The sequence below is a fragment of the Rosa chinensis genome, chromosome 7 (genome assembly GCF_002994745.2).
Source record: "Rosa chinensis cultivar Old Blush chromosome 7, RchiOBHm-V2, whole genome shotgun sequence".
Classification (NCBI taxonomy): Eukaryota; Viridiplantae; Streptophyta; class Magnoliopsida; order Rosales; family Rosaceae; genus Rosa; species Rosa chinensis.
The window spans coordinates 10605503-10746386 of record NC_037094.1 but is presented as its reverse complement, the minus strand read 5'-3'; the positions used below and the strand labels follow the sequence as shown (position 1 = coordinate 10746386).

Here is a 140884-nt window from a genome sequence, read left to right as displayed (position 1 = left end):
TGCTTTAACATAGCGGTGACATAATGGAAAGATAACTCGATATGTAACCGGATTACAACGTAGCATAATTACCATACGCACAGCTTTTCTACTATGTTGCCGCCGGAAGATAAATTCGACAACACTTAGTCTCATCCTACCACTAAAAGGCAGCGACCATTTGACGAAGTAATGAACTTGCCACCTACGTAGAGCAAACAAGGCACTTTGAGTGCATACACAGGCAAAAAGCCAGACTAGCCCTACACAACAAATGTAGGAATTTATTGCTCGCAAAATGCACAAAACAACTAGGCAAACTAAAATAGAAAAATTAAAATTAAAGGAAACAATAGCTTAGGCTAGGTCCACGAAGTGAACCCAACCCCATCTCTAGACCAGAACGGGCCCACTAGTGGCCTCCAAGCCCAAAAGGCCAAATCAGCAACATATCCAGCCTTTCCGGCCCAAAGCAACAGCTGCATTTCGCTGCCACCAAAACCGCCACCCCACCACTGGTGTTGGGCCACCCTCACGCCTTCGTCGCCGTCCAACCACCGTGGGACAACTCCAAGCTTCTCAGATCACCCAACACCAGACGACATCTGAACCCTCTGCAATTGGATCGGGATTGACGTCTCATCACGCTATCGATCTCAGCCAACCTTTGATCTGCACCATCCGGCCATTAAAACCGACCGGCTAACCATCGATCGCTAACAGACGCCGCTTTGACCCAGCAAAAGCCATCTTCGATCCCAGCCCGCTTCCCTGACTCAGCCATTCCTTTCAACCCAGAGAGACCCAGAACACATAACGATCCAACCCCTCGAGCTTTGGAGACAAACTTGAAACAAATCACCCATCCGACCTCACCCAACATGCACCGGCTAGGCTAGAGGCTATTGCCGGCGCCAAGGCGTAGTTGGACAAGCTTTAGCACAGACCACGGCGTCCTCTAGGGTTTCTACGAGAGAGAGTTTTTTTGGGGATGACGATGTATTTTTATTTTATTTTATCATCATCATCATCTATACTATTATTAAGAGAACCCACTTTGTCAGCTAAAATGTTTAAAATAACTTCTGATATATGAAGGATATTATGGTAAATGAAAAAATAATAAATGAAAATAAAAAATAAGAAAAAGAAGAAAATTGTCAAGAATAACATCTCATCCCATGTTCTGTAGATATAACATCTCATCTCATATAGTGCAGATATAACTTGCCAATCCCACTATCTACAGATATAACTTCCCACATCCTATAGATACTACCTATTTTTTTTCCTCCAAAAAATAAAAATAAAAATAAAACTGTTTCACAAATGCATGTGTAAAAAAAGACTAGTTATTTTTTTTTTTGGAAGGGATTTGGAACCCAGTTTTACTGTGAGGCTCAGCCCCACGCTCGAATAGTATTGATAATCGAAGGATGATTGTACATCGAGGGGGACATATAACATTCACCTCGAGTATTAGTACAAGAATCCTCATAGAATACATCCTGAATAATAGTAGGTGTCTCCCATAATCAATACTCATCTAAAATAGATAAACTAGCAAGGTGCGTCAATCTATGGGCTACACCATTTGCTTCACTGTAAATGGATTGTAAATGAAAAGACAAAATAACCTGTAAATAAGCCTTACAATCCTCTACAATACAACCAATCTTTGAAAAATCCTCCATCTCTCCATTAAGTGCGGTAACAACAACAGCACTACACAGTAAGTTTCAATGTCAAAATTAGTCATGCCCTGATGTATAGCCAATATAAGTCCCGCTCTCATAGCCTCAATCTCCATATTCATAGCCTCAATCTCCATATGCAAAGCAGAATGTACAAGAGAAAAAGGACGTGCAATAGCAGCTAAAAATGTACCATTTTCATCTCTGATAACTGCCCTAATGCCTCCTTGTCCTGTGTCCATATGGAAAGCCCCATCCACATTCAATCTTAGTCTCCCACTTGGAGGGCGCTGCCACCGGGTCTTAGGCCTTGACTGCTTCTTTTTCTCTTTGCCATTATGCACTTTGTTGGTATACATATACCTCCCAGACACAAGTATAGGAAGCACAAGTCTCATCTAGCCATCACAAAGTAAGGAAAGAGCTCCCAGCCAGGGATCCCAATACCCTTGGGGCGGTATCGGGAACCCAAATATCCCACACTGAAGGAAATAAAACCAAACTCCCCCAAATCCATTACATAAGGATCATCTCCAACACCCAAAAGATGTAACTGTTTACTATCGCTTTCCATTATCATTATCTTATAACGATATTGACTTAGGCTTCGGAGTGTTGAAGGCTGGCACACCCGGTCTTCCCTCTGACTTTTGTTTGTTTTACAGATAAGCGAGACTGATAGCGATAGTAGCAGGTCGAGATACCTCATGATTTAGCTGGACCGAACCCCTCTCGAGACAGCTGAAACATTTATCTCCAGAAGGAGTCCCCTCGCTCCTTGCTGGTAGAACGACACACTCTACCAATGGCTATCAGCACCCCCGAAAACCACTAAGATGATCAGCTCCACGAAGGGACGACCCCTCGAGGTCCAAAGCATACTCGAGTTTCATTGCCCAAATACTGAAGCACGCTCGGTCATAACGACCGATGCCACCACCGAACTCGAGATCACGATGCTCGACCTCATGGAGATGAGGCCATAAGCCAAGCGAATGGAGGCCGTAGCAGCCCTTCGAGAGGTTAAAAATATGGCGAACTAGAACCGTATTCTCCCCGAGGCACTCCAACGGAGAGTCGAGAATAATGAGGCACTGGACAGGGCCAGTTAGCAAGAGACCCCGATACTAACCATCGGTGGTATCCCGACACCTGGGGCTATCCTAACCACAGACCAGGGTACCGACCTCGCTGGCACATTTATCTCACCCACAGCAGAAACTTCTGGAAATCTCACAGGCCCTACACCAGGAAATACAAGCATAGGACCATAAGTGATCTACTTGAATTCACCCTTCTTCCCCAACCAACTTGGTACAGCGCCACCACCCCAACTTGTACTCGACATGGCGGGAATGTCAAGCACCAATGCAGCTATGACCACCAACACAACTGTACCCTCACTCGATCCCAACACGCTCATGCTAATCCAAATGAGGGAAACTATCGCCGGTCTACAGGCACAAATCGAGAATGCAGAGAGAAGGTCCTGTTGGCAATTGATAACAGCAAGATTCCAGGGGAAGACGGGACCATTCACACCCCGGATACAAGCTGAGAAGTGCCCACAGGAAAAACCTTTCAAGATTGAAAAATATAATGGCACTGGAGACCCATATCACCACCTGGAGGTTTTCCAGTCCCTCTTGCATGGGACACGGTACACTGACGCAATGGACTGCCATGCATTTGAAGAAACCCAGACAGAAGAGGTCTTACACCGGTTCCTTAACCTCCCCGCCAATTCCATTGATAGCTTTCAGGAACTCGGAGACAAATTCCTCAGACGGTTCATCCTGTGCGGCAGCGGTTATCGCACAACGCCTGACCTATTTAGGCTCAAGCAGAGGCTAAATGAGCACCTGCAGGACTTTGTCCGAAGATGGCAAAAGCAAGCTACACAATGCCGCTCTCTTAACCCAGCCCTAGCAGTATCAGCGTTCAAGCAAGCCCTCCAGCCAGAATACTTCTTGCTACAAATCAACACTAACCCCGCCCCCGCGACATATGATGACCTACTTGACGCCGCTGTCGTTTTTGCTCAGGCTGGGTATGACACCTTTGGTTACAATACCAATACCAATGCAAACCTAGTCAACGTACTCCAGCTCAACAACCCCATCAGAACCACTGCCAATAGGAACAGACATAGCAATAGAGATAAGTCTGCCCAACACAGTAACAGAACTCTAAGGAAGTGGCTTGGTTACACTGATAAAAGGGACAAACAGTACATAAAAAGCCTCGAAAAGCCGAAGTACAACTCATCGGGTAGCCGGTATTGCGATGCACCATATTGCAGTGGCCGATATGGGGAAACCCCAAAATACGATGCACCCAGGTACGAGATCTACACCACACTCACCACCTCATACGATCACATTTGGAACAACCACAAAGACATCATCCTACGCCCGCCGAAGCATAAACCCAGTAAGGAAAAGCCGTGACATAATGGCAAATACTGCACATACCATGAAGAAGCCGGCCACCCCACCAACATATGTTGGGCACTGAAAAATGTCATCGAACATCTCATCCAAAATGGCAAGTTGTCGCAGTATCGTACTCCTGTAACGGGAGCCAATGCCATCGAGGTCTGTGGGCAGATACTAACCATACAAGAGGATTCGAGATCCTTCACCTGCTAAAACGGCAATGCCCTCCGGGACAGAAAATATTGGGACCCAGTCAAAGATGCCACACCCCGCAGGTGGAGTGGGACTCAGTCGCTTTTAACCACTAGGAGGACACGATAAGGAAACACCATAACGACCCTTTCTCAATCACTATGGTCATCGACCACTATTGATGCCATAGGGTTAGTCTTGGCAATGTGCGGGTACTTAACGGGCCGACCGGGTAAGAACCCGTTAGCTTAACGGGTTTCACGGGCTAAACCCGGCGGATTTGCGGGTTATATGTTGGAACCCGTTAAGACCCGTACAATTAAGAACAAAACAAGAATATACAATTAATTAGCATTCAAACAAAAATGGCAGATTCTTATAAAAGTTGAAGATTGAAGAACTATGAACATTATTCCAACTTTAGTCGCTTTAAAACAAAGGAGTAAATTTAAATTTGTAAGCAAAAAAGACATACGATGAAAACAAATTAAAATTAATAAAAGTTGCAGAGTGTTTGTTAACGAGAATAATTTCAAGAGTTAGTTTTTGATGTCTGCCAAAGGCGTAAAGCTTCCAACATTCAAAAGGTAACTATTGGCTCTGCAATAACTATTTGTCATATGCAAAGTAGTATTAGATCTGAAGCCATAGTCATAAGGTGTTGTATATAAAGCAGTCCTCCAAGGACGATTTTAAGAAATCCCAAACAATTGTTCCAAACAATTAAATACCAAATAAAAACAATAATATTAATACGCTAAAAATAATTGTTTACAGATCCATCACCAAGTACAACAAATTGTTTACAGATCCATCACCAAGTTTAAAGAATCAGTTGCCAAAACCAAACATTCCCCTGTAATATCAAAACCTCGAAAATTCCTCTATCTCTAAGACTAAACCCACATCTCAAAATCAATCAAAGTTTCAATACCTTGAGAAATTGGGAGGGTAGCAAAATCCCAAAACTGTAAGACAGTGAACAGCTTTGGAGAGAGGAAGCAAAACACAGAGAGAGAGAGAGAGAGTCGGTTTTTGGGTGACTGAAAAGAAAAGGGTTGTTTGTGGAGGCTACTGTGCTCGCGTAGTTTGTGGTTGCCGAAAGACAGAAAGAGTCAAAATGAGTTTTTGGGAAGGGTTTTGAGTTAACGAGTTCCAACGGGTTTAGCACACAAGGCCTGTTAATTTACTGATTTTTTGCGTGTGAGCTATCGTGCGGGTTTATTAATCTGGGCTATCGTGCGGGTTTACGGGTTACAGGGTTAAATGCCAGGCCTACATAGGGTCCTGGTCGATAATGGCGCAACGGTTAGCATCATGTTCGGTAGTTGCTATGAAGGTTTGAATCGAGACAAGAAGAAACTCACCCAGGTTCACGAACCTCTGATAAGTTTTGCAGGAGAAATCACACAGCCCTTGGGGTCTGATAACTTGCGCATAACACTCGGTGGAGGCAACACTATTGCCACAATGACAACACACTTTATCGTCATCGACTACCCCTCATCCTACAACGTCATCCTAGGGTGAGAAATCTGGGGACTTTAGTGCTTCGCCGCAAGACACATGCTAAGGATGAAGATACCCACCCCGAGGGGCACCCTCACCATCAGAGGTGATCAGGAGTTAGCGAGATAGTGTAATTCCCTGACTGTCGGGAGAGGGCATGGTAGACGAGAAGTACTCCTCTCCACGGACCTGCCATCCCCATCCGACAAGCCTGAAGATCCAAGAGAAGGCCCTGAGACCTACGACGATTGTGTTACACGCAGTAAAAAGGAGGATAAACGGAAGCTTAAACACTTGAGGCCAGATGCCTTGGAAGACTTGATATCGATCTCCATATCCAATACGAAGCCAGAAAGAAAGGTCAAGATTAGCTCCAAGACGGACCCACATTTTAAACAGAATTAATCACTTCCCTCAAGTCCAGACAGGAGGTGTTTTCATGGTCATACGCTGACATGCCAGGGATCTCACCAGAATTGCTAACCCACAAACTCACCATCTCACCAGACGTCCCCCCTATCAAACAAAAAAGAAGGGCCTTCACATAAGAGAAATACAAAGCCATCCAGGCAGAAGTCAAAAAGCTCCAAGATATCGGGTTAGTCAAAGAAGTATCCTACCCGACATGGCTATCAAATGTCATTATGGTAAAGAAGGCCAATGGTAAGTGGCGAATGTGTGTCGATTACACCAACCCTAACAAGGCCTACCCAAAGGACAGTTTTCCCCTGCCCAGTATTGACCAACTTGTCGATTCCACTGCAGGCCATAAGCTCCTCAGTTTCATGGACGCCTTCTTGGGGTACAAGTAGATCACCATGGAACCCTCCGATCAAGAACACACATCCTTCACCACTGACAAAGGCCTATATTGCTACAAGGTAATGTCATTTTGTCTGAAAAATGCAGGGGCAAAATACCAGAGACTAGTCAACGCCATGTTTGCAAATCACATCGGGAAGATAATGGAAGTATATGTCGACGATATGCTTGTCAAGAGCATCACCATCGAAGATCACTTCAAAAACTTTGGCAACGTCTTCGACATCTTACTCTACTACGGTATTCGACTCAACCCAGACAAATGGGTATTTGGTGTCCTTAGCAAAACATTCCTGGGCTTTATGGTCAGCGAGAGAGGCATCAAGGAAAATACGGAGAAGGTTCAAGCCATCCTCGATATGGCACCGCCAAAGACGAGAAATGAGGTACAGTTCCTCACGAGAAATGAGGTACAGATCCTCGTAGTTCTCACCTGGTTCATATCCCGCTTAACCGACAAATGCTCCCCCTTTTTCAAGCTCCTTAAAACTCACCACCCCAAGAAATTTGACTAGGGACCTGAGCAAGACAAGGCTCTTAAAGGAATTTGAGACTACCTGGCGTCGGTACCTACTCTTTCCAAACCCATCCTCGGGGAAACCCTATATATCTATCTCGTAGTCTCATTCACAGCAGTCAACGCTGCCCTTGTCAGACATGAGAACAGTAACGAGTTCCAAATATATTATACTGGCAAAAGGTTCAACGATGCCGAGTCCAAATACTCTGATATTGAAAAGTTTGCCCTCGCACTCTTCACCGCTACTCGATGGCTACGACAATACTTCCAGGTACACACCATTCATATCCTAACCAACCAACCCTTGAAGCAGGTCCTCCAGAAACCAGAATCCTTGGGACGGTTAGTAAAATGGTCCATTGAGCTAGGCGAGTTTGACATCGACTACATGCCACGCACAACCATCAAAGGGCAGGCTGCCGCAGACTTCATTACAGAATTCATACCTTTGGAGGACAGTGCACCCCAGAATGAGACAGTATCGAAACCCAGCACCACCCCAACATGGACACTTCACGTCGACAGGTCCTCCAATAGCAAACTTAGCTGGGCTGGAGTGGTTTTGACTGATCTAGAGGGGCACACATACGAGTACGCACTACAGTTCAAGTTTAAAGCCTCGAACAACACAGCCGAGTACTAAGCACTGATAGCTGGCATCCAATTGGCAAAGGAACTGGGAGTGAAAAGGCTGAACATCTTCAGTGACTCACAACTTGTCGTAAACCAAGTCAATGATGATTTCCAAGCGAAAGAACCACACTTATTCCATTATCAGTCCTTCATAAAAGCTCTACTCCAGTAATGCCTTCCCCATCACACCATCGCCATGATCCCACCGGGACAGAGCACTAAAGTAGGCGCTGTCACCAGACTAGTAACATTGCCACCTGACACCGATATTAGAAACCTTAAAATGGAAGTCCTGAAAAAGCCAAGTATCGACAGACCATTCTCAGAGATATTGGCCATAGAGAACCAACAACCACCCTCATGGATGGATCCATTCATCGATTACCTCTCAAAAGGTATCGAACCAACATACAGGGCCATCGCTACCAAACTCCGCCGACGGGCGACACTGTACACAGTCTGAGAGGGAAAGTTATACAGAAAGGAAGGCCATTCCCCCTATTGAAATGCATCTCCCTCGAGGAAGGACAACGAGTTCTACTGTCATTACACGGTGGAATCTATGGCAACCATGCAGGGGCCAGAAACCTAGCATTCAAGGCACTCCGTACAGGGTATTATTGGCCTACTGTTGAAGGAGATGTAAAACATATCGCCGGAGCTTGCATCAAGTGCCACCAATTCGCCAACTCCCCTCTCGCACCATCGATGCCACTCTCTATTATCATCATACTTTAGACGTACTGTCAGTGCGTGACAGGACCCGCCCCGAATTTCACCCTGAAATCTGAGGTGGCCCTGTAGGGCCCACCTTAGGAATAACTCTACCGAAAATTCAGCAGAGTTACCCCTAAAAATGGACTACCTAAAACCTGTAGAATTACAATCACACTTCTAACAAATCATCCATAATCTCCTGGAGCCACCCTGCTCCTCAAAATCCAACAACTCCACAATTTACAATTTACAATTTACAACTAAAATCCGAATAATACAACATAACCCAAACTTTACAATAATTGTCCCACAGGTTATCAGAGCAATCTAAAAGAGAGAAGGAATTCATAATACACGTAGGTTCAACGATTAACCTATAATATGAAAACGATTGCTGCAGATGCTTTGCCTCGAATCCTAGTATGCCGAACCAGCTACTCTGCGGACTGGGCATTTGAAACCAAATGACCCAGGGGAAAGTAGATAAAAAACGTTAGCGTGAGTGGACAAAAATAAACAATTTAAAAGAAAAAGGATTTCATACTTTCCCACATTTATTCCTTTAAAAACTCGATGCATGCACAAATGGTAAATCACATTTAGCTTTAAATCCATGGATTTAAAAACGATAAACCGACTAGCCTCGCTAGTCACAACATTCGAAAAAAAATATATATATATTGTAAAACCGAAATCTTGTTTCTCAAGATAAGACCAGCCCCGCTGGCTACAGTGAAAATCGGACTAGCCCTGCTAGTCAAGCAACGATAAGATATGGGGAAGAAGTTTCACCATACGAAAGAAGGGAGCCTCCCAGGCTCGGGTCGGAGTGTCCCACACTCTGGAGCATCCCATGCTCTACTCTTACTCACCCACAAACACATAGTAAGCAGGGAGGAGTACTAATAGGCTAGCTAGCATAAAATATAGCGACCTAGGTATGGTGGGTTAAAATCATACGAAAATTGAAAATCAGTAAGGCTTCCCCATAAGTCCTGCGAATAAAGAAAACACGGGTACGATTCCCAACCGTACCCAGAAATTCTAGTAGAAAGTCACATAAGTCAACAGCGTGTCCCACACGCTAAAACAATAATTAGATCAATCGTTTCCTCGACCAAAATTCCATTTTAAAATCGGAAAACAATTCATTCCCGAAATCACTTTATAATATTTCATTAATCATACTTTATTTCGGAATTCGCAATGTCCTTTTAAAACTTAGAGCCAAAAATCATTCTAAAATTATAACCATGGTAAATCATGATCATATTCAAAATCCGAAATTCAAATCAATAAACCAATTGATATTCTTAAATAAATAAACGTAATAATTCATTACGAAACGATATTGCATGCATCATTTAAAATCAAAAGTCCACTCACAGTATATGGCTAACGTGGTATCCAAGCGTAAGGATCCTCGTCGAGCGATAGGTCGGTATCTCGTCCTGTACACAATTATATTCCGTAAACAACAATTCAATAAATATTTACGATTCAAAACAAATCCCGAAAACCCTACGTACTCAAACATCTCCATTTCTTTCCGGATTCATGCCAAACTTCACCATTAATATCCATCCTTCGATTAATGTATTCCATATCTGAACAAGGGAAATCCGAAGGTCGGATTCCCACAAATCAACAACCGAAACTCCCAAATTCGGAAATTCATAATCCATGTCAAACTTCTCCCAAAATTAACCAAAATCACATATTCAACCTCTACAACAATTATAGAATTTAATAGGCTAAAAATTGAAATTAAAAAGCGGCTCTACTCGCCTCCACACGTGACCTACAGTGACGGCGCGTGGGGTCCATGCGCCGGCGCCCACCACCTCCGATGGAAAAGTTTAGACTGCCCCCGTGAGGAACCTTGCTTCAATTCGGGGTTTTCTGGCCAAATCACCGTGATTTACTACCACCGGCGTGTGCAGCGGAAGGGGGCGGTCCTGTATTTCTTGGTGGCACGCCGTCAGGTGGCCGGACGGCGGCGATTCGAACGGAGGAAGAAGAAGCTGACAGAAATGAAGAAGAGAGAAATTGGGGGAGAAGAGAGAGAAAAATTACTGTGGGTTTCCAGAAATGGAAACCTATAGTGGTAACTTTCCATATATATACCAAATTTACCATGAACAGTAATTTCCTTATTTCGCTCATAACTTTCGCATAGAACTCCAATTTCTACGTACCACATATGCATGTGTTCGGTTTAATGTCCCCTAATACTTTCATGAAGGAAATTTTCTCAAATTTTGACCCGAACAAAAAGTCAACTTTTAGGGCCACTAAACGTATTGAAACGATAGTAAAAGTGAAAATAAAGGTCGTTTACCGTCCAAATGACTAGTAAACGGGTAATTGAGATACGGGACGTTACAGTGGGGACTCGATTTCATTTGTAAATTTCCCACAGTGCTAAGACAGCTAAAGTTCGATATCGTTGCCGTAGATTACAACACAAAATGGGTAGAAGCCGAGGCCCTGACCACCATCACGGTTTCCAAAGTCATCAACTTTCAATGGAAAAACATCTACTACCAGTTTGGAATCCCTGAAACGATCATCACCGATAATGGAGCACAGTTCAACAACGATACGCTGAGGGAATTTGCGGGCCAGTACGGCACAAAGATCCGATATGCTTCACCCGCCCATCCACAGACAAACGGCCAAGTAGAGGTAGTGAACAAGATCATCAAGCAAAACCTGAAGAAGTGGCTGGACGACGCCAAGGGCCTGTGGGTAGAAAAGCTACCCGAGGTCTTCTGGGCGATCAGAACAACTCCAACGGAGGCCAATGGCGAGTCCCATTTCTGCATGTCGTTTCACACTGAGGTAGTGATCCCTGTTGAACAGGAAGTCCAAAGTGATAGGGCGGCATATTTTGATGCACTCACCAGCTCTGAGGGACTGAGTCTCAATTTTGACCTCCTGGAAGAGCGCCGAGAGCGAGCACACCTTCGAAACATCAACAACAAACAACGCATCACTCGATACTACAATGCAAGGGTCATGCCTCGCCTACTATCTGTCAGAGACTGGGTAATGAAGAAGAAGATGCCAACTCCAACGGGGCTCAAGGCCACATGGGATAGGCCATACGAGATCTTTGAGGCCGTTGGACCCGCTACCTTCTACCTAGGAGGAATAGATGGTATAATCCTCGCACAACCGTGGAACGCCCAACACCTCCGATATTACCCCAAGTAAGGGCAAAGGCACCCAGGCCCTATGCGCGCCACCCCGTTATCGCCGACGCAAACCTTACCATCTAAGCTCCATTTTGTTGTTTTATCCAATGTATCTTGCAACTGCCCGAGTGCTGCAGTTAATGGAATGTCTTTATTATCATCAGATTTCTTCTCAATCACATTTAATGAACGATAAACGTCTATCGCAATCAGACCCCAAAGTGGCCAATATCGCATCCTCAATATCGCTTATTGCGATCAGGCCCCAAGGTAGCCACTGAACGTTTCAACACGCAAAAAGGCAAGGGCAAGTTGCATAGCAATCCTAACGTACTGACTCCGCTTTACCACTAATGTAAATGAAATATCACTTACGGTCGGTTTTGCTGACATAGCAAAATGCTGTCACTCGCAAACCTTTGCATTGTCGACCTCGATCACCAACGATAATAAAGTAACGGTCAACGATATACAATACACTACAGAAAACAATGACTAAAAGCAAATTGCGATGCCAACGACAATAAAGCAATGACTAACGTTCAAAAGGTTGAACGATAGAATACCAAAGGTCAGCAACACGCTCTTGCCCACAGTTCAAATGTAACGTCAAACGATATGATACTAAATGGAGGTACCGTCTGGCTGAAAGACGTTGAATACAAGCGCTGTTTGGGAGGCAACTCAATTCAGAAGCAGCTGTAAAGGAGTCAACAACACATATTTGCTTTTTCTTTCCCTATTTCTTTTGTTTGTTTTATTTTTCTTCTTTTTTTTATTTTAGAATTTTTTTTCATAAATGCCTTCTATCTATATTTATTTGTTTCATTGCATGCTTATAATTGATTACATTGAGGACAATGCAATATTTAAGTATGGGGGAAGAGATTTATATTTTTGTCTTTTATTTTGAGTCCTATATATTGAAAAATACAAAAAAAAATGTCAAAAAAAAATTTGTTTTTGTTTTTATTTTTGTTTTTGAGTCATAGGATGCCTTTCAATTGTCTAGGATGATTCTATATCTCTGAAATTATGGCTAAAAGAGGATCACAATTTTGAGATGATTTTAAATGGTATTCTTTGGTTAATTGAGATATATGAAAGATATATGCATGTGTAGTGGATATGGATTCGTGACCTTGGTACAGAATATGAGCATGTTAAGTTGAGTTTTGATTCATAAAAGCTATGTGAGATATTTGAGCCCATGTCCCTTTTTCTTGGAGTGAAAAATGAATTATACTCTTATTTTCTTAGCAATGTTTTGATGATCTCATTATTCTTCATTTGATTGATTGCTTGCCATAGATTAAGTTTGATGGACTAGAGAATGCTAGAATTCACTCTTGTTCTTGTTAAGACTTTTATCAATACATGTCCTTGATTCTGGAAAGGATAAAGACACTCTAGGAATTACCATCATAGCCAAAATAAGTCTGTTACCCCATTTGTGCCCGTCGTGGGACTCCCATAGATAAACCCCTTTGAGCCTAAATTAAAAGTCTTTTATTTCATCACCCTTAAAATCCTTAACCCCTGAACCTTAGTATAGTTACAATCCTACCATTTGTTCTAAAAACTTAGTAGAGCTATCTTTGGAGACTTACTGCATGAGTTTGGCGTTAAAGGATGAAGATTGAGAAGAGATGAAAGTTCAAGTGTGGGGGTAGACTTGTCCATGAAGAAAGAAAAAAATACGTGAAAGCCGTGAAAAAGAAAATGAAAAAAAATGTACAGCTAGAAAAGAAAAAGAAAAAAAAAAGTGTTTATGGATTTTAGTCCCCCATACTTGGTGAGTTTGAAGATCGTTTTGAATTGAAGGCCCATTATTGAAAAATTGGGTCTTTGTCGAGTTCACGATAATTCAAAGGAAGTTTAGAATGAAGTTTGAGCCCAACATGAAGACATTAGGCCCTTCTTATTTTGCCTCTATGGGTGTGACGTTTGCTTTGGTGGATTTCTAGATGTCTTTCTACAGCTACATGAGCTCTGCTAGGTTTTTAGGACACTTTGTTAAATTCCTTACCCGTTCATTTCTTAAAACTTTGAGCCTTGGCCCCATTACAACCCTTAATAAGACATTCTTGATATTTAAGATGTGACAGCCTTTGATCTGTGGAGATGAGTTATAAGAGTAGAACCTATGGCTTAGGTCCATCCGTGCAAGTAGTTAATACATTTCATGAGATATTTTGAAACAAATTTATATTCACAAAGAGCTTTTCGTTTCTTATATATGTGAGATTTTTGATTGCCTTAAAATATTTTCTCTCACATATAATTGAGTGATTATAAGCTTTTAAGCATTGCATTGATCTGAGAGAAGAAAAAGTGGATATACCTTGTGAGGATATGAATCATACTTGTCTGAAACATGCTGAGCTCCACCTCATCATCATTGTTACAACCAAGTCCTACTTGTTTATATGTGGATTTTATGTTTGAATTAACTCTCGAATAGATAAATATTGATTCTTGGTTGAGTGCTAATCTTGATGATGTGAAAGTAAGAGATTTCTGAGACTAAATGTTGAAGGGCAATAGAGTCATTATATGTCGTAATGTTTTTGTATTTTGTTTCTTTAAGTTTTCGTTGAGTCTGAGTCTCTGTTTTTAGTTTCTTTGTTTTGATTTTGCTAATGGACTAGCAAAATCTAAGTGTGAGGGAATTTGATAGGAGCATTTTTATGCGACGTTTTAATAATTATTTCCTCATATTTTTCTTAGTTATTTCTGACAAGACCCGCCCCGAATTCCACCCTGGAATCCGAAGTGGCCCTGCGGGACCCACCTTTAAAGGAGATTTACCAAAAATTTCGACATAACCTCCCTTAAAAATGGGTAACCCAAAAACCTGTTGAAAGCTAATAATTCACTTCTAAAATCCAACCACAACTCCTGGAGCCACCCTGCTCCCAAATTTAAACAACCCAACTCAAAGCTATCCACATCAAACATAAACTCCGAAAGATACAATTTACTACAATCACCAAATTTAGGTCATAGACCTCAAATATAATACATATAAGTTGGGTCACATATCCCTTAGTAATCAGAGCATTCTAGGAATATAAAAAGACAAGGAATACAGTAGGTTAACCAGGTAACCTACAGAATGTGATGGCGGAAGCAGGTGCGGTAACTATGGCTCACTCTCGTACCCCGAGCAACAGTACTGCAATCTGGGCATTTAAAACCGAAGGGCCCAGGGAAAAGTATATAAAAACGTTAGCGTGAGTGGACAAAAATAAATAATTGAAAGAAAAAGGGTTTTATACTTTTCCACATTTATTTCCATAAAACTCCTGATGCATGCAATAATTAAGAAAAACCGACTAGCCCCGCTAGTCAAGAACAACAATCGAAGAACATAGGGGAAATGGGTTCACCATACGGGAATGGAGCCCCTCAGGCTCTACCTACCCTCGACTGCCAATCGCACATAGATTGTGCGAGGAGGAGAACTAATAACCTCAACTACCATTCGCACATAGATTGTGCGAGGAGGAGAATATAACCTCGACTACCACCCACGTGAGGAGGAGAAAGCTACCTCACTGCCACCCACAAACACAAAGTAAGTGAGGAGGAGACCTAAGCACATGACCCGCGTATGGTGAAAAGAAGATAGTCGAAAGCCAAGAAAAACTGTATAATTTCCCCTACTTATTTCACAAAAACGGAATCCAATATATAAAGACGTGACCCCGCACGCCAAGCTCATCTCGAGTTCAAATATAGATAGGGTATAAATAAGTATAAAATCTTACTTCCTCGAAATCTCATTATAATGTCAAATCGTCGAGTAGAAATAAATAAATAGTATAAATTGATCCGCATGAGTCAAAGTCCTCAAATCGAGCATAACGAAATTTAATTCAAATGTTCAAACCAATAAATCAATCATAAACCAAACCAAAATAAAATGCTCGATAATTAAGTTGATAAATCAATATCTTAAAACATGCGGAATTTAATTTGCATGCATCAATTAAAATCAAAGGTCCACTCACTATATGCGGTCACTCTTGACGTCGCTCGTGACTCTCCTCGTACGGAGACTCCTCTCGTCCTGTACGAACAACAATCATAAATATAATTTACAGGACGGATTCTAACTTTACGATACTTATAATTGAAAATGTAAAATCATCCCCCTTCCTACAAATTCGACTTCTCAACATTCTACCACATTCTTAACTCCATCAATATTCAATCATCGATAATTAAATTCTGGAGTGAATTCGAAATAATTCCAACGTTCGAATTCACGTAATCCGTTAATTATACAATTTAATCTCAATCCGAAATTCCTCTGATGTCAACCAAACTTCACACATTACATTCTACAATCATTAACTGGTATAGGGGATTAAAATGACATCTAAAACCCTACAACACGCGCCTCCACGCGCTACCTACAGTGGCGGCACGTGGGGACCACGTGCCGGCGGCGACCTTCTCCGATGACCGCCAAATTCCGGCAACAACCTCATCTCAACAGACCCAATCCACTTCTCAACTACAACATTTACAAATAACAACTACAAACAGTCGAAATCGATCCAAGAACACAAACCCAGAAAATTCAAGAACCCTAATTCGATCCGGCCTCTACACTTCAAATCGTGTTACAAGACCATAGGGGAAATAATCAGTGGCAAAAACCAAACCTTCGACGAAGAGATGGGGGCCGGTGGTGGCCGGAATCGCCGGGAATCGGCAAACTGCAGCCGGAGGAGTTTTTCGTCGATCCGTGGTTTTCCGGCCAAATCGTGGAAAACCAAGGATGCAGAGGTGCTCGGAGGGAGGAGGCGATCCTGGGATGACCGGTGGCACGCCTTGGGGTGGCCGGAATCGCCGGCAATCGGAGGAGGAAGGAAATGGGGCGAACCGGAGGGAGAGAGATCGGGGGAGAGGAGAGAGAAAAGCCTGGGGTGGTTTCCGGAAATGGAAACCTACCCGGGTAAATTTCCTTTTTTATCAAAAAGTTACCATGAACATTGACTTTACTATTTCGGCCATAACTCTCGCATACGAAGTCCGATTTTTACGAACCACATATGCCCGCGCTTGGTTTAACGTCCCCTACAACTTTCGTGAAGAACATTTTCTCAAATTTTGACCCGAACAAAAAGTCAACTTTTAGGGCCACTAAAACATCCCAAAAAAGTTCAAAATTGAAAATATTTAACAATTTACCGTCCAACACGAAAGTAAATCGTAAATTCTAGGTTCGGGACGTAACAATTTCCTTTACTTAATCATTTTAAATTTAGTTTCTATTTTCTATAGGTACATTGGAATAAATGACAAGGAAATGAGCTAAAATGAAGAAATGGAGTTTTCCTGGTCCAACTAAGAATCCCAGTCAACACAGGAATCATGATGAGGCTAGGAAACCTGAAGGCATTAGGAGACCACATGGCTTGAAGATGACGTGGGAGATATTATGGGAGATTAAATCTGATTTTTGCATGGGAAATGATGGAGATAATGTGAAAATCAAGGCGAGAATCAAGGAGATTACGTTGAGAAAATCTTGGGAGAGTTTCATGGGATTGTGCAACAAGAAAAGGCTCAAAACAAGTCCAGATTCATTCCTCAATTCCCTCAAGATATGTTGGCCGAAATTAAGGAATTAAAATCTGCAGTATTAATGTAAAAATCAAGAGAAAATCAAGGGGAGGACATTAAGGATAAAGCCATGGAGAGATTTAAGGGAGAAAGGTCCAAAATGCATCCAGATACATTGTCTAGGTTCATGCCTAGATATTTGGCCGAAAATTGTGAATAAAATTAGATTAAATCATGGGAAAATCAGCAATAAAATATTAGGGATTCATTTTGGAGCTTTTTGATTGGTTGGATGACACAACAGAGATGACGTGGCTCTATGTTATTGGTCGAAGCTGTGTGGCATTATCAAATTAATTCCTTGGGAAATTAAATGAAGGATCATGAAGCTTGGTCGTCCCCCTATATAAACTCCCTATGCTTGACGTTTCAACACACACTTTCATTCAAAAAAATCCTCCATAACATCATAAACTCTCTCTCTCTCTCTCTCTCTCTCTCTCCATTCTCTAGTTGCAAAGTTATGCGTTTTCAAGAATGAAGAGGAAGAAGAGGAAGGAGCCGTGAATATCATATCCTCCATCATCCACCTTGAAGGCTTGCTTCCAAGATTCAAGATCCAACCATCAAGCTCTCCATCTTCACTCACGGTGTAATTCATTCTTTTTTTCCTTGTAATCTTTTGATTTCCTTGTTTGATTCCATATGAATTTGTTTCTAGTTAACAATAACGTTTAGGGCAAAGTTTGAGCCTAATTTCTATGTTTAAATAAAGTTTTCGAATTCTTTGATTATGATTCTAAGTTGCTTATGTGAGTTTGTTCGATTGAATTTGCTTTACAGAAAACTTTTATATATTTATCTTATTTGGGTCGACACTTATAGGATTTGCATGTAATTGGTGCTAGATTTAGGCAAATGATTCACCTAATAGTTTTGTGAATCTAAATCACAAGTTGTAAAGGCTTTGGATAAAGGTCGAATTCAATTGAAGAGGATTGCAAATAGGTGAACTTATTCATAACTAGGTTGTGCACTTAAGTTACCTTTCTCTATGCTTCTTGCGTTGAACATGTTTTCATTAGCTAGCTTTCTAGACTATGTGTTATTTTGTATATATCCTTTATTTTATTTTTGTAAATATTATACTTTTATTAATTCTTTATTTGTTTTATGACAGATGTACCCTCAATCCCTAGTTAGAATGATCCCTATTTACCATATACTAACGATAACATTTTCAGGGTTAAATTGCGCGCTTACTTTTAGCGTATCAACGATCCGAAATCTATCGTCAACTCTCAACCCTGGCCACCAAACCCTCAGTGAACCCACACTCCACCACAAAATTTTATCAGAAAGAAACCCAGAAAAGCTAATTAAGGACAACATACCTGTTCTTCCGACAGGAAAACACAAACAACAACGCCAATAGCCCGAAATTTAGACCGCCAAATGAAAGATTCAAGCTTTCCCAGCACCAAAGGCTCCAACTTACTCACCTATCTTTCAGGTTCCAGGCAAGGCAAGGGAACAGTAACCGCCCCCCATCTCCCTCCTCTGTCTATATATAGGGACCTCGAGAGTACAGGGACCGTTGAACATGCAAGGACGACTACACCAGATTCCACCATGTGTCCTACATCTCTGAGTGTTACAGAGGTCATGCATCGTCGCCTTAACTCCCTACCACTACGCCATTATTACATGTTACGGACTCCAGTACACTGCACTTCCCGCAACGAAAAATGAATGACAACAGCACACGTGTCACCAGGGTATAACATATGAGCCAAAGGACGCATGAAACCCTACCACAGATACGCGATAGCGACACAATGACAATAGCGAGAATGTTCTCCTCACCCCAGCCAATACTCCTCTTAGGTGGGGACTTGAGGGACTAGGGGTAGTGGTCGTACGGAAGCCACGTGGCCAAAAACACGCCTTGAACTTCCAATACTTCTATCAAGAACAAACTCCCCACCCAGGAGAACTCTTGACCGAGGACTTGGGGGACTTGTTGGTATATGTATACCTCCCAGGCACATGTACAGGAAGCACAAGGCTCATCTACCCATCACAAAGTAAGGAAAGAGCTCCCAACTAAGGGTCCCAATACCCCTCGGGGCGATATCGGGAACCCCAAACATCTCACACCGAAAGAAATGAAACTAAGCTCCCACGAATCTGCTACATTAATGTAATCTCCAACAACCCAAAGAGGTAACTATTTACTATCTCTTTCCATTATCATTATCTTATAACGATACTGACTTAGGCATCGGAGCGTTGGAGGCCGGCACACCCGGTCTTCCCTCTGACCATTGTTTGTCTTGCAGATAAGCGAGACTGATAGCGATAGTAGCAGACCAAGACATTCCCGTGGTTTAACTGGATCAAACCCTTCCCGAGACAACTGAAACACAACTTGTTCAGGTGATTCATCCTTTAAAAAAATGTGTTAGTTTCGGAGTGAAAAAGGCTACCACGAAAACAATAAAAAAATTTGAGCGTATTCGCATCCCAAGAAATTCAATTCCAAGAGACATTGGATTAGATCGAAACAATGATATGTTTGTGGTCGATCGTAACTTTTCAACAAACTCTAAATTTGGAGGTCTCAATAAGTTCCAAGCTTGGAGATAGTACGAACCCCCACAGTTTGGCTTAGGTTCCCCCTATGAAGAAGAAAGGGGGGTATAAGAAAGGAGGTTGCAAGTCCCTGAGAAAAAGAAGAGAAATTGAAGTAAAACTCAAAAACAGGAACTTATAATAAAATTAACTTAAAATAGGTCGCCAGAAATGGCCGGAAAAAGTCGTTGGTGGCCGGGGCTTGGCTAGAGGTGGCTGGGTCTTGGTTGATAGTGAGGCTAATCGTGTAGGTAGGGGCTGCTAATGCTGTCGCTGGAGAGGCTAACCGTGTGCAATGCTTGAGGGGATGCTGCGCTGGCGAGGCTAATCTGCGCAGAGGAACTGTCGACAGCAGAAGAGGAGGCACAAGGGTGCGCGGAGGCTAGGGCAAGCGAGGCTAATATGACGATGGGGCATGCGAGGGTTGTCGGCAACGAGGCTAACCCCCAGGCACAGGGGTGCAAGGTAGGCGAGACTAGTGGAGGTGAAGGGTAGCGAGGCTAGCGAGGGCGTGGAGAGACTAATAGAAGGCACAGGGGTGCATGGGGGCAACCAAATGTTAGTAAAGAAGAAAACATTATTGCTACTTTTGGCTTTTAATGAAGGGAGAAAAATAAATTTGACACTCTTCCAACTCTTGTTTGTTTTAGGTCCAACATAAGTGCAAAAAGATCACGTAAGTTATGTCTTTTTTTTATTCTTTTTTTTTTTATTAACATCACGCAAGTTATGTCAAAATTACTTGGAGATGACTAATGTTGATAGGGTTCACTCCAACTAGCATTTCTCTGGCAAACTCTGTTGGTCAAAAGCATTGTAACATCATAATTAGATAAGACATTAAATACTTACTCTTATGATATTTTAGGACTATAAAGTAAATGTTAGAAACAAATAGAAAATAGGGGTCGTGAACACTTACCCAATTTGAGCCTAAAAATTGCCCACTTACTCCACTAAGAGTTTTTTACTCCCATTTACCCAATCTAACATCTATTGACAGTATTGCCGTTATTTTAATTAATAAATTACACTCATCTCTCTTTCTCTCTCTCCTCCCTTCTTCGATCTATTCTCTCTCTCCTCCCCCTCACCGATTTCTTCTCTAACCGGAGACTAAATCCAGCAATGTCATCGCCCTCTCTCTCTCTCTCTCTCTCTCTCTCTCTCTCTCTCTCTCTCTCTCTCCCCTCCCCTCCCCTCCCCTCTTTGATCTCTTCTCTCTCTCTCCTCCCCCTCACTGATTTCTTCTCTCACTAGAGACTGAATCCGGAAACTTCTGCGGGCTTCATCATCATATGCGGCTTCGTCGTCGTCGTCGCTATTTGCAGGCTTCATCATCATATGAGAGGAGGTAGGATTCGGGTAGGGCTTGGACGACCATGAGGGAGTTGTGGTGGTGTCGGGGTTGAACCAGATGATGGAGACTTGTGGAGGAGGTCGAGGAGGGTGATGTGGCTTTAGCAGTCGCCGGCGACGAGGAGGAGGTGGCAGTTGGAAGGATTGGTAGAGAGGAAGTCTCGGCTGAGGGGGTGGAAGGCTGAACTTTGCTCCAATCTGGTGCCCAGTTCAATTTCTGGGTGGCCAATTTTGTTTTTTTTTGGTATACTGTGAGCTCCAAGAATATGGAAGGAAAAAAAAAAAGTGAACATGTAGAATTGAACATATAAATTGATCAATTGTGTCTGTAGTGTATTCATTTTGGTTTTGGGAGTTTATGCAATTCACTGGAGGGCAATAATATGATTATTGGGAGGCAATAAAAAGAGTATTGGGGGGCAATAATATGTTTATTGGGGGGCAATAATATGTTTATTGGGTATTACTAAGGGGCAGTAAAATCAGTCGCAAGAATCCGGCAACAGGTTCGATGGCCGGATTGCGGTAATCAGTTGCCGGATTCCAATCACTGGAGTCCTCGGCCGGCTGCCGGTCACCGGAGTCCGGCAAGGTCTCCGATGACTTCTCTCTCTAAGTGACAAAGAAGGAGAGCGCAAAACTATCCTAAAAATAAATAAAAAGTAATAAAAAATACTTAATCGGGTATTAGGGCATATATAAAATATTGTATAAGTGAGCAATCTCTTAGAGTGTTTGGGTAAGTGAGGTTAATTAACCCCAAAATTGAGTAAATGATCATTTTCCCTAAAAAATATTGATGGTATCAAAACCATTGTAACATCATAATTAGAGAAGATATTAAATACTCTTATGATATTTTTAGGACTATAAAGTAAACAGAAGAAACAAATAGAAAATATTGACGGTATCATAAGCATAAAAATTTGGAAGGAGATATCTTGCACTAACTATAGTCACATGTGAACACAGAAGCAACTGTAAATATTCAAAAGGAAATCATAAAGATGTATTACTAGTTTTAACATTGTGCACATCCACGTAAAATGTATAAAACTCAGAAAGCAAAAGGCAACAGAGAGACACAACATCAGAAGACAAAACTTGCAATAACATGTCCTGAAAAATCACAATTCGTAGACACAATTGGACTCATGCTTTTTTCATCAAAAATCTAGTTGCATAAAATTAGTTTATATGTAGCTGTAGAACCTAGACGACTCTTAAAAAAACCTGAAAAACCTAGCAAGAAAAACGTAACTAATACCCCAAAGTGTCAAACTTTCCTACCCATTCGGGCCATTTGACCACCAAAACCTAAAAACCCTATAAAACCTAAAAGCCCAAAACTTCAAAGATCCAAACTTTAAAGATCAGGATTACGTTTTGGAACTTAGAGAGCCTTATCCAATTGATGAACAAAGCATAGCGCATTATAAATACCAAAAACATAACCAATTCGAGGCAGTGCTGGCTTGTGACGAAGCTTAACGGTGCGGCGCGTGGTAGGGATCGTGGTGAGGCTGGTTCGTGGCGGGGTTGCACAGGCGGCTGCAAGCGTGGTGGAAGGGTAACTGCGCTTGGGTCAACCCTGGCTTGCTGGACCTTGAGTTGGGCCCTTCTCTTTGGGTTGCCCTCTTGGGTCTTTATTTAGGCTAGGGTTGTTTTAGCCTTAAGCCTTTTCTATGTTATTAGTTTGTCTATTTACATTAAGGTCCGTTTTCAAGGACAGTGTAGGCACCTTTGTGCATTAAGTTTTTGCATTTGGTTTGGTCTTGTCAACTTAATTCTCAGTGGATCTAGGTGTACACCAATTGAGGTCTCTAGGTAGCTAGGTTTATTGGTTAAAGAGTTAGGTTGGGAGGGCCAGATCTTTCTAGCGCCTCCAGCGTAGTACCAAAGGGGAATTCCCATTATGTCTACGTATTGATTGTATAATGAGTGGGTGTTTTTTTTATGTACCATTGTAGGTACTACCACTATCTTCTTGTCTGTCTATAGATGGTAGCGGAATGGTATGTAATGACCTATTCTGGCTTGTGATGAATATATATTCGCCTTACTGGCTCGATTTTCAAAAAAAAAATTTATTATTAGCGGCATTCTGTTCAAGAAGAATCGGAGAAAAAAAAATCCAAAAACCCCAATTGAAATCAGCAGAAGCCAAAAGTGCAATCAACTAAAGATCGTATCAAAGAAGATAGAGCAGAAAATTGAGGAATTAGAGCAGTGAAATGTGAAATCCTTTAATACCTTTAAAATATAGAAGAAAAAAAATGTAAGACCTCATTCACACATCAAATCAAAGAGCAAAGAGAAGGTCTTAGGTAGGACTGCCACGTGGTGGGGCAGTGCAGCCCTCCAATCACTGCCTAGCAGGGGGGTATTTTACCTTGCAAATTGAGGACAGTTTTGGAACAAGAATTTTTTTTTTAGTTTTGATTGGTGGGCCGCACTGCCCTACCATGTGGCAGCCCCTACACTCATCATCATTCAAAACCCAACTACTATTCGTTTCAGCAAAGGATTATTATAGCAAACTAGCCTTGTTCATGCATGTGTGTAATATTTTTTTTTTCAAAAAATAAAAAAATAAATGAAAAAAAAACAATTATTGCATATAGAAAATAGTGGGGGTTGTGAAATCATTTTAAAAAAAATTTCTTAATAAAAATCTATTTTATAATTATCATATTTATTCTTGTAGTTTAATTTCTATAATTTCCCTTTAATTTATTCTCAAAGTATAGTAATCTTTCAGGGTCAAATCTGTCAAAATTTTTTGTTTTGATTAACAAAACCTCTTCTCTTAATAATGGTATAGATGAGAGTCTAGGGATGTCAAAAATCTCCAGCGGGGCGGAGCTCCATTGGATACCCGCCTCTAATGGGGGGAGAATTCGGGGATAAATGGGGAAGGGGATCCCCAATCCCTGCTATCTAAGATCTGGGATGGGGCGGGGATGGTATTATGATCTCCATCCCCAAATCTGCCCCAATGATATATATATATATATATATATATATATATATATACATTTACTATTTTATTTTAATGGCTGCACTTTTACTTTAAATGGTGTTTGGCACTCACTGAATTATGATTTATGAATTTAATCATGTTTTAATTTTACTTGTTGTAGATTTTGATTTTAAAAAAAGCAATATGAGAACAAATTTATTCTATTTTTTAAATTCTTATTGGGAATTTGGGGCGGGTTTGGAGGCTTCGTCCCCAGTGGGGATGGGGACGGGGAATCCCCAATATATTTTTATTGGGGATTGGAGCGGGGATGAGGGTGGAGAATTACCTCAGATATAGGGATGGTATTATTATCCTCATCCCCAACCCGCCTCATTGCCATCCCTAGATGAGACGACGGGACCGTTCATCTGACATAAATGTAATTCCTGTCAAAATCTAAGGATACAATCAGTACAACACCGTTCATTTAATAGTAATAAATAGTATTTTAATTAGGGTTTGCCTTTTAATATAAAGTATAATATAATATGAGTTTTTTTTCGACAAAGGTATGATATAATATGAGTTTGGATTGAATTTCTATACAAGTAAATTGTTGGGCTAATGATAAAAGAGGTCATTTTGAAGTAGCTTATTATAATTCAGAATACACAAATATCCCTATGATAATTAAGGTCACCTATTTACAACCTACCATTAGAGTTGAACTAAATTACAAAAACTGCCACGGCTGCTCTCTTTCTCTCTCCTTCCTCTTACCCAAGCCCGTTTGAACCCTCATCTATTCGGACTCGGACCATTAACAAAAATCTCTCTCTCTCTCTCTCTCTCTCTCTCTCTCTCTGTGTGATCAGAACCAGCCATGTTCGTCAGAATCAACATGCTTGAAATGCTGTCCGCGCTCACGTTTTTTCTCTATTGCTACCGAGTCAAGCACTAATCGGAGACTCAGTAACTCGTTAATGGCGGAGGGAGCAGCTCGCAGTGGTTCGCCGACAATTCCAGAGCGGCACCTTCGAGCTTCCTCTATATCGGCACCTTAGAGCAAAGCCATAACTCCACGAGTAGCGATGCCATGAGCGGAGTTCTGAAAACTCAATAGATCGGATCGGTGCAGGCCGAGTCCCGAGTTGCAGCCACTTTCGACAATTGCGAAGCCGCCACCGCCTCAGAACCTCGATTTCCCGCTGATGACCTCTTGAGTTCTTCCTATCCACCACCATGAGTTTCATCTTCGGCAAGCGAACAACACCCGCAAGTTCGTAAACTTGATCGAATTTATGGTTTCTTTATCTCTATTATCATACGAATTACTTTTCCTGTAGTTTGAATTTGTTGAAAATTTTCATGGAAATATTGCAATTTTTTTCTTCATTGGCTATTTTGGGCAAGATTGATCGCAGGAATAATTTCTTGTTGCTTGGCATGACCGGGAAGCTACTCACTTGTATTTCAGTTTTGATAGGCTATAATCATTGTGTTATATGTACCTCATTCCATCCTAAATGACCCTGCTTTACTGATGTTGGTAGCTAGGTGTCATTCATTTCCCTTAGTTTGGGTTCTTTGTTCTTCAAATGCAATACAATTGGTTTTGTCATGACTTTCTTATGTAGTTTCTCATTTTATTTATGAGTTAGATATCATGCACAGTTGCTTAGTATTTCTAATTATACCAAGTATGTTTATTAATTTTTGTATGCGTGCAGCTTTACAGTTACCTCCAGACCAAAGGCAAAAGCCACCTGCCCTTCCAATCCACTCTGTTGACGACACTTGATTATAACTTGCACCAAGCTTATAGTTTCATTTCTTTATGGTCTACATGTATAGATTTTCTGCATCAGTTGATATACTGATCATCTTTGCATCTGTCTTTATATAACGAAAGCTAACCTTTCAATCACACGTTGACAGGAACTATTATGGTTTTTAGATGGTTAATTGAATGCTTCAATTCTGCATTTTGTTTTTATAGAAGATCATTAACTTGTAGATGGTACAGTTCAGGTTTTAATTGATCTGTGTTGGGTTTTTGCAGGGGACGATTACAAGATTAAAGTTTGGAACTACAAGATGCATTGATGTCTTTTTACTCTTCTCGGGCATCTAGATTATATTCGTCCCGTGCAATCTCACTTTTTTTTTATGCATGAAGCTTTGTTGAAAGATTTGTACAATGATGTAAGTTTTATAATGGTCTATGCTACATGTGCTCTATGCACTATAGTCATTCTCATTAAGGTTTATGAACCATTCGTTTGAAGGCAATGATTTCTTATTCTTGGTCCCCATACGGAGGATTTCTTAATCTTTACAAGCAATATGCCTTTTAATTTACTGATGATAGCTTTCTTCTAGATTATGCCACTGTAATACACATCATTGACTAAGTCACTAACCGAGTTACATTGCATGTTGACCACGTCACTGTTATACACATATCACTGACCAAGTCATTGACCAATAAAGTCATTGGCTAAGCCAAATCCCTAGTTAGTAAGGTCACTGGCCAAATCATTGTTAACCTCAAGTCACTGTCAGTGACTTGGCTACTGACAATTACTTGGTTAGTGACATGGTCAGTTACTTAGTTAGTGACATGTGATTAACAATGACTTGGCTATTAACTTGTGACTTGGCTACTGACAGTTACTTGGTTAGTGACATGTGATTAACAGTGACTTGGCTATTAACTTGTGACTTGGCTACTAACAGTTACTTAGTTAGTGACATGGTCAGTTACTTAGTTAGTGACATGTGATTAACAGTGGCTTGGCTATTAACTTGTGACTTGGCTACTGACAGTTACTTGGTTAGTGACATGGTGGTCAGTTACTTGGTTAGTGACATGTGATTAACAGTGACTTGGCTACTGACAGTTACTTGGTTAGTGACATGATCAGTTACTTAGTTAGTGACATGTGATTAACAGTGACTTGGCTATTAACTTGTGACTTGGCTACTGACAGTTACTTGGTTAGTGACGTGGTCAGTTACTTGGTTAGTGACATGTGATTAACAGTGACTTGGCTATTAACTTGTGACTTGGCTACTGACAGTTACTTGGTTAGTGACATGGTCAATTACTTAGTTAGTGACATGGTTAGTTACTTAGTTAGTGACATGTGATTAACAATGACTTGGCTATTGATAGTTACTTGGTTAGTGACATGGTCAGTTACTTAGTTAGTGACATGTGATTAACAGTGACTTGGTTATTAACTTGTGACTTGGCTATTGATAGTTACTTGATTAGTGACATGGTCAGTTACTTAGTTAGTGACATGTTCATGATTGTGACATGGCCAGTGACTTGAGGTTAATAGTGACGTGGCCAGTAACTTTGCCGGTGACTTGAGGTTAACACTGACTTGGTCAGGGATTGACAGTGACATGGTCCGTGACTTTGCTGGTAACTTGAGGTTAATAGTTACTTGGTCAGGGATTGACAGTGACTTGGTCAGTGACATATGTTGCAAATTTGCAATTGAACTTCACAAGTATTTTTTGGACAAAATGAATTCAAGCGTAAGACAAAACTGTATACTCAAAACATGTAACTGTCAAAGTCACTGATGATTTTCTCATTTTCACAATTTTGTACAGGATATACAAACAGAAGACATGAGCTAATTTAACATAAAGTCGTAAATTTATGGACTGTTTTAACATAATGAATAACTTTAACTTCGATCATAAAAAGATATAAACAAAAACTAAATGATTTCATAAGCTACTGTATGATTGGCCAATGACCTGCATCCTAAACAAATTCTAGGATACCAAGTTGCCTCAAGATAATCCATAAAATCTGATGCATTAACAAAATCTTCCATGAGATCCGCAAACAAACCAGTTGTTCCTCTTTGTTGACATATGTCATCTACTTCCTGATGAAGCATTCTTGATACTGTAGCTCGCATCTCGTCCTCCAAACATTTCTTTACCAAGTTTTTGTGCCATGCATAACGAACCTGCTAAAAGCTTATTAGCACTGAGCACTGAAATACATCCCTGAGTTCAATGAAAATAAGGGAATTCCATTATCCTCAACTAATCAATTGAAACAAGGAAAAAAAAAATACAACTCCAGATTATTTCAAATAGTTACCTGTATTGCCACTTATCCAAACACCAAAAGGAAGCCTCATTAAATAAAGAAAGAAAAATTTTCAGCCTTAAAGCCCAAAACATGTTGACCAGGGATAATAATAGCCGTTGAGTGCACCAAAACCATAACTATGAATATATTGGATTATAAAGGAACGGTTGGCACACAGCCACACACTATAAACTCAATAGTATATTTTGCCATGATTCTTCTTGCAGTTTGCTAGAAGCTAAATACCATTAATTCCATATAATTCAGTGTATGAACCAACATTAGCATTCCCATCTACTTCAGTAATCTATAAACACTAACTCAGTATACATAACTACATGACATTCTGTACCTTAAAGCTTTCAGGCCCAGATAAGTAGATAACCATGTTAAGATCCTAAATAATAGTGCCCTTTAATTTTCTATAACTAACACAACATACATGAGTGATGTAAACTTGATAGTATTTTACACTGCGAACTTTCTAAAATAACTCGAATTCACAGTTATACAATAATTTCTCATATTCTTTAGTAATCACACACATACACGCACACAGTATACATGCTGCATATATTTCAATAGAATCAAGATAGAACTTTGTTATGCACTTCTCTTTAGATAAAACCCTCAGTAATACATGCTTCTTCTAATAAATGTTGTTGTAACAAATCCCCTAAAACCTTATGGCAAATCCTGACTTCACTATATTTCTACCAGTTTACCTTAAAGCTATATGTACGGACTGCAGCCTTCATTGGCCAAATCCTAATAATACATCAACAAAACCATGATGCATCACAATTCACATCGCACCAAGGTTGTTCTGAGATGTAGTAAAGGTTTTAAATAAAACAATAATTTCATATATGCAAAACAATTGACTGATTTACAAAACCGCTTGATATATAAACCTCAATAGCCACCGTCATTAAACCAGTCTAGTCCTAAATCACACCAACAAAAACCACAACTAATCTCGATTAAAATCGAATCATCCAACCCAAAAAACAACGAATCATCAAAGATCGTTAAGAGAATAAACAAATTAGCCAAGGAATGAGTTAACCTCTCAAACCAATAAACCGCGGCTCTATAACATCAGCAGCCATCTCCAGATTAAGCCAAACCCTATTAGCACAGCAACAAAGAGCAAATTCGATTTTGATATCTTAAAAACCAAACGAATCAATCGCAGAATGAATCGACGAAGAAAAGAGGCTCTGAACCTATTTCCAAATCAAATCTAGTGATTAACACAACAAAGGCGCTTACTAGTGGAGGTGGTGATAGCCGGTGAGGTTTTTTGCTCGTCGAAATTTGGCATCGTCGGCACAGTCTCGGGAACGCTTCTCTTGGCGTCTTGGTCCATTTCGCTGTCTCCTGCTTCCGATTGTGGATAACAAATCACAGGCGACACTGAAGCAGATATCGGCTTCGCCGTCAGTGATGAAAATGAAGAGATTGGCGTCTTGGTTAATCCGGTAAGAAACTGCTTTTGGAGGTTTGTGTCTCTGTGGAGGGGAAGAAGGAGAGAGAGAGAGAGTTGGCTTTAAGGGCAGAATGAGAATCAAAAAAATTAAAAACTGACATTTTTTTACATCACTTCATTATTCATAAGGACTAAATTAATATTACTAACAATTTATTAAGAATTTTTTTATCAAATAGAAAATTAGGTGACATTTTTATCATTTCATACTCTAATATGACATTTTCCATCATTTCCCTTACATTGTTTTGGATTTTAAATAGTTTTAGAACATGTAAAAGGTTTCCTTATTCTATATATTCCACAAAGAAAATTCTTACAGTATGGGTATGCCCACCATAGCCATCAACTTTTGTTTGCGAGATTGGATCAAGTCAGAATTCTCTGAATTGATCATTTGATTAGATCCTGTAATTGTGTATAATATTCCACAAACATATTTCTTACCACATGGAGATGCCCACCATAGCTATCAACTCTAACAAATTGTCTCACCCCCCAAATCAAGTCGGAATCCTGTGATATTGATTTGATCAAATCCTGTACATCTTGGAATTATGTACACTTATTAATTATAACCTGAGCAAGCTGTCTTATACCATATCTACTGTGTCCTTGTGATTCAATCAATCAATGAGAATTTACATTAAAAAAAAAAACCAATGAACTACTTTATCTTCTAGAGAAGTGCAAGGATGCAAGTCATGCAACCTACGAGTCAATGCCAGCACACCAGTTGTTTTCTTCTAGATACTTGCTCATGGAGCTCCAAACATGTTTTGTAGTTTTTCTAGCTGTAATTTTTTTTTTTTTATGAACTTTAGCAAAGAAATTTATTTAATAAAAATTAGATGACTCCACGCACTATGTGTGTGAAAATTGAATTATTTTTTTTAATAGGAAGTGGGAAGTTGTCACGCCCCGATTCCAAAATCGTAGAGATCATTGAGTCTTTGACAACCATTTACAACTCAAGAGACAGTAAAAGAAGGTAAAAGAATAAGCACTTCTTAGTTAAGTATAAACGTGGCATTTTATAAAAACCACTCCAAAGAAACATATTACTATATACAAGAGTTGAACTATATAGAAAACATGATCAAAACCCTTACAGCAAGGGATAATGCCCAGTGGCACCAAAACATCAAAACTAAAGAAGGAAATTTACAAAGAAAGAACTCTTAACACTTGGGTACTCTTTTCACAACCCTGCTACCTAAGTATCTGCAAATAAACAAAAAAAATAAAATAAAGGAGGCATGAGCAACTAAAGCTCAGTGAGTAGCTAAAAAAAAAAAATGAAAATGTAAAGACTAACAATCAGTACTCCAAATGAAAAGTAAACAACACCAAAATTTATCACCCAAGTCATGATCAACCCATTGGTATTAATCACAGAAAAATCTAAACTCCAACACAACCAGTTGCCAGAGCAAACTCAAACATGAAAAAAATCAGGCTTCCAAAGCCCTCGAGCTACCACAGCTCAATGACCGTGCCCACTAATCATGGTCAGTCATATGTAATGTGCACATTGCCAACACGACTCTCTTGTTGACTAGAGGATTCGAAAACACAATTAATTTTAAGGTAATTCTCAAATCATGATCCATAACAATTGCAGCACAATAAAACCAACAAATTCACAATTTGAAACACATACTGAGTTGATGACTAACATAACATATAATCAAGATCCAAAACCCAATACTCCAAAGGAAAAATCAATAAGGAGATTAACAAAATAAAGAAAATAGATAGAGGATACCACAAAGTAGAAACATGAAACCCTCACCCTTGACTTAGTACCCGAGCTTCTTAATACCCAAACCAGAAACAAGCTTAGTTTGTACTCTCTTTCAAAACCAAGGTCTAAATTCCTCTCTTTCTTCTCTCTTCAATCCCCTAGTCTCAAAGAAAAGAAATCTGGAACCATGTAGTACCTTCCCCAAATCAATTTCTCGATGGGAAACAAAAGCCAAAAAGAAAAGAAGACAAAGGCAAAACGGTGGAAGGGATACAATTTAGGCTAGGTGGGCTTCTAGGTTTCAATCACGTCATCTCAACACTCACTGATGCTAAGCAAACAAACATAAAGTTAATTTAATTAACAATCTCTATCAATGAATAAGGAGAACAAGATAAAGTTACCCAACTGACAAGATAAAAGAACTCATTCTAAAAACAACCTTAGGTAAAGAAAATAAATAAAATAAAATCAGTTTCAGGATTTCACAAAAGTTATTTACAGGAGTTGGTAGTTTTTCATGGAATGATATAAGTGGGTAGTTTGATTATCTATTTCTCATTTTCACTTTTTTTTTATGTTTATTTTGTAATTTGACTATATTACCCCTATCTATTTTATGAGTAGTATAGTTTTTTAATATTTCAGGGTCATTTTGGTACTTTTGTTTTGTTTTGTTTTGGCTAACAAAACCTCTTCTCTTAATAATAGTATAGATAAGTAGTGATACAAAGAGGGGGCCATTATTCAAAAAAAAAGAGGGGGGGGGGGGGGGCAAAGTAAACATCTACCCCAAATTTCACCCTGAAATATACAAAAGGAAATCATAAAGATGTATTACTGGTTTTAGCATTGTGCACATCTGCCTAAAATGACAGGACATGCCCCAAATTTTACCCTGAAATCTGAGGTGACCTTGTGGAACCCACTTTAGGAATAACTGTACCAAAAATTCAGCAGAGTCACTCCTAAAAATGGACAACCCCAAGCCTATAAAAACACATTCACACTTCTAATAAACCATCATTATTCTTCTGTAGCCACACTGCTCCCCAAATCACAACAACTCCACAAAAACAACTGAAATCTGACAATACAACATAATCCAAATACACAAGTGTAACTCCCAAACTTAACAACATTTGTCCCACAATCTAACAGACGAAAAAGAAATCAAGATACAAGTAGGTTCAATATATAACCTACAATAAGGAATACAACAGCAGCAGATGCTATGCCCCGAATCCTAATATGCCGAACTAGCTCTGCAGACTGGGCATTTGAAACCGAAGGGCCCAGGGGAAAGTAGATAAAAACGTTAGCGTAAGTGGACAAAAATAAGTAATTGAAAAGATTAGGGATTTTATACTTTCCCACATTTATTCCTTAAAAAAATCCAATGCATGCAACATTTAAAAATTAAATATATTTCTTGCAACACAAAAATTTGTGAGAACATTTCAGTCCCGTTGGTTAAAAGAAATCGAACTAAGCCCCGCTAGTCAAGTAACTGTAAATTATGGGGAAGGAGTTATCACCATAAGCCTCCCAGACTCTAGAACCTCCGATGTATATAAATTTATTCTCAAATTATATTAATCTTTCAAGGTGAAATATGTCAAAAAAAATTATTTTGATTAACAAAATTTTTTCTCTTAATAATAGTATAAATAAAACAGTGAGACTGTTCATCAGACAGAAAAGTAATTCCTGTCAAAATCTAAGGGCAAAATCGATATAACACTGTTCATTTAAAGTAATAAACAGTATTTTAAGGTTGGCCTTTTAGTATAAAGTATAATATAATATGAGTTTGGATTGAATTTCTATACATCAGGTAAAAGGTTTCCTTATTCTATATATTCCACAAAGAAAATTCTTACGGTATTGGTATGCCCACCATAGCCATCTACTTTTGTTAGCGAGATTTTGTCGAAAAAAACTTTTGTTAGCGAGATTGTCACGTGCACCAAATCAAGTCGGAGTCCTCTGAATTGATTTGATCAGATCCTGTACATCTTTGGAATTATGTATAATTATTAATTATAATCTTAGCAAGCTGTCTTATACCATATATACTGTATCTTTGTGATACAATCAATCAATGAGAATCATTTTCTACAACTCTATCTTCTAGAGAAGTGCAAAGATGCAACCTACGAGTCATGCCAGTCGTTTTCTTCTAGATACTTGCTCATGGAGCTCTCCATACATGTTTTATAGTTTTTCTAGCTGTCCATCCATTTCCAAGGCCACCAGATCAGAAGTAGAAATTAGCACTGAAACTTCCAGTTAGAAAAACAAGCACCACACAGATTTGGAAAATCTGAACGATGCAAAATAATTTAGGCGGCCACGTTGGCTAGTACTGACTATAACACTGCAAAAAGCCAAGCATCAGCATTACAAAATGTTTTGTGAGATAAAAGAGACATGTGAGAAGCAACTATAAATTGATGAACATAGAAATATAAAGGTTTAATTACATACCTGATTTTGGTCTAAACTCCAATGGATCTTCTTCAATTTCTTAACATACCCTCTTTGCTTTTGGCATTCAGTTTCCTCATAGTGTTGCTTACATTCCTCTTCAAGGATGGTTCAAGAAAAAGAAAACTTAAACTCCCACCAAGCCCTCCAAAGCTACCTGTTGTTGGCAACCTTCACCAGCTAGGAAACAAGCCTCACCTATCTCTCCGGTCCTTGGCACAAAAGTATGGTCCAATAATTTACTTACAACTTGGTGAGATCCCAACTGTGGTGGTTTCATCAGCTAGACTTGCCAAGGAAGTACTGAAAACCCATGATCTTGCACTATCAAGCCGTCCACAAATCTTTTCAGCCAAACACCTCTTCTATAATTGCACTGATGTTGTCTTCTCCGCTTATGGTGCTTATTGGAGACACATACGTAAGATTTGCATACTTGAGCTGTTAAGTGCCAAAAGAGTGCAGTCATTTAGCCATGCCAGAGAGGAAGAAGTTGCTCGTCTGGCTCGTCGGGTTGCAGAGTCCTATCCCGGCACCACTAATCTCAGCAAGTTGCTTGGACTCTATGCAAATGATATTCTCTGCCGCGTAGCATTTGGAAGAGATTTCTCAGGTGGTGGAGAGTATGATCAGCATGATTTCCAAAAGATGCTTGAGGAATATCAGGAATTGCTAGGTGGATTTTCTATTGGAGATTTCTTCCCTTCCATGGAGTTCCTCCACACCTTAACAGGAATGAAATCAAGACTTCAAGACACATTCGGTCGATTTGATAAACTCTTCGACCAGATTTTGACTGAACATCTCAATCCCAAAAGAGAAAAAGAGGAGCATAAGGACCTCGTGGATGTTTTACTGGAGATACAGAAGGAAGAGACTGCCGATATGCCTCTAACCATGGATAATGTCAAGGCTATTATTTTGGTCAGTGTAGACTCTTTGATGCATAGACTATATTCATTCACAGCAATGAAATCCGTATTAAATTATTTTCATATGAATTGCACTTAACTGTCTGCAAAGAAATTAACACCAAGTCTGCTGCTACTGCAGGACATGTTTGCTGCTGGAACAGACACAACCTTCATCACCCTTGATTGGGGGATGACAGAACTTCTGATGAACCCCAAAGTTCTGAAAAAAGCACAAGCTGAAGTAAGAGGTGTTGTTGGGGAAAAAAGAGTTGTGTTAGAGGGTGATCTTCATCAGCTGGACTATTTGAAAGCTGTCATTAAAGAGATATTTCGGCTGCATCCACCTGCACCAGTACTAGTACCTAGAGAATCCATGGAAGATGTAACTATTGATGGATACGACATTCTAGCCAAAACAAGAATTTTTGTCAATGCCTGGGCAATAGGGAGAGACCCAGAATCTTGGGAAAACCCAGAAAAGTTTGAACCAGAAAGATTTATGGGTAGCACTATTGATTTCAAGGGGCAGGATTTTGAGCTTTTACCTTTTGGGGCGGGTAGAAGAGGTTGTCCGGCTATTACATTCAGCACAGCCAGCATTGAGCTTGCTCTAGCACAACTTCTGCATAGCTTTGATTGGGAGCTTCCTGCTGGTACTGCAGCTGATGATTTGGACATGACAGAAGTTTTTGGCATAACAATGCACAGGATAGCCAATCTGATTGTTGTCGCCAGACCATGGTTTCCCTGAGATAATAAATCATCAATACCATGCAACATAGTCTTTGCACTGTTAAAGATATCAAAGTCAACAGTTACGGGTACATGCATTGCTCTCTGACTGCATCCGAGAAGAAAACTCCCAAGGAAAGTGGAGGGAGGACTATCCTTGCCCTATATCAATGACAAAGAAATTTTTTTTTTTTTTCTGCCCTTTATCTTCCCATTGTCTGGTCTGTGAACCAAATGTAGATGTTGGTTTCCAAAAACAAGTCTAATGTTATAGCTTTGCAAAACAAAGCCAAGTTCTACATTAAGTGAAGATAATAAGCAACTACAGATGCAAGTCATGCAACATGGCCAAAGGAAATCCCTGCATGGTTTGCATTTACTTTAGTGTTAATAAACTCTCAAGATAAATAGATTATACTACTTCAGCCTTTTAATTTGTTTAAGCAAGATATATTTTCTCTAATTTTCTAGTAAACAAGATACAGAAAGAAGAGCACAAGATTTCTCACATATAAGTAAACCATCTGCACATTTAAAAGGTTCTTAAGCCTTTGATTTTGATGTGTTCGGGGAATCAAACTCAATAGTTTCTAAACTGGGCTGGAATTCATTGATGAGAAAGAAAAACAACAACTGCATCATCTCATGGATTATACATCCAGGGAATAAAAGTTCAGACTCATTACTGCTCTTATAACCATTCAACGCCATGCATGATGATCATAAACCAAAATATGGAGCTATTCTGATATAAGGAAGACTTCAGTCATATGCAGTATTATTTTGTGATGATTAAGTTTAATTTAGTGTAGAGCATGAACTGATGCACATCATATGGAACTAATGGTGAAGTAAGCTCTACCAATCAAACCTCACACTCCGAGAGATGTGTATTCTACCACTTGCCATATGGATATTTCCCTAGCCTTTTTCCTTTCTTTCTTCGTCTCTACCAACAGAAATGTCTCATGCATTGATGCATCATACGAGTCATGACAGCAACATCTAGCATTTGGATTGGCTAAGATGTCGCAAATCCAGTAGTCCAATTAAGAAACTTAGATCCTAAGGATTCTCATGGAGTAACATATTGTTCTTTACTTTATATATATGCCCTTATTTATGGGACCACCTAAAATGGAAATAAGTAGGGGCAAAGGGATTAGAATTTCAACATTTAAAAAAGCTGAATGATACAAAATAAGTGAGCTAATTTCTTTGTGAATATCGACTTATGCCAAAGCAAGTTAGGTTGCAGAAATGGTTGTTTTCTGGAGCAGAACGGACAGACAAGAAGCTAATATAAATTGAGGAACGCATACGCAGAAAGATGTAGTTACATACCTATTTTGTTCTAGAAAACTCCATCCAATGGCTCTTCTTCAATTTCTAAAGGAACCTTCTGTGCTTTTTGCATTCAGTTTTCTCAGTGTTGCTCAAATTTATCTTCAGGGATAAGTTGAGGAAAACAAAAATCAAACTCCCACCTAGCCCTCCAAAGCTACCCATCATTGGTAACCTTCACCAGCTTGGAAACAGCCCTCACCTATCTCTCTGGTCCTTGTCAGAAAAGTTTGGTCCCTTAATTTACTTACAACTTGGTCACATCCCAACAGTGGTGGTGTCATCAGCTAAACTAGCCAGGGAAGTACTGAAAACTCATGATCTTGCACTTTCTAGCCGCCCACAGATCTTTTCAGCCAAACATCTCTTCTATAACTGTACTGATGTTGCCTTCTCCCCTTATGGTGCTTATTGGAGGCACATTCGTAAGATTTGCATACTTGAGCTACTAAGTGCCAAAAGAGTGCAATCATTTAGTCATGTAAGAGTAGAAGACGTTGCTCGTCTGGCTCATCGGGTTGCAGAGTCCTATCCTGGCACCACTAATCTGAGCAAGTTGCTTGGACTATATGCGAATGAACTTCTCTGCCACATAGCATTTGGAAGAGATTTCTCAGGTGGTGGAGAGTATGATCAGCATGGTTTCCAAAAGATGCTTGAGGAATACCAGGAATTGCTTGGCGGATTTTCTATTGGAGATTTCTTCCCTTCTATGGAGTTTCTGCACACCTTAACAGGAATGAAATCAAGACTTCAAGAGACATTCGGGAGATTCGATAAACAATTTGACCAGATGATAACTGAACATCAAAATCCCAAAAGAGAAAAACAGGAGCACAAGGACCCCGTGGATGTTTTACTGGATATACAGAAAAAAGATTCTGCTGACATGCCTCTCACCATGGATAATGTCAAGGCTATTATCTTGGTCAGTGAAAACTCTTAGATGCTTAAATTTAATGAAATTCCATATATGCCAATCTATTGTCACATAAATTGAACTTAACCGTTGCAAGGTCATTAATACCAAGTAGTATACACTCTGCGCTACTGCAGGACATGTTTGCCGCAGGAACTGACACAACCTTCATCACCCTTGATTGGGGAATGACAGAGCTTTTGATGAACCCCAAAGTCCTGGAAAAAGCACAAGCTGAAGTACAAGGTGTTGTTGGGGAAAGAAGAGTCGTATTGGAGAGTGATCTGCATCAGCTGGACTACATGAAAGCTGTCATCAAAGAGATCTATAGGTTGTATCCAGCAGCACTAGTACTTCTCCCTAGAGAATCCATGGAAGATGTAAACATTGATGGGTATGATATTCCAGCCAAAACAAGAATTTTTGTCAATGCCTGGGCAATAGGGAGAGACCCAGAATCTTAGGAAAACCCAGAAATGTTTGAACCAGAAAGATTTATAGGTAGCACTATCGATTTCAAGGGGCAGGACTTTGAGCTTATACCTTTTGGGGCTGGTAGAAGAGGTTGTCCAGCGATTACATTCAGCACAGCCAGCATTGAGCTTGCTCTAGCACAACTTCTGCATAGCTTTGATTGGGAGCTTCCTGCTGGTACTGCAGCTAAAGAGTTGGACTTGGCCGAAGCTTTTGGCATCACAATGCATAGGATAGCCAATCTGATTGTTGTAGCCAAACCACGGTTTTCCTGAGACAGAAAATCATCAGTAAACAAGCAACATAAAACTCTTATGTATCATTTAACTACCACCGCTTTTGTCCAACACAGACAACAGCAGGTTCTCGCTTTGCTTTCTGCCTGAGTTTGAGAGACAGACCCCTAAAGAAAATGGAGGGAGGATATCTCTGTTCTCTTCCCACTCCTCCTTTGACCATTTGGTCTGAAGTCTGAACTCAATGTTATTGTTGGTTCCCAAGAACAAGTTTAGGGTTAAAGCTTGGCAACAAAATCAAAATCTACATAAGAGTTGGTGGTTCCATAGTACATTATTATATATGCAAACAAATTTCTTCAAGTGTTCCATAACATGAAACGATTATATAGATGACTATTTAGCAGTAATGCTCAGAGAAAGTCTACATTCTTAAATAATAAAACCGTTCAAAGAAAAGAACTGTATCCGGCCAAAAAAATAATAATAATGACATACAAGGCATATACACAAGTGTTTTAATAAAATTTGCTGAGCCAATCACTGATCTCCTTATCACGCAGCCCACACGGTATAAATCATGCCCAGATCCAACTTCAGTAACTGGTGTGAACAATAATGAGGATGCAATCTGCTTTCTGAGGTACTCTGGCATCCAAAACTGTTATCATGGCGCAGATCCAGTGTCTCTCTGTGGTGAACCAGAAATGCAAAATGTTGTATTTTGATATTCAATCGAATACCGTCATGGCCAGCTATTAGTGTGACCTTATATCCTGAAGATAATGAACTAGTTGCTGAGAACCAAGAAATAAGGCATCAGCAATCAGAAAGACTCCAACCTGTGCCAAAAACGAATCAAATATTAGATTAGCCTATTGAAGGTAAGGTGACTAAACAGCACCATTTTCGGACTAAACAAAAGACATACCAGACGGGCAGAGAACATAAATCGGTAACCCCACCCTTCTTTAGCAGCTGCAGCTCTTTGTTGATCAGTCCAACTGCAAATAAGGGATACAGAAATAAATGCACTTTCCAATAAAATAATATAACAGCTATTACGTTGCACATTATTTTGCATCAATAGCTTAAGACCACTGTGCAGAATCAGAAAGTAGAAACTATATAAAGTCGTATTAATGGAAGAGGGGATGAGAATACAAAGTATAATCACCAAATCATAGAAAGTTAATCTAGTAGGACTAGCTTGAACATCATAATTAAAAGTCAGAAAATGCAAAGCCCATTTACAGAGGAAACCAAAGCAACATCAATTTTGGTGTATTAACTTCACCGAATTCATTCTACAGCCCTGATTACTGGATTATGCATCTAATAGCTATCTAATCTTCTTAATGGCATGGCATTGGCATCATCTTCTAACCCAATTCAACAAAGTTACTGGTGAGAATGATTGTAAGCAGGTCCATTTGCCTGAATTCTGTAATGGTCTACTAATGCAGTTTAGTGATCTATACAATTAAATTTGTATCTCTACAATTGAAAAGGAAACAAGGAGAAAAGAAAATAATATTCTTTTGTTTCAAATCCAGTGCACAAATCTTTTGAAAAAAAAAAAAATGCTAGAGACCAGATAGTTACCCGAGGAACTCCGAAACCCCACCGATTCCTGCAAACTTAAATGGCTGAGGGCCTTCTCTGACAAGATCCTGCTCCCATATAAGACGAGACTCACTACATTAACAGTTCCAGTGGTTCACAGTGAAATACCCAAAGAGACTAGAAATTTGGAAACGGTAGTTACATAAAAGAACATCAAAATTACAATAACACCATAATTACCTCTTCTTCAGCAGCTTCTAAACCCCCCTGAACCCAGAAAAGGTTTCTGTAGCCAGCATTGTACAGCACCTCACAAGCAGCTATAGATCTGCCAATAAAATGTGACACAGTGATGAAATTGGTGAGTAATATACAGGGTAGGTGATTCTCATCGTCTTCCATTCTTGCATGTATTTAAATAATAGTATTTGATAGCTAAAAGTTAACATTTTATTCTCCATTCAAGACGATACGTTAGTGATTACAAAATTTTCAATGGGGCTAGAAACTGGCCAAACTAAATCCAGTGCTGAACTTTCCGCTAATTTAGATCATTACTTTGTAGGCAAGAATATAAATGAGAAAATAACCACATGATCTTCATTATGTTTGAAAAACACTACTGTTTTCTAAAAGCCCCTCTCAGTGTATTGCTCAGTACTATTTGGACTTCCTAGAAAGTTTTTGAGTCATAATCAAAGAGGAGTGACAATGTAATACCACATATACTATGTATGCAATTAAAACACTCAATTACATTAATTGCATGAAAACCAAAATACAATTATGTCAAAGCAGAAATTCCAAATGCCTCATAATACAACAGTTATATTTGGCTGCCACAAACTTACTGGGTAGATCATTTTTATAACCAGACAACTGAAACTACAATAAGGTGAACAGAAAGCGCACCTCAATCCCCTCTGGCATGCAACGATAAGATCAGTATCCTTTGGAAATTTCTCATCAACCTTAGACAAGAACTGGCTGTTGAAGAAAACCAATGAATATGCAAATTCAATAATTCATCATATGAACAAAGCCGGTTGCCAAAATAATTCATCATACGAACAAAGCCAGTTACAAAAATAAGATCATTTGTATGACTCTGACATACTTGTTATACGCCAATGTAGGCACACCACTCCACCAACCCCCTACAGAAAAGCAAAAAAATAGAATGTAACATTGTGGAGTAAAACAACCAAAAATTAGAAGCAATGACAGGTTTCAAGTTAGAAGCCATTTGAGTAACCAAGGGAATACTACTTTCACCGATAACATATAGTAAAGATATTATTTCAACTTTCCATTAGAGAGCCACATTAAATTGTCCTGAAATCAAAAGCGTAAAGCACAGTAGTAATGTGAAACTAGATCCTAGATGATAGATCATAGCACAATACCCATAGTGAATCCCATAATCTTTCTGGAAAGAGTTCCAACATCGAATTCGTCACCAACATCAAATATTGGAATCCAGGTTGAGCCTTTGACCCATGCCTATAACACATTTAAAATAATTTAACCATAGTCACAAAAACAAATATAGAAGGGAAACATTATATTAAGCTGTGTCTACCTTTTTGTGTTCTGCAGAGGGACGAACATCAAGAAGGGTTTTGTTAGATAGCTGAATTGCATACCCAGCTTCCCTTGGTGTTAAAGGTTTAACCTTTCCGTCCCTAATCTATAAGAAACGGTTGAAACTCCAAATTAACCACAATAAATATATCTAAATCCAACACAAAACATTACAATCTGTAAAGTTTTCTCTCTGAATTTCATAGCATACCAGAGCATCCCATCTTTTCTTGGCAGCAGCCATATCTCTCATTTGCTTCAACTCGAAATCTTCATTGTCAGCTTGCATTCGTGTAGCACTCCTACGCTGAATTGGAAACAACCCAAGTTAGAAAATAGACAAGAAAACGTAAATAATAAGAGAAACCCAGTAACCAGAACATGAAAAGGTTGAGAATTTACTTACAAAATGGTGGGTTCTGTAAGAGGGTCCTTTTGGTTTTGAAGAAGAGCTTGAGAAATGGCTTGTTTCATATGGTAATTTGGTGGGTGTTCGTTGCCGAAAACTAGAGCACGAAATGGTGTGAGTATTCAGAGAAGGAAATCCCAGAGCTTCCATTGGAGTGAGAGAGTGAGAGTGAGCAAATTACACACTCTTGGGATTTGGTTATCTTCTTTACTTCTTCGTTGCGTGTCGTTTGTTGGCAACTGGCGAGTATGAGGGTAAGGAGATATGAAACGCTGCGTATTAAGGCAGAAAGACGACACATAAAAAGTGAAAATTGATATCGAAGGGTTTTTGCCACTATGGAAGCCTTCCAAGCTCTGCTTCACCAATGAGGGATATGCAATCTTGGATCATATACGGAAAAGAACATCCTTGCTCAGACCTTTGTTAGATCCTATGGGGCAAAGAAAAGCGTTGCTAATATATGTAATCTTTTTTTTTATATATGTAATCTTGTTTGATGATGTAGCTCTACTTTTTTTTGATCAAGTGTTTGATGGTTTAATTGGAGTAACCAAATTCGATTATATCTTGATGTGATTAGTTTCTTGGCTCATAATTTTTATTTTTATTTTAATAAAAGGATAAAAATATATTATTCAAGAAAGATGGTTACAATTAAAGATAAGAACATTTAATAAAATAATCGGTGCTTGATTCAACCACTCAGAGTTGATATTTGACTCATAGCTATGCTAGCAAGCCGATGTGTTACACAGTATGTAGCTCGAGGAGTATGTGCCATAGTCAGGCCAGTGATGGTCTTGATGCTCACTTCAATGTCATGAATTAGACTGCCATGTTTAGAAAGGTCAAGTCCATCAGCAGAGATTACTTGGACTGCAAGCTGACAGTCACTTTCAATGTCAATATTTTGTCCCATAGTGCTTAGGAAAGCGCAAAATGAGGTGAGAGGAGTTGTCGAGAAAAAAAGGGTAGGTGGAAGAAGAGTGATCTTTCTGAACTCTTGTACCTAACAGCTGTCATTAAAGAAGGTTTTAGATTACATCCACCAGTGCCACTACCTATTCCGAGAGAAGGACAACAGACTTGCACAATATTGAAGGGTACAAAATTCCAAACAAAACAATGGTGTTTGTCCATGCAAAAATGATAGGAAAAGACCTGAAATGTTGGGAGAATCCAAATGAATTCTCTTCTGAAAGATTCTTTGACAACTCAATTGATTACAAAGGAAACCATTTTGAGTTTTTACCATTTGGTGCAGGAAGGAGGGGTTCTCCTGGTATGAACTACTTCTGGTCTGCAGCTAGTTGAGCTTGTATTTGCTAATCTGCTCTATCGTTTCGACCGGGAACTGCCTCATGGGATGAAAAGAGAAGACTTGGACATGGAAGAAGCTGCTGGGCTTTACAATACAGATAAAAGTTCCTCTATCTATAGCTGCTAGACAAGTATACGTACGTTTGATAGGCTATGGTAAAAATAACAGGCTTCATGTATAAGAACTTGTACTGTATATTATACTCTGGTTTAGAGTATAAGAATGTTTTATTTTGGGTGAGTATTTTCTGATCATGTACTTTCTATTACCCACTTGCACTCCTTGTTTTATCTCTTTTAATTTGCAATAAGCTAGCAGACCTTAAAGATTTCCTTATATAATGACAGAACATCATCAGTTAGCCATCAGTACTTGGCCTTAAATCCATGGGGCTGCTACTCATCAATTTTCTCAAGCTAAGAGCATGTTACCTCCTAGTCCTAGAAGCTAGGCTACCTCAGTTTCTCTCATAGGAACCTTCACCATCTTTAAGATTGATTTACACCATTGTGCACACCCCCCCCCCCCCCCCCCCTTCTTTTTTTTTTAACCTCAATAGTGCCGTGTAGGAAGGATAGAAACTTTATCGGGCCGAAACAAACAACAAAATTTATAACTCGCAACTAATAAAAAAAGCTAACAGAAATTAAAGTTAAGAAGTCCCAACCAATCACTATTACAAAATGAGAGAATAGAATCTGGTGGCCCATGCTCTCCACAATTGATACTCTATTTCAAATCAAGGGATAAATTAATTCATTAGGTTTGACATGGTGGCCACTGGGTCCTATTCTCTCTTTTTATAATAGTGATTGGTTGGGGTTTTCCAACTTTCATGTCTATTAGTTTTCTTTGTTAGTTGCGAGTTTTAGGTTTGTTATTTGTTTTTTGTGAGATAAGATTTAGGTCCCTTCTATTATAGTGTACTTTTTTTCCTTTTTAACAAACTACCCGCGCTCCGTCGGGGTTTAAGCAAAAAAGAGAGAAAAACATGCACATACAACATCCACCCTAAGAACATCTTTAGCAATACTAGTCATTTTTGAGTCAAATTTTAGATAAAATAGCTAAAAAGTCATTTTGGCTAGCCACTTTAGAAATACGTTTGTATCAGTGCTATCTATTTTAACTAATTTTGAATTTATATTATTTTTTAAAGGAATATTAAATAATTTAAATGTATTTATAAATTACATAAATTAACTTAAAATGAATGTTTTAAATTATAGAGAGCCTCATCTCGCTCTCTATATTTAGGAGCGAGATAGCTAAAAGTTATAATAGGGAGTCACTTAGGAGTCTGGTGCAGCTGCTAAAATAGATAAAAAAAACTAAACATGCTCTCTAAAATAGCTAAGGAGCAAAAATAGAGAGTGTTAAATATGCTCTAAAGCCATCATATTTGATTGTATTCGTTGAACTCTCAATGAACCATAAAGATCTAACAAAGCATGCTGACCACAATTCCCTTAATTGTGGACTCTACGAGAAGAGCCCAATACGGCAATACTCCACCGATCCAGGGAGTCTATTGAGACCAAAATTGGTAGTCATGCAATGCCAAATCTCAACAGCAACTATCAAAAGGACAAAAAAGAAAGATAATGATCAACTGACTCACTTTGCCGACGACGACAAACACAACGTGAAGCCAGCGATACCCATTGAACGTGCCCTGAATGCCTTTCTAGTCACTATAACCCACACAATAAGCTCCATATCTACCTAAATTAATAATCTCCTCAGAGTATGATACCCTATGGCAAGAGAGGTTTCCAGAATTTCATGACTTAATAATTGATGGGTTGCGTTATCTCATCCCATTCTTCCTTCATCAACCCACTTGCGTTATCTTTATTTTTTGGTTTGGCTTGATATACAAACAGCTGGAAAATCGTTTGCTTACAAGGAAGTCTAATTGTTACGCTTGGAACTAGTCGAACCCTCAATCAATGTCACTCTAAATCCTATCCTTATTATTCCTATCTTAATAATATATAACTATTGATATTGAGGAAATGTTCTTAACCACGAGCTGCAACTCCAGCCACTAACCTATCAAAAAAAAAAAACAAAACAAAAAACAATATTTTTCTACTTTACATTATTACTCGACAGCAACTATTGATTTCGAAAAACTTTTGAAGTACCAAGTACATGAATCCTGGAAGCTTAGAGACCACCACTGTAACTCTTTTGTTAAACATGCTTCAGAAGTTAAGAACGTGTAAAACGGCAAATTTTTTATATGCTGAGCTATGCATCTAGACTAATGGAGTTGGATATATATATATAGAAAAACCAACCCCATTCCTATGATACAGCCTGTAAGCATTAGTTATGTTGCATGAGATATAGTAACTCTACCTTAATGGCAGAGGGTTTCCAGACTCTTCCCCTGTTTTGCCTCTTATTAGACAGTTCACCATTTTGAGAGAATGTCCTACAAGTAGATCTTTCACCATCAACAATCTACTCGTGCCATCTTGATTATGATCGAACATTTTCTGCATGCTAGTTCATTACTTCATTTTGATCCTATTCCTGTTCACACATTATTATAATAATATTGTACAGTCAGATTTTGATCCAACTGGCCATTAGGCTATGTAGACTTTCGATGCAAACTCCATAATATCCTCGAAATTTCTTTGATATCCAAGAACACTATGTCCATATATTTGCCTCAATGTTGATAATATGTTGTATTTCCCATCTGTGTTTCTATATGTTCAGAATCTCAAGTTTAAGTTTGTTATTACATCTAAGACAGGAACTCATCAATTAGCCATGAGTTCTTACTTATCCTTGTCCATGGTGCTCCTACTCTTTATTTTTCTTATACCCTTTACTTTCTTGCTCTTGATGAAGCGAAGGAAGCAAAATGTTCAAGCAAAGAGATTGCCTCCTGGTCCTAGAAGGCTACCTGTAATTGGGAACCTTCACCATCTTTCTGATGATTTACCTCATTGTGCCTTTGAACACCCTTCCAGTCATTACGGACCGATCATGTTCTTGCAATTAGGCTCAAGATCTACTTTAGTAGTCTCTTCGGCCGAAATGACTAGAGAGGTTTTCAAAACTCATGACCTCATTTTTTCAGGTAGACCAGAATTCTTGTATGTTGCAAAGAGGCTTAGCTATGACTCCAGTGTATCATTTTCTCCCATCGGTAAGTATTGGAGGGAGGTTAGAAAGATTGTGATCTTGGAACTACTTAGTGCAAAGCGGATTCAAATGTTTCGTTCTGTGAGAGACGAAGAGGTTGGACATATGATTGATGACATAGCTCATACTTCTAATGGTCTCATCAATCTCAATGAACTGACACATTTCTTATCCAACAGAGTCTTGTGCCGCTCGGCTTTTGGCAAAAAGTATGATGGTGCTGGAGGTGTTATTAGCAAGAACAGAATTTTTGAATTGCTTGAAGAGGCAATGAACTTGTTGGGAGGGTTCTGCATATCGGATTTTCTGCCATGGATGGGTTGGCTAAACAAGTTCAATGGTCTTGAAAAAAGGGTAGACAAGTGTTTTAAAGGGTTGGACAGTTTCTATGACAAAGTGATTGAGGAACACCTTGACCCAAAAAGGCCTACTCCGGAGCATGAAGATCTTGTCGATGTGCTACTTCGAGTTCAGAAAGATCCAAGTCAAGCAATAGCACTTACTAACGACCAAATCAAGGGTGTCATCACTGTATGTTTCCTTGTATTAATTTATGCCTGCGTCTTGGTATATTTACTTGTCAATAGATGTTTATATTACTTCAACGACTATTTAAAAATGTGTCAAGGGATCTTGAATATTCATTGATTAAATGTATAGTTCAACATAAGACCAAGTTTTGTTCATGAGGTTTTTATATATAGAACCTTCTTTTGCAGGACATATTTATTGCAGGGACTGACACATCCTCAGCCACAGTGGTTTGGACAATGGCTGAGCTGATCAGGAATCCCTTAGTGATGAGGAACGCGCAAGATGAGGTGAGAGGAGTGGTCAAGGCACAAGGGAAGGTGGAAGAAAGTGATCTTTCTGAACTCATGTACCTAAAGTTAGTTATCAAAGAAAGTTTTAGACTACATCCGCCAGTGCCATCACTAGTTCCAAGAGTAACTACCGAGAGTTGCACAATTGAAGGGTACGAAATTCCTGCCAAAACAATGGTGTTTATTCTTGCAAAAATGATTGGAAGGGACCCAAAATGTTGGGAGAATCCAAATGAATTCTTCCCTGAAAGATTCTTGGACAGCTCGATTGACTACAAGGGAAACCATTTTGAGCTTTTGCCATTTGGGGCAGGAAGGAGGGGTTGTCCTGGTATGAACTTTGCTATGCAGCTAGTTGAGCTTACACTAGCTAATCTGCTGTATCGTTTTGACTGGGAATTGCCTGATGGGATGAAAAGAGAAGACTTGAACATGGAAGAAGCTGCTGGGATTACAGTGCAGAACAAAGTTCCTTTATATCTAGCAGCTACACCAGTACATCTATGATCTAATACAAAGACCTACATATCTTTGATAAGCTATGGTGAAAAAATAATAATCCTAGCCTCCATGTCAATTACCACACAAAGATGTTCCAAAAATTTAATAACTGTACGTACTTATACTCGATCTAATGTACGTATAAGAAAAAATGTCAACACAGAGATATCTTCTTTTTATTCTATCTCACTGTCACTCAAACAAATCACATTGTTTTCGGTTCAAGATGAACATTGGATCTGTAACCTACTAACCTAGTATTGTTATTTTTATATTTCAAATAGAAGCAAGAACATTACAAATTTACGATGTTTCCCATCTTCAATCAAGCAGAACCCCAATATCGAAACAGTACTAGTACTCTAGTAGACTAGTACTACATCTTATTCTCCCAAAGAAAGCTTTAAGCCATTTGAAAGTTGAAACCTCACCTCCTGCCATTATGTGTAAATTTAGGCCCTTAAGCCTTACAGTAACAATTTGGCTAACAGAACCGCCCTGATTAAAATTTTTCAATGATTCAGCTACTGACCTGGATCTTATAATATGTGTTTTGTTGTAAATATTAATGTGGCTATTCATGTAATAGCAATTAGTGTTGCGTGATATACGCCAATTAAGATTGATTGGTGATTAACAAAATATAATTAGCGATTGATTGATTATAATCAGACGAGTGATTAATGTAATCGTTAAATAGTTACCTTTCGTAAACCTGAGGTACTCCTATATAAACCTCATTGTGAGATGAATAAAATCACTCCATTTCTCATACTTCATTCTTGGTGTCTAAACTCTCCCTCTCTCAAATTCTTTTACTATCGTTTTACAACACGTTATCAGCACGAAGCTCTAACCCAAGCCATAGCCAGAGAATAAAAACCCCCTGCTGCAGCCTGTTTTCACACCCCGAAACCTCTTTATCGGGACCTCAGATCAAAATATTTCCTTCATCAAAGTTGTTCATCTCTGCCTCTTCTATCTGCCCTCCAAATTTCAGCCTTATTGGAGTCGTTTTGAGACCTGTACACCATTTGAAGTGGGAGCTGTCCAGAAAAGGCGAATAGCTCTTGGATTGGCTGAGAAGACAACCTTCTCAGTTCTGCACATATAAACTGAAGATTCATCAGCTCTTCATCAAGTAATGTTTCCAAATTCTAATTTTAATTCATGTTTTCAAACTTGATTATATGAACAATCACCATGATGCATGAACCCCCAAATTTACTTTATTAATTTATTTGGTTGATACATATATATATATCTGTCATATATATTTGTTCATGTTTTTGGATTTGATTGACATATACCATGACACATTGACATGTAGGATTCCTATTTAATATTACTATAATGCCAGAAGCGTTTATTCAAATCATTAATTGCCATAATAATGTGCATCATTTCCTGTTAATGTCGTATATTACGCTCATCACCATAATGATTTCATTATTGACTTTATGATATTTATTTACTTCATTACAATTTCTTATTGTTGTACATTAAGTTTATTGCCATAATGATTATGTAATATTTATGGGGTTAATGAAGCGTTAATGCCAGAAGCATTTAAAGAAGAAAAAAAGACAGGTTAATGGTGAATATTAAATGAGGCTGAGTCAGAAGCTCAAATCAAGCCCAAAGTCACAACAACAAATCAGAGCCAGAAGCTCAGGCCCAAGTTGCAAGGCCAGAATAGAAGCTCACCACATGTTGTCATGAAAAAAGTTATGAATCTTCTCAAACTAGGCTCATCCAGTTGGATGCGATGTCTAGGCAAGGTTCAGATGAGGCCGTGTACTTAAGTGAGCCTCGCTCCACCTAAACCTCATCCTTCCTTACCTGGTCGTATTCAATTGGAGTTACCGAAAGGGTTGAGTAATAACTTTTCATTCCTTGGCAGACCAGTTTGAGCCCAGTAGGCCCACTCTCCCTCTGCAGGACCTAGCAGCCCAGCAGGCCTCACATACTCTTTGACTTACGCATGAAAGCCCGGGTCACAAGCTCGCAGACTAAGCCCGATAGGCTTCACTATCAAGCTCACTCCTTCTTTGGTCCAGCAGAATCAAAAATAAAAGGAAAAATGATTTCATATTGTAAATAGATTCACCATATTTAATATGTGTAATTAATTGCCAGAAGCATTTATTCACATAATTGTGTGATAATTAATCTGTTAAATTAGTAGCATGCAATTAATATCTCAATTGATTTGTGATTTTTATTTATCCAAATTTGTGAGATTATTTCAATTTTCTCAATTCAATATTATTATGTTACTTGTCTAAATTTTCGCACTAGAATATATGTGTAGAAAATGCAGGTACCTGATGAACTAGAAGTTCTAAATGAACCAGTAGTTCATACATAAATCTAATTTATAGTTTCGATAATGCCATTTAAGAAACATGAAGTTTCCTTCATAAATTCATCACACATGATAAAACCAGTAGATTTTACATGTCTAATCCGATTTTTCATACCATGTTATAGAACCTGAAGTTCTCATTACTTGCTTATGGACGATATTACCCAAAGCACTAATATTATTTGTTCCTTTCATATAAGAAATGTCAAATCTCAACATATTTGACTTTGTTGCTTTGGAGGTTTCCAGAAGAAACTATCTAAAGTGGACTCAAGATGTGAAAATTCATCTGACTACAAAGAAGATGAGATCAACAATCGATACTCATGACAATGTAGTCACTAAGGCTTTTAAGGCGAGTGTCATAATGTTCATAAAGAAACATATGAAGAAAGCACTCCAAGTTGAGTATCCAATGAAGAGGATCCACAGTCTCTTTGGGTCGCTCTGGAAGAGTACTTTAACCACTAAATGACCATTTTCTTGCCTGAAGCAAGACATGATTAGCAAGATATTGAACAAGCCCATCTGCCCAAAATAATACAAGGAGAGTCACTTTATTAATTCTCAGAATTGATCACTATCTTGTTGCTCACTGAAATGAACAACAACCTCCTGTTGAGGAATGATCAAGCCAAGCCCATCGGTACCTGAGCAGCACTTTTGCTTGAAGGAATTGATGTTGCTCATTGCATAACAAGCCAAAGTGGAAAGGAACACTGGTTCGGCCCGCCGCCACCAAAATCAGCATGATCTTTGTTATTGATGTGGAGGAATTAACTGCTTGTCTCGCACTTGTTGTGCGATAGCTTAAGCAATAGATGAGTATTACGCCGGTAGCGGAACTCGAAATACCAACTTTATTAAAGGGTCATTTTCTATTGATTCCACACTAGAAATCACGGATTTTCAGGCAGTTACTGAACATACCGAGGATTAGAACTCGAAGACATGGGTATAATTGGCCCCTTGTGCCATATCTATTTCATCTTAATGAATGAAACATCTTCGGATGTTGGTGATTTATGTTTTCAATCATTTTGGATTATGAAAATGTGGTTATGTTCGAATATATTTAATTCAATAAACTTATTCATACATGTGATCCATTGAATTAAATTTATGAATAGGCATGTCTTGTGGGGAAGTTTGTTGTCTGGTTAAAAGTGCTATTACGCACACCATACTCCCAGATCGGAGATATTTTTCAAACTTATTGTCTATTCATACCTCTGTGACAACCGTATCAGGCTAATCCAACCTGATAGAGGGTTATGGAAAAACCCACAGTATGTTGTCCAATGGTACTGAACCTACCATTAATGAGGCCTTATAATCTCCACGTTCCAGAAGAACGTTATTGAGTGTTAAGGATATTCGAACCAACAGTTACCACGTTGAAACCACTGAGAAAAATGAGTGGAATAGCTTTGCATAACCTCTGAGTGTGCGGCCAGAAGCGTACATTGGAGAAATTGAAATCTGTTAGCTAGAAGCTAACTAATTCAAGCAACTACTTGCTATGGCATGACCATTTGGGACATCCAGGTCACAGTATGATGCACCGTATCCTCAACTCATCGTGAGTGCATCCCCTTCTGAATAAGGGTCTTGTATATAATGACACACTATGCCATACCCATTAAGAAGATTTCATACTAGACCATCATATGCAAAGACTAGTACATACACCACCATTTTTCTGCACAGAATGCAAGGGAAATTTGTGGACATATCCAACCGCCATGTGGACCAGTTAAATATTAATGGTTTTGGTTGATGTATCGACAAAGTGATCACATGTAACACTATTGTCCACAAGAAAACGCTGTTTTTGCTAAACTCTCGCCCAGATCATGAAATTGAGGGTTCACCACTCGGATTATCCCATAAAGTCCATAAGACTTGATAATACCGGAGAGTTTACATCGAAGTCTTTCGATGATTATTGCATATCATTTGGGATTGATGCTGAACATTTAGTTCCCTATGTTCACACCCAAGATGGTCTCGCAGATATAATCTTGGTAATGCGCACCAAGCTTCTAATTTCTGCATGGAGCTATGCAATCTTGCATGCAGCTACGTTGGTCCCGTTGAGGCCCACTGCTACCAACCTTACTCTGCGTTACAGCTGGTGACTGGGTACGAACCTGATGTTTCGCACTTACACGCATTTGGGTATGCAGTCCTCGTGCCAATTGTGCCGTCACAACGTACAAACTTGGGTCCTCAACAAAGGATGGGCATACATGTCGATTATAAATCCCATCCATTATATGCTCTTTAGAGCCCTTGACAGGCGATCTCTTTACCGCTAGATTTGCGGATTGTCACTTTGATGAGACAGTCTTCCCGCCGTTAGGGGGAGATAAGAACGTTACCATTCCTGATGAACGACGTGAATTGACGTGGAATGTCCCCACTATGTCTCATTTTGATCCCCGAACCGCACAATGTGATAATGAAGTGCGGAGAATTCTAGATCTACAGAGTGTAGCCCAAAATATGCCAGACATTTTCTCTGATCTAGCTAAAGTGACGAGATCATATATACCTGCTGCAAATGTGCCTGCAAGGATAGACGTCCCTGTAGGATGTGTCGTCCCAGATGGACGAGGTACGACCATGGCGGCTAACCAGTAATATGTCCCTGCCCAGAAGTGAGGTAGATCATTAGGTTCGAAGGATTCTTATCCCCAGAAGAGGGTAAACTTGGCACAAACGAATCCTCTTGACATCGCAATCTCAAACCGATTCATCTCACGAGATAAATCCGGATTATGGGTATGTCCTAGAAGAGACTATGTTGGGGGGACGCTCCAACATTTGAACCCACTCCCGAGAATAGAGAAATCTCGGTAAATTTAGTGAGATTTGGAATTGGAATGAGATCATCATCGATGATATATTAGTATTTGCGGTGGCCACCGAAAATATAATAAGCGATGACCTCGAACCTTGCTTTGTTGATCAATATCAATGAAAAGACGACTGGCTAACAAGGAAATAAGCAATACAGGTCAAAATAGATTCCTTGACAAAGAGAAAGGTGTTTGGACCTGTTGTTCCTACACCTCCCCATGTTAAACCCGTAGAATTTAAATGGGTATTTGTAAGGAAGCGTAATGAGAAAAACGAGATTGTGATACACAAGACTCGTCTAGTGGCGCAATAATTTTCTCAACGCCCTGTGGTTGATTACGAGGAGACGTATTCTCCCGTAATGGACGTCATAACGTTCCACTACCTTTTCAGTTTGGTAGTTTCCGAAAAACTGAATATGCAGCTTATGAATGTGGTCACAGCTTATCTCTATGGGGATCACGACACAGAGATATACATAAAAGTTCCAGAAGGACTTAATATACCCGATGCAAATAGTTCTAGACCACGGAACACGCTCTTCATTAGTTTTGAGACGTTCACTTTATGGATTGAAACAATCCAGACGGAGGTGGTATAACCGTCTAAGTGAATATTTAATCGGGATGGGATATGTAAATAATAAACTATGCCCATGCGTGTTTATTAAGGAAACAAGTTCCTAGTTTGGAATTGTGGCGGTCTATGTCAATGACATGAATTTGATCGATACTCCTGAAGAGATCAAGGAAACCGCAAAGCACCTGAAGTTGGAATTTGAGATGAAAGGCCTTGGGAGAACAAATTATTGTCTCGACCTGGAGCCCGAGCACAGTGCAGATGAAATTTTGGTCCATCAACCAAATTACATCCAGAAGATGTTAAGATGCTTTAATGAGGATAAAAGCAAGCACACCTATGGTCGTCTAAAGTCTAGAGAGAACCGTATCGTCCTGCAGATGATAACGAAGAGATATTGGTGCCAGAAGTCCCATATCTAAGTGCAATAGGCGCATTATTGTACTTGGCTTAATTCCCTAGACAAGACATCTCATTCGATGTGAACTTGTTAGCTAGATATAGCTCTGCGCCAACACGCAGCCACTGGAATGGCATAAAAGACATTTTTCGCTACCTTAGAGGTAAGGCGGATATGGGCTTATTCTATCCCTACGCATCAAGGACTGGATCAAATCCCCTTGATCCTCAGAATGATGCTTGCCTTGTTGGATATGCTGATATAGACTATCTATCAGACCCGCACAAGGCACATTCCCAAACTGGTTATGTCTTTACCATTGGGAATACTGCAATTTCTTAGAGGTCTACGAAATAGACACTTGTTGCTACCTCTTCGAATCATGCTGAGATACTAGCTCTTCACGAAGCAGTATGTGAATGTACATGGCTGAAAGCCGTTACAAAGCATGTTCGAAGCACATGTGGACTGCATTCCACCACTGATGAACCAACCATTATCTACGAGGATAATGCTGCTTACATAGAGCAGATAAAGATGAGTTTCATCAAAGGAGACAACACCAAACATATTGTACCGAAGTTCTCCTTCAATCAGCAACAACAAGAGCATCAGAAGATTGAAGTTAAGCAGATTTGATCTGAAGACAGTCATGCAGACCTCTTTACCAAGTCACTACCAAAGTCTACATTCCAGAAGCATGTTCAAGGTATTGGTCTACGTAAACTATCTGAATTACCTAACATGTAATTTTCAGGGGGAGTCGAAATCAGGGGGAGTATCCTGAAGCATACTCACCTGACCATCGTGTACTCTTTTTGTCCTTCGTCCAGGGTTATTTTGTCCCACTGGGTTTTGTTACCTGGCAAGGTTTTAACGAGGCACATCTTTAGCATGGTCACCCCAATTATAGTACATCTTGAAGATGCTTTGATTCGACATATATATGCATTTGCTCATTTTTTTCCTTCGACCACGGGTTTCTCCCACTGGGTTTACCGGGCAAGGTTTTGGTGTAGCAAATCTAATGCATCCCTCTCGTAGACATACTACCTACTTATGGTGCTGATAAGAAGACTCCACCTATCTCTGAAGCTGTGATACTGCTACTCCACACTCAAGCGCGTTGTGCTCTTTTTCTCCTTCGACCAAGGTTGTTTTTTCCCACAGGGTTTTTATTACTTGGCAAGGTTTTTTGACGAGGCAACATAGAAGCGCATAGCAGGGGCAACACTATTGACATGGAATATCCAAGGGGGAGTGTTGTAAATATTAATGTGGCTATTCATGTAATAGCAATTAGTGTTGCGTGATATACGCCAATTAAGATTGATTGGTGATTAACAAAATATAATTAGCGATTGATTGATTATAATCAGACGAGTGATTAATGTAATCGTTAAATAGTTACCTTTCGTAAACCTGAGGTACTCCTATATAAACCTCATTGTGAGATGAATAAAATCACTCCATTTCTCATACTTCATTCTTGGTGTCTAAACTCTCCCTCTCTCAAATTCTTTTACTATCGTTTTACAACATGTTTCAATTTGAAATATTCCTAAAATGGAGGTAATACGTTTTGCATGGACCCTAAGATATATAGTCATGACTTAAATCTATAATACAAGAATTGACGATTTAGCTCCGATTTATCTCTTACCATGTGATCGACAGCAAAATCAATACTAGTTTAATGTAAATCATTGCATGAGTACGTTTACATATCATTATCATGATCATTATGTATCTAAAAATATGGACCTAATAGCAAAATGAGAACCACAATATATAGCCATTTGCATTTGATTATACATTGCTCGAGCTATGAAGGAAAAAATTATAAACCAATCAAGACTGTTTCGCAACCACTTCAATTTTTGTAATTTCTGTAATTTCTGAGTTCGTCAAAGATTCATCCATTCAAGAAATTATGGAAGAAAAAACATTGATTAACTAAAAGCACATGGATGATATTGCCAGAATTAGATATAGGTAAGTTCACTTGCTTCTTCAAAAGAGCAATGAGACAAATCTTATTCCCCTCCATTTATTTATATTTGGTCAACTTTCAGGTTTTAGCTACTTGTCTCAGGTGACCCCTTTCATCAACACTACTGCTAAGCAATCAGACTTGAACTTTGCACTTTAGCTACATGAGTTCTTACTTATCTTCATCCATGGTGCTTCTACTCCTTGTTTTTCTCATACCCTTCATTTTCTTGCTTTTGATGAAGCAAAATGCTAGAGGAAAGTGGTTGCCTTCTGGTCCTAGAAGGCTACCTCTCATAGGGAACCTTCACCATCTTTATGATGATTTAACCCATTCTGTTCTTCAACACCTTTCTAGTCAATATGGGCCAAACATGTTCATGCAATTAGGCTCGAGGCCAACTCTAGTAATCTCCTCAGCCGAAATGGCAACAGAGGTTTTGAAAACTCATGACCTAGTTTTTCAGGTAGACCAGCCTTGTATGTTGCAAAGACGCTTAGATATGGATGTGTCAATCTATCGTTTACTCCTTATGGTGAGCATTGGAGGGAGGTAAGGAAGATTGTGATCTTGGAACTACTTGGTCCAAAGAGGGTCCCAATGTTTCAGTCTGTGAGCTAGGGATGAAGAGGTTGGAGTTATGATCAATTCAATAGCTCATAAGTGTAAGAGTATTGTCAATCTCAGTGAAGTGACAGTTAGCTTGGCCAACAATGTATTTTGTGTCGACGCTGTGCTTTTGGTAAGAAGGATGATGGGGAAGGTGAAACTAGCATGAGCATGTAAAATATTATTTGGACCTAATATTATCTACATTAAGTAAATAACAAATTGATTAAGCTTATTACAATAAATAGGAAATATATGAATTATCTACCTAGACACCTAATGAGCTTTGGTATGTCACTCATATGGTTAGGAATCCATTTTGATAAAGATAAATATCTGATTAGTTGATATGATAAATTATAGCATATGTTAAATAACTCATTGGCTAGAATCAATGATTCTTTTATGGGAAGACCTATCTAGCTTGTATATATAGGTGCTTGAAGTCCCTATTCACTGCTTGACAAAATATTGAGTCATGCCCCACAGAGAATAGTTAAACACATAGTTGAGTAGAAGATTTCTTGCGTGTGGCTGATTGAAGTTTTGGAGCTCGGATTATTTGTGTTGAATAGCTGTGTTGCTGCTACTGCTTTTGAAGGAATGACTGTTGTGCATGAAGCAGGTGATGCATCTCCTCTTGTTGTATTCTAGCTCATATTGTATTGATCATTTGGTTGTGTTTATGCATTTTGTGAAACGATCCTGGTTTGCTCATTCAGTTAACAGAGCAGAAATATTCAGGAGTTGCTTAAAGAATCGATGGTCCTTTTGGGAGGACTCTATGTATCGGATTTTCTACCACGGATCAGCTGGATAAACAAGTTCAGTGGTCTTGAACAAAGAGTACGTAGACAAGTGTTTAAGAACTTGGACGTACAATATTAATAACAAAGTGTTAGAGGCGGAACGCCTTGATCCTAAAAGGCCTAAAACAGAGAATGAAGATCTCATTGATGTTCTGCTTCGAGTTCAGAAGGATTCGAGTCAAGCAATACTCCTCAAAATTGAACAAATCAAGGGTGTCATCACTCATCACTGTAAGTTCTATTTCGCCTCTTCTATCTCCATGCACCTCAACATGTTTCTATTGTGTATTTACTTTTTATATTTCTTTTAACATACATGTTCACTTGCCAGAAGATGTAGCATGTTATGTAGCTTGCTAGACTGTCAAACTAGAGTTCTAGACCCTTAATACTAGTCTAGCTAAACTTCTATCAACATAACATATTAGACATCTAGAAACAATTTAGAACTTCATAAATGAAAGACCGATATCTATAGTTCTATACAGTGCAATTAGTGATTAAAAAAGGTAAATCTTTTTGCAGGACATGTTTTTAGCAGGAACTGATACCACCTCAGCCGTACTGGTATGGACAATGGCTGAGCTTATGCGGAACCCTCTAGTGTTGAAAAAGCACAAAATGAGGTGAGAAGGGTGGTAAAGGGAAAGCGAAGGTGAAAGAAAGTGATATTTTTCAACTAATGTACCTAAAGTTAGTCATCAAAGAAAGTTTAAGAGTGCATCCACCTACACTGATACTAGTTCCAAGAGAAACCTCCGAGACTAGCACAATTGAAGCGTATGTAATTCCAGCCAAAACAATGGTGTTTGTCAACCCTGCAAAAATGATAGGAAGAGACCCTAAATGTTGGGAGAATCCAAACGAGTTCTTTTCCTGGAAGATTCTTAGACAGCGGGATTGATTACAAAGGAAAGAATTATGAGCTTTTACCATTTGGGGCAGGAAGGAGGGGTTGTCCTGGTATGAACTTCGGTGTACAGGTAGTTGAGCTTGCACTCGCCAATTTGCTTTATTGTTTTGAATGGGAACTACCTGATGGGGTAAGAGGAGATGACTTGGACATGAAGGAAGCTGCTGGCCATACAGTGCAGAAGAATGTTCCTCTAAGTTTAGCTGCTAGACCAGCACTGCTAGTAAGCTAATAAGCTTGAAAGTACTAATGCATCAGTGGCAGTATTAAATGTTATGCGACTCGGTAACAATATTGTACTTGAGTGCCAAGCACAATCATAATGGTCTCCCATATTTGTAGTCTTGATTCTCGAAACAATATTGTTACTCCATGAGCAACATCATTGTTATAAGCTTGTGTTTATTTCTTCTTCTTCTTCTTTTATTTATTTATTTATTTATTTTTTGGATTTTTGCATTGTTTTCTTGTATTAGTAATAAAAAGATATTTCCACATACAGGTCTCGTGTTATCATGATTTTGAATGCCTAATGCATTGGACTTTCAGTCTTTCACCTACCAGTAGCTGGAAAAAAACAGTACTAATTGAATATTTTTTGATGTGGCTGGAAACCTCCTGTAGATTCTCCTGAGGAATTTTATATGTCTATTTTTTTTTATATTGGCTGGCGGTTCTGTTGAAATAGTACAGCATATATTATACCCAGCAAATAAAAAGTTGTTTCTTGGTTTTAACTTAAAAATTGTAGATCCAAGGTTTCATTTCGTACTCACTAGTACGTTGGGTAACATTCTTAAATATAGGCTAGGTGAATGGCTAAGAAGATCTCAGTGAATAATTTTTGTAATATTGGACGGATGCCATTCATACGATCATATCAGACTAATGCCTCATTTGGTTCATAGAAAGAAAAATAACTCCTTTAATTATCTTTTCTATGGGAAAGGAAATGAAATTTCTCAAGAACTTTTCATTTCGATGTTTGGTAACATAATGAAAGTTATCTGGAAAGTTGTTAAAAAGTTTGTAATGTGTTGTGAGTAACAAATGCAAAGAAAGAATGAAGGAAAGTGATTTCTTTGGTGTTTGGAATGAACCACTTTTCCCCTTATTTTTCCTTCCTTCAGGAAAATATTTTCTTTCATTTTGTATCACAAACACAAGAAATGAACAAGTTTCCTTTTCTGATACTTGTTTTCCGCGAACCAAATGCAGCCTAAGAGGAACATGTAACTTCAGAAATAAAAAAAGCAAAAATTAAAATATACAGTATAAAGTGAGTTTCAAGAACTAAGGTCTAGGGAAGGGCAATCACTTCATATTGTTTTTTTTTTTTTTTGCTTAAACCCGGCTGAGCAAGGGTAATTATTAAAAGGGTTTTTGTCCATTTACACCATTTTTAGAGATTTTTTTCCCATTTACCCCATTAAGTTTTTTTAATTCTCTCTTACCCAAAACATTCTAAGGAGGTCTTCCCTAATACCTCATTAAGATTTTTTCTTTTTAAAAAAAAAAAAACTTTAATACCATTTTACCATTACCCCTTTGTTAGTTAGAGAGAGAGAGAGAGAGAAAATGGAAGAGAGAGAAATTATGGGAGACTTCGCCAGAGCCCGGTCATCTGCCGCCGAAGTCCGGTCACCGGCTGCCGGAATCCGGTCAACGGTCGCCAGATTCCCGTCATCGGCTACTGCCCACCGGAATTTGCTGAAAATCTCACCAGAAAGTTTTTTTGCTCCTAATAGACATCTATTGCCTCCTAATAGATGGGCAATAGACCTCTATTGCCCCCCCTAGTAGACGTCTATGGCCCCATAATAGAGAGGCAATAGACGTATATTGCCCCTAATAGATGTCTATTGCCCCCCAATAGATCTGTATTGCCCTTGGCATAGCACCATTTTGTAGATTGGGAAAGGAAAGAACTTCAAAGTTGCAGAGATAAAATTCCAATAATTCATTTACCAGTTGAGCCCAATTTCCAGCTATCCAGCCCCATGTAGGAAGTAAACTCAACCAACAGAACCAACTGTTTCTAATTTGGGCCTCCAGTAAACCCAATACCTTGGCCAGATCTGATCTGGACACCCAAACCCATTTGGGTGAGGTGCCAGCGTCTTGCGCGACTAGCAGCCGTCACTTCTGCATCTCCAGCACCGACTTCACGTTGGTTATGCCAACTCCGATCCAACAAGATCGACTTCTAGCCACCACCGAACTGGAAATCAGTCTCCGCTCTGCAACACCAAAGCATCCCAACCTCCAAGTATCCAAATCCGAAAGCCGTAGAAAAAAGAGTCGACAAAGCGTCATTAACCGATTTGGACCTCCAAAGCATCCCCGATTTGGACCTCCGATTCCGGCGTCATTGACCGAGTTAACCAGCGTGAATGTCAAAGTTGAAGAAGCTCTGGCTAATGGGGCCGATCCCGACGAGTTGACTTGGCTGGAGGTGGAGAACCTTGATCTTTACAAGAACAATTTCTAGGGGAGTTTGCCGGCGAGCATTGCCGACCCGTCGAACCTGTACGGAGCTTCGAGCTTGCTGCACGGAGGCACGAACTATCCGCCGGCTACACGATTGATGGTGCCGCCTCACGACGATCGCCGGCTGCACCTTCACGGTTGAGAGAGAGAGAGAGAGAGGAGACAGATCAATGGCATATGGGGTAGTTTATTGATTTGGCTGAGGGTAAACTTGTCTTTTTATATTAAATTGGGCAGCTGGGAATAAAAATCTGTTGTTGGGGTAAGTGAGATAATTTTGGTGCTTTGGGTCAAGAACCCTTATTAAAAAGAAAAAATATATACCATAGTAGGGGGGACCTAAGGGCATATTTTCTTACTTGGAATGGAATGTAATGGAATGATTACGGAGTAAAAACACTCATGTGTTTACTAACACATAAAGGAATCAGAATGATTTAAAGTAAAAGAATTCATGTGTTTACTAACATATGAAGGAATCAGAATTGGTGTAGGTCCCACCTATTTATCAGGAATCGATTCCTGAATACTCAGGAATTCGATTACGAAGGGGGGAGGTGAGTTTAGGAATCATTGCTCCGGAATCAATACCGATTCCTTTCTTCTCGCATTCCACTTGTTTCCGATTTCATGATTATTTTTCATTCAAAGTAAGTAAACGTGTCATAAATCTTGTCCCACCAAAAACAAACAACAAACTTATAACTCGCAACTAACAAAGAATACTAGCAAAACTAAAAGTTGGGAAGCCCCAAGCAATCGCTATTACAAAAGAAGAGAACAGAATCTGTTGGCAAGTCCCACCATGTCAAACTTGATGTCTTCATGATATTATCTTATTGACTTGAGCTTTTCTATATCTAGAAAATAAATCACAAAGTTATGGGAATTTTCTACATAGTTCATCCACATGCTTTTTTTTTTTATTTTTTTTTTTTTATTTTTTTTATGCGAGGTTCATCCACATGCTTATTCACGTAAGCTTTAACATGATCCATACAAGAATTTGTATGGTTCTAACTAAATTTTCAGGGGTAGCAGCTAGACATAAATGAACTTTCTTTTGCACTGTAAGCCCAACAGCTTCTTTCATGTCCAAGTCTTCTCTTTTCACCCCATGAGGCAGTTCCCAGTCAAAACAATAGAGAAGATTAGCAAGTGCAAGCTCAATAACCTGCACAGCAAAGTTCATACCAGGACAACCCCTCCTTCCTACCCCAAATGGTAAAAACTCATAGTGATTTCCATTGTAATCAACTGAGCTGTTCGAGAATCTGTCAGGGAAGAATTCATTTGGATTCTCCCAACATTTCGGGTCCCTTCCAATCATTTTTGCATGAACAAACACCATTGTGTTGGCAGGAATGTGGTACTCTTCAATTGTGCAATTCTCTGTGGTTTGTCTTGAAATTTGTAATGGCAATGGCGGATGTAATCGAAGACCTTCCTTGATGACTGACTTTAGGTACATGAGTTGAGAAGGTCACTTTCTTCAACCTTCCCTTTGTTCTTGATGAGTTCTCTCACCTCATTTTGTGCTTTCGTCAACGCCACAGGGTTCCTAATCAGCTCAGCCATTGTCCACACCAGTGTCGATGTGGTTGTATCAGTTATCCTGCATGCACATTTAGCAATTTTAATACTCTCTAGCTAGCTTCCAAACCGGATGAAATTCTATAAATCAAAACGAGCAACGTTCTTTTTGTAATATCTAACACGTTATGTTTTAAGACTACTAAAATGCCAAACTGTCTAGCAACTGTCAAGTAAACATTTCCGGAAGAAATAACAAATTTAACAAATTAATGGATGTAGAAAATATAAATAAACATACAGTAATAACACCCTTCATTTGGTCATTAGTGAGGGCAATTGCTTGATTTGGATCTTTTTGAACTCAAAGCAGTACATCAACAAGATCTTTATGCTCTGGTTCAAGCCTTTCAGGATCACGGTGTTCCTCAATCACTTGTTATAGATGTTGTCCAGCCCTTTAAAACACTTGTCTGCCCTTTGTTCAAGATCACTCAACTTGTTTAGCCAACCCATCCATGGTGAATAATCTGACCACTATATCCATTGCTAAGTGTCACTTCACTGAGATTGATGAGACCCTTAGAATTGCGGGTTATAAAGTCGATCATAACTGCAACCTCTTCATCCCTCACAGAACGAAACACTTGGAACTCTCTTGGGACCAAGTAGGTCCAACATCACAATCTCCAGTACTCACCATAAGGAGAAAAAGATAAGCTGACAGAGTCATAGGTGAGCTTATTTCCACCATACAAGCTTGGTCTACCTGAAAAAATTAGGTCATGAGTTTTGAAAACCTCTCTTGCCATAACTCTTGCCGTTTGGGCTGAGGATACTACTAAAGTATATTTTGAGCCTAGTTGCAAGTACATGAATGGTCCATATTTATTGGTAAGGTGTTCAAGGACAGATTGGGGTAAATCATTAAAGAGAAGATGAAGGTTACCAATGAGAGGTAACCTTCTAGGACCAGGAGGCAACGTTGGATATGGACAAGTAAGAACTCATAGCTAATTGATGGGTTTCTGAATGCTGCATGATGGCTATGAGTGAGTACCTATTTATAGACATAATAGCACAAGCTTGAGAGTCTGAACATAAAAGAAAATCGGTATCCTCATGAAAAACAAAAACACAAAAGAAATTTCCAGTTTATTTTGGAATAACTCAAATATCAGAAAGACTTTGTAGAGTACTAATATTGTGACTTGAAATATCTGATTATACATTACTATATATAAATTGTATCTAAACAAGGTATGGAAGGGCAAAAATTAAGATCAACTTGCATAGAGATCTAGTAACGGATTGTGGATGGTGCCACGACAAAGGCCTACTAGTCTGTTGTTGACTCTGTCGATATTATGTCAAAGCTGTAGATTGTTTTACCGTCACAATTAAAGACAAACAGCACAAGAATTCCAAAGGAAACAAAACTTTTTCTGCACAGATCTCCAGGTTTTTCATATATCCCTATCACGCCAGACCAAAAAAAAATACGTACATTCCACCTGATCAATAGTTTATATTGATAGTCATCCTACACTGTAACATTTCCGATGTTGAAGTAAATATATACAAGAATAATCATAACTGATAAATACTACTAAGATGAATGAAGAAAGAAAAACATACGGAGATAACACCCGTCATCCTCATTAGTGAGGGTTATTGCTCGACTTGAATCCTTCCGAACTCTCAGACAAGTATATCAATGAGATCTCATTCTCTGGTTTAGGCCTTTTCGGGTCAATTAAGGTGCGTTCCCTCAATTACTTTGTCATACAAATTGTTCAACCCTTTAAAAACAATTAATTGTCCACCCTTTATCAAAAGCGGAACGACACAGAACATTGTTGGTCAAGTAAAGTGTCAACTGCATGTCACTTGACAAAGATTGCTAATTAGTTCCAAGACCACAATTTTCCTAACCTTCCTCCGCCTCCAGTACTCACCATAGAAATGATAAGACTTACATGCGGAGTCATAAGTAGCTTTTGCAGCATAAACGACCGGCCTGTATATACCCAAAAAAAAATGAGGTCATAAGTACTTCTGAAAACCTCTCTTGCTGGTCATATGTGTTTTTGAGACTAGTAAAGTAGACACCAAGCCTAATTGCAAGAACATTAGGCTAGGGATCCATATCCATCGGAAAAGCGTTCAAGGATAGAATGGCGTAAAATCACTACGGAGATGGTATGCCTAATCAAAAGAAACAAAGTAAAGGGTATTAGCAAAACAAAGTTTGGCCGGCACCATGGATAAGCAACAAGAACTCATGGCCAACTGCATGCTTAAGCAGCTGAGGCTGTAAATGTTAGTGTAATGTGGTATGACTAAACCAAGTTGAGAAATTGCTACTAACACCAGTCTGGTAGAGAGATTCTGTAGTTTATGCAACACAGCTATATGTTTGAGCTGGAAATCTTGGCAAAGGTACTGGTTTATGTAATATACATATCCAATCCAATCTAGGTGCATATATATGATTATTGTCACTGTTGACTCATGGACTAAACAGACATCTGAACCTAATAATTGCACATTATTTAAGTTTTTGGCATACCTGCTCGGTCATAACTCATACACAAAGTTTTGAAGATATATGAGAAATCTAATAATTTCATGTATTAATGTGGAAATTATTCTATGCACCGACGATGCAAATGAAAATAGCACATTATGAACATAATTCTTCGAGAGATTCTTACGTAGGGCAAACGTACCACATGGAGGTGGGGAATCCCAATCAAAAGTAAAAAAAATTTAAATGTGTTCTGAATTTATCCTTACTCATTAAAATGAAATACTCAAAACTTATTAAAATGAAATACTCAAAACACTCATTTGCATGTTCACTGATTGGGCAGCTCTACCAGCCACGTGGTACATTTGCGCTACGTAAAAATCTCTATAATTCTAAACACATTGTTAGCTCTTTTTTTTTTTTTGGAATGGGGTTTAGAACCCAGTCAAGCTGGGAGGCTTAGCCCCACGCCCATATTATTATTTATTATAGACTGACGCATCAGGGGGAACGTAATACCTAAACCCCTAGCGCTCATAGAAGCTTTACAAAAATCCTCATAGAGGACATCCTGTATTATTATTATTATTATTATTATTATTACTAGCATGGCCCACCAACTATGTGTGTGGAGAGAAATTAAAGATAGTGGAAAACTTTTCCTTACAACTACCACATTTTTTAATTTTCTATTAATTAATTATATTTCATAGTTTTTTAATATATAAAGGTTAAATTTGTAAAAAAAATTCAGTTTTGAATAGCAAACTCTCTTCTCTTAATAATAGTATAAATTATTATTTTTTATTTTTTTTTTTGAATCAAGGAAATAACTTTACAGATATAAACTCAATAGAGTTGATTATTATTACCCTTTTTGCCTTTGGCATCAGTGAATGAAATTATCAGTTTGAATAAAAAAAAAACTTTACAGATATAAACTCAATAGAGTTGGTTACAATCATATCGTAACACATCCAGATAACAATCGTGGAGTGTTATCAAATTACTAGAAATGTGTGTTAGCCTAAAGCCAGAGTGACCATTACATACCATTTCACTGTCATCTACAGACAGAACAAGAAGATGTGGTAGCATCCACGGTGGTACATAAAGATATGTCTACTCATTTGATGTTTCATGCTCCGCCATTTCAGAATAGCTTGAATTCTCATTCAGTACTATTCCAGAAGATTCGCTAGTACCATCCATGTCAAACCGAAAACTAGGTTATTGGATCATACCTCCAGGATCCCAAATACGAAACCCTAAATAAATAGGGTTCATTAGCTTGGTCCATAAAAGAGCCCAGGTCCAGCTTAGAGCTCACAGTTGAGCCTACTTCCAAGGCCCCGAAACTGAATTGGGCACCCGATCTTCTGCTACACCATCATTCATCAACCAGTCAAAATCCTCCTTCGCCGTTGTAGCATATGCAGCACTGTGCACCGTCGCTCCTATGCCTGCGTTAGCCAAGATCTCCGGCCAAAACCGTCTCACCAAAGTCTACATTAAAGTCTCAAGATTAAATTTATGATTTGTCAATAAATAAATCAAGGAGTACGATTTATTTCATAATTAAGGCTTGCTGTAATATAAATTTTTTATCGAAATTCCCTTTTTTGTTATAGCATTTTCATACCGAGAAATTTTAAATACACACCCCAAACTACTTAATACACATTCCTATTATTTTATATTTCAAATCATATTTTATAGGTAGGTTAAATGACCAAAATAGACATTTATGTATTAAAAGAATAATAATAATAATAATCATATGTTCCTTACATTATTCTATAATTATAAACACAATGAATTTCTATACATGACATCCTCATTTAAAACAAGAATAAAGTTAGAAACTATCTAATTTAAATTTTTCTTAAATGAATTGTAATTAAATGGGGTGAGATACCATGTAATTTAAAATTTCGAAATCAATAGCATTAAATGTTTTTAAAACATATCGCTTTACTCCCACTTTTTAGTTTTTTTTTTTTAATCTAAAAGTGATGATTAGACAATTTCTTATCTAATATAAAACATCACATGTATAAAACTTTGTAATTGTTAATGTGTTTGACCATGCAATGACAACTTCGTAGTTCCGCCATTGTGGAGAAACTACTGATACAGTTTTGGTTGAATGTTCGACTCAAAATTTTATACTTGATCAATAGGGTGTTTGGTTGATGAGAACTCAAATAATACAAAACCTATTTCTAAGCATCTATTTGAACTTTGAAGGGAACAATAATGAATCCTTATGGATTTCCCAATAACTAACACAAGTAATTAATATGGTCAATTATATATACTAATCAAATGTTAAATAATAGTGTATTTCATGGTTTTTAAGTTTAATGATATTTTAGGTAATTTTGGTTGTGTATTAATGAGAAATTAAATGGTAAGTGTATTGAGTAAGGAGTGTGTATTAAGTGATTAGAGGTGTGTATTTAAAACTTCTATTTCATACCAACCACAAAAGTAAATGAAATTGTTTAAAGTGTGTGATCCTATCATGTGAATTATTGCATAACATGTGCCTTTGCGCTTCAAAGTCCAAATTCCCCACTAGCAAAGTGAGTTGATGAGGGAAGGAGCTCAGAAATTGTCATCCATCAATTATTGGAAAAAGGATATCGACCTTTAGTTCCAAGTAGGTACATTATTTGACCCACACATCATGCAAAGTCCTTACTCAGTTATATTTTCTTATAAGTTAGAAGCAATGTAAAGTCCACCAGTATAGTCAGCAATCCATCCATACATCAACTAATTGATGTTTGCACAAGTCTATTATAACATGGAAAGACAAAGATTGCTTAAAAGAAATTTTCTTTTCAAATCACAATAACTGAATAACTGGTAGATCTGGGTTTGAGATCAGGCAGCGCCTACCTTCTTACAGTGATTGGAGGATCTTCGATGGCGGTACTAGGCAGCTTGCGGCGGTACAAAGCGCTATTCGGGCCTCATTTTGGTGGATGGGATTGCTGGCAGCGCCGGTGATATGGCCAGCATTGGTAATTTGGTATTGACACCGAAGTCGATGGCTTGGCGGATTGGCTTCTTAATCCAGGGAGGTTGCTGCCGTGCTCTCGGGTGGCTACGTTGGGTGGAGACGAAGCTGGGGGTGGCTGAAGGACGACGACCATATTTGGGTGCCCGGTGGTGGGTGCCCAAATCAGATTTGGTGTTCAAGAGGTTGGGCTGGTGTGAGGTCCACTTTACTACTCTGTTGGGCCAGATTTCTCTATGGGCTTGGTTTTGGGACCTAGGAGATTTTGTGCATGATGTTTGGTTTGATTACACCTTTTAGTGTTTCTCGATCTAGTATCTTGGTACCTAGCATTTGATTCCAAGCTATTGCTATTTAAGTTTAGTTTCTCTGATTGTACACCAATTGAGGTCTTAGGCAATTAGGGTTACTCTAGTAAGGATTTAGGTAGTTGTTTGGATTTGTCTCTTGATGGCTAGGTCAAAAGTTGTGCTTATTTGTCAACAGTGAGGGTAATCTGTCGTGTGTTTGGTAGCTTAGACTATCTAGTACTTTTGGTATGAGACAACATATGATGTACGTGCTTTCTGGCCATGGATAAATTAATGAAATTATCTCTTTCTCTAAAAAAAAAAAAACATAAACAAGGATAAAATTAGAGATGAAGATGAGTATTTTACAAAGATATCAGTATGTTTTCTTATAAGTTTATAGTTAAAAGAATTATAAAAATATCAGTATTGTTATGAAGTACGAATAAATGTATATACACTTCTCTTTTATCATAAAAATTATATATATTTTTAAGGTGACTTTTAAAATATTTTAAATAACGCTCAAATTAGATATTAATACGATGAATATTTTGATGAAAATTTCAGTTATCTTTATCTTTTTTTCTTTCTTGAAAATAAAACAAGGTAGGTATCAACCAAGATACCAAATATGAAAAAGCAAGACCTAATTTTTCATTGATGAAACTTCGTGGTAAAGACCTCCACCACTAAACGACGACGTGAATCCTTATGTCTATCTCTTTTTCAGATTGACTTCAATCCTAGTCTCTTTGCAAGTTGCAGTCTTGCAACTCCAGCACCCATTACCAGTTACCGGTTTTGCCCCCAGGAATGCTGCAACAGTTGACGTTCTCTCTGAAAGGTACCGATTCTGAGCTTGCATTGTTTTGATGGGTTTCGTTGTTTTTCAATTTGGGTATTAGGGATTGGGCTATATGTGTGAGTCGGCTTTAAAAGATTGAATCTTTCTGTGAATTGTGGAATGTGGGTTCTGGAAAAATTGGATCTTTTGTAGATTGTAGTGAAGAATTGGAATGATAAAGTTATCTGTTTGTTGGGTGCAAAAAGATTTTTGCTTTTCAATTTTCTGTGGCACCAGAAAATGTAATCTTCTAGGTTATGCTGAGTTATATTGATCCCAATATGAAAATTGTGTTAACGTGATTGTGGCAGTTTTTATATTGAATTCAGCCCCATTTTTTGAAAAGATGGCAGCTTTTGACACTAGTGTGGCTCAAGGTTGTTTAAATCATTTGTGCAACTTTTTTGAGAAGAATATAAAACCAAAGATTCTAGACAGGTTTTTGTTGATGTAATTCGTTTACTTAGTTTTTCAGTAATGTGATCCCCATTGTTGTTTGGACTGCAATAATATGCATGTTCGTGATGTGAATCCCTGAGAGATTTGTTCTTCTGATCTTGTAGGATTTTTGAGGTTTGTAAATTGTAATTTCTGATTGGTGTGATGACATAGTTCTCAATTTGTTCAATGTGCAGTACTCCTATAGAATAGAGAATTGATGGGTGGGATAACTTCAAAAGCTAGTACATCGAGACAGTCTTCTTTTGCGTCTAGATCATCTTCTTGGAATCATCAGAATTATGAACAGGCGCCGTATGCACAACCATATGCACCTCCAAGCCATGACACTGGGCAACAGCAGCATTATGCACCTCCATCTCAAAGCTATGGTGGCGGTGCTTGGGCATCAGAGTCAAAAAAGAAGTTGGAAAGAAAGTATTCGAAGATAGATGATAATTACAACAGCCTGGACCAGGTGATGTATAGACGATATCCCAAGTATAGAATTGACGTAACTGTAGACTTTAAAGTATAGCCAATCTCTGTTACATTGCGGAGAGTTTCTTTCAGCGAAATGTACTCGTTGGCTGTATCCTCTCTCAAAATGAAAAGAGGCTATCTATTGCATATATGTGTTGCTTATACTAATCTCACCCGTGTTCGAAGCAAGTGTTGTTTCAGATCATTATAATTGCTAATGAACCTTGAGTAGTTAGTAAAAATTTATTCTATTCTTGTACTTTGATAGGTCACAGATGCATTGGCGCGTGCTGGTCTAGAGTCGTCAAATCTTATTGTTGGTATTGATTTCACAAAGAGCAATGAGTGGACAGGTTTGTCCCGTCTAGGTGCTTAGAAGTCTTTTAATAAGTTTTGGTGAGACATCATTGACATGCTTTTGTATCAGGTGCTAGGTCATTTCACCGGAAAAGCTTGCATCACATTGGAGAAGAGCAAAATCCCTATGAACAAGCAATAGCAATTATTGGGAAAACATTATCTTCCTTCGATGAGGATAACATGATTCCTTGTTATGGATTTGGAGATGGTATTGCATCTAATAGTTCTACTAATCTTCAAGTTTATCCTTTTGAGAATAAAGATTTTATGTGATTTTATATATGTGAAGCATCAACCCACGACCAAGAAGTTTTCAGTTTCTACCCGGATGAGGACACTTATTGCAACGGATTTGAAGAAGTTTTAAGACGATATAGAGAATTAGTCCCTCAGCTACGACTTGCTGGTTGCATTTTGTCTTACTCCCTCTCTACCTTCTTTTTCTTGGCTGTTTGTTTGATTCTGGTGGATTTATACCCTTTTTTCTTATGACAGGGCCCACATCATTTGCCCCTATTGTTGAAATGGCCATCACTATAGTTGAACAGAGTGGTGGTCAGTATCATGTGTTAGTGATAATAGCTGATGGGCAGGTATATTGGTTTTGGTCTCCTATCTTTATACTTAAGTTTTCTGATTGAGCAGCAAAAGGCTTTACATTTGAATATGGTTTCATGATGATTTTATATTGAGACTGTAAATCGTCACAGGTGACTAGAAGTGTTGAGACTGGTCGTGGCCAGTTAAGCCCACAGGAAAAGAAAACCGTTGACACAATTGTCAAAGCAAGGTGAATGCTTAGAATGCTTATTTACCTTGGTCATTCTCTTAACAATCTATATATGTATATGACTTGCTTGTTTTACGTAGTTATTCTCTCTAACAATCTATCTTATGATGTGCTTGTTATATTGTAGTGAGTACCCATTGTCAATTATAGTGGTTGGAGTTGGAGATGGACCATGGGACATGATGAAAGAATTTGATGATAACATTCCTGCACGAGCCTTTGATAACTTTCAGGTGAGTATTTCTAGTTAGTGCCCATATCATCTTGGTGGAGTACTTTTACATCATCAATTTTTAACTGAGTAATGCTGCATTCTCTTGTCTTCTGTAGTTTGTGAATTTTACAGACATTATGTCAAAGAATACAGACCGCTCAAGAAAAGAAGCAGAATTTGCTCTTGCAGCCTTGATGGAAATACCCTCTCAGTATAAAGCAACGCTAGAGCTTGGTATATTGGGGTAATAGTTTAACTTTTGTGTAGTAGGCTTTAAGGGATTTTCTATTGCAGCTGTGACATAAATTCATTTGCAAATCATCTTTTGTTACATTGCTCATGTAGTGTTACAAGAGGGAAGGCTGTAGATAGGATCCCGCTTCCCCCTCCTCATTATGGTTCGGCTTCTTTTGGCACCTCAAAACCTTCACGTGCAAATAGTTTTCGTCCAACTGCACCTTCCAGGCCACAACATCAGGATGTTAGCAATAGCAGAGTGCCTCCTGCTGCTTCTGCTTCCTCTTCTGCTTCTGACAATCATGTACACTCCTATCTCTGTAAATAGTTGCTTTTATCCTATGAATCATAATTTTAATGTTGACGATGTATGGCATAGAGATAAATAGTAGATTAAAGCATCTGTTACATCTCTAGTTGATGCAGAATATCCCCATCACTAGTCAATACTCATAATTTCAGACTTTTATTTTTGTGATTCTGACAGGTCTGTCCCATTTGCCTAACCGATCCAAAGAACATGGCATTTGGTTGTGGACATCAGGTAACACAGTTATGCATTGTTTACACTTTACAGAGATCGATGAAAAAATAAATCTAAGAGTTTGATTTCAATATAATTTGTAGACATGCTGCGACTGTGGACAAGATCTTCAGTTATGCCCGATTTGCAGAAGCACCATCGAAACCAGGATAAAGCTCTATTGAGTGTTAGTTCACCCAAATTCTCTCAAGAAATCATTGTGCCCGATTTGCAGAAGCACCATTGAAACCAGGATAAAGCTCTATTAAGTGTTAGTTCACCCAAATTCTCTCAAGAAAGTGTTGGTTTGCCTGAGTTCTTGACCCCTCCTTTTTCAACCCAACCCAATTTCATTTCTTTGCAATTTTCTTTCATCCGGAGGAGCTTGGTCCCTGTACATATCTCAAGTCTTTGTGGATTTCGCGTCATATCTATTAGCCTAAACAACTCCAAATGAACGTCTACAGGTGGAGGTCTTGGTTGAGAAGTGTGGTTAGAATTGCTGCTATGTGCCTATGTCTTAGTTCTGTATTTGTTGGAATTTGTTTTTTTTTTTTTCCCCTTTTTTGGGTCATTATTTGTGCATTTCTTCTTGGTCCACTTAAATTCAATGTATAAAAATTTGTGTCATTGGTATGTACACAAGATATATACATTAATAATTAGTCAATAAAGTTCACCTTCTGACCATTACGTATGGTATTTCATTGTTTTGAGATCAATAGATAAATTGACATATTGTGGATTTTACAAATAGAGGTGGTTAGGTTTAGATTTCTCAGTTTTTTGGTAGCTGGTGGAGTTCCTGGAAATTTTATTGAATCAGCAAAAGATTCTGCTCAATTATGGAGACTCTTGGGATCAGCTCATCAGTCAAAGACTCACTCTAGACAAGTATGGAGAACTTCCAAGGATAAATGACTGAACTTTTGCAACCCAGTTTCCATTCTGCCTCCTTGATTGGATTAATACCGAATTAACTTGTATCTTACCAGTTTCCAACCAAACCCAAATAATAAAATAAAGCTTCCTTTTTTTCACAGCAAGACTGTTTCAAAACATCTCGACTATTTTTTGGGGTTGAACACACTACAGTAAAGCAAACCAAATTATATATATATATATATAGATGACTTGCACTCTTCCCACATACTCAAACTCACCAAAAGACACACCCTTACTCTCACATGGCGCGCCGCAATCACTTCCTGATTGTAATCAATTCCATGATCGCTGCTTTGTTCTTCACATTGCATTGTATTGGATGTACTGCTGCAGTTAGGGGGTCCTCGAACGGAGACGGTGTAGGGCAGTGGCAACTGCTTCTGGACAACACTGAAGTGGTGGCAATGCATATGACGTTAACTCACCATAACACGGTCATTATCTTTGACCAAACAGAAGCAGGCCCTTCTGGGCACCGGCTTAGAAGGCGCTACAATGGAACTAGGTGTACTCAATTCCGCAATGACTTGGCAGACTCATCATGCTATGTTCACTCGGTTGAGTATGGCATTTCTGGTAACAAGTTGAGACCTCTGAGGCTTTCCACTGATACATGGTGCTCCTCAGGTTCCTTCTTGAGCAATGGGACACTTCTACAAACCGGTGGACACGGGAGCGGTGCTCAAGGAATTCGATACTTTAGTCCTTGTGGGGGAAATGATAACTGCGATTGGAGGGAATCGCGGCAATCACTAGCTGATGATCGTTGGTATGCTTCCAGTCTACTACTCCCAGAGGAGGATCGGGTTATTGTGGTAGGTGGAAGAAGAGTCTTTACTTATGAATTTATACCAAAGCAGTATTCCAATGAAGGCTCTTTTGACTTTCCATTCTTGCGCAACACACATCAAAGAAGGCAAGGAGGAAACAACCTCTATCCCTTCCTTCACATTTGTCCAGATGGCAGATTGTTCATATTTGCCAACCGAGACTCGATTCTCTTCAACTACAAAGAGAACAGGGTGGTCAAGCACTTCCCACGCATACCCGGAGATGGCTCCAGGAACTACCCGAGCTCTGGCTCGTCGGTCATCCTCCCTTTACATTACACAAACGGCTTTGAAAAGGCGGAGGTCATGGTGTGTGGTGGTGCGGCCAGTGGAGCTTACAGTGCAGCAGGAGATGGCAGGTTCTTGAAAGGTTTGACCTCTTGTGGAAGAATGGTGATCACGGGTAACAGACACAACTGGAACATGGAGAACATGCCCGGTCCACGCCTCCTATGCGACATGCTGCTCCTCCCAACCGGAGATGTCCTGATCATCAACGGGGCTAAACGTGGTGCTGGAGGTTGGAACAATGCAAGAAATGCTTCACTCGAGCCTTACCTTTACCACCCAAACAAGACAGTAGGCAAAAGGTTTTCAGTGCTCAAGTCGACACGAATTCCTAGAATGTATCACTCCTCAGCCATTCTCTTACCTGATGGGAGGGTTTTAGTTGCCGGTGGTAACCCTCACAATAGGTACGTTTTCGAAAATGTGGCATACCCAACTGAGCTTAGGCTACAAGCATTTGTTCCAGACTATATGGGTAGTCAGCACCATCAATTTAGACCTACTAATGTGACCATACACTATGGCCATAATAATTTTTATTGTGTGAGGTATGGAGGAGAGTTCAATGTGAGCTTTAGGTTGGCGAGTAAGGTGAGCAATGCGGTGGAGTTCAGTGCTTATGCTCCGCCATTCACGTCACACTCGATATCGATGAATCAGAGGCTGCTGAGGCTGAGGTGCAAGAGTTTGGTGCGGGGTCAAGATGGATGGGTAGGTGCAGTGTTGGAGGCTCCTCCCTCTCCTTCGGTTGCGCCAGCTGGTTATTACTTGCTTACTGTTTTGAACGGTGGAATTCCTAGTCTGTCTCAGTGGATTAGGATCCTATAGATTACTGGAGGTCGTCCTTGATTTACATGTACCAAAATGTTAGATGAGGACTAATAATAATACATGTAGAGAAGAATATCAACCAGTATATAAGAACTACCATTTGTAATATAAAGCTTCATACATGCATAATTTTCACTATAGCCAAATATGTATCTCTTTTTCTTTTAGGTTTTCATTATAGATTACTCAATCTTGTAACCTTAGTAACCACGTGGTGTGGTGTGGTGTGGTGTGGTGGTCGAACGGCCTAGTTTGGAACCTTCAAGTCTAGCGTTCGAATCCCAGTTCCATCCCGTGGCCAGCAGATTTGAGGGACCCTTTGGGTTCGTGCATCTGCGGTGCAGTAATGTCTGGATTTCACCGCAATGTCGGTGCAGCCGTGCAGGTGTTGGGATACCACTGCATGGGTATGTGAGTTACTAACCTAACTCCAATAGACATCTATTGCCCCCTAATAGAGGGGCAATAGACGTCTATTGGGAGGCATGCAATAGAGGAGAAGCCATTTGGGGCTCAGTTAAGTAGCTTAATCTGGTATGAGCTGGCATACATAGCTTGATCTATAAGAGCCATGGCAGAGAGAGAGAGTAGCTCGATTTGGTACGAGCTGGCATACGGGGAGGCAAAGGGTCGGGTGGGGCGGGGTGATCGGATTTGTCCTCCGGTTCCTGATTCGTCCTCCTATTCCTGATTCGTCCTCCGGTTCCGGATCTGCCATGGCAGAGAGAGAGAGAGAGAGAGAGAGAGAGAGAGAGAGAGAGAGATTGCAGATCGGAGAATCGGAGGATGAAAGAGAGAGAGTGAGAGAGCAGATTGGAGGGATGAGAGAGTGTGTGGCAGGACAGTAGCTATTTAATTAGGTTGAGGGTATAATAGTTATTTTACTATAAATTGGGTTAGTGGGAATAAAAATTTATTACTGGAGTAAGTAGGATAATTTTTACTTATTTTAGTGCTTTCGGTCAAGGACCTTTTTTTTTTTTTAACAATATAAATCAAAATGTTTTACATCAGCATTCAATACTTCAATTTCAATTATATAGTTAAATACTGAAAACACAATAACACGTCTGTTTCATAACCTTTCTTGAACCACTTGAAGCTATTCTTGCCACATAAGACTACAATTGCGTAATGAATGAGACTTTTGACAAAGCTAACTTTCCATTTGTTTTCGTCTCTTATGTTGTCCGCTTCTTCGGAACCAAATTTTCTCACCACCTTTGATTAGGTGGTGATACCACCACTCTATGAACATTTGCCACCTGTCTTACAATTTAACTATGGTTAAGTTTTTAAAATTTGTATTAATAAATTAATAATATTAATTGTTAATGAAGAGAGAGAAATAAAAAAGAAACTATACTCTCTCTCTTCCCCTTCAAACTCAGCAAACCCATCTCTCTCTCTCCTCCCCTTCATACTCCACAAACCCAGTAACATGCAATTGCAAAAATAGCACCACAACTTTGAATTAACAATGGTGAATTAATAGCAAAAATCACACACAGACACCCAAGAGAGGTGGAATCTACGCTTATTAAGTCTTCTACTCTTATTAAAATTCTACTAAAAATTAAAGTTTCTTTAAAAAAAGAAAAATATTTGCATGAGTGCGCGACGAGGAATCCTTCTTCCTCCTCTTCTCTCCATTTCTACAGACCAAAACAAAGAGTCTACATCTTGATTTTGTATTGTCAAGTGGTCTTCTTGTCTTCCCTTTATTAGACCCATATCCGCAGGTTAGGAATCAAGACCATTTTAGTTTACAACTTTACAACTAAATCGGTGACTTGCTGCAATGAAGGAGCTCAAAATGACTGCTTCCATGGCTGCTTGACACGGCCATAACTAGGCGTGCAACTAAGAAATATCAAGAGTGGATTGGGTTTTAATTAGATTGAGAAGTGGGTTTTAGCTGATGGTAAATCGTTTCAGGCCAAGATTAGATTAGTAGAGAATGGATAGAGTAAATAAGATGTGTGTTTGGATAGAATTGAGAAGCTCAATATTTTGATTTGGATGCCTTTGTGTGAGATCCATTTCAATTAGTCAAAACTGATAAATCTTCAAACCTAGTTTTGTTTGGACCTAGATTGCGGGGTTTTCAGGGTTCTGATAAACAGTTTTGCAGTGGAAGAGAAAATCATGAATCTTTTGCAAAAGGAAACAAAGTCTCAGAGATAATATTGGATCCTCACAATCTCACAGTTGTTCTGGGTTCTGAGAAATAGTTTTGTAGGGTTTTGAGATAATAAATTAAGGATAATGCGAAGAATTTTTTATTTGGAGAGAGAGAGAGAGAGGAGGCCTTGTATTTTATTTATAAAAATGAAAAGAAAATTTCAATCAATTTGCTGTTGTAGAGAATTGGATAATTGTATTGTATTCATCTCACCATGAGGTTTATATAGGGTTACATCATGTACACAAAAGGCAATACATAATAGCTATACTAATTAATCGCACATTACAAGTATGTCAATCGCATACATTACGAGTCTGTCAATCGCATACATTAAGCAATACCTATTGCATGAATAGTCATTATCATTTACAACACTCCCCCTTGGATATTCCATGTCAATAGTGTTGCCTCTGCTATGCGCTTCCAAGTTGCCTCGTCAAAAACTTTGCCAAGTTTTGGTCTCTATTTGTACTTAGTTTTAACATTTCATGATCAAGCAACAAAGGTTTTGCAAGCCAATTGATTGAACGAGACTAAATTTTCACAGGTGACTAGAGGAGAAGATACTGCTCTTAGCCAGTTAAGCCCACAGGAAAAGAAAACAGTTGAAGCAATTGTGAAAGCAAGGTAAATGCTTAGACAAGTGCTTCTTCTCCTTGGTGTTACTCTAGTTAACAATCTATAATATGATGTTCCTGACTTCCTGTTATATGTTGTAGCGAGTATCCCTTATCAATTGTGGTAGTTGGAGTTGGAGATGGACCATGGGATATGATGGAGAAATTTGAGGGTAAAATTCCTCGACGGGCCTTTGATAACTTTCGGGCAAGTACTTGTAGTCTTGTAGATAGTAGCCATATAATGTTGATGCAGTATGCATGTCTTTTGCATCAATAACCTGTAATTGAGAAATGTTGCATTCTTTTGTCTTCTGTAGTTTGTGAATGCTGCAGACATTTTCTCAAAGAATATGGACAGCTCAAGAAAAGACGTAAAATTTGCTTCTGCAGCCTTGCTGCAATTACCCTCTCAGTATAAAGCAACACAAGAGCTCAGCATATTGGGGTAAGAATCCAACTCCAGTAGTCCATTGTAGTTGGCTTTTGAGTGAGATAAGTTCTTTTGCAAATCATCATTTCCTTTCATTGCTCATATAGTGCTACAAGAGAGAATGCGGTGCGCAGGATTCCTCTTCCCCCTCCTCGTTACAGTTCAGGCTTTGTTGGCAGTGAAAGAGCACCACATGCTTCTGACAATCATGTAATTGCATTCTTTCAACTTGTGTAATCAGTTGCTTTATTTATGTCACATCGAGTCTTCTAATGAACATCGAAAGTAGATTAACTACTCTAGTCAATGCCGCCAATTCCTGACTATGTTTCTGTGATTCTGACATACAGCTCTGTCCCGTTTGCCTAACCAATGAGAAAAATATGGCATTTGGTTGCGGACATCAGGTAACACAGTTATGCATTGCTTACACCTTACAGAATTGGATGAAAGAATTGATATTAGAGTTAGATTTAATTCCGTTATATATTGCAGACATGCTGTGACTGTGGACCAGATCTTGAGACGTGCCCGATTTGCAGAAGCGCCATCTACCTCAGGATAAAACTCTATTGAGCCTGCATTTGGAACACTGCTTGTATGCTGCGTTTTTGGATTGAAGTTCGACTCTAGTTGTTTGTCACCGACACAATTTGGCCCTTATTGGCGTTTTCGAGGCTTAATGGGCCAAATATGTACACATATATATTTTTTGGGGTGTTATTATTATTATTTCTTTATCAAATTTTGAGCCTTTGAGGTGTTGTTATTTATTAGTTACATGGTATTTTATATTTTTAATTAATTTTATTTATATAATTTATGTGAAAAAAATTTATTTTTAAAAATAGATGTATATGTTAGTAACAATTTAAGGTACATACTAAATTGTAACACTAGCATAGAAACATATTTTAGATGTTGCTCTTACGAAAAAAAGTCTTCACTTTTTTCCTTTTCTTCTCTCCGTTTATTTATACTTATACTCTTAAAAAACGTAATTAGGTAGCGCATGTAGCTAGAAAAACGTCTTCCGTCCTCATCATCTGTGTAGACGTTCGGGTTAAGACTTGGTAATAAATAAATAATAACCTTAGAAAATAAATATTGGATAACACGGAGATATTGTAAAAGTCTGAAATACCCTTACATAGTTGTTTTTGCCGGGAAAGGGGTTAAACACTTAAACCAACGACGTTTTGGAACTTTTGAAAAGTGGCGATGATCATCAGAGCGACAACGGTCACCAAGAACCATCCGAACAATAAAGCCGACGGTGCCGCCGCTCTGCTAAAAGCTTGCTCATCGCTCCGCCGCCTGAAGCAAATCCACGCCCACATTCTCCGCTCCAATCTCCACGGCAACGCCTCCTTAGCCTCCACTCTCATCTCTCTCTACGCCTCTCTCTCCTCATCCTCCCCTCGCTACACCCACCATGTCTTCACCTCTTTCCCCAACCCAAACCTCTCTCTCTTCAACCACGCCATCAGGGCTTTCTCGAAGACCCACTCGCTCTGTTCCGAGGCGATGGTATTGTATAACCAAATGGTTCGCGCGGGAATGAGGCCTGATAACTACAGCTTCCCTTTTATGCTAAATTCGTGTGCCGCGAGAAGTGATATTTTTCAGGGGGTTGAGGTCCATGGCCGCATTGTTAAAACGGGGTTTGGGTTTTGTGTTCCGGTGTCGAATGCTTTGATTGATATGTATGGGAAATGTGGGGAGTTGGAGACCGCACGGAAGGTGTTTGATGAAATGCGTGAAAGAGATGTTGTTTCGTATAATGCGGTTTTAGGGGCACATGCCAGAGGAGGTGTGGATATGGAGAGTGCCGCCGATTTGTTCGAGGGAATGCAGGGGAGAAATGCTATATCTTGGAATGCGATGATTGTGGGGTATGTAAATAGTGGGGATGTGGTCTCGGCTAGGGATGTGTTTGATAGGATGCCGGAGAGGAATGTTGTTTCTTGGACTACAATGCTGGTGGGGTATACTAAAAATGGGTTTATGGATATGGCTAAGGATGTTTTTGATGAAATGCCTGAGCGGAGTTTGATTTGTTGGACGGCTATGATATCAGGATACTCGCAAAATGGGAGGCCAAGTGAAGCACTTTCACTTTTCCGGAGAATGGAGAAATCAGGGGTAAACCCGGATGCGTTTACCATGACAGCATTGATCTCTGCATTGGCACAGTTGGGCCGTGCTGATCTGGCAAATTGGATTGGATCATATGTTGATCGAGAAGGCATAGAACAGAACGAACAAGTGCTCACTGCACTGGTTGACATGCATGCCAAGTGTGGGAATATGGAAGAGGCTTGTCGTGTTTTTGAGAAGATTCCTTGGAAGGATGTTTTCTCCTACAGTGCAATAATCACAGGTCTTGCTTCTCATGGTCATGGGATTAAAGCGCTTGAGATCTTCCGGAGGATGCTGGCAGAAAACATCAAACCTGATCACGTCACATTTGTTGGGGTATTGACTGCCTGTGGCCATGCAGGACTCGTCGAAGATGGAATGACCTATTGGGAAAGCATGATTAAAGATTACAATATTCAGCCTGGTGCAGATCACTATGCTTGCGTGGTTGATATGCTGGGACGTGCTGGGAAGCTTAATGAGGCACACAATTTAGTCAAGGGCATGCCTATGGGTCCACAGCCTGGAGCATTGGGAGCTTTGCTTGCAGCATGTAGAACCTACGGAAATGTAGAGATTGCTGAAAGTATTGCTGAGAAGCTCTTCAAGTTAGAGCCTGAGAATACTGGAAATTATATGCTACTTTCTGGTATCTATGCATCAAAAGAGCGATGGGATGAAGCCAAAAAAGTGCGGGAAGCAATGAACAAGAAAAGTGGAATTAAGCTTCCTGGCTTTAGCTGGGTTGAAATTAGCAAAGGCCATTCAACTCAATTGAAGAACCAAATTTAAATGTCACTTTTATGGTAGTACTCCTGCATGCTGCTATCATGTAACTGATCTAATGCACATTTTTGCTCTCAGTGCAAGTGTTAGGTTGTTATGGATTACTTACAACCGGGTTAGTGCATGGCCAGAGATAATTGTGCATTCGTAAGCCAATTATAATATATTGAAGACAGTTAACCAGTAATTGGCACGAATGCTGCCACATACCGACAGTGGCCTTGAAATCCTCACTGTTAAAACAGAATCCTGCTACGTTTTGTTTGCCTCAGTAATCGTTGAGCTTCATTTCAGCAAGGCATCATATTCTCATCACTTGTTTTAGATTGTCTTTGGCTTCTTTACACTGTTTAATTTTGGATGGAAGTGTCGTGAGTCATCAACTTTTTACAATTAAGTGCTAGATGAGCTGTAGTGTTAGGTATAGTGATAGATGAGCTGTAGTGAACTGAATGCTTTCTTTTGTAATCCTATATAAACATCAAAGTGTGAGATGAATATACATCAGACAATTAAGTCTCAATCTTGTGATTCTTGACTTGGTATCAGAGCAGAGATCCGAAAGGATTTTGTCTCCTTAATTCTTTGTTTAGATCAAGACCGATCTTCGTCTCTTCCAAGACTGATCTTCGTCTTCATCTCTTCAAGACCGATCTTCGTCTCTTCCAAGACTGATCTTCGTCTTCATCTCTTCCAAGACCGATCTTCGTCTCCTCCGAGACCGATCTTCGTCAATTATACATCAACCAAGACCGGCAGCCTTCAATTCAGACTGCCTGCTCTTTCAATCCAGTCCGGCTTCTTCAGAATCGACGTGTGCCGTCAACCTGCACCGTTCAACCCAGACCGGTCGGTTTCCAGATCGCCCACGATCCTCGCTCAACCACAGCAGCGTCGCTCCGCCGCGTCGTTCGGTCCACCTCAGCCGGTCCACATCAGCGTCGCTCACTCAGGGAGGTTCCAGATCGAACCCTTCACTCGGTCAACTCAGCCATCACCCTTCTTCAACGCCAGAACAGTGGGTTCATATCTTTTGGGTGGTTGACCTCGAGTAGACCTATTTGGCAACACATACTGTCCAACATTAGACTCACTACTATTAGTATCAGTAGGTGAACATACCTCAGATGAGTGATCTTCAATACCAGGGAGCTGTGGGTCAGGGGTAGGAGCAACGACTGAGGGGACAGTTGTGTCTTCAGATTCATTTTCAGTGATTGAAACTGGTGCCTGGATGCTTGGAGCTTCTGCTTCTATGACTTCTGGATTCGATGGATAGGGAATGTCAACTAGACTCGCCGAAATATCTCCTGCCTGTGTCAACTAATAGTAGTGAGTCTAATGTTGGACAGTATGTGTTGCCAAATAGGTCTACTCGAGGTCAACCACCCAAAAGATATGAACCCACTGTTCATGCAAAATCAAAGTACCCAGTAGCTAATTACATATCTACTAGGAGATTGTCTAAGTCATATGCATCATTTGTGAATCAAATATCTGCTGTATCAGTACCTAACAGAGTACAGGATGCATTGGAGGATCCGAAGTGGAGGAAGGCAATGGAAGAAGAGATGGAAGCATTACAGAAGAACGATACTTGGCAGCTCGTGCCTCCTCCACAAGGAAAGAAGGCTGTAGGTTGTCGTTGGGTGTTCACCGTGAAACATAATGCAGATGGATCAGTAAATCGGTATAAAGCACGCCTTGTAGCAAAAGGGTTTACTCAGACGTATGGGATAGACTACGATGAGACTTTTGCTCCTGTTGCCAAAATGAACACTATTCGGGTTCTGCTTTCGTGTGCTGCTAATTTAAACTGGCCACTTCGACAATTTGATGTCAAGAATGCATTTCTTTATGGAGAATTAGCTGAGGAGGTATACATGAGTCTTCCACCTGGGTATGTAACTGCTTCTCCTGGTGATTTTATATGCAAATTGAGAAAATCTCTATATGGTCTCAAACAGTCACCTCGCGCTTGGTTTGGGAGGTTTACACAGTTCATGCGGAAGTTTGGTTACAGACAGAGTCACTCAGACCATACCTTGTTTCTCAAGCATCAACAAGGGAAGGTAACAGCTCTAATCATTTATGTTGATGATATGGTAATCACTGGCAATGATACTATGGAGATGGATATACTACAAAGACAGCTAGCCTCTGAGTTTGAGATGAAGGACTTGGGTGAACTAAAGTACTTCTTAGGGATTGAAGTAGCCAGGGGGAGAGAAGGAATCTACTTGTGCCAGAGGAAGTACATCCTTGACCTGCTAACAGAGACAGGTATGTTGGATTGCAAACCTATTGACACACCTATTGAGCAAAACCATTGTTTAGCAGAGTACCCAGATCAGGTATCTACTGATCGAGCTCGCTATCAGAGGTTGGTTGGGCGCTTGATTTATTTGGCTCATACTAGACCAAATGTTGCGTATGCAGTGAGTGTGGTAAGTCAGTTCATGCATAACCCAAGTGAAAGTCACATGGATGCTGTTGTGAGAATTTTAAGGTACTTGAAGTCAGCTCCAGGGAGAGGAGTAATGTTTTCCAAACACAACAACATTCTTGAGGTTTGTGGCTTCACAGATGCAGATTGGGCTGGAAATATCACAGATAGGAGGTCAACATCGGGTTACTTTACCTTTGTGGGAGGCAATTTAGTTACATGGAAGAGTAAGAAACAGAAAGTTGTGGCACGATCTAGTGCTGAGGCTGAGTATAGAGGTATGGCTCATGGTGTGTGTGAATTGTTGTGGCTGAGAAATTTGTTACATGATTTAGGTTTCAAACTCAGAAGTACTATGCAGTTGTATTGTGACAACCGGGCAGCCATTGATATATCACAAAATCCAGTACAGCATGATCGTACTAAGCATGTGGAGGTTGATCGTCACTTTATAAAAGAGAAGCTCGATGCCAAACTTGTTAGCTTCCCTTTTGTTCCTACTGAAGAGCAACTCGCAGATATACTTACCAAAGGAATTTCCCGAAAGGCGTTCTATGACTCACTAAGCAAGTTGGGCATGGTCGATGTGTATGCGCCAACTTGAGGGGGAGTGTCGTGAGTCATCAACTTTTTACAATTAAGTGCTAGATGAGCTGTAGTGTTAGGTATAGTGATAGATGAGCTGTAGTGAACTGAATGCTTTCTTTTGTAATCCTATATAAACATCAAAGTGTGAGATGAATATACATCAGACAATTAAGTCTCAATCTTGTGATTCTTGACTGGAAGATCATCCCTTCAGGGATAAAGAACAAAACAGAATAAAGTATAGCAGAAAGTGTGTGTACACACACACGCACTTTTACCCGCCCCCCTCTTTTTCTTCTTGGAATAATGAACTTGCAGCGATCACTCTACTTATGCTGTGTACTATGTTGCAGAAAGTATATATATTCCTTTTGGCAGGTAAAATCTGTAAACTCGACTGTCATTACATATTGATGGTTCATGAATTTGAAAATAAACTATATTTCTCAACATTGTAGACTATCAATCTTACTGCAGAAATTGTGGCAGCCAACGCAATGAGAGAAAACGTAATAATGTTGAACCAATGCCATAAGTTCTGATGTGGTCTAGCTGTCTTTCCCTTGACCTATAAGAAAAGAAAGCCCAAATTAGCAATAGATTCAGTAATCTTTACCTTCCTGATTATGGTGCATTAAGTATGGAAAATTACATTAATGAAAATCAAGCTTGGGAACACGAGTGTTAGAGGAATGAGTGCTAATGCTCCAAACAAGTTTACAAAGTCCCCCATGAAAGGAATAGCTGCTGTCACAAGTGTATTTCCAGCGAAGAGCAGGGCTCGAATGCAAAATCTCCTCTTGAGATTTTCTGCCGAGTTAATGCTCTTATCAAGGTGGAGGAACTTGGTATCAAGGGCCTCATGAATTGGTATAACAAATGTCTGTTGAGATTAGGAAAAATAAAAGATGGAAGTTAAGTTGAAAAATAAATTCTGCAGTAATATGGATGAAGAATCAAAGGAGCAAGCAAGTGAAGATTGTGATACTGAGAAGTATTGTACAGTATTTCATGGTTCAATCATCATTAGTATTACTTACATGTTGGGAGACTATGGATTGTACAAAAACGGCAGCGTTTATGAAGATCTTGATCCATCTAGGACCACTTAGCTGATTCGGGAGGTATTCAGATACTTTTGAGCCAAATGCCCAGTATCCTGCTATGGTAACTCCATAGTAAAACAGGAGCCCCACAGTAAACTGCATGTACAGAGCCTTCCTCATATTTGCCACTACAGGCTTCCGAAGAGTTGACTGCATATACCAGAAAGATGATACAGAATTTGAATCATTGCCAATCTTAGTCATTGCTAGAATCTGTTTCTAGATGGCACGAACCTGTATTTCTGGTACTAAGCCTGAACTACTGCAGACAACAATTGCTGAAATTGCATTAAGGGCTTTGAACACCCTGTCTTCTTTGCTTCCGCTGACATGATAATCACGGTTTGTGTTAGCTTTCCCTGCAGAAGAGTTGAATGATTGCATGAATCCTGAGCATTGTAAATGGAACAATGCATAGACGAGCATTGGTTCAACTACATGTGTATATCATATGGTGCATACCATCGCCAATTAGTACCACCAAGAGTATGATTACATAAACAAAGGTGACAATTGTAGAGGGGATGAGCCAAATTCCCATATCAGACATTGTAGGAACGCAAAATGCAAAAATGAAGAAGGCTACTCCGGTGAGAATGATGAAGTATTGGAGCCTCCAGGGAGAGTCGCTGAACTCTGCATTTATCGCCTGCAAGTTTGCAGAGAAAAATGTCGAAGAAACTTCAGCCAGCTTCTCATTGCACAAACATAAATTAATGCATGTCACATTTTCGACCACATTGTATGGCATATGGCATATCACTTGTTGAGGTGAGTCGACTCACTTGTACGCATAGGTCTGCACCTCTACTAATGATACACACAAAGTATGGCATTTCATTTGTAAACTAAGGTTCCGTTTCGATTAGGTGATCGGAAATGGACTGGTTTTTCCTTGCTCATGTTTGGTAAGTACTTTAGTAAAGAATTCACCCTTTTGAGCAAACTCAGGCTCCTTGGGATTACATTTTCCAGCCACTTGGATTATTTCTCCGCAAACCAAACAACACCTAAGAAAATATGCAAGACATATACTGAAGTTTTAGAATTGATAAAATACCTTGAGCGCTTTTCCCCCCAGGAGAATGAAACCCATGTTTGTAAGAAGAATGACCAAGTATTGGAGGAAAAATGTGATGTAATACATTTTTCTCCCTGTAAGAGAGAGAGAGAGAGAGAGAGATAAAATATAATATTTTAATAACTTGTATTTATTTTTTTATTTTCAGCTAATTACAGTGTTTCATGACTTGATCGATAAGATGTACCATGTGTTAAAATAAATTGATGACAAGGGAGGTAACACATGATTATGATTGTATATAACCAGTGGCATGTCATAAAAATAGGGACGCACCACATGTATAGCCCATGAGATCTCTGTATCTAATGAACCTTTGGCCATTGATGACGTGAAAAGCAGCAATAAGCCAGTTGGCATATAAAGTATAGAGCCCAAAAATCAGCAGGCATGTGATACCCCATGCCCAACCCAAAGGCTTCAATTGAAGATTTGAAAAGCTCAATATGTAACCACAATTGAAGCTTGTTGTCAGCATCAACCCAACTTGGTGCCATGAATCTGTAGCAAGTTATCATTCACTTCAGAATTTAAGATTCAAGTATCTCACGTTGGAAAATGATTAAAGGATGCCCTAGAAATGTAGAGAAGAAACAAGACAATTGATCAGTCGTCAAGAAATTAGCTAGAGTATGTATCAAGCTAGCACCGTTTCTCAATGGCCGAAAAAGGCCAACACTTTCCTCTCTCCCTCACGTGCAAGCACAACCTAACTTGCACGTGAAGAGCTAGACATGACCTATGGCCTCTTGCAAACAAGGATATGGTACAATGCTAAAAAATCGATCATTACCTGAAAACCATTATCTGCGAGGAAATAGGTCAAGAATGCATGTGTATCAAGTTATCAAACAAGACCCAAATGAGGATTGACTTGGTAGAACACAATGCAGGGTATTGTATAATAACTTCAGGAAATTTTGGAAGGTAAACTTGCATTCTAAGTATAGAAAGCTTATGATTTAAACATACCATTGCCTATGATATGAGCAGATTGGCGGGCATATTCGTTGCTCAAAGCTTTGTGCTTACTTGGGGTTCCCTCTGTTTCCTCCATTGCAGCACCAATAAAGAAACAGAGATCACAAAAGCAAGCACATAAATGCAAGCTTCTTATATCTGTATTCTTAATGTCTAATATAGAACTTGTATCAGACAGTGTCGAAACAATTGGTTAATCATTCATTATTGACTACAAAAGACCCTTTTTCTTCGCACACTAATTTTGCAGTTAATTAATTAGGAGTGACTATGTCATTGCTCCACTGCAAAGTCTTTATCAGCAGATTTCTACACCTTGATTCAGGAAGATCATAAATTATAATGTTTTTTTTTATAATTAATCTGTGGTTTGAAAACAGTATGTTTGAAATCATCAATACTTGAAGGTCTATATTTAGTTGAACAGTTTCGGATTACAACCATTGACTGTTTATGGTCCAAATCATTTCATAATCTTAGTTCGTCTATTTTGGGAATTAGGAAAACCATATTTAAACAGTTTTAAGCAGTATGTTCTTCCCTTTTACAATTACCGAAGATGAGATCGAATCCACCGGTCTGAGGATCTTGCTAAGTAGTAAGTAGGAATTACCAATACATAGAACTTGAGAAATTCAAGAGAGAAAATCACCAAACATGAAATAAAATTAAGCTCTAGGATACATAGAGGGCTAATAGTCAGAGCTTAACTTCTGGACCAAGTAATCAATTTCTTTCTTTTTGTACATTATACTTTGAAAATAATATTTATAATTAATTACATGTCTTCATGTATCTGCAAAGAAATTGTATTCCTTAACATTGTTGACAATCGAACGAACTGCAGAAATCGTAGTTATAATCGCAAGCAGAGAAAAAATAACAATGTTGAACCAATGCCACAAATTTTTCTCCAGTCTAGCTGTCTTTCCCTTCACCTGTGAAAAAGGAAAGGCCAAAACAGTAGAGCAATTAGCTTTATAATCTTTAATTACTCCTCAGTATAATTATGTCAGGAATGCTTTATAGTGTATACGTTAGCCAAATCACCTTAATGAAAATCATGCTTGGAAAAACAAAAGTTAGAGGAACGAGTGTAAACGATCCAAATAAGTTCACAAAGTCCCCCATGAAAGGAATAGCTGCTGTCACAAATGTATTTCCCATGAAGAGAAGGGCTCGGAGGTAGAACCTCCGCTTGAAGTTATATTTCCAGTGCATGCTCTCATCAAGTTTAAGGAACTTGGTATCAAGGGCCTCATGAATTGGTGCAACAAACATCTGTTGATGGTAAAAATTGAAGTAGTTCAGTAGAAAAACGAGTCTTTTGCAGTGAAGTGTTTGACAAACAAGAAGATGGATCATTCTTACATGTTGTGAGACTATGGATTGTAGAAACACGGCAGCGTTTATGAGGACCTTAACCGATTTAGGACCACTTAGCTCTTCAGGAAGGTATTCAGATACGGTTGCGCCATATGCCCAGTATCCTACTATGCTGACTCCATAGTAAAATAAGAGCCCTGCACTATACTGCAGATATAAAGCTTTCCTCATATTTGTTACTGCTGGCTTCTGCAGGGTTGACTGCACATACCGAAAAATTAACATATTCTTTTGGCCATTAGTTTCATGTATTGTTTGTCATTCAAAGAATCTGTTTCTAGAGGTACAACCTGTATTTCTAGTAGCAAGCCTGCGGTGTTGCAGACAATAATAGCTGAAACTGCATTGAAGACATTGAACACTCTCTCAGCTTTGTTTCCATGGATTTCATAATTTCGCTCTGTCGTCTTTGTTTTCCCTTTAGAAGAACATTATCATTGAAAATATTACTCAGAAAGATTAAATGAAAAAATGCAAAGGAAAAACTGTGCATACGACATACCATCTTTAACTAGTACCACCAAGAGTATGACAATGTAAGCAAAAGTGACAATGGTAGAGGGTCCAAGCCAAAATCTCATTTTAGACATTGTTGGAATGAAAAAGGCGAATATGAAGTAGGTCACTCCGGTGATGACAATAAAGTATTGGAGCCTCAGTGGAGAATCACTGAGTTCTGAGTTAATCTCCTGTTGATTTTCAGAGAAAACACATGAGAAAACTTCACCTTATTTCCAGTACGTACAGATACAGACTTCATACTGTGAGTGACTTAGAAACTTAGAATTAGCAATACCTTGAGTGCTCTACCCCCTAGAAGAATGAAACCCATATTTCCAAGAAGTAGGGTCGAGAACTGTAAAACCCATGTTATGTAATACATTTCTCTGCCTTTTAAAACAAAGAAAAAGAGCAAAAATCAGCTCATATATATAAATAATTTGTAGTTATCTGTATCCACTCTTAATATAAGCATTTGCTGGTACTCTGCGAAGAGTACACACCATATAAATAGCCCATAATATCTCTGTATCTGATGAATCTTTGGCCATTGATGAAGTGAAAAGCAGCCAAAAGCCAGTTAGCATAGGCGGTATAAAAGCCAACAACAACGAGGCAGATGATACCCCATGTCCAACCCAAAGGCACAAGCATCAGATTTGAAAAGCTCAATATGTACCCGCAATTGAAGCCAGTCACCATCATCAACCCAACCTGCTGCCATGAATCTGTAACAAGTTTTCATCAAATCTATAATTTTCTTACTTGTTTCAGAAGAAAACCAGCTGAGTTAGGGGATTAGTTAGATTAAGCTTTGAATCTTAGCCATGAAGAATAATTATACAGCAGTAGACATTGGACTAACTTATGATTTTGAATAGAAATTTGGGTTCAATTTGCATACCATGACCAATAGCGTGAGCTGAGGGGAGTGTATATTCATGATCTTGATCACACTTTGTTCGAGCTTGTTCAATGCTCAAACCAGCTTCATAGTTGTTTGTGTTACCTTCTAGTCCTTCCATTACTAGATCTCAATCAAGAGCAAGCAAGCAAAAGCTTCTTATACTAAATATGAAGAAAAGGCTCATTTGGGGTGAAATAATTGCTTGATTTTCAGTCTGACAAATCAAACCTGTTCGGGTATATAAATTCGACGTCCAACTGTTTCTCTTATTATTTCTCAGAAAAAAAAAAAAAACTGTTTCTCTTATTATAGATGAAAGATAAAGATGTACGACAACTACTTTCCAGTCATATCAGACAATAAGTAGATCGTGCATATCAGATTGAAGATCCATAATTCCATACCACATATTCCCCAAAACATGCATTAAAGACAACCGTCACGTAATCACATATAGTTCTGACTTCTGCCCATTTATGATTGTTCTACCATTATGTGCAATTTTGCATCATTTGCATACTTCGGCCGCTATCCTTGACTGAGCCAGCATTTTGTTCTTTAGCTCGACTCATGACTGCAATTTTGTTTTTGTACCTTGTAGGTATATAGCGAAATTAATAATTTTTCTTTTTAAGAGAACTCGAAAAAATTATTATTTTGTATTTTAATCAATTAGCCCCTCAGTCCCCCACCATTACGATTTATGATTCATGATATTATATATCAAATCTTAATCAATCAGGATTAGGGACACTACAATTAAATAATTAGGAGACATGACTAGATAGATAATACATGATTCATCCATAAAAGTGGCAATGATTTTGATATATCAAAACCTTAATCCAGAATTCTAGATAAGAGGGGCACTTCATAGACCCCAATCGCTTTGTGCCTTTGTGGAAGACGCACTCAAACAAGAGGACAAATAGTATGGACTACAATGTAAAGCTCCAAAGTGAAGTCCAAAATCTCAGGAAATGTCTGCAGAAATCATTAGTCTCCGATGCTTTCCAAATTCCAAAAATTAAACCAAGGGAATAACCTCTCCCAACGAGAAGGTCGTCGGGTAAGTGTTTGTGAAGAAAATTCATCGCCAATGCTTCTCAAATTCAAAAAGATTACCGACCATAGAGTCGTCACCAATGCTTTTCAAATTAAAAAATTTGAATATTGGGTACCAAAGTTTCATGGTTTACCTCATACTCGAAGGGGGAAAGAAAAAGAAAAAAAAGTTTTAACTACGATAAGAGAAGTTTTAAATACACACCCTTAATTACTTAATACACACTCCATACTTAATATAGAAAATTACACACAAGTGTCATTTTGAAACTTAAATTAGTCATAAGGCCACAAAAGTTTTTTTGCACACATAAGGCCACTTCTATCTTCAAACTATTTTCACCTTGACGATTTTACCATTCGTGTTCCTCTCTCGCCAAAACAAACAAAAATTCACTCTCTCCTCTCTCTCTCCCCCCGATCTCTCTTCTTCCCCTCTTCCCTCTGCAATCACCATACATCATCAATTCCGGCCACCATCTCATCACCGTCACCATCAATTGAACCACAACACAAAGCTGACCAAAGCCCAGCCACCCATCGCAGATTAAGGCTCCGGCCACCACACGCAATCCAAGGCTGCAGTGTCGTTGTTCCTTAACTGTAATCGAGCTCTGACCATCCTTTCAATGCACCACCACCACCAATGAGTTCAAAGGAAGCCGGACATCGGTCCAAGCCCACCAGTCGGACCAGCCATGGTCACCATGCACAAATCACCCACCGATGTCACAGAATCAACTGGATCTCCCAGATCCTTTCAACTTCGTTGTTGTCTCCCTCTGCCGACTCCGGTCTCCCACAGATCACTGTCGTCGTCGATGGATTCCATTGCTTCTCCCACATATCGACAACAACGACATCGTCTCTGCCTTCGAAGGTAAGTCCAACCTCTTCTGGCAGCTTCAACCTCGTTCCCATCGCTGGGATCTGAGATTGCATATCTGAGCTTCAGTTTGAATCAGTCGTTTATGGTTAGAGAGCTCTCCGATCGGGATGACCGCCCAATGAGAAGCTTTGCTTCTTCGTACGGCGTCGTTGACGTCCTTGATTCTTCAACCTCAATGAAATCGGAACAGTTTTCTTCATTTTTATATTACCACATTTGGATGAAATCAAATCGGATTCAAATCCCTTCCCACCACCACCTTCGTTTCATCATCTCAATTGCCTCTAATAAGACTCCGGCGGTGTCCTTGATATCTTTAGAATTGGTTTGTTTTGATATCTTTTCTGTTTTTGTTAATGATGAATGTTATTCCTCATATGAATTGGCTGTGTAATGTGCGAGTAATTACTTGTCTAATCCGACGATTTTTGCATTTGACATCATTGAATTTTGATATCCAATCAAGAGTGTTGTCTTGCATCATTTCAAAAAGAGAGCAAATGAAGCGATTTTCAATGTTAGTTTTCAATGTCAGTGAGAGTAGTTTTTGGAGTTGGTGAGAGTAGCTTTTGATTTTTGTGAAAGTAGCTTTATGTTTTTGGTCAGAAGAGTATGTTGATGAGTATCTTTTGTTGTTGGTAAGAGTAACTTTTGGTGGTGATGATTGTAGCTTTTTGAGGTGGTGATAATAGTTTATGACGTTTGTAAGAGTTGCTTTTGTTGGTGGTGAAGATAGTTTTTTGCAGTGGTGATAGTAGTTTTTTACGTTGGTGAGAGTAGCTTTTGTTGATGGTGAGAGTAGTTTTTTTATACTGGAGTAGCTCTATAGTGTTAGTGAGAGTAGCTCGCTGGTGTTGGTGATAGTAACTTTTGTTGTTAGTTTGAGTAGCTTTTGGTGTTGGTGAGAGAAGCTTTTGCCGTTGGTGAGAGTAGCGTTTATTGTTGGTCACAGTAGCTTTTGGTGTTTATGAGAGTAACTTTTGTTGGTGGGGATAGTAGCTTTTGGTTTTTAGAAGCATAGGCTTTTTTAGTAAGTAGTAGCTTTTGTTGTTGGTGATAGTATCTTTTGTTATCTCGCCGGAGGTTGCCGGAAATCTCATCAGAGTAACTTTTATTGCTAGCTACAGTAGCTTTTAGTGATAGTGACAGTAGCTTTTGTGGTCGCCGGAGACCCGTCGAAAGTTGGCCGGAGGTCAACCGGAGACCTGGCGGAGTTGACCGGAGACCTCGCCGGAGAGGGGAGAGAGAGAGAGAGTAATTGTTGACTTTGTACTCTAGTGGCATTTATGTAAATATGTTGGTTTTTAATATCCAAAATATAACACCATTTTTAATCTAGTGGCCTTATGAGGGAAAAAAAACTAGTTGGTGGCCTTGTGGCTAAGAAAACATTCAAATATGCACTTATATGTAATTAACCCTAAAATAAAATCTTCCTTAAATTTAGGATTTTTGAATTTGAATTATGATGTCAGTTATAAACACAAATTTGAAATCCTTGAAATTAATAAAATCAATTTAATCCTTATTTAAATTGGTTAATTGCCCTTTATTTCTTTCTTTCTGAAGTGAGCTATATATTTATTTTTTCTTCTTTTAGTAAATACTAGACTCCAAACACACCCTATGGGTGTGGATAATTATGTGGGAAGTTATTCCACAGAATGTTGAGAAAATTTTTGCACATATTTTGTTTCTTATTTTTGATTTTTTTTTGTTAAATATGTTTTGTTTTTCTTTTATTTGTGAAGCGACCATTTTGTCTTTCTCAAATATTTCAGCTTAAATGTTTGTTAATATTTGAGAGATATTTTAGTAAAATTTTTCAGTTTTAACTGACAAACTCTCTTCTCTTAATAATAGTATAGATATGTGCATATCATCAAAGTGTGTTACATCAATTCTTATATTCTTTTTAAGTATCTCTCTTTCTCGACGCATTTAAAATTGTCATCTATGTTGAAACCCATATATAAATGTTCATCAGCCTAAACCTTAAAAAATAAAACATAAACATCAAATACCTCTTGAGAAGTAATTAACCAAACAGCTCTACAATGATTCAAATATGCATACATATGCATATGTATTATAGATATGTGAATGATTTAGATACCTATAATTTTGGTATCATCATATTATTTTGGATATGCATACCTATCGTATGGGTATTACAAATATGTGCATGATTCAGATGCCTATAATTTAGGTATCTTCCTATCATTTGGGTATTACAAATATGTGAATGATTCAAAGAAACTTATGAGTGGGTTTAATCTAATACTAGCCCTTTAACATGTGCTCCGCACATGTCAATTGGCTTTTATTTTTTATTTTTTTCATTAATGTTGCAGCAAATTTTGAGGAAATTTTTCCTTTTTTTATAGGAGGTATTGCAATTTTTTCAAATATGATATACTCTATTGACTGTCTTATCCATATAGTCTGATATAGAAATAATTTATTTATTAATATTTATATTATGTGAGGGCATATATGGTACTTAAAAAATTTAACCATTCACTCAAGAATTGGCTTAATTATATAAGATCTCTAAGATAAATTGGGTGTATAATGAAATTTACCTTTTTGTTTTAGGTGTTTTCATACTGTTCAAGTATGCTGAACTTGTAATAGTGAGATGTGAATTGGATTATGATGACTCGTAATGTCTTGAATGCTTGCATGCAGATCAATATATGAAAATAGTGACTACTATATTAGTTATGGTCTTCATAGTTGGTTAACTTTTTGACTTGAAAACAATAAAGTGATGAGATTTATTAATGCAGAACTCTCATACGCATGTACAAAACTTTTGTTTATTTTGAGTCGCTTGAGATTGCATCTAATTCATCTTTGATTTGACTGTATGCTAGTGTTGGCAGTTAATTACTTGAGTAACTAGTGATTGTTGACTTCATCCTCAAATCATGATGGAATTGTCAACCGTTTTCACTATAGCATGCCCTTTAGCAGCTTCTTAGATGAGTTTATATGCTTAATTGGATGTTGAGACTGTTGTGATTCCTATCTTCTTTTTTTTTTATTGACCCTCAATAAAAAGTTTATTGGAGGTCAGTAAAAATTTTATTGGAGGGCAATAAAGTTTTATTACCCCTTAATTGAATAAACTTTTATTATCCTCCAATAAAAAGTTTTGACTTGATGTAATCTCTTTATCTCATTCCTCAACAAAGTTTTATTTATCTAATTTTAGGGAGATTATTCACTTTTTTCCCAATAAACTTTATTGTCCCCCAATAAAACCTAATAAACTTTTATTGCCCTCCAATAAAGTTTATTGGTTTTTATTAGGGGTAATAAAAGTCTTCGGTGACGTATGAGATCCCCGACGACCTCTTTGGAGACCTCTAGAGAAGCCCGGCAACCGGTGACCGGAGTTCGAAGTCCGTCGAAGTCTCCGATAACTTTTCTCTCTTCCACTCTCTCTCTCTCTCTATGTGACAAAAGGAGAGAGTGCAAAACTGTCCAAAAAATAATAAAAAAACTTAATTACTAAGGTCAAAAGTATTTAATTTGTTGGGTAAGCGGGCAATGTTATAAGATGTTGGGGTAAATGAAGTTAAAGTAGTTGCAATTTTGGTAAAGAGACATTTTTCCTTGATTAAAAGAAAAAAGATTGACTACAAATATAAAGGGTTAAGATCACCTAGTAGCAATGCTCTAAAAATCACTAGGCCGGGGGGGGGGGGGGGGGGGGGGGGGGGTGGGTTGGTGTTCGGGGGACCTAGCAACTAGGTGCTTTCATTTTAATTTTATTATACAACATATAAACAAGTGCAATTAAAACCAACAATTACACTTTGTAGTATGATTGACTGAAAACATAAAAGAAAAGGTAAGTAATATATTAAGTACTTATACTTACAAATAAAATGTCATTTTTAAGTATTAATTTACCCTCAAAAAATGTTTAATTAGTTTTTAAACCCGACTGACCTAGGCGCTAACTAAACTAATCAAGGCGGTTGGCCACCTCCTAGCACCTAGGCAGAGCCCACCCAGAGAGATTTTTAAAACATCACCTAATAGGAGCTGAGTCACTAACACCGCAGGTAGGGCTAGGCACGGGCCGGGTCCAACTAATATTTTGCTGGGCTGGGACAGGCCCATTTCTGATGATTTGGGCCCAAAGCCGGTTTTGCCACCAACAAGGATCGGCCCGTTTCATTTCGGGCCGGGCTTCCAGGGCCAAATACCTGTTTTCTGCAATTCAAATACAAAATCCAAATTCTTTAACCAAGAACACCAAGTACATGAATTTACAGTATTGCAATATGAATCAAAATGTTAACAAAATTAGAATCCTTCACAATACACCAAGAACATAAATTTACTTTAATCAGATTACTTCACAAAGTAACAAAACAAAATTTTCAAGGACTTTACAACAACAGTTCAATGTGAAGATCCAAATCCCAATCTTTACTCCTTTGCGGGTAATCTTGATCATGACCGGCAGATTTATCCTCTTAAACCCGGTTATGTGAAACTTACAGGTCATGATAGCAAAGTCATGCAAAATTTGACAAACCCCCCGACCAAAAACCTTTTTTTTTTTTTTTCCCCTCAAACTACACCAAGATTTCAAATCAAAACCCAATAATATCCACCAGAATTACAGCACTGAATTGAAGAGCTGTGAGCTTCTAGTTTGGACCCATATTCTTTGAGCTTCATATCTCAGCAATGGGTGCAAAATCGATGGAGGGAAGTGGTAGCACAAATCGATGGATAGTTGAAGTCCTTAGCAATTAGCACAAATCGATGGATAATGAAGGCACCACCTAGTCTCCTCCATGCTGAGCCTATACCACGATCATGTTGTTATCTTAGAGTTGAGAATCAAAGCGAATGGGCAAAAGTCTGATTTGGCGGAGGAGAAAGAAAAAGATAGAGGCGGCTGAAATTTAGGGCTGATCGTGTAGAATGATAATCATACTGGGTTTGGCAATTTGGAGTTGAAGAAAAGGATTCAGTGTGGTCGACCCTATGATAAGGGTTTTTAGCCTTATCATATGGCCAATAAGATAGGAACACTTGTCTATTTTAAGTAATACGAGACTTTTTTGTTTTGATAAATTCTTGCGTAGGGGCACCCGCACCACGTGGCGGTGACGTGGTGCGGCCCTCCAATCAGAAGAAATTTTTTTTCCCCTCTTTCCCAAAATTGCCTTTGGTTTTTAATGTGAAATACCTAAAATACCCCCTGCTTGGGCACTGATTGGTTTGCCACACTGCCACGTGGTGAGGGTGCCGTACGGAAGTCTCTCTTTTTTGTTTTTGAAATGAAAGGCCCGGCCCGATTCATTTTGACAAATAAATAAATAAATAACCCGAACTGACTTTTGGGCTAAAATGCCTAGCCCTAACAGCAGGTACATAAAAACATTTTAGAAAAAAAAGAAGAAGTTTTTTCATTACAAAACTCCTACAACACTAGCTAAGTTAGAGGGACACGCAGCACGTTATATACGGTTGCCACCTAGAAGATATATAACACCAGAAGATCAACATAATTCATTCAAAAAAAAAAAAAAAAAACTCAACACAATAAATAACTTCTGGTACGTTTGAACTTGATGAGCAATCTAGATTGATTTTTCATTCTTCAAAATTGATGGTCTACGTTCGGTGCGGTTCAGCGGTGCTCTAATGTGCCCTCATGTATAAAACCAGCTAAAGAATCGGGACCTATATATGATCAAAGTTTGTGAACCACCAAAGTAAAGCAAAGATGTCTATGACCTCTACCGAGCCAAGCAGCAGAGATGGTTGCTTCATGGTCCGTGACAATGCCCTTCTGACACGTGTCCCGGCCAACATCACCGTCACTCCGGCCACTGATAAATCAGCTTTCATCGGAGCCACCTCTGAAGACCGTAGCTCTCGCCATGTTTTCCCTCTCGGACTTCTTGAGTATGTATAGTGTGGTCTAGCTGGTTAACACTTCCATTTTCGGTTTTAAGAGAGTGATTCATGTGCTACTTTGTTTCTCCATGTCTTCAAGGTTGATAGGGTTTTACTTTTTGTAGTACGATTGTATTTTTCGTGAGGTGTACTGAGTCGTACTTGTATTCTGCTCCGTTCGATCATCAGCAATGTATTGTGTCTATTTCAATGAACTTTTCTACATAGAAAATATTTTGTTGCAGGGGATACAAGTTTATGTGCCTGTTCAGATTCAAAATCTGGTGGATGATACCGAGTTTTGGGGATTCTGGATGTGATGTTCCGGCAGAGACTCAAATGCTTCTCTTGGAAGCAACGCAAACGTCGAGTAGTAGTAGTATTCCCGACAAGAGGAGCCAACAAGTGCTGAGAACAAAAGCACTTTCTACATTCTGCTATTGCCAGTCTTGGATGGAGCATTCAGGGCTACTTTGCAAGGCAACACTGTTAATGAGCTTGAGTTTTGCGTTGAAAGCGGTCCGGTTTTACTTTGATTTTGTGTAAACTTTGTTGGCATAGGTCATGTGGTTTAGGCATTTAGCATTTTGGCTGTGATTTTTGATCGTATTCGAATTTGAAGGGTTTTTATTGACTCAGGGGACCGTGAAGTTCAAACCTCACGAGTAACTGAAGCAGTATTTGTGAATTCAGGAGATGACCCATATAAGCTCATTAGGGACTCTATTAAGTATGTTTTGTAAATTCTCAGATCACTTCAGCATTAATGTAACATATATAGGGATGGTTGATGATTCATTATATTTTTGACTACTTTCTTAACGAAGGATTCTTGCCAAGCACAAAGGTACATTCAATCATTTAGAAGACAAGAAGGTAATTACATTGGGCCAGATATATATTATCAATTTCATGAATAACCATGCAAGCTGAATAGCTTGCTAATAAACTTATTGTTCTTTAAATAATAGCAGATACCAGCACATGTAGACTGGTTTGGATGGAACACATGGGATGCATTTTATAATGACGTTGATCCGGAAGGAATCGAGCTTGGACTCAAAAGGTTTGCATTAATTCTGTCAAGTGAAATTTCCTCTCTTAGACTATGATTAGTCTAAATATCTACTTTTCTGTTGTAGTCTTTCCGAAGGAGGGTGCCCCCCGAAATGTGTACATCGATGAAGGATGGCAGACTAAAGTAATTGAAAATGAAACTGAACTACCAAATACAGCGAAGTAAGACTTTTCGTGTTATAATTCATGATTTACCTGTTTGATGATCCTGATTGCCTTCTCTGCATCAATTGATCATCTCATTTGCCTCAAATGCATAGGTTTGTGGCCAGGTTGGCAAGCTTAGAAGAAAATGATAGGTTCAAGGGCTACCCCTCGGGAAAGTCATAATTTCCTAACCTCCGCGAGTTTGTGAAAACCATCAAAGAGGAACATGGACTGAAGTACGTAAATTCCTTGATCTAACATTTTATTTCCTGTATTAGTTGGTTATACATTACAAGTATTGCTAGTGCAGGTTAGTATATGCATGGCACGCTTTACTTGGTTCATGGGGAGGGCTACTTCCAAGATCTGAAGCACTGAGGAAATACAATCCCCAAATCAAATCCATAGTTCAGTCTCCTGGTAACAAGAGTAACGTCATATGTGGAACCCTCGATCCAATGGAGAAACATGGGATCGGAATGATTGACCCTTCGATGATTTATAGATTTTACGATGATTTATAGATTTTACGATGATCTACATAGCTACCTTGCAAGTTGCAATATAGACGGAGTGAAGGTGGATATACACAATGAAGTGGAACTCCTTGCTTCTGGTTATGGAGGCCGCGTTGCATTGATGAGGCATTTCCAAGAAGCCCTCGAGGAATCTGTCATGAGAAACTTTGGCAGCGATAACCTTATTTGTTCCATGAGTCTAAGCAATGACTACATTTACAGGTTAAACTTAGCTAGATTTTTTCCATTAGCCAACAATTGGAGATCAGAGTTTAATTGATGAGTTATATATGTTGTTTTGATCAGCTCAAAGAAGAGTGCAGCTTCAAGAGTGTCAGAGGACTTCATGCCACTAGAGAAAACATTTCAGACCCTACATGTTGCTGCAGTAGCTTTTAACAGTCTTCTTATGGGAGAGATTGTTGTACCAGATTGGGACATGCTCTTTGTAATCCAATCAATTCTATTATTTAGCATCATATCTTGAATTTACTTATCCAACTCACTTCAACACCCGTAGATTCATTTTTCTATACTCTTAATATGAGTAGCTCGATCTTCCTTATTTCTTAGTGTCTTTATTTTATTTCAGAGCGACCACTACACCCGGGAGTTCCATGCTGCAGCCAGAGCATTGGGTGGATGTCCAGTATATGTAAGGTCAGTATCAACATGTTAGCTTGCTATAGATTGTTAGCCTATTTCATGACGATTTAAGCAATTGGGGTCCTGACTTCTAACTAAACAAATTATACCTCGCTTCTAACTAAACAAATCATACCTCACCTGTCCTTGAACATGTACAGTGACAAGCCTGGCAGCCATAATTTCAATGTCCTCAAAAAGCTTGTACTGCCTGATGGCTCTATTCTAAGAGCTAGATTCGCTGGCCGGCCTACTAGGGACTGCTTATTCAGTGACCCTGTGGTCGATGGAAAAAGGTAATATACTTGCTCACCTAACTGCTAGAAGAATTTTTTTCAACAATACTAACTAATATTTCTGACTTTGGTTCATTTATTGCAGTCTGCTGAAGATTTGGAATCTAAACAAGGTATCAGGAGTTATTGGTGTTTTCAATTGCCAAAGAGCAGGAAAGTGGCCACCAATTGCAGGTGCTCAATATGTGCCTTCCTCTGAATCTGCACCGCCTCTTATAGGCCTCGTCAGCCCCATAGATATTAATATGCTTGAAGATGTTGCAAATGAAAGTTGGAGAGGAGAATGTGCAGTATATGCATACCATTCAGGTCACCCTATACCATCATTTTGATTATGAAACTTTCCTCTTAACAAATTCCACACTAAACATCTTGCTTAATGCAGGTACTCTTTCTGTAATGCCAAAGAAAGACCACTTTGAAGTATCCTTGGATGTGCTAGAATGTGAAGTTTTCACCATATCTCCTATTATGGTGAGTGTCCCTTTTCTCTATTAGGTTACTCAACTCTCAATACTTCTCAATCCTTCTCAATGTAACAGGTTTTTGGTGACAACCTTCTATTTGCCCCAATGGGGTTGCTTGATATGTACAATTCAGGAGGAGCACTTGAATCTCTAGATGTCAGCAACAATGATCTGTTCGACTGTGTTGTGAAGGTTCGAGTCAGAGGATGTGGTCGATTTGGAGCCTACTCAAACAAAAAACCAAAGTCTTGTCTGGTGAACAAGAAAGAGGAGTTTATAGTCTACAATGCTAATAATGGTTTGTTGGTACTAAAACTTCAAGGCGACTGCAAAGTAAAAGAGATTGAGTTCATGTACTGAGATTTCTGTACATCAACTCGAGAGTGGGAGGTTTTTTCCATGAAATTCAGTTGAAGCAAGGAAGGAATGTTCCTTGATCTGTCCATAGTGTTATGCTTTTAATGTACAGTTTTGAGTGTCCTATATCTCTGTAGACATAAGTTTAATATTTCTATCTTCTATTCCATGGGACAACCCAAGTGTTGTTCTTGATGCAGCAGACCATGTAATTTCTAAAAGCATTTACAAGGAAATTTCAATACAAATAAATGGAGCATATGAATGAGGAAGGAAGGAGATCTCCCAAAAGTAAAAAATAAAATAAAATTAGGGTAGTTCAAAATCTCTGCGATATCTCCGATATATCCCCCGATATCTCCTTTTTTCGACGGACCGATATATTTATGGGAGTAAATATCTTATCTGTCACCGTTTCTGCGAAATTTCTCCGACATCTTCAAATATCCCCGATATATTAGATATTTGCGATATATCTCGATAAAGTGAAGAAATATCTGTAAAATTTGAGGTAAAAAAAAAAACTCAGTAATTCTCTACGTTATAAAAATAAAAAATCATGATTATTATTATTATTATTATTATTTTTAAAAAAGAACCCCTTAGCCCACCCCACCCTTACATATTTCAATGAGAATCGAACCCATGACCTTTACAATTTTGGAATTATAATTTACCAACAGGTCACAACTCACCGACAAAAAAATAATAATAATAATAAATAAATAAAATAATGATTATATATATAGACTACGTTATAGTACTTCTAAAAAAAATCAAACATATATAATATATATATATATATATATATATATATAAGTATAATATATACAAGTTGATCGATCAAAAACCTATCGGTACTCATTTCCTGAGATTCCAGTAGCAATGTCATCAAAAGATAGTCGATCAAAACAAGGCACAATTAAATCATTACTAAAAGATGGTAGAGAACTATTGGCAACAATGGTGTCCAAATACCACATATATGATGCTGTCCCTTTTAACAAAGCTGATTCTCCACATTTCCAAAACATGTTGACTATAGCTGGAAATCTAGGTAAATTATATTGTGTTTACATATTTCTTCATGGACAATTATGTTAAGTAGAATTTATATAATGAACATTCCTATAAAATAAATCATTTTCTTGTTTAGGTCCTGGTGTAAAGCTTCCTACCTCCTATGAAATTCAGACTCGTTACTTAGAGAATGAGTACACAGAAATGAAAAATTATGTGGATACTCACAGAGAAACCTGGAAAATATATGGATGCACTATCATGTGTGATGGATGGACCGGCCCAACCAAAATGTCTATTCTAAATTTCATGGTGTATTCAAAAGGTTCAACTGTGTTTTTGAAGTCTGTAGATGCTTCACATATGAAAAAAAATGCTCAGTACATAGAACTATTGTTAGATGAGATTATCCAAGATGTTGAACCAGAAAATGTTGTCCAGATTGTCACTGACAATGCATCAGCATTTAAAAAGGCCGGAAGGGAACTACAGAAAAAATATCCGCTGTTCCGGATCCCGTGTGCTGCCAACTGCATCGATTTGATATTTGAAGATATCAGGAAGCAAGAGACTGTTTCCACTGTCGTCAAATGGGCTCAAAGTGTAACTAACTACATCTACAATCATGGTTGGGTACTGGCTGAAATGAGGAGCATCACGAAGGGAGATTTGATTCGACCGGGTAAAACTCGATTTGCGACAAATCACATTGCCATCGACAACATTTTGAAGAAGAAATCTGATTTGAGAAAATTGTTTACAAGTAGCGCATGGAATGAAAATGCAGCGAGCAGGACCAGAGATGGCAAAATGATAGCAAAAAGAGTCCTCGATGGGACATTTTGGGATGGCATGGAAGCAGTCCATAAAATTTATAAGCCATTGTATGAGATTCTTCGAATTGTTGACATAGAAATTCAGCCAACCATGCCCATATTATATGATATGTTTGAAAGAGTGAAACAACAAATATCACAGATGAGAGGAAAGAAATGGGTGCTTAAAATCATCAATGATCGATGGGATAACACATTAAGTCAACCATTGCATGCAGCAGGTATTATTTCTCTATCTCGAAATACGGTTGTATCTTGATAATTACTTAGTTAGATCTATATTATATAACTTTTTGGTTTCTTGTTTGTAGCACATTTCTTAAACCCAAATTTTCATTATCGACATGATGTTGGTTATAGCCCACGTTTCACAAACTCTCTGGCAACAGTTGTCGAACTATTTAACATAAATGGAGAAATTGCAAATACATTTGTGGATGAGGTAACTTCTTATTGATGACAACCTTAAAAATATTTGGGATTAGAAATGACTGTCTTTCAAATGGTTAATGCAGATTGTATGCTTTAGCGATGCAAATGAATCATTTGGGTCAACCATAGCAAGAAAAACAAGATAAACCAGAAAAACAGGTTTGTGGTATATCTGTATATGTATATATTAAAACACACACATATAATTTCTTTAATAGAAAATGTTGATCTATTATAGTAGTAACTCATTGTAGTAGCTTTACAGCTGATTGGTGGACACAATTTGGGTATTCTGCACCAAACATACAGAAAATTGCAATGCGTATTTTGGCACAAACGGCTTCTTCTTCTGCATGTGAGATAAATTGGAGTACATTTGCTATTATTCATACCAAGCAAAGGAACCGTTTGGCATATCAGAAGTTGGAAAAGCTTGTATACTGTTACTACAACATGAAGCTGCGGCTGCGAGATAAACAAGCAAAGAATAATGTGGTCAATGAAAACAACTATATAGATCTACTTCATGTTGCATGCGAGCCGCTTGATAATGGCATTGATCCACTTCATGATTGGATTATGCTTGCACACCTCGATGATGAAGCTGGAAGACCTCTTCCACAAGTTGTAGAAACTGCAACTAATGTTGGAATTAACGTAGAGATAGTCTTATCTGAAGAAGTTGTTAAAAACCCAGAAGATAATTCAAATAGTGATGATGCGTGGGGTGGTACAGCAACTCCAGATAGTTCTGATGATGTTGGGGAGGGTGGAAGCGGAACAGGTAGTGGAGGTGAAAGACATGAATATGGACAATTTTCTGTGGATGGAGGATTCCAATTTACCTGTGAAGGTAATTTTGATCATGCCACCTAAGATGAAGACCACGGAGTGAGAACAGCTGGTCATGGTGCTTAAGAGAAGACCCGATATGGGAGGAGGACTAGAGGTGCAACTGATGATCAAAGTACCCCATCTGATGTTTCTTCAATTGCCTTAAGTTTTGACTCTATCAGTTTAGGCACAGAGCGCAGTGTGATCTCAAATGAATCTCATGAAGGCAACGATCAATTTGGTTATGATGCTTATGGATATAATCAATATGGAGAAGTATATGATCAGTCATCTAGTTGGGTTCATCCTTATTATCCCCTTATAGGGGAAACAGTCGGCAGCTCTAAAGAGATCTATAACTATCTTGTTCATCACTACAATTCGCACTATATGGGTCATATGTCTTGGTCTGATTATTGAATTTTTGTAGACCAGAGAGCGGCTTTTCAACCGCCTAGAGTCTCTTTTTGGATGTAGATGAAGTTTACATTCATATGTATTTATATGTAGTTCTAAATAATTTCTAATAAATTGATTTTTTTCAAAAACGATATTTTCGTACACTGTATCCTCGATATATCCCCGATATATCCGATATCTCCCTTTTTCAAAGTACCGATAGATATGAAAATACCGATATTTAAAACATTAGACCAATGGCGTTTATTGTATTTTCTTTTGAAGATTTGTTCCACTTCAATAAGTTATTTATTTATTCTACTTAACTCGATGACAGCTCAAAATAGAGTTCATGAAGTCCAATTCGAAGTACTTTGCTCGAAAAACTTAATGGATAAGTGATAGCACACTAGATGAAAACTGAAATATAACCAGCAATCCAGGACACAGGATCAAAAGTAATTCTGCAGCTTTACCCCAAAAATTACATATCAGTAAAATTTATGAAAATGTCCAAGAGCAAAAACATGATTCACATTTGGGCCAGATATCCTTGACAGGATTTCCAAAAATATCTCAAAGCCCAAATGTAATCTCAAATATTAAATCTTTTTGTTTTCTAGTTTTGTGAATCTCCTTCTCTGTTTCCAAATAAAACCCCTTCCCTCAGATTAGGCCAACCTCCACACTCTACCCTTATCCTCACCTCTTTCTCTAAAACCCTTCTTCTTCTTCCTCTTCCTCTGAAAATGACTTCGGCTACCTCCCATCTATTCAAGACCTTATCAATAACAGCAGACTCATGCGGTCTCTCTCTCCCTCACCTCTTCACCGCCAAAACCCCCAACGCATTTCTCCCAATCCCAACCAGACCCACCACCAAGCTCCACCTCTCCCACTCCTTTTCACCTCTCAGGAGCAAGACCCAGTTCTCTTCCATAGTCTCATACGTGGCCCAGACCTCGGATTGGGCCCAGCAGGAGGAGGACAGCCCGGTTGCCATTGATGGAGCTGCGGAGGAGAGCGGCGAGGAGGGGGTGTTTGAGGAGAGGGAAGAAGAGGTGGCCCCTGTTGAGCCGCCCGAGGAGGCCAAGATTTTTGTTGGGAATTTGCCCTTTGATGTTGACAGTGAGAGATTGGCTCAGCTGTTTGAGAAGGCCGGAGTTGTCGAGATTGCTGAGGTGAGGTTTTGTTGTAAAGGTTGTGTTTTTTGGGTTTTGATTTGTGGGTGGTTTTTTTATTTGTGGGTTTTTGTTGTTTGTGTAGGTTATTTACAACAGGGACACTGACCAGAGCCGTGGATTCGGGTTTGTGACTATGAGCACTGTGGAAGAAGCTGACAGGGCTGTGGAACAGTTCAGTCGCTACGTAAGTTGTTTATAAATTTTGCTTCTTTGAGTGGTTGTTTGCGGTTCTGTTTTGGTGATTTTGATTGCTGTGTATTTGTGGCATGCATACAATATGGAACTCAATGTATTTAGAGAAAAGCCGAGTTCTTTTGTAAGAGCGAAAATTAGAATTGAATTGCATACAAACCGATAAATGATAGCTGAGCTGCAGAGCATATGTAATTGAATATGGTTTTGGGGTTCTATTTTGTTTGTGGTTTGACTCAAAGATTTGAATGTAGTCACTATTCACTAACGACTGGTTCTATAATCATATATAGCTGTACTGATTGTTGTAACCTCGAGTATCCCTTAGAGTTGGTAAAGAAGTTTTGGTAGGATATGTCTGGTAAAGTAGACGGTACTCTACCATACTAGAAGGCTCATTATCAATCTAAAATTTTGGGAAACCCCATTACAAATTCATTTTTTGAGGGTAATGTTAACGAGAAAAGGTTGGCACTACAAAGCCAAATGTAATTGAGAAAATCTGTTCGGAGTGGAAATAGTTGAGCTTGTGCTTTTGATCAAATTCATAAACTCAAGCCATATGAAGTTGACAATGTCAGTAGCATTGGCTATAGCCAAATCCATACCTTGTTTTGGTACTTTTGTGTCATCTTTCTATTGGGCATTTTTGCTTTGGGTTGATTTTTTAGCAGTACTGTTAGCCTGTGTGACGGTGAGAACCTTTTTCTTTTCTTTGATATGTGCATCTTGTTTGTATCAATGGAGGTGGTCGGTATGACCACGCTGCCTAATGAAGTAAAGCATAAAGGTAGATTTCAATTGTGCATGCTCACAATATCCAAAGCTAATATGCTTCTAGGAACATATGAGCTGATGGCTGAGATTATGATTCATGTTCATTGCTCTATACAGTCTATAGTATAAATGTGCGCGTATAGCATATTTCGTCATGTTTCAGTGATTGTGCTCTTTCTAAGTTTTTTTTTTTTTGGATAGGATTTGAATGGAAGACTCTTGACTGTCAATAAGGCTGCTCCAAGAGGAACACGTGCAGAGCGCCCACCACGCTCTTATCAGTCTTCATACAGAATCTATGTTGGTAACCTGCCATGGAATGTGGATAATGGTGAACTTGAGCAGCTTTTCAGTAAACACGGTAGCGTGGTAGACGCGCGTGTAGTCTTTGACAGAGAAACTGGACGATCACGTGGTTTTGGCTTTGTAACAATGGCCAGTGAATCTGATATGAATGATGCCATTGGTGCTCTGGATGGAGAGGTATCAGATGTTTAAATTTTTTTTTACTTAAATATTCAAGATGCTAGGAAAACGTGGTGCATCATACTTATGGGCCAAATCTTGGGAACAGATGGTCAATATACATTTGATATGATTGTCTAGTATTGCTTAATGAACTTGGGAACAGTTGGTTGATGAATAATGATAGTCAGATTTTCTCTTTTTCTCGTTGTGATATACAATTTCAAATCATCTAACTTGAGTGCCCCCTGTGCTGCAGAGTTTGGACGGCAGGGCGATCAGAGTAAATGTTGCCGAGGAAAGACAAAGGCGCTTTTGATTTTAACTGAGATGAAATCTAAGTTCTGGTTTTGGTTGCTTTTCTTTAGATGAGATTTTGTGTCGGTCAACTTCAAGCGAGTTTCTCTCTTATGATTTCTGCAATTAGGGTTGTTTATGTTGAAATCATGTATAATTTGTACTTTTTGACTCCATTGAATTTTGGGGCATCACTGTTATTGCTATTTGGTTTGAAGTGCCGCATTTGAATGTCATTATAATGGAATAGTTTCATTTGCATGTTATAAATTGGTCTAAAGGCTGGATTAAGATATTAACTCTCCCTTTTAGGATGAAGAAGCAATGTTGCAGGATATTGTGTCATGCAAGTAAATCCACCTTCATCACCCAAAATAAGAATATAACAGCGAGAAAGAAATTCTACCAGAGTTGAATCTGGTTGTTTAAACTCAAGGTATTCAACTGAGATTGTTTGCCTAAACCCTAAACAGAAGATTTCATGAGTTCAAAGCGGTATAACCGGAGCTAAACCTTGTTTATTAACCAACAAGAATAATTTACAGCGACAAAAGCAAACTAACCAACAAGAATAATTTACAGCGACAAAAGCAAACTATATTCAACAAACCATTACTGTGAAGGGAAAGCAAGAGTAACATCTATACAGAACCAGGAGTCCTAGTGAAGGTAGAAGCAGACCCAGACAATCTCATAGACCAGGGACATGATTTCCAACTGAAACATATCAGCAGCCTCAATAGCCTCGCAGCTGAGCTTCTCGACTTGTAAGTGGAACATAACGAACTGAAGTTTCAGTCCTGATACTTAAAGAACCATCCATGTTCTTGTCCACAACCTTTAAATCCTGGTATAGATTTCCCACAGGAATCACCATTCTTCCTCCAGGCTTCAATTGGTCAATAAGTGGTTGCGGTATTTCGGGAGCAGCTGCCCCAACATGAATAGCATCATAAGGTGCAAATTCAGGCCAACCTAGCCTTCCATCTGCAACAATGATTAATCAAGGAAAATAGATAGTTAGCACTGATTTTTATTTTACTTTTTCAATGGACCTGTATTGCAGGTAGAAGCAAGGTTAAAGGAACCAGACTGTGGGAACCAATGTACAGCGCTCAAGTGTGTGTAATACAAGCATTACTGTTGTAGATGGCAACTTTCAATAAGCAAGTTTTCATTACCAATTTGGTTTAAACTGCCAAGCTAAGAATAATGCACACAGTCTTCTCATTAAATCAAAGGAACAAACTGTTTTCATCTTATTGGTTTGAATTTCAAAAGACCAAGTCTGAGTTCAATAAAAACGTACCACCGACATGCACTGAGAGGGAACCTTCTTTCAGTAATGGTGCTACTGCAGTTTTTTGAATATTCTCAATTGAGGAAGAGACCAACTCCGGAATGTGTTCTATACCCACTGCTCGACCTTTTGGCCCAACCATCAATGCAAAACATGCCGTCAAATATCCCGTCCCTGACAAACAATAAGTAAATGAAATTTCAGCTTCTCTGTTATCTGCAGCTAGTGCAACATAATCATGTTGAAGAATCCCACAGTATTGCAAATTTGATTACTAAGAAGGCGTGAAGACAAAGAGGAATAGAAATGCAAAAGATAAGCACCTGATCCAACATCCAAAGCATGCATACCAGGCTGCAAATTCTTTTCCAACAATTGCAGGCATGTGGCATGCATATGTGGTGCAGAAATGGTGGCATTATAACCAATCGACATGGGGGAGTCAACATAAGCTGGGCTCCCATCAGGCACAAACAAAGCCCTATCAATAGTCCCCATCACTTCAGCAACCTTCTTGGAACTAATCACTCCATAACCTTGCAAACCCTCCACCATTGCCTTGCTATCACGAATTCCACGCCCGGACAAGAGCCACTATACATTACAGAACATAAGCAAAAATTACTTGTAATGTGTCTATCAAGTATCAATTAAATCTATGAAAGTGTCCTCTTATTTTTATTTCTCGAACTTCACAGTAAAACTAATTCAGAGCACAGTAAAGCCCAGTTCTTGCAAGGGAAAACTAACCAAAATGAATGATCCAGTCAACCAAGCAGAATCAACATAAGAATTCTACCCATTAATAGTCACAACCATGCTAATTTCTAACAAGGAAACCTCCTTTAACAAAGTTAAAAACACCATCTTTCTAGTTTTAATATACAGGAATTAAAGCAATGGCAAATCCCCAAATATTTAGGAGCATAACTCACTAATTACATCCTAACATGATCAACAACCAACGAAATTCCATCATCACTACACAAAACTACGCTTCGATTGACCAATCAACATGAAAAAGAATTAATCTTTACGAAATTACCACGAAAAAGTTTCGATCTTTACAAAATTACCATTAAGCTGAGAGAGGAAAAGAGAGAAGCAATTACCGCCATTCCGCAGAAGTGAGAGTTACCCGTGAGGAAATTAGGACAGGAGGAGAGAGTGGGTGGTCGGAGGAGTGAGACTGTGCGGCGGAGACGGTGAAGGTGAGAGAAAGAGCGAGTAGGGGCGAAGGTTAAGAGGTGGGTTGTTGTAGAGGGCGTAGACATACGCAACCGTATGCTATGCGGGCTATAGCGATAGCTCTCGGTGATGGCGATAATAGATTGTACATTTGCCACGATTCTCTCCTCCTCTACCTCATTCTATTCTTCTTCTTTTTTTTCTTTTCTTTTTTCCTTTTTTCTTTCATTCCCTAATCTTTACACTTGGCTTGACTTGGCCCTATACCACTTCTTTTCCATCACCGACTCATGTCACAGTTGAGGGTGGTCTACACAGTCATACCATGACCAGAGGGGAATGTCTAAGTGAGGCGGTTGTGTCACGTGATATTATAGTTATAGTTATTCTGTAAAATTTTAAAGGGAAATTCGTCCAAACAGTGCCTGAACTTTTCCAGACTATTAATTTTCATACCTATACTTTGAAAAATATCATACTGGTACCTGAAGTTTTAGCCCCGACCCAATTTCCATACCTGACAACAGTAAAAACGTTAACTCTGTTAACTTTTAAAGGGTTTTTTCGTCATTTTACTATTCATCCTTCTATCTATCTGAAACCATCCTCATCTCCATCCTCTTCTTCTCCTCCACCGAAAGCATCTCAAAGCTTCAGTCTTTGCACACAAAATCCAAAAAAAATTTCAGCATTCCCTTACATTTCCCATATACTGATTACTTGATTAGCTCACCATAACAAATTAACAATGCACTAAAGCCAATTTCTCTTCCTTTCAACTCAGACCGATTAGCTCATTCATATACATTCCTCCCAAACATACATTATGCATCACAAAGCTTCAAACTTTTTGCAAAATTACACAAAATCAAACAACTTTCAGCTATCCTAACACACCCACCAAGCCAAATCCACTTAAAACACCATAAATTCTGCAATTTCTACCAACCAAATGCAAAATTGAGCAACTACACAAGTCAAGGTAGCCTGCCCTCACCTCGGCTTCCCCAGACTGGCCTGCCACCCTCCCTGCCTGCAGTAGACTCGCGTCCGGCAGCCCGCGCCTTGCACACCCCGCCTCCTCACCTGCAACGGCGCTGCTGCACCTGTACGCATGGCCCAACTCTCGCCTAACTGCGCACGGCCGGCTGCCCACCTCGCCTAGCCTCGCACGACCCGAGAAGGCCATTGCTCGCCGGCGCTCTCCACCGTCGCAGCACCCAGATCGAATTCGTCAGCTCCCCACCGTCGCAGCACCCAGATCGGCGACGACGTAGCAGCCCACTCATCCCCAATCCCCGCCAGCCCACACGGGCCTCAGCCTTGTCCAGCGCTGCACCCCAGGCCTCCGCAGCCCCGCGTACGCCTCCCCGCCTGACAGCATCCACGCTCGCCCGACCTTGCCTCCCTGGAAACCATCCATCGCTGCAGACCAGAAGGAAGGATAAGGGAGAAAAGAAAGAAGAAGATGGAGACGGTTTCGGTGGAGGAGGAGAAGAGGATGGTTTCGGATAAGATAGGAGGATGAATAGTAAAATGACGAAAAAGCCCTTTAAAAGTTAACAGAGTTAACGTTTTTACTGTTGCCAGGTATGGAAATTGGGTCGGGGCCAAAACTTCAGGTACTAGTATGATATTTTTCAAAGTATAGGTATGAAAATTAATAGTCTGGAAAAGTTCAGGCACTGTTTGGACGAATTTCCCAATTTTAAATAACTTATGGCATGCCAGCCCTATTGAAGAAGGTGCTCAGCCGCCATGAGAGGTAGTTCTGGTTTATTTTTATTTTTTGTTATTCAATATGTGAGTATTTGGGACATGTAGTATTGAAAAAAAAAAAAAAAAAAGACTGTTGTGGAGCTGTAGTTAATTAGTTATCGGTAATTGCTACACTACATTTTGTCGAACAAAACAGCTTCTCTCCTTGTATGGTGATCAAAGAGAGAAGCGAGCCTGGTTTTAAATGCAGGGATGAAGTAAAGATAGCACATGTAATGGACTAATGGGAAACTGGAGAAATTCTCGGCAAAGCAAGCTCCCTTTTCTCTCAGACATTTTGCTCCCCCACACCACATGGACAAGAACCAAGCATTGTTTACCTAAAAAGTCAGAATTTGTCCTAGTACTACCTAGTACTGTTATAGTATCATAACATCTCCATTATATAATGCTAATGAACTATGTCTGTGTCCCTTTCTTCTTCCATTTGGTTCAAACTTGTCTCTTCACATAATTCCTTTCTTCACGGCAACACATATAGCCTATAGGGTTGCGATTGAGATTCACAGTTTATTATTGACGAAGGGGTTCGACAGTTCATGTGATTCACGACGTTGGAAAGTCTGCAGGAAAGATTAAAGACACTTGGGGCAGTTTATCTACGTATGTACGTTGCTTACTTAACATAATTTCCAAAAGAGAAAAGAAAAAGGAGAAAAAAGAAAAGAAGGTGAACAATAAAGATTAAAGAATAATACTAGCTAGGGCTTTGCCCATTTAGGTGCTTGGCAAAAGTTTGATTTTCATAATTAACTTCATGTTTATGTTGTTGCTTGTGATGAATCAATGGCCTTAGTCTAATTTGTCTGAAGACAATTTGCTCCGAATCAATTTACCAAAAGTTAGTTCTTATGTTCGTTTCTTAAGAGTTATTAACAATGTGTTCGATAAAATGTCTAACTACAAGAGAAAACTTGATTCAACGATATTTCGGACAGGTGAAAATAGCAGTTCAACAAGCATGGGGACTGAAGTTTCGTTGAGACTTGAGAGCTTCTTCATCTTTCCCTTGTGAAGAAAGAGAAAGATTCCCGGATTGGTGCACTAGCGGGTAACTATCATTACTATTAGATTGATTAATCTGTTTTAGGCCTTTTTCCTAATTGCAGACTCTACTTTTTTTTACTGATAACCTCGAATCCAAGACAGAGAAATGCCTAAATACTATCAAATTAATGAAACCTTATGTCCCTATCTAGTATGTGCCTCGCTTTAACTTTAATTAGGCTCACCTTGCAAGCAAGGTACTTGTTCATAAGGCTTTATAACTTTTATTCCATCTCCCTCTCACTATATAAGGCATACATTGTGTGGAGCTGTAAAACCACTCCAACCAAATTTCCCACTTTTCTAAGCCATTTGAAATTCCCAGATATGGCTAGCAACCCACTGAGGCGAGCTCCTACGATGCAAAATGTGATTAGGAGGGACAGAAGAGGATCCATGCAATCTGATGATACTGCATTGGTGAGGCAAATTCGGGAGACTCATACTCCTGGGCGCTCCAACATTGTCGATGTGAAGCCAATTCTCCATGTCATTGATGAAATATTTCATCGGTCTACAGCTGGCACTGATGGCGGCATTCTACTTGTATTCTCTTGTCCTATTTGATCTTACCGTCCTAATATTTAAGCCTAGTTTGAAATGCAGTAATCAATGTACTAATTATTGTTTATTCTGATCACAAAGTCTTTGCTTTTGATGCAGGGCACCCATGTAGATTCACAGGAGGATAGGACCTATTCACTGAGTTATGATGTCTTGCTCCAAGGATTGTCTTATCTGATACAAAAGATATATATCGAGGTTATCTTGACTAAGACTAGAATTGAATGCAGATTCTATTAATCTTTTTTCTATTCTCTTACAATAGCAATTTTTTTCTAAAGTTGATAGCTTTTGCTCAAAGAACCATCTATAATTCTGTTTATTTAGACCACTTCCATTATAAAAGCAACTTCTTTTCTTCTCAGAAACATTAGCATACTTCTCATTAGATCTAATCTTGGACTCCTGTATTGTTTTTGTAGTAGTTAAAAAGCAAAAAGATCATTTCAAATGTCTAAATAAGTACAAGCTGAAGTAAACAAACAGAACATGTACTCACTCAACTCTAATTTTAAGGTGAAGTGGATGTGTATATAAGAAGTTCAATGTTGTTTTCTTTTACTGATATATTCATTGGTTAATAAACTATCAGTTAGTTGTTCCCTTTTGAAACACACCCAGAAACCATAGTTTCATCTAACAATATTAGTCAATCCAAATCTTCTATTCTGTGCTAAATTGTTTATGCAACATAAAACTCAGTAACTAAGCTGTATCTGGTACAAGCAGATAAGTTGCCAAAGCTTAGCTGGTGCTGATGTGCATACAAGTACAATGGAGTTACTGAGGTCCCTTTCGAACTATTCATGGGAAGCAAAAGTGGTGCTAACCCTGGCCGCCTTTGCTGTGTACTATGGAGAATTCTGGCTTGTGTCTCAGCTTTGTACTACAGACCCACTAGCCAAGCCTGTGGCCATCCTGAAGCAACTGTCAGACATAATAGAGCATGCAGCCTCGATAAAACCTCAGCTCGAGGCCATTGACAACCTCATCAAGGCAATCACCAAAGTTACGAAGCTCATTGTAGACTATAGCGATATGGTCAAGCTGCAGTCTCAGTACATTTCTGAAGACACACCACCACTGTCAATTGCCACGGCACATATTCCTGCTGCTGCCTATTGGGCCATTCGAGCCATACTGGCTTGTGCCTCAAATATTGCTATTCTAACAGGCGGCAGATATGAGTAAGTAGGCATGATTGGATCAAACTATGAAGCATGATGCTTCCAATTCGATCATGATTTCAAAGTGTGTCTAATCTGATAGAAATTATGCTGTGCTCAAATTTATAGGTATGCCGCATCAACCACAGAGGTATGGGAACTATCAAGTCTGGCCCATAAGTTGAACAATATACATGAGCATCTCACCACTGAACTTGAGAACTGCCGTCGATATATTGGTGAGCTAGCCTTTACATGTACCACGTTTGCATAACATTTAGGGAGGTGATAGTTGTGGTTAAGAAGTTTAACTTAGAAGTTAGCTAGAAGTTCATGATCTCTCGCTTTTGCTTTCAAATTTCGCCTTAAACTTAACAAAGGTACTGAACAAAATTCACCATATTGAATTCAGTGGAGAGGAGATATGATGAAGATTACAAGAATCTGATACACCTTTTCCGAAGCCTCCACCTCGACAACATGAAGAACTTACGGGCACTAATTTCCCACAAGGATGATATTCAACCTCTAGTAATTGGGAGAAGCAAAGTGAGGGTATAGTTCTCAGCTTATGTACATATCTTTTGCGCTCTGCATTCCCTTGGCTTCGCATTTCTTTTCTCTTTTGCTTTTGTGAAAAGCCTGACTTCATACTTCTAATATGATGAACCATAAAATTGATTCATATATATCTTTTCCTTGACATAAACAGTTCAGTCTTGAAGTACTGAGGAGAAAGCATGTGTTACTACTAATAACTGATCTTAGTCTGAGTTATGAAGAGATTTTGATTCTTGAACACATCCACAACGATCAGCAACATAGGGCAGAAGTTGAGTATGAATTTGTTTGGCTCCCCATCGTGGACGCGGCTGTTTGGGATGAAGCAAAACGAGATAGATTCGAAGATTTGAAGTCAAGGATGCCGTGGTATGCTGTGCACGACCCTTTGATTATTGAACCCCCAGTGATCAAGTTCATCAGAGACTACTGGCATTTTGATAAGAAGATGATCATAGTGTCATTGGATCCACAAGGAAGGGTGTCCTCCGAAAATGCCTACCACATGCTGTGGATTTGGGGCAATGTGGCTTTCCCATTCTCTGATGAGAGAGAGACAGCACTTTGGAATGCAGAAAGTTGGAGACTCGAGCTCGTCGTTGATGCCATTGATCCAGAAATATTAAAATGGGTATGCAGTATTCCGCTAATTACAAAATTGTTAGATACTCAGGCTATTATGTTTATTAAACTGTCGATTCAGCAACTTAACATTGTTCTGATTAACATTTAACAACATAGTATTCCAGTCCCTGACGGCAAAACTTACTTGGTCCATACTTGTGTGTGTGTGTGTGTAGGCCGTAGGGTAATGTTATTTTATTATAAAGTATATGTTGTGATGTAAAACTATGAGAGTACCATGTAATAAAAAAATGATGTATCTGTTGAATGGCTAGATGTATCTATACGTTGAGCCAAAATGCTGATGTAACTACAACTAACTACATATATGGTGCTGCATGCTTTATCAGATAGACGCAGGGAAATACATATGCTTGTTTGGAAGTGATGACATCGAGTGGATTAAGAGATTCACACTGAGAGCAAAAGATGTGGCAATACGTGCAGATATTCCCTTGGAATTGGTTTATGCAGGAAGAAGCACGGCCACCAAAGAGAAACTCCGGAAACTCAACAGAACCATTGATGCTGAGAATCTCAGTCGCACCTGGTCTGATTATACATCCACCTGGTTCTTTTGGTCTCGACTTGACAGCATGAGGTGCTCAAAGGCTAAGCACCACATGACTGTAGACAATGATCCTATACTGAGAGAGGTCATGACTCTACTTAGCTATGATGGAAGTGACCAAGGTTGGGTTATGGTGTGGAGGGGCTCAGCTGAGACTGTTAGAGCTAATGGACACCTGACTAGCAGCACCCTTGATGACTTTGAGAAATGGAAAAGTGCGGCTGCTGATTTAGGCTTTGTGCCTGAACTCAGAAATCAGCTCAAACAGCGCCACCAACCAATTCATTGTACTCGTTTGATCATTCCTGGATTCGGTCCGGACATTCCAGACAGAGTGGTGTGTACCGAGTGTGGTCGTGAGATGGAGAAGTTCTTCATGTTCCGCTGCTGCACCGATTGATGTGTAGTTGTCATCCGCTGTTTCATTGTGACAAACCATCTTGGACCTTTTATGCTACTACTTATGTTGGGAGACTCCCCAGGTTGTGCAGTGGTGCTACTTCCCTAAGAGCCAAACCATCTGTTGTTTGTTATATGTATTAAGTATTAACAATAAACTTGTTTGTGTCAATTACTTGTGAACTGGCTAGGACTCTTGAGCACAGTTGTGGCTGTTGAGTTTAGACTGTCTAGGCTGTTTGGGTTGCTATAAGAATAGTTGAAATAATAGTGCTTGAAAGGCTTCTTCAGTACTAAAATTACTCCTCTGATCTCTCCACCTACTTCACATTAGATTATGTACTCTACTTTTTGTTGTGGCCAGAACTCTTTACTGGAATAGTTGCTCTCAGACCCCAAAAAAAAAAAAAAATTGAATAGTTGCTCGGACAAAATATCTTTACTTCCACTCTCTTTAGATATAAATTCTAGCTATAGAGAAATATGTGTGGATCTCTTTCATCATCAGATAGCTATGTTTACCATTCAATCAACAAAGTATTGATTAAGTTACTAACCAGTTTTCTTTTGAAATAGAAATGTTTATGTATACTATCTATTAAGAAACTGTTCCGAATTTGAGTAAGACAGCAACGATGGAAAGCAAACTGAGAGGTGCGAAAATCTCCATCTCTAACCCATCAAGTACACAGCTAACTCGGCGGCTCAACCTAGAACGTACAGTGATATTTTATGATCGATCACTACTACATTCTGGCGGATCGAGCTTCATTACGATCGAGTCTTTGAACCCTTTACAGCTAGAAGACTTGGAAGTCAAGATAACTATATATGAAGCTCGATTCTCAGTATGGAACGAGTTTTATATATAGTTACCCGGCCTGAACCCTTATTTCTTCTTCATTTTCCCGACTTCCAGCCTGCAGATAGATACGATAATATAAGAGGATAATTATAACTAACCAACATCTTTATTGTAATTATACAGCATCAAGAACAAGAACAGCAGTATTGACTAATAGAAATGCAAATTGGAAATTCGGGGCAAGTCAGGAAGACAGAGACTAGTGGACTCTGTGGGAAGCTGGTTGGCCCTAGCAAGAAAATGAGCGGGTGGGAATATTAATTTCTGCTTCAGTTCAATATCAGATTATTAATGTAAAATATGATCCAACGGCCAGAAGAGTCTGCAAGACTTGGCATTTGCTTTGTGTTGACTTGACCGACGGAGATGTGAGGCAATGACTTGGAGTATAAGCGGAAGCTTCCCAGTCAACTAATACACCAACGAACAAGGCCACTGAAGTCTGAAAATTCTCTTTGACACATTTGGCGCTCTCTGCTTTGCGTGTGGAATGGGTTCCAATACAATGGACTAGGGTTTTTTATTATTAGAATTTTAAATCATTCAACCCATCAATCAAGTTAAATAATTAGTTGTGTAATAATGACTTTCATAATCATCTGTAGTATTCTTCAGCAGGTCGTATATTGTAAACACCCAACATTTCTTATTTTAAGAGGATAATGCAGGTGTGCTCAACGGTTTTTGAGAGATTGTCAGGGACAAGTACATTTAACGGCTGAAGATGAATTCACAAATTTTTTTTTTTAGAAGGAGAAACTTGAACACTTTCATTGAACATCGTTACAAGAAGACAACCACATTATGGAAATAAACTCTAACTAGTAACATTCACCCCAATGTCCCCAATGAAAAGAGACCAATTACACAAACAAAAGTAGGGTAAAACCAAACACGGCTTCCTAATGAAAGCCCCACAAATGAACTGTGTAAAACAAAAGTAGTAACCCAACGATGAAGCAGAGAAGCCTTCACCAATGACCTGTCACTTCCAGAGAAAAGGAAACCATCATCGTCGCTTGATCAACGACTTACTCAAAAGGGAGAGTAAGTTATTGTAATTTCAACATTTAGATTCAATACATATGACACAATCCCTTAAAATTGTCAATTAGATGAACAACTCTGAAAGGTAATATGTTAACTATACATGTAAATTAACATTCCACTAATTTATCATTTTACTTCTAGTTCTCTATATGCATGATGCATCAAGTATGACAATTTTTATTTTCACATATAGTATCAAAGTCGTATGTTTCAGTAATAAATAATTATAAATTTTGCAACTATAATTTTACGCACATCCCTAAACATTTCAAATTTAAATATATTACTCATCAAATAATGGATTGTTATCTCATTCTCTACAAGATCGTAGTGTACAATTGTCTCACTGCCTTTTCAATTTTGCAAAATTGCAATTTTCTATTAAGGTTCTTTTACAAAATTACATAGATTTCAGAAATGTAATGATTGGATAATATATAAAGAAAATCAAACTTTGAATAATCGATTCAATTTTCTGAATGGGCTCCACTCGCTCTTCATTATTTTCCACATCCTCCTCCTATATAAAACAAACCCCAAAACAAACCTAAGCTGAGTAAGCATGAACTAGTCTACCCCTAGTCCACAATTTAAAGCCAGCCGGCCGAAAAATGGACCCTTTTCCAGGCAAACCGCAGCTCCTCCACCTCCTCACCTTCCTCTCCCTCCTCTTCCTCATCCACGGCGGTAGGCTCAACCTCGACCCTTCAGACCTTCAAGCCCTCATCACTGTCCAAACCCACCTCGGCTTCCACACACCAGACAGAGCCAAACCCACCAACCCATGCAACACCCCCGGCGTCTTCTGCGAGAGAAGACTCTCCAACAACACCTACGTCCTCAAAATCACTAGACTCGTCTTCAAGTCCCAACTCCTCTCCGGCTCTCTGTCTCTGGCAATCGGACAGCTCTCAGAGCTTAAAGAGCTCTCTCTTTTTGACAACAACCTCATTAACCGAGTCCCGCCTGAAATAGTTGACTGCAAGAAGCTGGAGATCCTCAACCTCGGAAACAACCAGTTTTCGGGTGAGGTTCCTTCTCAGCTCTCTTCTCTAATCAGGCTTCGAATACTCGACCTCTCCTCCAACAAGTTCTCCGGCAACTTGAGCTTCTTGAAGCATTTTCTGAACTTGGAAAATCTCTCCATTGCCGACAATCTCTTCTCCGGGAAGATCCCAGCTTCGGTTCGTTCTTTTCGCAATCTCAGGTTCTTCCACTTCTCGGGAAATGAGTTCCTGGAAGGCTACGCACCTAAGTTGAAAAGGGTCGAGGTTTCAGCTTCTTCCGAGGTTCCAAGGCGTTTCATTTTTGCTGAAACATCAAACCCCACCAACGCAGCAAAAACCAAAAATAGTAATTCAACCGCTCAAGCACCCTCAGGTTCTAATGCTCATGCTCCAGGTCCATCTCCACTACCGAAGAAGAAGAAGAGCAAGAAGAAGAAAGTCGGAGGCTGGCTGCTCGGGTTCTTCGCCGGAGCGCTGGCCGGGAGCATATCCGGGTTCATCTTCTCTCTGCTGTTCAAGCTACTCTTGGCTGTGGTTAGAGGAGGTGGAGGCAAGGACTCTGGTCCGGCCATTTTCAGTTCCCTGATTAAGAGAAAAGAAGACTTGGCTTTTCTGGAGAAAGAAGATTGGGATGCTTCGTTGGAGCTCATCGGAAGGGGAGGATGTGGACAGGTTTACAAAGTTGAGTTGCCAGGAAGCAACGGGAAGATAATCGCTATTAAGAAGATTAATCAACCTCCTAAGGAAGCGGCAGAGCTGACGGACGAAGACAGCAAGCAGATGAATAAGAAGATGCGTCAAATTCGGGCGGAGATCAATACCGTGGGACAAATTCGACACCGAAATCTGCTTCCTCTGTTGGCACATGTGTCCCGGTCGGACTGTCATCTGCTGGTGTATGAGTACATGAAAAATGGGAGCTTACATGACATGTTGAATGAGGTTTCTGAAGGGAGAAGGGAATTGGATTGGTTAACAAGGCACAGAATTGCAATAGGAATCGCTTCAGGGCTTGAATATCTCCATGTCCACCATACACCTCACATCATTCACAGGGATCTGAAGCCGGCAAACGTCCTGCTTGATGACGATATGGAAGCTCGAATTGCAGATTTTGGGCTTGCGAAAGCAATGCCTGACTACCACACGCATATGACGTCTTCAAATGTGGCAGGAACGGTTGGTTTCATTGCACCAGAGTATCATCAGACATTCAAGTTCACAGAGAAGTGTGATATTTACAGCTTCGGGGTGTTGCTCGGGGTACTGATCATGGGAAAGCTACCGTCTGATGTATTTTTCCAGACTACCGATGAGATGAGTCTGGTCAAGTGGATGAAGAATGTGCTGACGTCGGAGGATCCTAAGCAGGCTATCGACTCAAAATTGATGGGAAATGGATTTGAGGACCAAATGCTCTTGGTTCTAAAGATAGCATGCTTTTGCACAGTGGATAACCCGAAAGAGAGACCTAGTAGTAAGGATGTTAGGTGCATGTTGGATCAAATCAAGCATTAAGTATAGATGTATGAAATGAATGGGAAATCCCACTGGATGGATTGTGTCTCATATGTATCATCCAGGAAGTTGTGTACGTAATGTTATAAATAGCATGATGTATAAGAAAATATTGTGTTTGCAAACCTGCGATTTCAGCAGCCCGTCAACTCCCAGCCCGCTTCTGCCACCGCCTCTTTCCAGACCCAACCTCATATCTCGACCCCAGCCAAAATTGACATGAGATCCAGCTACGCATCCCGTCAGTATCCACCCACGAAGTGAGTCACCGCTCCAATCCTACCATCATCAGCACCACCACAAAGTGCCGCTGAGATAAGAAGAAGGAGTACAAGTCCTCCTGGTTGAAGACCATGCACGCCAACGAGGCCAGCGAGAGTAAGTAGAAAATCCATCTTCAGTTCTTCAGCAACCAAATTTGTCGTGTTGCCGACCCGCCGTCAAGAAGACAATCTCATCCTATCTTGAGAGAGTATTGCCAGAATGGCAGTTCGACAAAGTTTTTTTTTTTTTTTTGTGAATGTGAAGTGTTAATGATTAAACATTCGAAAAGACCTTGACCCTGGAGTATATTTTTAATGTTATAGTATAAGTTTATTGAAAAGGACCTTGACCTTGACTTTGGAGGAAGAAGAAGACCTTCTGTTATTATTACTTGGTATAAATTGATAATTAAAAGAATTACATTGAAAAAGTCAAGGATATGGATTAAAAGTTTGTTTAACTTCTTTCTATACATCCTTGCTAGTTATGTAAGTTTCACTTTTATATTAATTGACCGATGCTCTCTTCTCTGACTCCCGCAAGGGAGGTTTCTCAACGGCGACTATTTTCGGGTGGTGGCGGTCTTGTGCTTTTGACTGCGAAGGGTGTCTTTCCACCTTTCTCTAGTTTACTTCTTGGTGCTGCCGGCGGGATTTCTTGTCGGGGCTCCTTGCTCCTGTGCTTCTGCCTAATTTTGCTCATCGCCATCGTTGGGTATGGTGATGGTGGTGTCGATCTGAGATTGGATCGGAGTGTTAGTGATGTGGGGCAAATGGATAGCGGTGTTTGGCCTGCGGAATTCGGCGGTGATTGGACCTGTGGTGGTCGTCGCGTTGATTATCCAGGTTGATTTGCCCGGGATTACATAGCTCTGATGGTGTTAATAGTGGATCGGTCTTGCTTGTCGACGATCCTGTGCTCAAATTCGGATCCGATTGTGCAGTCTGTCTAGTGCGGCGATGATTTCTTCGACGCCAGCAGTGGTTTCCATGGGAGCGATAGCTTCCATGGCGATGGTGGGGGTTTCCCAGAGGGTGGCGGTAGCGACAGTGCTACGTTTTGGGCCCACATGGAGGTGCGGCGGCCACACAGGGGCTGTCTTCTCCTCTAGGGTTTGCGGAAATTGGGCCTTGGATATGGTCAATTTATGTTGGGCTCTAGGTTCATTGTTGGCCTATGTTTTTATTTTTTAATTTAGTAGTGAGCCTTTCCCTTTTTGTTCAAAAAGAGGGTGGGTCTGTATTTTTCTTGGTTTGAGCGGGGAAGAATGCGAAGAATGATTGGGGCTCAGTTATCTTTTTTACTTTTCTTCACAGCTCTAATTTTCTTTGTTTGAGCTTAATACTAAAAAGTGGGTGTGTTAGGGGTGTGCTGAGTAGTACGCTTGTGTAAGGGGTGTACTAGTGCAGTGTGCTCTATGTAATGGCTTCTTCTGATGACCTATGGGCAAGTACTTTATAAAAGTGTGACATTTTCAACTCAAAAAAAGTTTCGCTTTTATATTAATTGCTAATAGAAGATTGCATTTTGATTATTAATCTTCAGTCAATTATTAATGTTCTACTTCTTGGTTGATTTTATAGGTACTTGAAGCTCTTTGGTATTTTTTTGCTGTCCAACGAGAGACAGATTGCTGGCAATATGCCTGTCGAAGTGAAGATGGATGTGAACCAAATATTTTTAACTGTGATCGTTCGCTCAAAATATGCTCTATAGATCCAACTAATACAACATTTTTTAATTTTGGAATATTTGATGACGCCCTTCAATTTATGCTCACAAAATTTTCCACAAAAATTCCTAAATTGTTTTTGGTGGGGTCTACGAAATTTGAGGTATGTAATTAAATACAATATTTGTTTGATATTAATTATTTCACATTAATGACAATTTCTAAAGCGCGTTGGCAACAAATTTTTTTTTTCTTTCTTTCTTTAATTTATATGGCCAGACCAAACCATATTTGTGGATTTACAAACTCTGGGCAGAATGCTTTTATGACTTGAGATATATACACAAGTGAATCAATTGTTGATTAAAGTCTTTATTGTTATTTTTTTCTCTCTAATTACTGAGTCCATATTCCAAGGTCCACAATAAAGAGAGTTCCCATTTACATATACATATAGCACATACGTACGAGACATAGTTAGTAGAATACGAAATGTGTATAATAGCGCAAAAATATATGTGTTGTTTTAGGGAATCAGAAATTGAGAGAAAATCGATGTGTATTCTCATTGATAATAGGGGCCTCTTTATATAGAGGATTACAATACATAGAGTCTAAATCATACAAGGAAAGATAATCTCTAGATTCTTCTAATTAAACCCTTTTACCACTAGGCCAAGTAACCTAGAGTATGGGTCAAACACAAATTAGGGTTTTACTTGAACACTCCCCCTTGTGTTGACCAAACGCGGTGCTTCTCTCGTTGCCTCATTAAAAACCTTGCCGAGTATCAAAAACCCAGTGGGACAAAAATAACCTCGGTCGAAAGGGAAAAAGTGCACAACACACCCTTCACGTTTCAAGGTGAACATGTAGACATCTCCCCCTGATGTCTGCTCCCCCTGATGACTACGATCATGGGAGTTCAGATAATTTCCGCAAGCCAATTCTTGCCACATGTTTCTCGAACGTAGATTTGGGCAATGACTTAATAAACAAGTCTACCACATTGTCCTCAGATCGAACCTGGTTTACTTTGATCTTGAGGAGCTTCTGTTGTTGCTGATTGTAAAAGAATTTGGGCGATATATGTTTGGTGTTGTCGCCTTTGAGGTAGCATTGCTTCATTTGTTCAATGCAAGCAACATTATCCTCGTAAATGCTCGTTGGCTCATCTGTGGTAGACTTCATACCACAATTGCTTCGAACATGCGTAACTATGGAACAAAGCCATATACATTCACGAACTGCTTCGTGAAGAGCAATGATCTCTGCATGATTCAAAGAGGTAGTGACTAAGGTCTGCTTTGTAAACCTCCAAGATATCACGGTCTTTCCCATGGTGAAAACATAACCATTTTAGGAGCGACTTTTATGTGGGTCAGAGAGGTACCCAGCATCAACAAAACCTTCCAAAACACTTATATCGTTTTGGGATGGAGAGAAGGAATGCAATTCACCACGTGTGGCATCCCTGGCACTTGATGGGTCCGAATCCATCTTCTCTCTGTAGGGATAGAATAAGCCCATATCGATAGTCCCACTTAGGTATCGAAAGATATCTTTAACACCAGTCCAATGGCGTCGTGTTGGCGCAGAGTTATATCTAGCTAGCAAGTTCACAGCGAATGAGATGTCCAGTCTTGTGCATTGTGCTAAATACAATAATGCGCCTATTGCACTTAGGTAGGGCACTTCTGCCTCTAGCACTTCTTCGTCGTCATCTTTTGGACAAAATGGATCCTTCTTTGGATCAAGACTATGGACGACCATTGGGGTGCTTGAAGGCTTAATCTTGTCAGTGTTGAAACGCCTAAGCATCTTTTGGGTGTAAGCTGATTGATGAATCAGGATACCATCTCTACGGTGCTCAAGTTCTAAACCTAGGCAAAACCGTGTTTTCTCAAGTTCTTTCATCTCAAACTCGGATTTAAAGTGTTCAGCGGTTTCCCTTAACTCTTTAAGGGTGCCAATTATATTCAGGTCATCGACATAAACCGCTACTATTGCAAATCCGAAACTTGTCCTTTTTATGAAAACACATGTTGACATATCCATTTCCATCAAGTAGTCACTTAGACGGTTATACCACATCCGTCCGGATTGTTTCAATCAATATAGTGAGCGTTCCAATCTAATTGCAAACGCGCTCCGTGGTTTAGAGCTACTTGATTTGCTTATCTGAAGTCCATATGGGACCTTCATGTATATCTCTATATCTAGATCAGTATATAGATACGTAGTAACTACATCCATAAGCTGCATGTTCAGTTTTTTAGAAACTACCAAACTGATAAGGTAGCGGAACGTTATAACCTCCATTACGGGAGAATAGGTCTCCTCGTAGTCGATTCCAGGGCGTTGTGAGAAGCCTTGCGCCACAAGGCGAGCTTTGTACCTTACAATCTTGTTTCACTTATTACGCTTTCTAACTAATACCCGTTTGTGACCAATTGGTTTGGTGTTGGGCGGTATTGGCACAACTTTGCCAACTCTCCCAATCTCTTCCTCTTCCATTTTATTTTTCTTTTCTCACACCCACACCAACAAAGCTTCATCAATTTGTCAAGGAGCATCAAGATTTGAGTTTGGATAAAAGTGAGAAGCCATAAATCAAGGCTTGTCATAATTGCTCCATAGCAATTTGTGACTTGTTCTTGTTACTTCTCACTTCTCTTCACCTTTCTCTCTTTAATTTGATGAATATTGTTGTTGATTAGTTGATGGGTAGTGAGTAGTTTATTTAGAAAACTAGGGTTTGAGCCCTAGCATGGATTTAATGTAATAAATATGTTTTGATTTAATGGTTTTCAATTTCCTGTTTGGCACATGTTCTATTCTATAATATTTGGCTTAGATGCATGCTTAGGAGCTTGATTAACTCTTGAATGTGTAGATGAGCATGTCTAGAAAAATTAGGGGACCTAATCACTTCTCTAATTTATGGCTAGGATACTTGTTTAGAACATGGTTAGTTACAATACTAATTTCGATTGCCATATTGGCTAGCTTGGGAACCTTGATTCTAGGACTCTTCGCCTTTTGGTGCAACTAGAGACCCTAACAAGGTTCTAGATTGTCCCAATTGAGTTTCTACGACCCTTGATCCGGAGTAGGAATACCCTTTAAGAAATCTATTGACCCATAAGCCTTGAAAAGCCTTGGGTACGGTTCTTGATGCCACTATGAATTGAACGACCATTGTCAGAATATATTTGTGCATTAAGTTTGGCTAGGAGGATACCCTAGTGACCTAATTTCCAATTCTTGATAAGTTTCTATTATCTTTATTCTTAGTTACAATTTTAATTTTCAATTGTCAATTTTATTTTTCAAAATCAAAAATCAAATTTCACAAACCACTTTCATTGTCCATACCATTTGGTTGTGAGTTTTCCGCATTCACTTATGGTTCTCTTGACCAATTTTAGGCTTGGTTGTTCAGAGCCAGGCATGTAAATAGCTTGGTGCTATTTTTCTAGGTTTTGTTTGTTAAATTTTTGGTGACTTAGTAATCAGCATAACCAAGGATTGAAGTTAGCTTTTCAATCCCCGTGGTACGATAATTTCGGGTTCAAATATTTCCCACTTCTTTGATGACTGTGCCCTTATTGCTCGTAAGTTGCATTTAATCATCAAATCAATAAGCTTCTCTAAGATGAACTTTCATGCGTAATCATTAGAGGTAATGCAAATGAACTCTTTTCCGTTCTTAGTATGTGTTTCCACATGGAATCCGTTGGCTCTTATATCTTTAAAGCTCAATAAGGTTTGATTTGCCTTAGGAGCGTAGAGAGCTTCTGTGACTTTGATCAAACTGCCATTTGGCAATAGGAATTGGGCCATTCCATGTCCTTGAACTAAACCTGATGGCCCAACCATCGTAGTCACAGAGGAATATGTAGGCAACATCTCCAAGAATAATTGTCTATGTCGTAGAATGGTGTGCGTAGTCGCACTATCAATGAGACATTGTAGTTCATCCATTCCTAAAAGAAAAGCTCATAATTAAAAGGAGTCATAAAGAAAAGAACTCAACTTTTATTAATAAGCCAAACGGAATTACATCATTGTTTCTTTGACCGAGGAAAATCTAATCCAATAAACGAGCTAATGCAAAACAATGGTTGTCTTCTAACTTCTTTCGGTAATTCCAATGCAAATGTGACCAGGTGAGTAGAGAGATATTGGTGGAGCAAAGCCCGCTTAAGTACCACTTATCTCAAAACCTTCCAATACATCACACTTACATTGAGTACGCCTACTTTGAAGAAAGACTAATACCATTGGTATCTACTACAAAAATAATATGGCAATTGCCTGCATTTCTTGGAAAATAAAAAGACTTAATCAAAATCGCCAGTTTCTGGGTCTTGATCCTTGTTGTCTTCCACCCTTAGATCGAGATCGTCATCTTGATCTTCTTGTTCCATGTAATTTACCTCCCTTGCTTCACAATACATCTTGTATGCGTTTGCAACATTCTGGGATGCTTTACACGCCCTTGCCCAATGTTCTGGTAGTCCACACCTGAGACAAGCATCATTATGGTCAAGTTCCCTTGATCGAGGCGCTTTAGGAGCACTTTGAGGACGGTTATTGCCTTTGGTGGCGTCACCACCATAACCGGAGGCTTGGCCTCTCTCTCTCTTCACACGTTTTCCTCTACAGTTCCCTGTACGCCTATCTTGGCGGTTTCCTTCCTCTTTGGGGCGAGAATATGGACCAAAACGTCCAGAAATATCCTTATTCTTAGGGTTTCGCTCCTTGCGTCCTCCCTTGGAGGCGCGACTATAATTAGACTCCGGAATTAACTTAGCTCCCACGGGTCTAGAGTTATAGTTCTTCACAAGTATGTTGTCGTGCTTTTCAGCTACATTCATTGCACCAATTAGCTCATGAAATCTTGTTATGCGTCTAGCATTGACATCAATCTGATAGTTTTTAGCTACCATCAATGCAGAGATGGGGAAGGTGGAGAGAGTCTTCTCGATCAACATCGTATCAGTGATTTTCTGTCCACAGAATTCCATCAAAGACTTGATACGAAGTGCTTCTGAATTGTAGTCAAGTACAGACTTGAAATCACAGAAGCAGAGGCTATGCCATCTCACTTCTAAGTCTAGAGCAGGGAATCACGGAAGTTGCCAAAACGCTGCTCGAGTTCTACCCATAGTTTTCTTGGGTCTTCCTCATTGAGGTACTCATTTTGGAGTGCGTCATTCATGTGCCTTGTCATGAGAATGATGGTTTTTGCTTCATTAGCCTCTCTCATAGCTCTATTTTCTTCAAAAGCAGCAACTTGTTGAGGAGTAAGCACGTCCTGACTTGGCTCTTGGATCGTACTCAGGATCCCATCAGCCTTAAGATGCTGTCGTACATTACGAACCCACTTGTGGTATCCTGCGCCTATTGTCTCTAATGGAGCGAAGCTCAACTTGTTCAGGTTACTCTTCCTGAAAAACAACAAGAAAATAGGGTTAGTTTCGGAGCGAAAAGGCTACCACGAAAAACTATTAAATTTCTGAGCATAGTCGCTTCCAAGAAATTAGGGATTTTCTGAGCGTAGTTGCTTCCAAGAAAATCCGATTCCAAGAGGGGTTTTAGACTAGATCGAAACAATGACGTATGTGGTCGATTGTTTTTTCTTCTCAACAAACTTTAAGTTTGGAGGACTCTACAAGCTCCAAACTTAGAGTGAGCACGAACCCCCACAGTTCAGCTTTTGGTCTGCCCTATGAAGAAGAAAGAGGGGTAGAGGAAGGGAGGTTGCAAGTCTCCGTTAAAAGAAGAAAAAGAATGAAAAGCTTCAAAAATGGGAACTTTTAGAAAAGTTTATCTTGAAAAGTTACCAGAATCTGGTGGCCAAAGTTGGTGGCTGGACTGTGCAAGGAAACTGTTGGGTCACTGCGGGATCGCAGCGAGGATGCCACGAGGCCGCGAGGATGATGCGGGGATGTCGCGAGGCCGTGAAGACTCTGTGGGGATGTCACGAGGTCGCGAGGAGTCGCTAGGGCGCGAGGATGCTGCAGAGATGTCGCGAGGCTGCGAGGACGTTGTGGGGATGTCGCGAGGTTGCGAGGATGCTGCGGAGATGTCACGAGGCCTCGAGGACGCTGCAGGGATGTCGCGAGGTCGCGAGGAGTCTCGAGGGCGCGAGGATGCTGCGGAGATGCCTTGAGGCGGAGAGGATGCTGCGGGGATGCTGCGGGGATGCCGCGAGGACGCTGCGGGGAAGGTGGTAGCACCGACGAGGCTAATCCGGTGAAGTATTTTTTCGGCCTTTAGGGTTTTTAAGGCTAGGGTTAGGGCTTCATGCTGATAACGTGTTTTAGGGAATCAGAAACTGAGAGAAAATCGCTGTGTATTCTCATTGATAATAGGAGCCTCTTTATATAGAGGATTACAATACATAAAGTCTGAATCATACAAAGAAATATAATCTCTAGATTCTTCTAATTAAACCCTATTACCACTAGGTCAAGTAACCTAGAGTTTGGGCCAAACACAAATTAGGGTTTTACTTGAACATGTGTGTATATTTAGATAATTTCATCTAATAGCTAGTTCAAATGTTCGGCAAAATATTTTCAATTAATTAATTTTTACATTTCAAAATATAAGTTTATAATCATTTTTGTTTAATAATTAATTACTAACTCCTTCACATGTGTTCCGCATATGTCAATTGGCTTTTATTTTTTAAATTAAAAAAGTTACAATTGTTTAAGGAAAACTGAATTGGGAGAGAATTGAGTCGTACTTTCATTGATAATAGGGGCCTCTTTATATATAGCATTACAAGACATAGAATTAGAGTTGTACAAGGAAAGTTAACCGTCCAATTAATCGGATATCTTTGAATATCTCTAATTCCTACCCCTATTACAACTAGGTCAAGTAAACTAGAGTTTGGGCCAGACACATATTCTGGATTTACTTGAACACTCCCCCTTGTGTCGCCCAAACGTGGTGCTCCTCTCGTTGCCTCATTAAAAAACTTATCGAGTAACAAAAACCCGGTGGGACAAAAATAACCTCGATCGAAGGGGAAAAATAGCACAACACACCCTTCACGTTTCGAGACCATACATGTACACATCTCCCCTTGATGTATGCATCTCCCCATGATGACAACGGTCATGGGAGTTTTGATAACTTCCGCAAACGATGCTACCAACATGTTTCTTGAGAGTGGAATTTAGGCAATGACTTAGTGAGCAAGTCTGCCACATTGTCCTCATATCGAACCTAGTTCACTTTGATCTTGAGGACAGTCTATTGTCACTGATTATCCTTGGTGTTGTCGTTTTTGATGTAGCCTTGTTTCATTTGTTCAAAACGAGCTCACTTATCCTAAATGCTTGTAGGCTCATCTGTGATAGACTTCAAACCACAATTGTTCGAACATGTGTAATTATGGATCCAATCCATAAACATTCATGAACTATTTCGTGAAGAGCAATAATCTCTGCATGGTTCTAAGATATAGCGACTAGGGTCTATTTCTGTAGACCTCTAAGATATCACAGTCTTTACCCATGGTGAACACTTAACCAGTTTGGGAATGACCTTTGTGTGGGTCAGAGAGATACCAAATGTCAGCAAAACCTTCCAAAACACATGTTGTTTTGGGATAGGGATAGTGGACGCAGGCCAGTGTTGGCGGCGTTCCTGGTGTGTGATGGGTCTGAATCTATCATCTCTCTGTAGGGATAGAACAAGCTCATATCAATCATGCATCTCAAGTATCGAAAGATATCTTTTACACCAATCTAATGACGTCACGTTGGCGCAAAGCTATACCTTAACTAACAAGTTCATGGAAAATGAGATGTCCGGTCTTGTGCATTGAGCTAAGTACAATAATGAGCCTATTGTACTTAAGTATGACACTTTTGCCTCTAGCACATCTTCGTCATCATCCTTTAGATGAATAGGATAATTTTCAAGATCAAGACTACCGACGATCATGGGGGTGCTTGAAGGCTTAACCTTGTCAAAATGTCTAAGCATCTATCAACACGATGCTCAAGTTCCAAACCATGACATAATTGTGTCCTCTCAAAATCGGATTTCAAGTGTTTAGCGGTTTCCCTTAACTCTTTAAGGGCTTCCAATGAAGATCATGTCCAGCATGAACCTCGATGGAATCCGAAACTTGTTATGGAAACGCGTGGGCATATCCCTTCCTAATCAAGTAGTTACTTTAGTGAGCGTTTAAATCTTATTATAAACGCGCTCCGTGGTCTAGAGCCACTTGACTTGGGTAAATGAAGTTCAACATGAACCATCATGTATATTATGTATCTAGATCCCCATAGAGATACGTAGTGACCACATTTGTAAGCTACATGATCAGTTATTCAGAAACTACCAAACTGACAGGGTAGTGGAGTGTAGTGACTTTCATTACGAGAGAATATGTCTCATCATAGTCGATTCCAGGGCATTTTTATAAGAAGTCTTACGCCATAAGGCGAGATTGCCATATCTTTTTCTCATCACGCTTTCTAACGAAGACCAATTAGTCAATAGGTTTTATGTGTAGGAGGTGTTGGCATCACTGGCTCGAAAACCTTCATTTTCATTAGAGAATCCATCTTAACATGGATCGCATCTTTCCATTTAGGCCAAATTTCTCTACATTGGTATTCATTCATCAACAGAGCGTGGTTCGATATCATCGGACTCAATAAACTCATGCGCAACTACATCGTCAATTATGATGGAGTTTCTATCCCACGTTTCATGTACACTAGTGTAATTTTCATAGAACTCTATATTCTCAGGAATAGGTTCTGACGTTGAGGCGTCCCTCAACGATAACCATAATCTGGAAGATACTCATGAGACCGATTTTGAGTGTCGATGATCCAAGGATTGGGTTGTACCAAAGTATCCTTCGAACCCACGGGCCTCCCACGCATCCTAGCTAGGGCCATGGCCTGTAACGCCGAAGTGTCACTTTCTTTACGTTGGCGTCATACCTACCTCCATGTAGGGTGGCGCTACGTCTTCTCGCAGGGACGTCTATCCTTACAGGCATGTTTGGAGCAGATATGTGTGATCTTGTCACTTTAACAAGGATCGAGATGAGACATAGTGGGGACAGGCCACGATAATTCCTGTCTTTCCTGCTGAATATCCTTGTTCTTATCTCCCCTTAACAGCGGGAAAACTGTCTCATCAAAGTGACAACCCGCAAATCTAGTGATGAGGAGATCACTTTACAAGAGCATTAAGCGGCAGACGATTGTTGGAGTCTCAAATCCAACGTAGTTGCCCATTCGTCTGTAAGGACCCATCATAGTGAGCTTTGGCATCGCAATTGGCACATAAATGGTTCACTCAAATGTGCGTAAGTACGAAATACTTGTACCCAGTCACTAGCTGTAATGCAGAGATACATTGAGTGGCGGTAGGTCGTAGACGAATTAGCATAGCTGCATGCGATATTGCATCCCCCAAGCTGATATAAGGAGAGTGGTGCGCATTACCAATGTCCTGACTACCATCGTAGTCATTTCCGTGAGACCATTTGGATGTGTTCATGAGAATATGATGTCCAACATCAGTCCCATTGCAATATCCATTTAAATCTTCGATGTAAACTCTCTAGCATTGTCAAATTTAATTGACCGAATAGGATGATCCAGGGAGTGATCCCGTTGTCATATGATATGTGCTAAGAGTGTAGCATAAGCAGCATTTACAAGTGAACAATGGCATAACATGTGATTAGCGTGTTTACATGTCAACCAACATCATGAAATATTTAAACGTCCGCAAGTTGGTTGAATCTATCCACAAAATCCCCACGGACTCTATGTAAGAACAAAATGAGTATTTTCATATCCTTTGCATAGGACTATTTCAGTCCTAATTTCCTAAGAAACAGGCTTTGTAAAACTAGCGAGGGGCCTTAGAAGCAACCAATGAGGATTTTGGTTGGACCTGAGCGTCTGAAACGCTATTTGAAGCAAAGTTGGTGATTGCAGCATCACCTAGGGCGCCATCACCATGATGGGCACCATCCATGGCGTCATGGATAAGGACTGTGCCAATCCTAGGCTGGTGGTGGACTGCAGCGGCACCAGAGGCAACGGCAACGGTCACACTTAGTCCAGGAATCAACTTTTGATTCATGCTTCGTTTCGCTCGAGAGAACGATATCCATGTGAAGTCTTTTGTAAACAGATCATCATATCATGACTATGATGACCTATCTTGTCGTTACAAAGCCAATATGTGTCTAAATCCAAGAGATCTTCTCTCATAACTTTATTAGATTTAATAGCTCAGATAGTGACATAGAGTCCACTAGAGAGACATATAAACTTCTCTAAGATGAGTATTTATTCGAAATTATTAGATGTATTGCAAATGAACTCATTTCCGTTCTCTACATGCATTTTCTCATGGAATCCGTTGGCTATTCATAGGTGCGATTTGCCCTAGGAGCGTAGAGAATTTTTGTGACATCAAGGTGCCATTTGGCAAGGGAAACTTGGGCTATTCCATGTCCTTGAATTAATACTGATGGCCCAGCCATCGTAGTCACAAAGTGTCAGGACCCACCCCGGAATTACCCTCCTAAAGTCCTAGGTGGACCTGCGGGACCCACTTTTCGAGAAAATTCGACAGAACCTCCCCTAAAAATGGGCAACCCTAAACCTGCTGAAAACACTCCTCAATATAATTTAAGTTCTATGCTTGAAGCCACCCTGCTTCCTAGCAACAATCCAAAATATTCCAAATAAAAACATCAACCTTCACAACCAAAACATCTTAAACAAATACAACCCGGCAACTCAAATGTTCAACAACCTCCCAAATAAACCACTCTCTTACACACATAATTAAACATATGTATAAATCCACTCTCAACAAGTATTCAGAGCAATCTAAAGAACAGACTCGGAATAATATACAATGAGTAGGTTAATCAATAACCTACTGAGAATGGATGACAAAGGTGGTACTAGCCTCCGCTCCTATGCCGGTCAGCAACACTGTGATCTGGGCAATTGAAAACAAAGGGCCCAGGGGGAAAGTACATAAAAACGTTAGAGTGAGTGGACAAAATAAATAAGTATAAATGAATATAAGTTTATACTTTCCCACAATTTATAATATAAAGTCTCGATGCATGCAACGTTTATAAAACGTATTTCTTTAAATTCACAACTCGTGCAAAACATTCCATCCCCGCTGGATAAAATAAACCGGACTAGCCCCGCTAGTCAAATCATAATAAAAGATGGGGAAAGACGTTCACCATACGAAAGAAGGGAGCCTTATTGGCTCGGGTCGGAGTGTCCCACACTCTTGAGCATCCCATGCTCTCCTCTACTCACCTACGAACACATAGTAAGTAGGGAGGAGTACTAATAGGCTAGCCAGTAATATAATATATATATAACGACCCTGGGTATGGTGGTTAAAAACCGATAAATCAATAAAGCTTCCCCATGTCCCACGTATAAAGACAACACGGGTACGATTCCCAACCGTACCCGGAAATACTCAAAGAGTCGCATAAATTAACAGCGTGTCCCACACGCTAAAGAAATAAGTAGATTGTCAATGAGGCATTCCCAATGCCAAAAATCGAATAAATGAACAAGAATTTATTCCATCGAAATCCCATTTCGAAAATCTTTCATAAAACACATCGAAAATCAATTCGTCGAAAATCAACATCAATTATAAATTCGAATCCGAGCATAACAACTTAATAACCGAAGCTCACAACCGGTCAAAATCATAATTATTCATGAGAATCATTATTTAAAAGCAAATCCATGAGATAATTTGCAATCAACTTTATATGCTCGGAAAATAACATGTTAACTAAATGGAATAAGCTTTAATAAATATATGCATGCATCACTTATTTAAAACAAACGTCCACTCACAAAGTACGGCTAAGCTTGCAGTCGCTCCAAACCCTCCTCGAGGGAATCCTCCTCACGTCCTGTACAATAGAACGTTCGTAACTTAAATTTCGGGTTGGAAGATTAAATTGGATTAATTAAAATCAACCCTAATATTCACTTTATTGTCCAATTCCTCCCAATCTTCTTCAATAATATTATTCCTTTAATGTATGGCTCAAAGGCCAAACCGAGGAAATCCGATGGATGGATTCCTCGTAATTCGATTAACAATTTCACCATTCTTTGAACAAACACCAATATTCATATCCAATTCACCTCCAAATCCATTTCCAAGCTACGATTAATAAACTAGACGTAAAATCGATTAATTACAGTAACAACAAGTCGAAATTTCCGGCCAAAACGCCAACTCACGCGCCACCTACAGTGGCGGTGCGTGGGTTTCACGTGCCGGTGCCAACCTCCACCTCCGGCCACCAAATTTCAGGTACAACACCTACTCAACACACTGATTCAACTTCATAACTACAACATTTACAAATAACAACTACAAACAGTCGAAATCGATCCAAGAACACAAACCCAGAAAATTCAAGAACCCTAATTCAATCCGGCCTCTACACTTCAAATTATGATACAAGGCCATAGGGGAAATGATCAGTGGTAAAAACCAAACCTTCGACAGAAAGATGGGGACCGGAGGGGGCCGGAATCGCCGGGAATCGGCAAAAGTATCAAACTGCAGCCGGAGGAGGTTTTGATTCGATCCGTGGTTTTCCGGCCAAATCGTGGAAAACCAAGGTTGCTGGGGTGCTCGGAGGGAGGAGGCGCTCCTCTGGTGACCGGTGGCACGCCCTGTGGTGGCCGGAATCGCCGGAAATCGGAGGGGGAAGAAAATGGGTCGAACCGGAGAAAGAGGGATCGGGGGAGAGGAGAGAGAAAGGGCTGGGTGGGTTTCTGGAAATGGAAACCTACCCGGGTAAATTTCCTTTTTATATCAAAAAGTTATCATGAACAGTAACTTTACAATTTCGGCCATAACTCTCGTATACGAAGTCCGATTTTTACGAACCACATATGCACGCGCTCGGTTTAACGTCCCCTACAACTTTCGTGAAGAACATTTTCTCAAATTTTGACCCGAATAAAAAGTCAACTTTTAGGGCCACTAAAACACCCAAAAAGGTTCAAAATTGAAAATATTTAACAATTACCGTCCGACACGAAAGTAAATTCCAAATTCTTGGTTCGGGACGTAACAATCTCCCCCCCTTAAAAGAATTTCGACCTCGAAATTACATACCTGCTAGCCAAAAAGGTGAGGATACTGCTTCCTCATTTGCTCCTCGGGTTCCCAAGTAGCTTCCTCCACCATGTGATTGCTCCAAAGCACCTTGACCAAGGGTATTGTTTTGTTTCTGAGTATCTGCTCCCTCCTATCAAGTATTTGAACCGGTTGTTCTTCATATGTCAAATTTTCTCTCAATCGGATAGGTTGTTCTTGGAGAACATGAGAGGGATCTGCAATATACTTGCGAAGCATAGAGACATGAAAGACATCATGTACTCTAGATAGTCTCGGAGGTAGTGCTAAACGATAAGCAACTGCACCAATCCGCTCCGTGATCTCATATGGTCCGATATATCGAGGGCTAAGTTTCCCTCGTTTCCCAAATCTTATAATGCCCTTCCAAGGAGACAGCTTCAAGAATACCCAGTCACCCACTTGAAACTCCAAATCCTTTCTTCTGTTATCAGCATAACTTTTCTGTCTACTTTGAGCCGTTCTTAGTTTCTCCTTGATCAGGTTGACCTTTTCAGTCGTAACTCGTACCAATTCTGGACCAATGAGCTTCCTCTCTGATTACACGCATTTATATACGTGTAATTATATCTAAAACACTAGAATTAAGCTAATCCTCAAGTCAATTTTTATGTAATTAATCCATTTTTATTTATTGTATAGGAAATAAGCGGAATTGCGGAAACGTGAGAAATTGGCGCGAAATTGGAGTAATTTGGAGATTTCGGCAAAATGACAAAATAATAGAACATCGGTCAACCACAGTCAACACGAGTAACGAAGGCGAATCCGATTATTTCAAAATTATGTCATTCGGGTGTGGTTTATGATTGGAAGAAGAAAATAATAATAATATTAATTAGCAATGAAAGAAATGGAGCAGCTTAATTAATTAAGCATTGCTTAATTGCATAATTAAGCTTCCGTTTTCTTTTATTCACGCAGGATGCAGCTCCACCCTTTCTTAATTAAACTAATGTTTAATTAAATGAAAGGAGCACCACATCACGTGCACAGCATATCCACTCTCATACCTTTTCATTCACCACCACATGATCTTCATAACCGAACAAAACCCTTATCTCTTCTATATATATATATTCATCTCAGCCTCTTCTCCAGACAGACCCTTATTTTTCTACAGCGCCGCACCACCGAGAAAAAAATAGAGGCAGCCCTTTGGGGCTGCTCTCTCTCCCTCCTTCCCTTCCGTTTTTCTTATTTTGTTTAGTTTTCTTTTGGGTATTTAGAGGATTCTCACTCAAGCTTCAAAGAATTATCATCAAGAGTATCACACCTTAATTTAGGTAGTTGGGTGAAGAAATTGCTTGATTCATACTAGCTCATAGCTAGAAGTGACCAAGCTAATTCTCCCCTCTCTTCCTTATTATCTATTTCATAATTTTTATATACTTTTGTTGATGAATTCTTGTATGGGTTGTGAGTAATTCAATTTTGGGAGTTAGGGTTGTGAAGCTCTAACTCATATTGTATAAATATTGATGCTTTAATTTTAATAAATGCAATTTTCATTGTGTATGCTTTAAATCCGAATTTATTGGTCCTTAGAAGCATGTTTCTAGGCTTTGTCACCCTTTGAAATTATGTTGTGGGCAATTGTGATGAATAGATTGATAAATTGACAACTTATTGGTCTTGTGGCATCTAGGATTTAAGTGTGGTAACCATTAGCTAGCTTAATTGTAGCTAAGCTTGCTTGGGTCTCTATTATCTTGCACTCTAGGCCTCTAATTTTAGATATTGCGGCCTTAACCGGCGTAATGCCTAAGTTAGAGAGTTGATTGTGGCCCTAACCGGCATAGTCAATACACTGAAAGGATAATTGGTTTAGTAGCCTTAACCGGTACTAGATACGGGACTTAACACATATAGGAAATGCATGCATTTATGAAATTGACATCGATATTTGTAAGAGAGTTAGTGTGAATCACCCGACACTCCCATATTCCCATTAATTTGAAAATCCAAATTTAATTTTCTAGTTCGTTAATTAGTTGTTTAGTTTACTTTTCGGTTGCATTTAGTTTAGTTAATCCACAATTCAAAACTTCATACAATTTCGACTCATTTGTTTATATCCACCACTAGGCTCTTAGTTTTGATTAGGCTTTGGTGAAAACCAAAGCCGAGCATTGCTAAGGCTTGGTGCCTTAGATTAGTATTTTTATTTATTTTCTTTTTCTTTTCTTTGTTTGGTAAGTGTCTTTATTTCCGATTACCCAAGGATTGTGGGTTAGCCACTAATCCCCGTGGTACGATAAACTTTGGGCATAATATTTCCCCGGCAACGGCGCCATTGACTTGGATACACATTTACGCAAGCGTACGTATCATTGTCAAGATAGGGAAATATTATGCCCAAAGTTTATCGTACCACGGGGATTAGTGGCTAACCCACAATCCTTGGGTAATCGGAAATAAAGACACTTACCAAACAAAGAAAATAAATAAAAATACTAATCTAAGGCACCAAGCCTTAGCAATGCTCGGCTTTGGTTTTCACCAAAGCCTAATCAAAACTAAGAGCCTAGTGGTGGATATAAACAAATGAGTCGAAATTGTATGAAGTTTTGAATTGTGGATTAACTAAACTAAATGCAACCGAAAAGTAAACTAAACAACTAATTAACGAGCTAGAAAATTAAATTTGGATTTTCAAATTAATGGGAATATGGGAGTGTCGGGTGATTCACACTAACTCTCTTACAAATATCGATGTCAATTTCATAAATGCATGCATTTCCTATATGTGTTAAGTCCCGTATCTAGTACCGGTTAAGGCTACTAAACCAATTATCCTTTCAGTGTATTGACTATGCCGGTTAGGGCCACAATCAACTCTCTAACTTAGGCATTACGCCGGTTAAGGCCGCAATATCTAAAATTAGAGGCCTAGAGTGCAAGATAATAGAGACCCAAGCAAGCTTAGCTACAATTAAGCTAGCTAATGGTTACCACACTTAAATCCTAGATGCCACAAGACCAATAAGTTGTCAATTTATCAATCTATTCATCACAATTGCCCACAACATAATTTCAAAGGGTGACAAAGCCTAGAAACATGCTTCTAAGGACCAATAAATTCGGATTTAAAGCATACACAATGAAAATTGCATTTATTAAAATTAAAGCATCAATATTTATACAATATGAGTTAGAGCTTCACAACCCTAACTCCCAAAATTGAATTACTCACAACCCATACAAGAATTCATCAACAAAAGTATATAAAAATTATGAAATAGATAATAAGGAAGAGATGGGAGAATTAGCTTGGTCACTTCTAGCTATGAGCTAGTATGAATCAAGCAATTTCTTCACCCAACTACCTAAATTAAGGTGTGATACTCTTGATGATAATTCTTTGAAGCTTGAGTGAGAATCCTCTAAATACCCAAAAGAAAACTAAACAAAATAAGAAAAATGGAAGGGAAGGAGGGAGAGAGAGCAGCCCCAAAGGGCTGCCTCTATTTTTTCTCGGTGGTGCGGCGCTGTAGAAAAATAAGGGTCTGTCTGGAGAAGAGGCTGAGATGAATATATATATATAGAAGAGATAAGGGTTTTGTTCGGTTATGAAGATCATGTGGTGGTGAATGAAAAGGTATGAGAGTGGATATGCTGTGCACGTGATGTGGTGCTCCTTTCATTTAATTAAACATTAGTTTAATTAAGAAAGGGTGGAGCTGCATCCTGCGTGAATAAAAGAAAACGGAAGCTTAATTATGCAATTAAGCAATGCTTAATTAATTAAGCTGCTCCATTTCTTTCATTGCTAATTTATATTATTATTATTTTCTTCTT

At 39.2% G+C, this 140884-nt stretch overlaps 16 protein-coding genes, 2 long non-coding RNA genes and 1 pseudogene across 26 annotated transcripts; 12 read left to right on the top strand and 7 right to left on the bottom strand.

The window, feature by feature from the left end:
• Nucleotides 1–27810: 27810 nt before the first annotated feature.
• Nucleotides 27811–31844, bottom strand: LOC112179108. 6 transcript variants are annotated; one of them, XR_005803824.1, is made up of 5 exons: nucleotides 31656–31844; nucleotides 30308–31084; nucleotides 30181–30244; nucleotides 29644–29882; nucleotides 27811–29499 (listed from the first exon to the last, which is right to left on the bottom strand). It is a non-coding gene; the product is annotated as an uncharacterized LOC112179108 (long non-coding RNA). The 6 variants fall into 6 exon arrangements; XR_005803825.1 differs by having other exon boundaries at nucleotides 30308–30376; nucleotides 31656–31824; XR_005803822.1 differs by having other exon boundaries at nucleotides 30308–31819.
• Nucleotides 31845–34032: 2188 nt separating this feature from the next.
• Nucleotides 34033–36160, top strand: LOC112176428 (cytochrome P450 71AP13). Its single transcript, XM_024314349.2, has 2 exons — nucleotides 34033–35021; nucleotides 35151–36160. Exons 1-2 carry the CDS (start codon nucleotides 34119–34121, stop codon nucleotides 35760–35762), a joined length of 1515 nt encoding a protein of 504 aa, XP_024170117.1. The 5' UTR covers nucleotides 34033–34118; the 3' UTR covers nucleotides 35763–36160.
• On the bottom strand, nucleotides 35150–37353 carry LOC121050525. Its single transcript, XR_005803239.1, has 3 exons — nucleotides 37088–37353; nucleotides 35557–35758; nucleotides 35150–35373 (listed from the first exon to the last, which is right to left on the bottom strand). It is a non-coding gene; the product is annotated as an uncharacterized LOC121050525 (long non-coding RNA).
• Nucleotides 37115–38918, top strand: LOC112176429 (annotated as a pseudogene).
• A 152-nt stretch (nucleotides 38919–39070) lies between these two features.
• Nucleotides 39071–42713, bottom strand: LOC112176430 (rhodanese-like domain-containing protein 11, chloroplastic). Its single transcript, XM_024314351.2, has 10 exons — nucleotides 42273–42713; nucleotides 42078–42173; nucleotides 41865–41972; nucleotides 41689–41785; nucleotides 41400–41439; nucleotides 41195–41269; nucleotides 40523–40610; nucleotides 40322–40389; nucleotides 39648–39720; nucleotides 39071–39558 (listed from the first exon to the last, which is right to left on the bottom strand). Exons 1-10 carry the CDS (start codon nucleotides 42423–42425, stop codon nucleotides 39475–39477), a joined length of 882 nt encoding a protein of 293 aa, XP_024170119.1. The 5' UTR covers nucleotides 42426–42713; the 3' UTR covers nucleotides 39071–39474.
• A 3212-nt stretch (nucleotides 42714–45925) lies between these two features.
• Nucleotides 45926–48317, top strand: LOC112175935 (cytochrome P450 71A9). Its single transcript, XM_024313670.2, has 2 exons — nucleotides 45926–47298; nucleotides 47487–48317. The coding sequence occupies exons 1-2, from the start codon at nucleotides 46300–46302 to the stop codon at nucleotides 48096–48098; spliced, it is 1611 nt and encodes a 536-aa protein (XP_024169438.1). The 5' UTR covers nucleotides 45926–46299; the 3' UTR covers nucleotides 48099–48317.
• A 13774-nt stretch (nucleotides 48318–62091) lies between these two features.
• On the bottom strand, nucleotides 62092–68348 carry LOC112175258 (cytochrome P450 71A9). The gene is given in 8 exon segments (XM_024312925.2): nucleotides 62092–62600; nucleotides 62603–62762; nucleotides 62953–63092; nucleotides 63095–63184; nucleotides 63187–63657; nucleotides 64631–64671; nucleotides 66527–66690; nucleotides 68235–68348. Coding segments are annotated over 8 exon segments (1689 nt in total).
• An 802-nt stretch (nucleotides 68349–69150) lies between these two features.
• Nucleotides 69151–73087, top strand: LOC112179224 (E3 ubiquitin-protein ligase RGLG2). The gene is made up of 12 exons (XM_024317578.2): nucleotides 69151–69349; nucleotides 69985–70265; nucleotides 70539–70623; nucleotides 70698–70838; nucleotides 70920–71036; nucleotides 71126–71223; nucleotides 71341–71420; nucleotides 71548–71653; nucleotides 71751–71878; nucleotides 71980–72175; nucleotides 72359–72415; nucleotides 72499–73087. The coding sequence occupies exons 2-12, from the start codon at nucleotides 70008–70010 to the stop codon at nucleotides 72577–72579; spliced, it is 1347 nt and encodes a 448-aa protein (XP_024173346.1). The 5' UTR covers nucleotides 69151–69349; nucleotides 69985–70007; the 3' UTR covers nucleotides 72580–73087.
• A 419-nt stretch (nucleotides 73088–73506) lies between these two features.
• Nucleotides 73507–75434, top strand: LOC112179223 (aldehyde oxidase GLOX). Its single transcript, XM_024317576.2, has one exon. It carries the CDS (start codon nucleotides 73582–73584, stop codon nucleotides 75283–75285), a length of 1704 nt encoding a protein of 567 aa, XP_024173344.1. The 5' UTR covers nucleotides 73507–73581; the 3' UTR covers nucleotides 75286–75434.
• A 219-nt stretch (nucleotides 75435–75653) lies between these two features.
• LOC112179225 (E3 ubiquitin-protein ligase RGLG1) lies at nucleotides 75654–79123 on the top strand. The gene is made up of 7 exons (XM_024317579.2): nucleotides 75654–75695; nucleotides 78024–78103; nucleotides 78196–78301; nucleotides 78414–78541; nucleotides 78634–78736; nucleotides 78877–78933; nucleotides 79022–79123. The coding sequence occupies exons 1-7, from the start codon at nucleotides 75654–75656 to the stop codon at nucleotides 79100–79102; spliced, it is 597 nt and encodes a 198-aa protein (XP_024173347.2). The 3' UTR covers nucleotides 79103–79123.
• A 624-nt stretch (nucleotides 79124–79747) lies between these two features.
• LOC112177398 (putative pentatricopeptide repeat-containing protein At5g37570) lies at nucleotides 79748–81460 on the top strand. The gene has a single exon (XM_024315692.1). It carries the CDS (start codon nucleotides 79748–79750, stop codon nucleotides 81458–81460), a length of 1713 nt encoding a protein of 570 aa, XP_024171460.1.
• Nucleotides 81461–84508: 3048 nt separating this feature from the next.
• Nucleotides 84509–87934, bottom strand: LOC112177397 (proline transporter 2). Of its 3 annotated transcripts, none has more exons than XM_040511803.1 (9): nucleotides 87648–87934; nucleotides 86952–87176; nucleotides 86655–86749; nucleotides 86057–86243; nucleotides 85829–85953; nucleotides 85529–85744; nucleotides 85141–85371; nucleotides 84961–85056; nucleotides 84509–84873 (listed from the first exon to the last, which is right to left on the bottom strand). In XM_040511803.1, exons 1-9 carry the CDS (start codon nucleotides 87730–87732, stop codon nucleotides 84763–84765), a joined length of 1371 nt encoding a protein of 456 aa, XP_040367737.1. In that variant the 5' UTR covers nucleotides 87733–87934; the 3' UTR covers nucleotides 84509–84762. The 3 variants fall into 3 exon arrangements, with proteins under 3 accessions (XP_040367737.1, XP_040367739.1, XP_040367738.1); XM_040511805.1 differs by having other exon boundaries at nucleotides 86952–87249; nucleotides 87648–87737; XM_040511804.1 differs by having other exon boundaries at nucleotides 84509–85056; nucleotides 87648–87931.
• A 411-nt stretch (nucleotides 87935–88345) lies between these two features.
• Nucleotides 88346–90731, bottom strand: LOC112179671 (proline transporter 2). The gene is made up of 8 exons (XM_024318127.2): nucleotides 90448–90731; nucleotides 90047–90271; nucleotides 89839–89933; nucleotides 89545–89731; nucleotides 89333–89460; nucleotides 89028–89243; nucleotides 88707–88937; nucleotides 88346–88594 (listed from the first exon to the last, which is right to left on the bottom strand). Exons 1-8 carry the CDS (start codon nucleotides 90566–90568, stop codon nucleotides 88445–88447), a joined length of 1353 nt encoding a protein of 450 aa, XP_024173895.1. The 5' UTR covers nucleotides 90569–90731; the 3' UTR covers nucleotides 88346–88444.
• Nucleotides 90732–98134: 7403 nt separating this feature from the next.
• LOC112179655 (probable galactinol--sucrose galactosyltransferase 2) lies at nucleotides 98135–99310 on the top strand. The gene is made up of 4 exons (XM_040512064.1): nucleotides 98135–98347; nucleotides 98584–98880; nucleotides 98978–99068; nucleotides 99166–99310. Exons 1-3 carry the CDS (start codon nucleotides 98166–98168, stop codon nucleotides 98985–98987), a joined length of 489 nt encoding a protein of 162 aa, XP_040367998.1. The 5' UTR covers nucleotides 98135–98165; the 3' UTR covers nucleotides 98988–99068; nucleotides 99166–99310.
• A 393-nt stretch (nucleotides 99311–99703) lies between these two features.
• LOC112177396 (probable galactinol--sucrose galactosyltransferase 2) lies at nucleotides 99704–101848 on the top strand. The gene is made up of 8 exons (XM_024315689.2): nucleotides 99704–99798; nucleotides 99873–100302; nucleotides 100387–100528; nucleotides 100673–100740; nucleotides 100887–101021; nucleotides 101107–101291; nucleotides 101407–101495; nucleotides 101564–101848. The coding sequence occupies exons 2-8, from the start codon at nucleotides 100076–100078 to the stop codon at nucleotides 101846–101848; spliced, it is 1131 nt and encodes a 376-aa protein (XP_024171457.1). The 5' UTR covers nucleotides 99704–99798; nucleotides 99873–100075.
• Nucleotides 101849–106032: 4184 nt separating this feature from the next.
• Nucleotides 106033–108551, top strand: LOC112175075 (28 kDa ribonucleoprotein, chloroplastic). The gene is made up of 4 exons (XM_024312740.2): nucleotides 106033–106547; nucleotides 106633–106734; nucleotides 107721–108002; nucleotides 108244–108551. Exons 1-4 carry the CDS (start codon nucleotides 106116–106118, stop codon nucleotides 108301–108303), a joined length of 876 nt encoding a protein of 291 aa, XP_024168508.1. The 5' UTR covers nucleotides 106033–106115; the 3' UTR covers nucleotides 108304–108551.
• Nucleotides 108552–108677: 126 nt separating this feature from the next.
• LOC112175073 (protein-L-isoaspartate O-methyltransferase 1) lies at nucleotides 108678–110999 on the bottom strand. Of its 2 annotated transcripts, none has more exons than XM_024312737.2 (4): nucleotides 110658–110999; nucleotides 109905–110175; nucleotides 109591–109755; nucleotides 108678–109268 (listed from the first exon to the last, which is right to left on the bottom strand). In XM_024312737.2, exons 1-4 carry the CDS (start codon nucleotides 110853–110855, stop codon nucleotides 109018–109020), a joined length of 885 nt encoding a protein of 294 aa, XP_024168505.1. In that variant the 5' UTR covers nucleotides 110856–110999; the 3' UTR covers nucleotides 108678–109017. The 2 variants fall into 2 exon arrangements, with proteins under 2 accessions (XP_024168505.1, XP_024168507.1); XM_024312739.2 differs by having other exon boundaries at nucleotides 110694–110997.
• Nucleotides 111000–113865: 2866 nt separating this feature from the next.
• LOC112175072 (protein SIEVE ELEMENT OCCLUSION B) lies at nucleotides 113866–117791 on the top strand. Its single transcript, XM_024312736.2, has 7 exons — nucleotides 113866–114141; nucleotides 114259–114357; nucleotides 114889–115346; nucleotides 115455–115564; nucleotides 115738–115880; nucleotides 116038–116517; nucleotides 116861–117791. The coding sequence occupies exons 1-7, from the start codon at nucleotides 113923–113925 to the stop codon at nucleotides 117479–117481; spliced, it is 2130 nt and encodes a 709-aa protein (XP_024168504.1). The 5' UTR covers nucleotides 113866–113922; the 3' UTR covers nucleotides 117482–117791.
• Nucleotides 117792–119920: 2129 nt separating this feature from the next.
• On the top strand, nucleotides 119921–122143 carry LOC112178943 (leucine-rich repeat receptor-like serine/threonine/tyrosine-protein kinase SOBIR1). Its single transcript, XM_024317225.2, has one exon. It carries the CDS (start codon nucleotides 120007–120009, stop codon nucleotides 121918–121920), a length of 1914 nt encoding a protein of 637 aa, XP_024172993.1. The 5' UTR covers nucleotides 119921–120006; the 3' UTR covers nucleotides 121921–122143.
• The last annotated feature ends 18741 nt before the right edge of the window (nucleotides 122144–140884 follow it).

Bases quoted from the DNA above. Each gene is read 5' to 3' on its own strand.
- LOC112176428 (XM_024314349.2), top strand. From the start codon at position 34,119: ATGGATCTTCTTCAATTTCTTAACATACCCTCTTTGCTTTTGGCATTC. The intron at 35,022-35,150 runs GTCAGTGTAGAC...CTGCTACTGCAG, and splicing joins ATGTCAAGGCTATTATTTTG to GACATGTTTGCTGCTGGAAC.
- LOC112176430 (XM_024314351.2), bottom strand. From the start codon at position 42,425: ATGGAAGCTCTGGGATTTCCTTCTCTGAATACTCACACCATTTCGTGC. The intron at 40,390-40,522 runs GTAATTATGGTG...ATATGGGAGCAG, and splicing joins TAGAAGCTGCTGAAGAAGAG to GATCTTGTCAGAGAAGGCCC. The intron at 39,721-40,321 runs GTAACTATCTGG...CCTTATTTGCAG, and splicing joins GGGGTTTCGGAGTTCCTCGG to TTGGACTGATCAACAAAGAG.
- LOC112175935 (XM_024313670.2), top strand. From the start codon at position 46,300: ATGTTGTATTTCCCATCTGTGTTTCTATATGTTCAGAATCTCAAGTTT. The intron at 47,299-47,486 runs GTATGTTTCCTT...CTTCTTTTGCAG, and splicing joins AAATCAAGGGTGTCATCACT to GACATATTTATTGCAGGGAC.
- LOC112179224 (XM_024317578.2), top strand. From the start codon at position 70,008: ATGGGTGGGATAACTTCAAAAGCTAGTACATCGAGACAGTCTTCTTTT. The intron at 70,839-70,919 runs GTATTGCATCTA...ATATATGTGAAG, and splicing joins TTGTTATGGATTTGGAGATG to CATCAACCCACGACCAAGAA. The intron at 72,416-72,498 runs GTAACACAGTTA...TATAATTTGTAG, and splicing joins CATTTGGTTGTGGACATCAG to ACATGCTGCGACTGTGGACA.
- LOC112179223 (XM_024317576.2), top strand. From the start codon at position 73,582: ATGGCGCGCCGCAATCACTTCCTGATTGTAATCAATTCCATGATCGCT.
- LOC112179225 (XM_024317579.2), top strand. From the start codon at position 75,654: ATGTCGGTGCAGCCGTGCAGGTGTTGGGATACCACTGCATGG. The intron at 75,696-78,023 runs GTATGTGAGTTA...AAATTTTCACAG, and splicing joins GTTGGGATACCACTGCATGG to GTGACTAGAGGAGAAGATAC. The intron at 78,104-78,195 runs GTAAATGCTTAG...TATATGTTGTAG, and splicing joins GAAGCAATTGTGAAAGCAAG to CGAGTATCCCTTATCAATTG.
- LOC112177398 (XM_024315692.1), top strand. From the start codon at position 79,748: ATGATCATCAGAGCGACAACGGTCACCAAGAACCATCCGAACAATAAA.
- LOC112177397 (XM_040511803.1), bottom strand. From the start codon at position 87,732: ATGGAGGAAACAGAGGGAACCCCAAGTAAGCACAAAGCTTTGAGCAAC. The intron at 86,750-86,951 runs GTGCGTCCCTAT...TCTCTCTTACAG, and splicing joins TCTCATGGGCTATACATGTG to GGAGAAAAATGTATTACATC. The intron at 84,874-84,960 runs GTAAGATTGATA...TCGAGTTTACAG, and splicing joins TGGCTGCCACAATTTCTGCA to ATTTTACCTGCCAAAAGGAA.
- LOC112179671 (XM_024318127.2), bottom strand. From the start codon at position 90,568: ATGGAAGGACTAGAAGGTAACACAAACAACTATGAAGCTGGTTTGAGC. The intron at 89,732-89,838 runs GTATTGCTAATT...GAAAATCAACAG, and splicing joins TAGGGGGTAGAGCACTCAAG to GAGATTAACTCAGAACTCAG. The intron at 89,244-89,332 runs GTTGTACCTCTA...CGGTATGTGCAG, and splicing joins GCTTGCTACTAGAAATACAG to TCAACCCTGCAGAAGCCAGC.
- LOC112179655 (XM_040512064.1), top strand. From the start codon at position 98,166: ATGTCTATGACCTCTACCGAGCCAAGCAGCAGAGATGGTTGCTTCATG. The intron at 98,348-98,583 runs GTATGTATAGTG...ATTTTGTTGCAG, and splicing joins TTCCCTCTCGGACTTCTTGA to GGGATACAAGTTTATGTGCC.
- LOC112177396 (XM_024315689.2), top strand. From the start codon at position 100,076: ATGATTTATAGATTTTACGATGATCTACATAGCTACCTTGCAAGTTGC. The intron at 100,529-100,672 runs GTAATCCAATCA...ATTTTATTTCAG, and splicing joins CAGATTGGGACATGCTCTTT to AGCGACCACTACACCCGGGA. The intron at 100,741-100,886 runs GTCAGTATCAAC...GAACATGTACAG, and splicing joins GGATGTCCAGTATATGTAAG to TGACAAGCCTGGCAGCCATA.
- LOC112175075 (XM_024312740.2), top strand. From the start codon at position 106,116: ATGACTTCGGCTACCTCCCATCTATTCAAGACCTTATCAATAACAGCA. The intron at 106,548-106,632 runs GTGAGGTTTTGT...TTGTTTGTGTAG, and splicing joins GAGTTGTCGAGATTGCTGAG to GTTATTTACAACAGGGACAC. The intron at 108,003-108,243 runs GTATCAGATGTT...CCTGTGCTGCAG, and splicing joins TTGGTGCTCTGGATGGAGAG to AGTTTGGACGGCAGGGCGAT.
- LOC112175073 (XM_024312737.2), bottom strand. From the start codon at position 110,855: ATGTCTACGCCCTCTACAACAACCCACCTCTTAACCTTCGCCCCTACT. The intron at 110,176-110,657 runs GTAATTTTGTAA...TGTAATGTATAG, and splicing joins TTTCCTCTCTCAGCTTAATG to TGGCTCTTGTCCGGGCGTGG. The intron at 109,269-109,590 runs GTACGTTTTTAT...TCATTGTTGCAG, and splicing joins CCTCTCAGTGCATGTCGGTG to ATGGAAGGCTAGGTTGGCCT.
- LOC112175072 (XM_024312736.2), top strand. From the start codon at position 113,923: ATGGCTAGCAACCCACTGAGGCGAGCTCCTACGATGCAAAATGTGATT. The intron at 115,347-115,454 runs GTAAGTAGGCAT...TCAAATTTATAG, and splicing joins CTAACAGGCGGCAGATATGA to GTATGCCGCATCAACCACAG. The intron at 115,881-116,037 runs GTATAGTTCTCA...TGACATAAACAG, and splicing joins TTGGGAGAAGCAAAGTGAGG to TTCAGTCTTGAAGTACTGAG.
- LOC112178943 (XM_024317225.2), top strand. From the start codon at position 120,007: ATGGACCCTTTTCCAGGCAAACCGCAGCTCCTCCACCTCCTCACCTTC.